At 37.1% G+C, this 144179-nt stretch overlaps 1 protein-coding gene across 1 annotated transcript; it reads left to right on the forward strand.

Moving 5' to 3' along the window:
• Positions 1-23901: 23901 nt before the first annotated feature.
• Slc7a11 (solute carrier family 7 member 11) lies at positions 23902-88750 on the forward strand. The gene is made up of 12 exons (XM_076865001.2): positions 23902-24178; positions 28454-28580; positions 32376-32491; positions 40458-40583; positions 44273-44372; positions 50556-50600; positions 77038-77161; positions 78989-79092; positions 79856-79952; positions 81436-81585; positions 82771-82948; positions 88683-88750. The coding sequence occupies exons 1-12, from the start codon at positions 23902-23904 to the stop codon at positions 88748-88750; spliced, it is 1512 nt and encodes a 503-aa protein (XP_076721116.1).
• The last annotated feature ends 55429 nt before the right edge of the window (positions 88751-144179 follow it).

The raw sequence follows: 144179 nt of genomic DNA on the forward strand, positions 1-144179 counted from the left end.
TCTATAAAGCACTAATTTAAAACAAATATAAATAGATCAAAGAAAGACCAGTAAAGGAAAAAGAATTGGGGATGGGGTAAAGTACTGAGTACTGAACTGAAGCAAATTAAATTCCATTATTGTGTAATTATGTCAAAATGAACACTAATATTATGATATATACAATATATATGATACTATAATGAACCAATAAAAAGTGTTTTTAGAATTCTGTCTTTAAGTCATTTCTCTTCCCTAAGTTTACTATAAATGGCCAAAAGGAGGCCTGGGTACTTGGAGGCTTAGTGTTTCCTTTGCCGGATACCTGGTTCATCACACACAAGTTCTACGAAGTCCTAGAACATGGACACAGTTCTACCTAGTTCCTTTGCAATCGTACAAATTGCCGGGTGCCGTGGTGCATGCCTGTAATCCCAGTGGCTTGGGAGGCTGAAACAGGGGGATTGCGAGTTCAAAGCCAGCCTCAGCAATGGCAAGGCACTAAGTAACTCAGTGAGACCTTGTCTCTAAATAAAATACAAAATAGGGCTGGGGATGTGGCTCAGTGGTTGAGTGCCCCTGAGTTCAATCCCTGGTACTCCCCGCCCCCCAAAATAAAGCAAATGCAACTGTATAAGTTACAAGTGTTTTCTCCAGTTTCTACCACCTGTTCTTCTTTTCTATGTGTCTCATATTTCTACCACCATTCTAATCATGGCCAGTTTAGCAATCTCTAAGAAAATTTAGGCTCCACTTGCAGCTCTTATTTTCTGAGCCCTCACCAAAATTGCCCTTAATTTTCCACTTAAAGCAAATGAGGTTTTTATAGGCTCCTTCTCCAAATTCTTTTAGCCTCTATTCATTACACAGTTCCAAAATGGCTTCCACATTTTTTAGATATTTTTTATAGCAATAATCCCACTTCCAGTACCAATTTTATGTCAGCCAATTTTGTGCTTCTATAGCAGAATAGCTAAGCCTGAGTAATTTATAAAGAATAGAGATTTATTTCTTATAGTATTGGATACTAGAAAACCTAAGGTCTAGTGGGATGCAACTGGGTAAGCTCTTATTACTGCATTATCCCATGGTATGGGTGGAAGTAAAAGAGAACACATACACAAGATAGAGTCAGAGATACACATTGCAGCCTTCAGACCTTTTATAAGTGTCATGAATGGACTAATTCATGAGGGTGGAGACTTCATGACCTTAATGCTTCTGATTAGAATCCACCTTCCAACATGTTGCATTGTGGATTAAGTTTCTAACCATGCTTTTGGTGGGACACATCCAAAGTTGCAAGTAATGACATGTATTAATTGAAAATTTTAATATTTGCTAAGCCTACATACCTTTAACATTCCATAATATTATTTAATCTTCACAGCTTATATAAGTGGTAGTACCTATATTACCCCAATTTTATCAAAGGGAAAAAATAAGTTTACAGAATTTATGTAACTTTTCTAAGATCACAGGGCTAGTGAGTCCCATAGACTAAATCTGATTCTAGAGTCCAGACTCCAGTATGTTTTCTCCCTTGAGACATTAGATTAGATTTTAAAATTTCATATATTTTGTATAGAGAGGTTCATTTCAGTTATTTCCTGAGATAGGCTAAATAATATCTCCCTAAAGATGTTCACATCCTTAATCCCTGAAATCAGCAAATATGTCAATTTATGCAGATGTGTCTTGATTTACAATGGGGTTATATTCCAACAAATTCATCATAAATTGAAATTGTCAGGGGTCGAATGCATTTAGCATGCCCATGTTCCCTACCAAAGGTCATAGCTTAGGAACAGTATGCTCAGAGTGTCAGTTGTTTTCCCTTGTGATCTTGTAGCCGACTGGGAACTGCTGCTCAGACTACTGCCCAGCATTGAGAGCATCTTAGGCACGTTGCTAGCCTGGGAATGGATCAAAATTCAAAGTACAATTTCACCTGACAGCATGTGGCTTTCACGCTATCAGAAAGTCAGAACATTGGAAGTGTACCTATTATACATTGGGAACCATCTGTATTTGCAGATGTAGTTAAATTAAGGACCTTAAGATGTGGAGATTATCTTTGGACATCTGGATGGGCCCAATATCATCACAAGGATTTCTCAGAGAGAGAGACAAGAGATCAGATAGAGAGAGATAGGAGGTCCATGCTTCTGCTGCCCCTTCCTGCAAAAATTTTCCAAGCAGAAGAGAATCTGTGAAGAAACTGAAGCAGAAATGTATTCACATGGACGGGGCCAGTGCGTTGTGAGTTTAAAACAGTGGTAACAACGTGGGTGAGCAGAGGTACCTAAAACTATGACCTTGGAGGAAATGAAGACAGGTCCTTCTGAGCTAATCTCCTGGTCTAGTGAGGCTGATCATTCACTCAAAGTCCCCTGCCTGAGGACTTGAGAGAAATGAATCCTTGGATGATGGGAAACATAAAAATAGAAGTAGGAATTCCATGGGGAAATCAGAAATGGGGAAGAGTGCTTGGCTACAAGACGATGCCACTGTTCTCTAAACGTAATCATAACTGGTCAGTCTCTAGCAAGGGTGGTATTGGTCTATTAGGTGGTAGTATAATTACTCTAAAAACACATGGAATAAAAGACGGCTCTATCAGAATAAGCAATGTGTATTTTCAATGTTTCCATGCCCAAACAACTCAAAACAAACAAACAAAAACCTTCCTACTTAAGCCCCTAATTGATTTTCAGTAGAAAACCAGTCTTTGGGGTTAAGGTTGAATCCACCATTAACACTCACCATGAACTCCTCCAATAAATTTGCTTTCTTATTGTTGTAGGTAAAGGTAAAAATGTTTTCATTGAAGAAAGAATTAATTTGTGTGATAGAGCACTTAGTGAGACATGGATTCAGTTGGGAAAGTTGAATAATCCAGAACATAACAAAAATATTCAGCTGAAAAGGAGAGAAAAGGATGATCTAAGGATGTCAACCATAAATTATTCCTAATTAGAACTTTCCTAAGTATGCCACTGAAAATTTCTCCTTGGAAGACTTTGCATGCCACGGATTGCCCATACTTCATCTTTTAAAACAGAAAAAAAAAAATTTTTTTTTCAGTCGTGTCAAACCCATAAAAATTGTTGGCTGTAATTTCTTCCTCTCGTATTTAAAAAATGTGTCATACAAACATGAGTTATTGTAATCAGATGCTTTTCTCATGGTACTCTGCTTTAGTCTGTTTGGGCTGAAGAAACAAAGTACCATAGACTCAGTGTCTTATATAGAGCCAAAATTTATATCAAATTGATCCAGTGACAGGAAAGTCCAAGATCAAGGAATAAGCAGATTCTGAATCTTGTGACAGCTATTTCTTGGTACGTAGAAGACATCTTCTCTCTGTGTCCTCACATTAATTCCATTCATGAGGCTCTGCCTCCCCAAAGCCCCACCTCCTAACACTCTAACATTGATGATTAGATTTCTTTTAGTCAGCTTTCTTGCCCCTGTGACCAAAAGATACAATGAGAACGATTTTGGAGAAGTAAAATTTTATTTGGGGGATCACAGTTTCAGAGGCTCAGTCCATAGATGGCCAACTCCATCCTTTGAGGTTCGAGGTGAGACACAACATCAAGGTGGAAAAGTATGGTGTGGAGGAATGTAGCTGGGTACATGGCACCAGGGAGTAGAGAGAGTTCTGCTCAACAAAAACAAACTATTGACTCCTGAAGGCATGGTCCCAGGAACCCACCTCCTCCAGTTATACCCCACCTGCCTGCAGTTAATCACTATCAGAGGACTAATGCACTGGTTAGATTCAGGTTCTCATAACCCAATCATCTCACCTCTAAGCTTTCTTGCTTTGTTTCACACATGAGCTTTTGGGGGACACCTCAAAATTAACCATAGCTCTTTTCAACATAACGAATCTTAGGGGAACTCAAACATCGACTATAGTACACTCTTAAAAGACCACAAAATACCCAACCATGTACATATTTTTGAAGAATGACTCCCTTTTCTTTTCCCCTTCCTTTCTTCCTCATTTCCTTTCCTTAAAATGCAAACCAATGTCCACTCGGTTTGCTGGGAAAAGACTTGAGGCGATGATAGCTGATGACTACATGCCTTGACATTAGGGGAAGGAGAAGGCCTCTCCCAAAGAAGGAACTTCCTTCTAAGTTAGAGGTTTGCAAATTATAAGCTACTGTCAATTAGGCTGGACTTGAGTATGCTCCTGCCAACCAGAGCCTCACTGCCTGCTGCACTTCAGAAGTCTGCAGAGTCAGCTTTACTTATCATCTTCCCTTCCTCCTCAGCCTTCCCAAGAACAACTGTCAAGTGTGTTTCCTTTAATGTCTTCTTTCCAAACAGTGTTGGCTCCATATTCATTGACACTTTCCCTGCACAGGATATATGCTGTGGGTCAGCTCCAGCCTGGCTTTCCTTTTTTTAGTTCTTTCACAGGCTGCTGTGCATCTGGTTGTTGGGAGGTTGGACAGGACAGATGCTGGTTTCCAGTTTGCTCATTTCCTTTGCAGATTGATCAGAGTTTTGGTTGAAGGCTGAACACATGGATCACACTGATGTGCTTTGTTGTTTGCAGGGCTCCTTCAGACGCTCTCCTCTTTGCCCCTCACATTCACGGGTCCTGCCTTTTCACCTCAATCAGCCTCCAAGCCCTGTGACGTGAACAACATACTTGACTTTCAGGGGACATCACTGTCCTGAATTTCTGAGGTTTCTGCTCTCGTTTGCTTGTTAGTCAAAGTCTTAACATTCTTTTTCTTTGTTCGTATGTACTATTAGGTTTTTTTTTTTTTTTTTAAGGTGCACACATTTAAAAAAAAAACTGAACAAAAACTATTTATTGGATAGAATCCTATTTTAATAACTTCAATAAAGCATGATTACTACAAGGCACTAGTGAGGACTTTTAAACCCTTTATTATAGCATATTTTACCTTTCAACATTATTCCTTGTGGACTCTTTTTGTGTTTGCTTTTGCTCTATTTTACAATTATGCTCTTGGAATTGTAATAAAGAAGGGAAAAGACAGTGTGAGTTTGAGACCTGGGTGAAACAAACCTGTTTCTTGAGTCAAGGGACAAGGACAGGCAGCTTGATTTCAGGAGGACACCTCAGTGTTGGACTGGGCTGGCTAGGAGGGAGGCGAAAACAGCAAATTGCTCTGTGTGGTAAATTAGAAGATTTCTGGGTTTCTCGGGGCAGTCTGAGAAGGAGGGAGAAGATGAAAGTAGGTGAGGAAAGTCAGACTAGAAATTTAGGCAACGGCTGACATTCTGTATGGGTTGCACATGTCACACTAAGGGCTCCAGAGAGGCCGAGAGCTTTCACAAACAGATGCTGAGGTTTAGATGTGGTGGGAGATGATTGGGTCCTGGGGGCTCCACCCTCACAAGGGATAATGCAAATCTGGCAGGACTGGACCAGGTCCCAAGAGGGCAGGCTTGTGAAAGAGTCAGCCCAGCCCTTTCTTACTCTGTTTTTTTCTTTCTGGACCTTGTGTCCCTTCATGCAGCGGGTTCTGTTCTGCTTCTCTGCTGTGTTCTGATGCAGTCAGGGTCCCCTCCAGGATGCGGGTACCATGCTCTTTGGAGCTCTAGCTGTCACAGAGCTGGGGCCTTCTGAGAAACTGACGCACCACGAAGACTCCCTCTGCAAACCTGGAATCTTGCAACCAAGTCAGAAAAACTTCAGACATGTCGCTCAGAGTAAAGGGAATGATTTTATTGAAGGAATGAGAAAAGGGGAAGGGGACGCTCAAGGGAAAGAGCAGGTCCTCTCAGAGAGGTGAGGGACCCTGTGCCTCTCCTGCACTCCACTTTCATTGGGGGAATTCCAGAAAAGTTTCCAGAGAGTTCCACCCAGGTTCACTTTTGACTGACAGAAAGGTGACATCAGACTTTCAAGTCCCCATTGTGGTGTCAAGTCAAGGCCCATGCTGACTGGTTCTAACTGGATTCTTAACGTACATCCGTACAGATTTTACGGTTAGAAGGAATTATCCTTATCTCCCAGAGTTTCAGGATCTGGTCACAAAAATCTCCTCCTTGAGGGTTACTTGGGGGTGATTATCCTCTTAACAACATTATTTTGGGCCTGCATTTCTCTTGCAGTTAACAGGTAGTTTGTAGAGGAATGTGACATATCCTGTCCACCGTGGCCAGACAGGGTTGCAGATAAATTGCTTCTTGGAATAGAAAGCATGAGGGGGTCAGCACAGTGAGCCCACTTAATAGAATTGTTCTCTTAACTTCTTGTGCCTACCATTCACATCTCTCGGGCCCCTAACCCAGCCATCAGAATCCTGAGCCAAGTAAATCTCTTTACTTTCTAAGGTACCTGGCCCTGGGTGTTTTATAGAGTAAGTCAACACGTATACCTAATTTTTGAAGTTGTTTGCTGTGTGACTCTGATATGTACACTCCCCTCTCGAACCCCTATGGCACCAAAACACCACCGTGGTCTTCCAGACACAGGTAAATAAACAGCTTCAGTTGGTTGCTGTTTGAATATGTGTGATGAGGTCAGTGTCCAGGGGGGTATGCAGAGGTGAGGAAAATTAGAGTGTGGGCAACAAGCAAAGGCAGGGTAGGATTTAAAATTTGGTCAAAGTAAAAAAACTCAGTGTCATTGGTGGCTGGCAGAATTGTAAGTGCTGTCCTCTCTTCTCCAAATTTGTACTATAAACAAGTGAGTTTGTCAGATTTACTTAACGTGACCTGAGTACTGGTAGCATCCAGTGGGTCTCTGCACATTCTGGGAGTTTATTTACCTGAATATGGAGGACAAGTGTGGGTTCCTAAGTTAAGATCAGGCCAGACTTGGAAGAGAAGGAAAGACAGGAAGGAAAAGGTACCTTATTCTTAAAGTACTTCAGGATTCAGCATTGGTTTTCAGAGAAAAGAAGTGTTGGGCATCTGGGGCAAGGTAGGGAGATTGGTGGAAAGTGGCCACCCTCTTGAGCTCTCTCAGGGACAGTAGCCCTGTCTTTTAGATCAACTCCCTACTATTTGGACTCCCATTGGTTTCCTTTTTGGAATTTATTGCAATTACAATCAGCTTATTAATGCTTCTTGCTTACTAGATTGTAAATCATGAAGTCAGGGTCTGTAAGTTCTAACCTAACGCTGGGCACATAACACGCACTCTATTGTCATACACCGGTGTGTGTTCCCACCTGATATAATGCCTGGTACGTGGTGAATACTCATTGAATGGTTGCCAGAGAAGAATAAATGGACTGATGCAAAGAGCAGAATCATAGACTGAAGAGGCCAATGGACTTTACGGACTGCTCCAAAGTGAATGCGCATCCATGGTGAGCTGTCAGTCAAGTGGATAGTACTTGCATAATTCACAGGGTGTTGGAGTGGAAGCGGAACTGGCTTAGTAAAAGTTGGCCAAATACTTATTACCATAAACAGATTCTTAAAATAATTCAATCTTAGCAAAATCGTTTTGTATGTTTTTGATTTTAGAATTTATTTCCAGTTCCTAGAGAAACCTGCCATAGTGCCTTAATTATTTTAATAGATATTATTTTAGTGATTCTGATGCTGAATTTCTCATTGTGATTTTTATGATTATTTTTTATAACTTATAGTTTATTATTTTTTGTTTAATATATAAAATGTATTTATTTATGTCAGAAACTATACATCTTCATGTAATACTTTCAGTAATACTTTTATTTTATTTGTAACTATTTCCTCTGGTAAATATCTTCAATAAGTGCTCTACCAGTGCAAAGCATCAAGTACAGGGCCTCTAAGAAATTATTCCAGTGAATGTTGGCATTAGTCATATTGAACATATGCTGTTAGTATTAATGAAGGGAGTGTCCCTTTCAGAGATTATAAGATTTCCTGCTTCTCAAAAGAGCAAGGAATGCAAATCCAAGTTGAGACTTGTTTGTGATTATATGTGATGAGTCAATATTGTGATTGAAATCAAGCCCCACAATTCTTTAATCATTTGCATTTTTGAAATGGAAACACCAAGGGAACTATGGTACTTCAGATATCTGTAGGACCCATATTTACACTTGCATTCAAAAATTGTTTATGTTGCTTCTACATATTTTCAATGGAGTTCACACATCTATTAAAAGAATCAGAGTAGAAAAAAGTCAAGATTTTAATTACCGTATTTACTCCAGATGTTTTGAAAATGTCCATTTATGAGTGATTAGAGTCTTTTTAATACAACCTCAACAATCTGTTTCAAAAGAACACTTGCTGGATTCCCTGATGATTTATAAAAATTTATATTATAGGAGACTAAGTACTCATCCCCAAATCTTCTTCCTCTTTCACATAGAAATTAGGCTTAGTTGAGTGAAATAATTACAGGCAAGATCAGACACATCTAATGATTCCACAAATTCCAAAGATTCCCTGCTGGTGTGTGCTGGTGTGTGCTTACCACCCCTCCCAGTAAGGGAGGGGGCAAGGCCTTACTGGAAGGAATGGTGCTCAGTAGGACTAGCAGAGTTTGAGATATCAGACTAATTGGTCAAATAGTTAAATTTCATTCCATTTATTGATAAAATAATTCCACCCCACAGGAAAAAAAAATACAAAATAATATAACAAATCCAGGATGCCAATTTGGATTTAGCAGATGTTATTTTGCCACATTTTCTTGAGCTTACCAATTACTTTTATCTTAAAGAAATAAAGCTAAGGATCTCAGCAAAACTTTGTCCAGGTAACTCTCTTCTCTCTTGTCTCCTGTTCAGGATTTGGTGATTTCCCATGAGTGTTTCCCCCCACCCACCCCTTTTACTACTTGTAGAAAGAATTCCATAAACAAGATGCAAGATGGTGTACTTTTAAACTTTAGGTAAACGGTATCAAACTGTGCACATCCTACTGTAACTGGCTTCTTTCACTTAACCTAATGTTTTTGAGATGTTAATACATGCAAATTTAGTTCAGACACTACCTTAGGAATAAACCACAGCTTATCTACCCCCCATGATGTTTTCAAGTTGGTTTTTTTTTTTTTTTTTTCCTGTTAGAAGCAGAACTGCAATGAAAGATCCTTTTGTTTGTCTTCTGAGCACTTATTTGGGAATTTCCTTAAAGGAAATTCCTAATTCCTAATATTAATTCTAGATGTTTCTAGGTTAATCCCTAAAGTCCTTTAATAAGTTTACACTCCAGGTTCAACATTTAGGTTATCCTTTTCTACTTTACAGGTAGCCATCTTTAATATGTTTCATGTTGAAAGAGTAAAATGTTTACTTTTCCTACTTCTCTCTGATAAAATAGCTGCTTAAGATTTGTTACTAGGAAACCCGAAGGTGCTTTTCACTTCCTGTAGGACCTCTAGCACAAGGAAGTTAATTTATATTTAGGGTCGTGACACAGAATCATGGTTAGCTTATGGGTGGCCATATTTTTTACACTTGGGTTTGTTTATAAATCATGTCATGGCGCTGGTGAACTCTTAAATCCTCTCCCTTTGAATCCCGCCACCCTAAATTTCAAAGTGTTTATTATATCCATACCTTTGGGGAATTGTGTGTGTGTGTGTGTGTGTGTGTGTGTGTGTGTGATTGTGAGTGTGCGTGGATTGCTTTTGCTTGTTTCATGAAGAGTTTTGTGTAGAATAGTTTTGGGACCTTATTCTACTGATATTATGTTAAGAGTCACCCATGGTTTTGCATGCAACTGGAGTTTATTATCACACTTCATTGTGTGAATAAAACTCAGTTCACTTAACCTCCAATTGAAGAGAATGTGGATTGCTTCTAATTTTTTCTTTTTGATCGTTTCTGTCAACATTTCCTGGTGCATATGAATAAGGATTTCTCTTACTTAAATCACTACTTGTAGAATTGGTAGGTTTAAGGCATGCAAATTTCCACTCTACTGATCTTTGAAAATTTTTATAAGATCCTTGGATGAAAGCCCTTTGGATCTTCTGTCAATTTTGTGTGAAGATTTTAACAACTCTTCAGTTTCTTTAACAGTTACCGTGCCATATGGGTGTTCAATGTCCTCACAGTTTTGTTTGGTTAAGTTCAACAGTTTGTCCATTCATCATTCTCCTAGGTTTTTGATCTAATTTGAACCAGTTTTTGATATGGACTTGTTATCTCTCAATTGACTCATTATTATTTTACCCCTTTCATTATTCATAATCTGATACATCTCTTTTTGGTTAACATTACTAGAGGTTTGCTTTTATTTTGTCACTCTACAAAGAACTAGAGTTCGTCAAACTTCCAATTTCATTTTCACTTTCTATTTCACTATCTTAATTACCGTCTTTTTACTTTCAGCTTATTATCTGTTTTTGATTCTTCCATTGGATGTTCTTTCATTTTTAGTCTTTCTTGTTGTCTAATGGAGCCGTTAAGGCTGTAAATCCTTCTCAGTGTGGCCTTAATTATTATTCAGAAATTTAGATATTATATTTTATTTTATTCATCACTAAGAATTTTATTTTTTTTTACCATTTACTTTTAGATTCATGGAGTTTTTATTGGATATTCCAGTTCTATTATTTCCAGCTTCTAAATTGTACTGTGGTTGGAAATGGTGATGTCCCTCTCTCTCCTCAGACGTCCTTGAGATGGTTCCTATGGTTCTCTGTGCTGCTACATGTGTGTCTGAGAAGAAAGTGTTTTTCCTTCTAGTTCTATCTTGGATAAGGGTTACCTTGGCCTGAAGAAGCTGAGGAGAATGGATGGGAATCTTTGTTCACATCTGGGTATGATGTAGTGTCATTTGTAATCAAACTGTGGATTGCGCACTTCTGAGATAGATGAGATAAACCTGACCCAGATGAGGTGGTTCTGGCCTGTGCCCAGATTAGTTTGCAGATTGTTTCACATCATGATGACAGGCTGGGTCTGGAGAGGAGATGCAGAAAGCCCAGCGCTCACTGCTCTCACTCACAGGTTGTATTCCACCACTGGTGAACTTGAACTGCCCTCTGTACTGGGGACGAGCTGAGATCTGCGGTATCCTATCTGCACTGGCCTCCTCCTCTATGCTTTGGGTAGGTAAACCCACTGGATTTTCATAAGCAATACCGTTTGCTTCAGCCAATATTTATTATTGACAAAATCCAATATAGTGATCATGTATCTATTAGGGTCACTTTATCTACTAAGGTCATTATTTTCTCTCTGGTGAATAATCTGATTAAATCCTTCTGCCTTTTCTTTCTTAAATTGTTTGTTTGTTTCTTTTTTTTTTTTACATTTGCATATATATCTTTATAAATACTGTTTTATTGTTTTCCCTAATATACAAAGCTACAAAGCTGAGATGATCTTTCAGAAATGGCTTATTCTTATCTTTGTAGTGATTTTCAGTGTACAGAAAAAAATCTAATTTTATAAATGATTTTTTTAAAAGAGTTTAACTACTGGTGGGGGGAGGGGGCAGGAGTGAATTTTTTTCAAATGCAGTTCAGGAAATATCATGCCAGGTAGTAGGTCCTGGAGTTGCTTCAGCAAACACAATAGACAAAGACTACTCCCATCTTGGCAGTGATAATTATTGCTATAAAGAACAGTAAAACAGTGTGATAATGGAAATTGTAATAAGCAGTAAGTGAGGAGGCTGGTATTTCATATCTGGTGGCCGAAAGAAAGCTTTTGTGACAAGGTGGCATTAGAGCAAGGGAGCAGCTGTGTAGATGTCTATCTTAGATACTTTTTCACTATTCTGATGATATAAATGTACTCCTACACAAATATTTTTTTAAATTATCTTTTAATACTTAGGCCTTTAATATTCCTAAATTCTTTGTGTGCATAGTAGAAGCTAAAGATCTATTCTTGACATTTTCTCCATGGACAGCCAGTTATTCTAATGCCACATATTAAATAAGCTACCCTATCTCTACTCTCTGAAATGTGGTCAATCATACTCCATTGATTCCATATTTAACTGAGTGGGTTTTGTTGTTGTTGTTAACTTTCTATTCTGTTCCATTGGTCTGTTTGGTTCTGTTCCAATACCACACTGGTTTAACTACTGTGTTTTTGCAATAAGTCCTGATTTCCAGTTGATGGAGGGAGTCTTCCTCTTACTAAGTTTGTTTGTTTCCTAATTTGTCCTGGCTATTCTTGAATTTTTACCTTCACATGTAGATCTGAAGATGACATTGTCTAGTTTTATCAAATGTTAAATTATTATTTTAGTTTGAAGAATCAATTCATTTAATGAGACCTGCCATCTTAAAGTAAGATACTGAGGCTTGTCATCCAAGAAAAAGGTATATAGCTCTCTATTAACTTAAGCCTTCTTATAAGTCTTTCAGTAAAGATGATAATTTTCATTAAAATTTTTTAGGTACTCCATATTTCTTTCAATTACCATAGATACTTTTATTAAAAATTATACTTTATGATTTTCTATGTTTTTAGAAATTTATTTTTTGTATAAGGATCTGATATTCAGCAACTTATTGAATATCCTCATTGTTTTTGATAAATCATAGTGGATTTTCATGGAGTTTCCACTTAGACAATAATGTTTTTTGTGAATAACAAAAATTGTTTACCTTTTTTTGTGATTCTTAGCTTTTTTTTTTCCTTGCCCTTTTGTCTAATAAAATGTTGACTGGCATATGAGTATATATTTTATTTCATATGCATATGTAAAATAGTATAAAATAGCTATAAATTACATCAAAATATTTATAATGTTAACATCCTTTCATTATGTAATTATACAATTTAAGAATTTTTAAAAATGTAAATCTCATATCTTGTAAAATCCAGTGTATAAATTTCAAATAATGTAGTTACAAAAAATACATAATTAAAAGGTTATGCTGAATGGCTATTGTTTAATTGTCTTTTTATTCTGAGATATGCCTGATTAGATTATTATGGGTCATTAAATACGTTGAATAATTTGCTAATACTTTTAGGACTTTTGTTAACACTTTAGCATGCATTTATCTAAGTTTTATGTAAAATCAGATTCTCATTGTCCTTGTTTTTACTTCTCTTCTACTTTTTTTAAATATCAAAGTAACAATAGCTTAATAAAAAGAATTGTTTTTTTTTTCTTTTAATACACAGGGTAAGAGTTTGCATGAGTAAAAAATCATGTGTCCTTTAAATGTTTCTGGATCTATCCTGTATAACTTACCTGTCTGCTTTTGTTCATTTGTTAACAGTTCATTCTTAACTGTTGATTAATTTCTAACTATAAAGAAATTCATCCAAATTTTCTGTTTACCCTGCATTCTGTCGTGGTTGCTGCCTCTGTTTTCCTCTGGAGATCTCCTTGTGCCTTGTTTCTTTTTACCTGGGATCTTCCTGCCAAAAGTTTTAATTTGCTCACATTTCAGAAAGCCAGATATAGCTCTTGCCGTTTCTCATTATGTATTTATATCCGTTTCTGTTATTACCTTATTATTCCTCACTTTCTCTGCATTCTGTGGACTTCTCCACCATTCTTTTTTTTTATAGATAGAGAGAAAGAGAGAGAATTTTTTAATATTTATTTTTTAGTTTTTGGCAGACACAACATCTTTGTTTGTATGTGGTGCTGAGGATCGAACCCGGGCCGCATGCATGCCAGATGAGCGTGCTACCGATTGAGCCACATCCCCAGCCCCTCCACCATTCTTTGTTACATTTTTTGTTATTGTTATTAACTTACCTGATGGTAAAATATCAAACAGCATAAAACATGTATAGAATGAGAAGCTCTCTCCCACTCTTCCCCCTGTCTATTCAATATCTATGCAGAATTTTATGTGGTCACATGTGTGTGTATACACAGTAATTGCTCTCCTTTGATTGCTTAATATCATGTATCATATATATTAAAATCTACTGATAGTGCATACATATAATCCCAGCAGCTTAGGAGGCTGAAATAGGAGGATCATGAGTTCAAAGCCAGCCTTAGCAAAAGCAAGGGGCTAACCAACTCAGTGAGACCCTATCTCTAAATAAAATAAAAACAAGGTTGAGGATGATTGAACTCAGGTGGAGCGCCTCCGAGTTCAATCCCTGGTACCAAAAAAAAAAAAAAAAAATCTTACTGTTATCAATACATTGACATTTTTAATATTTTTAACAAGCTGGTTAGTATTCCAATCTATATTTGAATAACTATTTGATGATTTCTTTTTCAGCAGACAAAGATATTTCCAAATTTTTGCTGCTATACAGTTTGATGTAATTACAATAGTTTACAATATTTGTTCTCTTTCTTTACACATTTTTTTTTTTTTTTTTTTTTTTTGCTGAACCATGGGGCAACGAATTGTATACCCCATGACACCACACATGTATATATTTCACATGCATCTCTGAAGAATAATGATATTTTCCTGTACAATCACAATTTTATTATCACACAAGAAAATTTATAATAATTTCAAGGATCAGGGATATAGCTCAGTGGTAGAGCAGTTGCATAGTATGTATAAGTCCCTGGTTCCATCCCCAGTTCCATCCCCAGTACCACAAATAAAATTCCAAATATCATCCAAAATATAATTCTTATTCACATTTTCTCAGTTGTCCCAAATATCTCTTTTTAAACATCTGAAGATTGGTCAAACTTTACAAACTGCATGAGGTGATTATATCACTTTAGTTTCTTTTAATGTAGCATATACTTCCCCTTCCCTTTTTGGTTTTTCTACATTTGAACATGTTGAAATTTCCAGGACAGTTGTTCAATAGACTTTTCTTTTTTTCGTATTCTGGATTTTCCTGATTGTTTTCCCATCTCTGGATTCAGGTTCAAAAGTTATTTGACATAAGTGGTACTGGACTATTAATGTTGGTCATGTCAACGGGCATTATTGATGATATTTACTTTGGTCACTGAAGACGTGGCCAAGCGGATCTCCCTGTTGTAAAACTATCTTTTCTTTTTTGAAATTTTAAGTAATCTTCAAGTAGATAATTCCAAAGTATGCTCATATTCTCTTTTTCAACTAGATTTCATCCAGTGGTTTTTGATACTCCTTGTTTTTGATCCTGGTCTGAATGGATGATTGTATTGAATTACAGAATTTCTCTTTTTCTAATACTTTTACTGCATTTAAACTACTATCTGTGATCTTTTAAAGAACTCTCTTTCATTTTCTTCTCCTCCATTTCTTTCATTCCCCCTTACAAGCAAACTATGTTCATTGTTTGTTTAAATAAAAGTGATAGTCCATAGACTCATTATCTTTCCTGATGCTCAAGTTTATGCTAATTTTGGCCCACTTGATCTGTTTCAAGAAGGCGTCTCTTTTGACTAACTCCATTTGTGATTGAGCACATCTTAGATTTATGGAACTGCATTTGTCTCAATATGAGTAAGGTAGAGTATTTTTGACGTATATAAAAGCCATTTGCATTTCCTTTACTGTGAAGAAGTTATTAATATCCTTTGCTGTTTTTCTGTTGAGCTGTTTATTGTCTTCCTAATGACTTGTATGAAATGTTGAAGAGACTAGAACTTTGGCTATGATGTTAAATATATCAATCCCATTTTATTTTTTGATTTTCTGGGGGGTTTTTGGCTATAGATTTTCAAATGTGTTAAAGTTATTATTTTTTTTTCATGGCATCTGGAGTTTCTATCAGTTAGATAAATTTTCTGAACTGTGGATTCTGAGGGAATTCTATCATGTTTCATAATATGATTGCATAATTACTTTATACCTTTGATATATTATTATTTTATTCCTAATGTTTGATGCAATTGAAACAATTTATTTTTTTCAAGTTATTTTTTTCAAGTTATTTTTCAGGTTTTCCCAGATAGATATTGAATGCTTCACATTTTTTCCTCCATTTTGAAGTGATAATTTTATCATTTGATAAAATTCTGAGTTTATTTAAGACAATTTCTGGGCTTTGTATTCTGTTGTTACTCAAGAGTTGTAGTATATTTTGATAATCTTACATTCCCATTATGCTTTGTTTTTTAGATTTCATATTTTCATAAAAGTGTAGAATTGCTTTTCTTAGTTAAAAATACTTATGTCACTGTAATGTATAATTATAATGCACCAATAAAAATTTAAAAATAAAAAATATTTATGACATTTTTATTTGTAACTTTTTCACTTATTAAATAACTTAAGAGAATTCTTTTATGACATTATATTCCCAACGAAAAGCATGGCATGCCTTTTATTTGATCAAGATGATTTCTAAAGATACAAAATTATTTGTTCTATACATTTCTTGTTAATTATGTTCTCAGGTTTGTCATGATGTCTTTCATTATTTTATTTAACTTGTTTATATGTATAAAATCTATTAATTTTATATTTGCTTATTTTTAACTCTTACTTACAATTTATCATATTAGGGATCTTTTGTTGCAGTTGTATTTGAATATTTCCTTTTTTCAGGAAATTAATAAAAAATGAGAATTTTTGTCTCATCTTTTTTGTTTTTCATGCTTAAGATCCTTTTCCTGCCTATTTGCAGTAGCTATTTAATACATACTTAAGTTTAAATGATAGTAGAAACAATGGGTTTGTCTTATTCCTGACATTAAGAGGTATACTTCTAAGCATCCCTAAATACCAGAGATTGCACAAGACAGTGCATTTCTTTCTCCCTGTGTCCTATCCTGGTTGAGTCCAGGGGAAAGTTTTAGAACCTGCAGTACAACAGCCTGCCAGGAGCTACCAATACTTACCACTAGTGACCGGGCCCAAATGCCATTTACAGATGATGAGTGAAAAACTGTAGATTCCTAGAGTCTGTACTATAGATCCTTAGATTCTGCACTCTGGCCAATATTCTAAAGACGCTATCTTAATTTAGGTTTTGTAGGACAAGACCGTGAGGTGAGGAGTCCTATGCAAGTGATTTGCTTAGGAGATGCTTCCTTGAATCTTAGTCACAAGAGCGCAGGAAGCAGGTCAGGGAGGTAATAGAAGACAAGGAAAAGGATAGTTCAGGTGAAGTCCCAACCTGACGCTGCAGGAAAACTTCTGGAGGGTAATCTATACCTTAGAATTTGTTTCAACTCAAGGACTAAGATCTTGGGAATATATTCTGAGACCAGGAATCACTGGCTAACATCCCATATAAAGGTACAAACTCCTGAGAATTCCCATTTTCACCCCCGGGGGAAAGCGGCACCATTAGTCCTAAGACAGTCCTCGGAGGAGCACAGGTGCTGGCCTTCAGAAAGCAAAGTTGGAAGCTAGAGAATGAGAGGCACAGGAGAAAACAAGAGAAGTGACAGGAAGAGATGTAGAGAGAACAGGAGACAATGACGGTGGTAATATTATTCTCATTAATTTAACGAATATTGAGAAAAGTGTGCTGAATTCTCCAACAGTAACTGTGAATAATTTTTCCCTTGTCATTCCTTTGTATTTGCTTCACATCTTTTGAGGTGATGTTCTTTGATGTATGAAAACATTTTATCTGTACAATGATTCTCTTCATTACTAATATTTTTTTTGACTTCAAGTTATTTTGTTTTAACTTCATGTGTTTTGTATAAATAGAAACTAACGATATTGATATTGCATGAACCAAACTAAATCATGTCTTTTAACTGGTACTTGAATCCATTTAAAGTTATGGATATTATTGATATATTTTTTTCTTAATTTAAGCATTTTGATTTAATTTTCCCTTGCTTTGCCCTTTTTTTCTTCCTTTCTTAATTATAATTTGGAGTTATTTAGTTTTTTTATTTTATTTTTTCTTCTGGTTTAAGAGTTTTTTTTCTTTTTTTAACTTTTTCTCTCTTTTGTTTTCTCTTCCTTTCCTTCCTTTTCATTTTCTTTCTTCTCTTTCTCCTTTTCTTTCTTTACTTCTTTCTTTCTTCTACTTTTCTTCCCTCCCTCTCTCATTCTCCTCCTTCCTACCTCTTTTGTGATTTGTCTTAAATTATTGACATGAATGAATGACTTTATATAATCTCATGAATTTATGTCCCTCCCCTCCAATCCCCAAATGAAAGGAACTTTACAAATATTACTTTGGTCTCTTCTTATTTTTATGTTATTTTTTTCTAGAGTTCATACAGATTTTAATTTTTAGTTTTACTTAATAATCAAAAAATCAGAACATAGTTATTCTACAAGGCTTATAACACAAATGGATGTGCTTACTTTTAAATATCCCTCTCTATCCCTCTAGCATCCCCTTTTATTCTCCCCACTCTCATTACTTTCCCCTCCTAACCTGGTTTTGCTCTGGGTCTTTGTCCCCAGATCTCTGAATGATTTGCCCCTCTTGTTGGTTTATAATTCTAACTTTGTATGTTTAATATCAACTTCCTACTAAGAATGACTTAGTCCTCCTCTCCCAGCCCCCATTCACTCCTTCATCGTTCCCCTTAGAGCTACATAATAATGTTGTTTATACTATTGAGAACTAATGATTATAAAATGTATTCAGTATTTACTACTCTGTAACAGACAATAGGTTAGCAATTCAGGACACAGAAATAAAAATGCAATCCTAGATCAAGGAGCTCAAAATATGAGGAGGGACCCAGAAAATTGACAAAACACCATCTCTTTCATGTAATAGTTAATGTGATGAATTTAGTAAAAGTTAGAGAATAAAGAAGGTAGTTGGACATGATGGCTCACGCCTTTAATCCCCACGGGTTTGGGAGGCTGAGACAGGAGGATCACAAGTTCAAAGCCAGCCTCAGCAAAGGTGAGGCACTAAGCAACTCAGTGAGACCTGTCTCTGAATAAAATACCAATTAGGGCTGGGAATGTGGCTCAGTGGTCAAGTGCCCCTGAGTTCAATCCCCAGTACCTGCCCCCACGGGGAAAAAAACAAAAACAAAACTGTAGTTTTTGAGGAGGAGAGAATTTCAGGCAGAGGGAATAATAATTTTAAATGTCCAAATGCTGGGGCATTCCCATCTTGAAGGAAGAGCAAGCAATGAGCAGGCAAGAAGAGTGATTAGTAAGGGAGACAGTCAAAGTGGAGATTGGTCATCAGTCCCTGTGCTTAAGCCAGGGTCAGCCAACTTTTTGTGTGAAGAGGCAGACAGTAAATATTTTCCACTTTGTGAGCCATTCAGTCTTTTTTGCCACTATTCATCTCTGCTGCTGTAGTGTGAAAGCAGTCATGGTGAATCCATGAGTGGACATGACTGTGTCTAATAAAACTTTATTTACAAAAAAAGAGAAGAAGAAAACAAACAAACAAACAAAACTATTACAAGCCAGCACAGTGATTTTTGTAGTGCTTTAACCCAACTGCAACAGAGATACTGTAACAGGGGTTTACCTGATGCCTCGACTATATCCCTTGTTCCTTTGAAACTTACACATTTTTTTTTCTTTTTCCCAAACTTCTCCCTAACCTTCTCCTTCCTGATCTTCTCCTCCCAGATCTTCTCTTCTCCTTCCTGATCTCTCCTCCCTAATCTCATTTTCTCTAAATCATCTCTAAAAAAGCCCCTGGTCCTGCCGATGGGCAGAATCACAGCCTCTGGGACAGGAGTCTCAGGTGTTTCTCCTTGGCTAGGAAAGCAGTAAACTGTCTTTTTCCTTTTTCTCAAAACCCTGTCATTGCTATTGGATTGGCATCCAGGACAAGACTTTCGGCAACAATACTACTAGATAGAGGCTGCCGAGCTACACAGGAGTCCAGCATGCTTTTTACACTTTTAAAAGGTCTAACACACACACACACACACACACACACACACACCACAGAACACTGGATAGAAACTGTGTGGCCATAAAGCCTAAAATATTTGCTGCCTGGCTTTTTACAGAAAATGTTTGCTAACTTCGGCACTAGATTCACAAAAACAAATTGGACAATTTTTTTCTTTATTCTTTGAAATAAATTCTCTAGGAAAGGGATATCAAGGATCCCCTTGACTCAAAGAAAACAAAACTTGATCCCATCTGTTTTGTTGATAACACCTACCAACTTTTTATAAAAATAATCCCTTTCTTAAAGAAGTTATTTCATAGAGTTTTACATTCTAACCACATTTTAGGTGCCAGTAACCACATGCAGCTAATGGCTATCATATGGAACTTTACCTGCTTCTAAAAGCGCTAATAATGTGCCATTCACATTCCACTCTGCCATCCATGTGTAATTGATTTCCGTGTGGTAGGAGGCAGCATATGTAAACAAGGAAACTAGGTACTTTATAAATCCGAGGGAGATTTTCAGACCACAGAGCCAATAGGGCTTTCTTAGGAACGAAAACAGCTTGATCAGACTGAGACTTTATAAATGTCTCTCATTTCTGTATATTCTCTTTTATTGCATGAGGATTTGGGGACATGTCTGCCAGTTGTTCTAGGGTCACATCTTTCCTACTTCCAACAGATGAGAGAAGATAGTTGTACTTCTCTTTAGAAATATTCCAGCTCAGGTCATATTCCAATATATTGCAGTCAGAAAGATGGATATTTTTGGCCAAGCCTGGATTCTATGCCTATATTTATAACCATGGAACAGAAATTGTTCCCACAAAATGGTAGCTACCACAGTATTCCTTGTCCACTTCATCCATAAGTTGCTTTTAGGGAACTGGAACTACCTCTTAAGCACTAAATAAATACAGGTGAATAGTCTCTTAATTTGACAGGAATGTTTAAAATAAAGCCAAAAGCAGGAGTAAGAACATACATTTACTTGCTTTGAATTCATTTTTATGGTAGATATTTGAAAACCATCCAAATTCTTAGTTTACAAGCTTAGAATTGATGATTACAAGGGCTTGTTAACATTAACAATAGTTCAACATTTTTTTTGTAACTTGCATTTTTTTTTTTTTTTCTTTTCAAATTTCTGGGTGGTTAGAAGAGACAGGACGGCAGGATGGTGTCTTTGATAGCTATGAACAGGTTTGAAGAAATTTTGAGTGTGACTTTCTGGAATGATCACACAGTCTTTTCTGCCCTGAGTCTACCTTAAACAATTTTCTTCACAAATATTTTTTAAATAATGCAAAAAAATGGTATTTAATACTGAAGGAACATTTTTCCTCCATTCAAATTTATCTAACTTCATGTCTGAGGGAGCCTTAGTCTCAATTTATTAGGCTCATCATTTATAACAAAATTTCAAATTGAAGTGTGGCTCTGTGTTAGAGACAGAAGGGTTCCCCTAGGGTCTCGGTGTTCCACTTTAAATTCCTATTTCTTCAGGGCTAATATGTTCCCTTTTGGGGGGAAATGAAAGCCTTTCTTACCACCCCCCCCTTAGGATCATTAATCAAGAGATTTGTGTGAGTGGAAAGAAGAATAAGGAGCTGGAGGAGAACTGGAAGGGGAGTATCTTTCTTTAGTTTCTGTGTTTAGGAGTTGACATGATTCAATAAGAGAAACTTCCCACTTTTATTTTTTGGAGGACATACAGCTGAGAAAAAGTATTAATTTTGACTTTTATTACCCTGACTTGGCATATCCAAAGCAAATTATGTAGAATTCAGATAGATTAAAAAAAGGATTATGTAGCCCCAATTATTTGCATGGTGAAACACTGATGTGGGGTAATTTTCTCAGGTGCTTACCTAACAGAGCAGGGCTCTGGGATTCCGCAGTACTTTTCCAGCAGCTATGTCCTTCTGGTATTATCCTGGCACCCCTCTGCCCACTCCTACCCCACCCAACCTTCCTCTCACACACAGGATTTTTGTTTATTGTTTTGGTTCAGAAGTTCAGAAACATTTAATGGCGCGTGTAAATGTAACTCCAAGATAATGACGTCTAGCCCTAGCTTCTTGTTAAATTCAAAACCACATACAACCCTAGCCAAAATTAAGAACTAGGATTCCTTTTCTTTTTGTATTTGTTTTTTGTAGACACTTGGTTGGGAAAGTCAGAAGTTTAAAAGTGTTTGCCTTTTGGACTTTTTAAATAGAAGCATTTTAATCTTAGCTTACAAGTCTAATACACTTTATTTTTATTACTATAATCTTTTAACAATTCATTTTGATACATAAAAATTATACATATTAATTGGGTACCAGATAATATTTCAATCCACCTGTACATTGTGAAATGTTTAAGTTAGTTTAAACATATTTATCCTTTCAAACACGTTATCATTTCTATATGGTAAAAACTTACAAAATTATAACTTTTAAAAATGTACAGTCCCTTATTACTATTTATAGTTATCCTGCTGTGCAATAGCACACCAGACTTTGCTTCTATTTGACTGTAGGTAACTTTGCACTCATTAATTTTAATACATTTTAAAATTATAATCATAACAAGGCTGGGGTTGTAGCTCAGCGGTAGTGCACTTGCCTGGCATGTGTAAGGCATTGGGTTTGATCTTAGCACCACATAAAAATAAAGATACTGTGTGTCCATCTCCAACTAAAATAATAAAAAATAATCATAACAATCCACACATCAAAAAAAAATTAGATACCATATCATTACCTTCATCATCTATTGATATCATTACCTTCATCGACTATTATTTGTATATTGCTTTTCAGGGTTTTGCTCTATGCAATGCTTTTAGGTAATCATAACTATTGGTTAATTTTGAAAGTAGAAATTTTTTGTTAACTTGAAATGTTGCTGAAACTTCAGTCCTTGTTCCCAATACTAATCCAATTGTGAGACATGGTTTTGAGAAAAAGGAAAAAGAAGTTTTATTGCTTTGCTAGCAAAGGAGAAACACAGAGGACTTCTGTCCCCAAGGCTGTGATTCAGCCCATCAGCTTCTTGGGGGCTATAAAAGAGGTGATTCGAAGATTACATTCCATGCATTGTCTGTTGGAGTTTTAATTCACTTGTTAATTTGGGATAATAATTTCTGAGATCTTCTGATACCATCCCCAAAGTCTGGATTACTTTGTTCCTATGGTGGGTGTGTGCTCAAGGACATAACTCTGCCTAGGATGGGAACAATGAGGTTATATTCAAAGCATGGACACTGTCACGGAAGGAACAACATGCAAATGAAAATCTGTATCTTCTACTTACTTTAGGATATCACCGAGTGCTGATGAGAATCAGAAAATGACTATTTTCTGAAGTCGTTGTGATTTTTAAATTTGTGACACTCAGATGATAATTACTGCTTTAGTATGAGGTATAAGAAATAAAATAATTTTGTCTTTTAATGTTGGTTAAGACTTACACTTGTTATGCCTGTACAGGCAGAATTTACAGAGTGTAGACTCTTTCTAACTCTGTAAATACATAGAATTAATTGTGTTGCTAGGATACACAAAATAAAAAAAAATAAAATCAGTAAGGTATATATTACAAAACCTAAATTTTGTTTCTATAAACAATGCAGCTTCTATGTGCTTTCGATTAACAAGTTGTGTGTGAAACATGTTTTATACGTGAGTTAGAGAAAAAAAAAAACTCTTTAAAACTAAGTCATCATTTCCTGTTTCATTTTTCATTTTCTTTTGGCTCGCAGGGCTTTCCTCTCTCAACAGGAGTTACTTTAAGTCTGTGAGAAGATCTGTTCTGAGTTGACTTCTTCTGGATTGGTTAAGATCTCTTTTAAGTGTGTGCTTTGTTCTCGGAAAAGCTTAGGTCGGTGAAGCAACATGCTGCTACTGTTTGGGAAAAAAAAAAAAAAAAAAAAAAGCTGAGTAATGCTGGAGGCTTCTCCGGCGGCTGATGCAAACCTGGAGAATTTGCATCATCATGTAGCTGGAGTAAATTGGTGTGACAGGCGGGAGCTTAAATACAAGCCCATGAGGAAGCTGAGCTGGTTCATAAGGCTAGGGCGGCGGAGCCCGGGCGGCAGCCACGGTGCTGGGACCAGGAGCAGGGACCGAGAGCCCCGGGAACACACAGGTGCCCGAGAGTCATTCGAGCGCTTTGAAGGATAGAATAACACCTTTTGAGTTTTTCACCTGTGAACACAATAGCGCTGAGACACTCTGAAAGTAAAGAGGAGGAGACCGATCAGCCACCCCAAGAGACTCTGAAAGTTTTGCTCTTTCTTCCCCTGTTTGATTTTTGCCCCGTGTGTCACTACTATGGTCAGAAAGCCCGTGGTGGCCACCATCTCCAAAGGAGGCTACCTGCAGGGCAATGGGAAGGGGGCGCTGCCCTCCGCGGGAGGCAGCGAGCCCCCGGAGCCGGAGAAAGTGGTGCTGAAGAAGAAGATCACCTTGCTGAGGGGCATCTCCATCATCACGGGCACCATCATCGGAGCCGGGATCTTCATCTCCCCCAAGGGCGTGCTGCAGAACACGGGCAGCGTGGGACTGTCGCTCGTCATCTGGACCGCCTGTGGGGTCCTGTCCCTTTTTGGTGAGTGCACCTCCTTCTCTGGGATGTGTGTGGGCGTGGGGCTGGAAAGTTTGGGTCTCCGGGAAAGCGAAAGGTAGTTTTCGAAGAGTAAACGAATGGCAGGAGCTACAGGGATTTTCCCCTCTGGTGTGGGTATGTGAACTCGGTGAACTCGGCGCTCTCGGCGCTCACGGTTGGCGAGATCCTGAACGCTCTCCAATTGCTTCCTGCAGGCTATCCTCTTCTCTTTCTGACCCAAACAGACTCTTTTCTGACTTTCCCTGTGCCGAGGAAAGCAAAAAGTTAACTTTGATGACCCAGAAAATACACGCGGACTCTCTGTGCCAGGCAGTGGTGCTTGGCTGTGTCGGTTTGGGGGCGTTCTGGCAGCCGGGTGGCTACAAGAAACACCTGTGAGGTGACACCTGGCGTGGCCTTCAGAGGCAGGACTCAGTGTTCACAGAAGTCTTTCTGACTTTTTACTAGCAGAACAAATGCGTGGCAGTCTTTTCCTTCCCAATTTTTTTAGGTCCATGTGCTTGTCAATTCCAAACTTTCAAATACCTGGACATGGAAAGATGTGTGATGGACAGAACTCAATTCAATCACAAATCGAGAATGTTGCAATGGCCTCAACATATTTCAAGGCATTTTTTTTTTTTAATTTCATGACATCTATAAACACTTGCAATATAAGTTTAAAAACTGCAGTTGGATGTTAGTTTTCTGTACTTGCCAAGATCTGTTTTTCTCATCTAATTTGTTTCACTTGGTCTCCAGGGACATAGATAATTTGTCCACCTGTTCACTGAATTGATCTGAAGAGAACTGGTACAAGAAGTATAATTATTATTTTTTTCTTCAAAATATATTTCTCTTATATTGATTTGAGAATGAAAATTAAAGAGAAAATAAATGCCTTCTCATCAGGTGATCGAATTACTACAAAGCTACCTGAATTAATTATAAAGGTGACAAAAGCTGGCGAATTGTTAAAAAAAATTGATTTATGATATGGGGTAGATGTCTAAGATATATTTGCTCTCTTTAGAACATACTGTGCTTAGATTTCAAAAGATACTACAGTTTATAGTTACTAACTCTTTGTTCTAACACTAAGACCAAGTGCTAACTCTTGGTTGGTCCTCTGTGTACCAATCCATTCATTCCTTCTGCTCAGGTCCTGTGATAGCTGGGGCAGTCATCTAGAAGACTCAGGTTTCCATTTTTAGGAAGAAGGTGTTTTAAATAAAGTCTGTTAAAGCAAAGTCTTAGTATAGAAATATCCTTAGAGGAATTATTTTTGTTGGTCTTAAGAGTTTGTGGTATTATTTATGTGAATAAATTGTACTTCTTAAACCATTTATTTCATCACAGTTGTATATCATTATTTTCCCATTATTACTTTTCATCCTTGCCAAATACTTTGGAGTCATATGATGATGAAAAAACCCTGATAGAACCCTTAGCTACTATTAATATTAAATGGTTCTGGCAAATGCAGTGTATAGGTAAACAAAGAGAAACCCAACTGCGGATCATTTTTAACATGACTTTGTGCATCCCCAGCCTTTGCTCTTTCTATAGCACCTGGGGTATTTAAAATAAATCAATATGTAATCAGAATGACAACCCTCTCCTGGTCTTTGCAAACTCATGCACTTGCAGTCCCCACTACATGACTCAGTTTTTGCACGCAATAAAAGTTTATTCATGTGTAATAAAAAAAACCACTGAGTACTGAACTGGTAAAAGGGATGTTGACTTTTATGGTGAAAATATGCTGATTCATAATATCGTGTGCAGAAACTTAAAAAAAAAAAAACTATAAGGGGAGTGTAGCATAGCTAAGGTTACATTGGGCCTGATATTTTTGATTAGTAATTGCAGGAAGTGTGCTATTGTGTTAATCAACTTGTTCATATTTGCATTGCATTTTCCACTTAAACTATTAGTATCTCTCAGGAATGCCTCCCTAATAGGAAGCAAAGCAAAACTAGGACTAAGAGTCAAGAATTGGTAGGTATAAGGCTGGGGCTGGGGCTCAGCAGTAGTGCACTTGCCTGTCACGTGTGAGGCACTGGATTTGATGCTCAACACCACATATAAATAAAATAAAGATATATCAACAACTAAAAAAAGAAAAAAAGAATTCGTAGGTATGTAGATGGTCTCCTACTTAAAATGGTTCAACTTATTATTTTTAACCTTACAATAGTGTATAATAATAATAAATTTTTTGTTAGATGATTTTGCCCAACTATAGGCAAATGTAAGTATCCTGATCACCTTTAAAGTAAGCTAGTCAAAGCTATGGTGTTCAGTATTTTCTACTTAAGATGGGTTTGGGGATATAACCCCTCTGCAAGTGAAGAAGCATCTGTATTTGATTTACAACTTTTTTTTTTTTTTTTTTAATGCCAAGGTCAATACATGGATTTTTTTTTTTTTTTTTTTAAATCCTGTTTTGAACCTTTTTCATCTGGGCAAAATGGTTATGGAACTTGAGACCTTTAAATGAAAATCTCATTTCCCCAGAATTCAATTTAAACCTAGGGCAACCATGCTGGAGTTTCAGCAAAGCATAGCAAGGTCCAGGTATTGATTCTCTGACAATAAATTCCGAGGTACTTAAGGCTGTTTCCAATAACATTTTATATTGGATGCTTTTCTAGACCGATGACAAACATGGTAGCTTTTCCCAATAGAAGGTGAATTGCAGCTGGTATAATTAGTTACAAATAGACAACATCTATCAGTGATCCCTGAATATTCATCTGCAGACTAGTTATGTAAGAATGATCCATGGTAATTTTTGAATCCCTCTTTTGGTGAGTCTCGACTCTCTTGCTTAGAGGCTACATCTAGAGTATCATCCTATAGTCTGCTTTTCATTTGATTGTTTTTGCATTAAAAAAAGAATTTCCACAAGAGTTTTTGGACTGATGAGCATTAGAAATCGTTTGGAATGGAAATAGTGTATTAAAGAGAAGGATCAGATTAGGGGTGATTGGCACATGTTTCATAACTACCTCTGAACAAAGAAAAATTTATTATGAATTTCAATGGTTTAAGGATGTGTAGCACACAATCTACAGACTACAATAAAATTTATAATACTCTTTACTGTAAATTCCATGAAGCAAATTAATTCTCAAAAAAAAAAAAAAGAATTTCCTAGGTGATTCTGGTAATGTGAGGTTCAGGAATCAGATAAGTAATACTAAGATTTCACTGAATATCCAAATTATATTTATGTTGGACAGTTCTGTATGAAGTACTCCTGATAAGTGGTAACTTTCTGCATGAATAGCTTCTGAAGACGCTCAGGCAAACTTAGCAGTATAGATAGAACTTTTCACATGACATTAAGATCTATTTTTCATTTTCTTGGTAATTAGTTGCTCAAATTGATAAGTATAGCTGTATTTCACATGTGGTTCGCTGTGTTTCAGGCCCAGTGCTCTGTCTGGTAACGATTGTCACATACACACAGCATTCTTGGGAGGTAAAAATGGATATTTCCATTCCATAGGGAATGAAACTGAGCCTTGGGGAGGTTACATAACTTGCCCAATTCCATGGGAATTGTACTACTAAATGTTACTATTTAGTTTATACTTACTTTCACCTATATTATTATTAATAATTAATAATATTAATATTAATAATTAATATATACCTTTTAAATAAACTATATATACTTTCAACCATCCAGAGTGTATGCTTCAGAAATGCCCAGGATGACCTTTCCCACAAACAGAATACCGCAGAATTTGTTGTGTTGACAAACTATATCATGCAAATTAAATGAAGTCTTGCAAGGGTTATAGTCCACATTTTGCTGAAGAACAGATAACTCTTACTTACATTAATTTGCCACAGAAACATCATTTGTTAAAAGAGCTCTCCACATAATGAGGTCAGTTTGGGATAATTACTTGTCTTGTATGCTGGTATGCTTTTCAAAAAAAAACAGGTCAGTACTACTGGCATCTATCTTCTCTTTTTCCTTTTGCTCCCAGGTTTTTCCAACTCCAAATTCTGAATCATATGATATTGTTTAGAAGTTCATGTTTACCATTTTAAGTAAAATGACATTGTTCAAATAGAATGAAGTAGGTCTCCAATGTGAGGAAGTTAGAAGAGGAACTTGCTAAATCTCAGCAATTAGATGATGTCATTTCAGACTCAAGTAGTTACTTTGCATGCAACATTAGCATCAGTAAGAATTCTACCACTAGGTAGCCTGATTATGTGTTAAATTTGTACCTTTTTATTATAACCGTTTCACAGGAGCTTTGTCCTATGCTGAATTGGGAACAAGCATAAAGAAATCTGGAGGTCATTATACATATATTCTGGAAGTGTTTGGCCCGTTACTAGCTTTTGTGCGAGTCTGGGTGGAACTGCTCATAATACGGTAAGAACATAGGAAAAAAATAAGGATAAATAAACCTTAGTCATCCTGTTCTTCTGAGTGACTTGATTATTTTTAACTCATCAGAAATATGTATTTCATGTGTCTATGTTGTAAATGTGTATACTCAGCAGAGAACCTGTGATACATTACCTTTCTGGATTAACATTGTTAGTGTAGTTCTATCATTGGCAGTGGTTCAACAACAACACCAGACTTTTAAAGGACTGCTTACCTTTAATCTTTGATTATTCTCTTTTACTTTTCTAGGATAGATGCTTATTTGAAAAGATATGAAGCATCAAAATCCATCTTGATAAGTCTTACCTTTTGATTGACCAGTCACAATCAAATAGGACAGGAATTGGAATTGTAGATTATGTCATGAAGTTATTTAACTTTACTCTATTTTTATGACTAAGAAACATCTGCGCCTGACAACAGTATCATCAAATCTTATTCTTTAAAAAATTTAGTTTACATACCATAAATGACTCACTTCCTCACGTAAACAGACCAGTGAACTATAGTTGCGAAAATCTTTTGATTTTATTGTTGTAGGAATGTGTTCCCCTTCCTGATCTTCTTGGCACCAAATAATGCTAAGTCACTCTGAATAGCAGGTTTCCTTCAGCTTTGTGGGAGGCTTATGATGTCATAAGAGTGTCACAGTCTCTTAAAGCTACTGCCTCATAGGATGTGACTTGCACTTTCTGATTACAAAGCTTAATAGAAATAAGGAGGGAAACTTGCTTTTACTGTATACTTATCAGACATACATAGCTGAGAGCTAATAGGAGCTTTTATTCTGTCATTTACAGTAAGTGGCAAATGCAGAGCTAATGAATACCCATTAACACTAATCATGATCTTTATGGTGTTAGGAGTCTCTTTTCAAACAAAGGGCTTCAGAGTAGTACAAACTTCAATGGCAAGTCAGTCTATTCTCATTGCAAACATTTCTGCATTACTTAAAACTTCTTATAACAAAATAATGATAAAGGAGTATTTTATTTCTTTTCTCAGGTTCCCTTACCTGGGATGTACCTTCTGTTCCTTTCTGATTATCTGAGGCATACACTCTTCCAGGGCCAACTTATGTCTTATCTTTTTCATAGATAATTGCATGTTTATTCTAGTGGATAGTGTTTCTTTCATCTCTTAAATCTTCTGAAAGATGTGGTCTCTGCTTCTCATCTAACAATGAACTCAGCACCTTGTATTTTTTGACTCAGTATTTCAGGTGACTGTGTTCTGTTTCCCTGTATAAATTGCAAACGTTTCAAAAATATAAACCCAGGTTTTAACACTTTTTGTAGCTCTTTTCTTTCCCCCTTCTTGTAACTCTTATACTACTTATATGAGTGCCCTGTATATACTGGATATAAATTGATACCTTAGATTCCTGACCCTCTTCAGCATGCATTTGCTGTGTAACTTTGGCTAATTGCTTGATATTCTTATGAGCATGATCATTCCATTTGCAGTTGCACAGATATGGTGCTCATTCATTAACTTATTCATTTCACAAACTGCTACCGAATGGTGAATGGCAAGATAAAGATATCTAAATTGGAATGAGTCACAATTCCTACTCTCAAATAACTGATAAACAGATGCTGTTTTAATTTTGAAAAAACTGCTTTACAGTGTGTGTGTGTGTGTACAGAGAAAATGACCTAGATAAATTCTAGAAGCTTTTCAATGTGTGTGTGTGTGTGTGTGTGTGTGTGTGTGTGTGTATACCAAGATATATATAGGTTAGTCATACAGGACTCCTATCAATGGAGTGATCTGTCAAATAGGCAGAAAACAAATGTCTTGAGGAGACACAAGATACCTAAATAATTAGTCGTTCTTTTCTTTTACTAATACCCATGATACCAATATATTTCTTATTAAAATTATACCTTAAGTTACCATTGCAGAAATAATCTGTAAAACACATTCAAGGAAAGAAAGATCACCCAACAGTACATAGCCTGGTTCATTAAACTGAACTCAATCCTTCACAATATATTCAATACGCATTGTTCCTACTCCATGGCACACATTGCATTAAACAATGGGGGAAGAGGGGTTATTCAGGTAGAATAACCTTGTGCCCATGGAATTCAGGGTCAAGTGGGGGAATGCTTATCTATCAGGTAATCAAATAAGTGAATATAGAATTGCTACTATGATAAGAGATATGAAAAAGAAATCAGGATTCAGTAAGAGTGTACTCTGGGGAGACCTGACTCAGACAGAGGGTGGAGAAGCTTCTCCGAACCAAGAACAAGTAAACCAAGATCTGGGCTGGGGACGTCCCTCAGTGATGGAGTGTTTGTCGAGCATGTGCAAGGTCTTGGGTTTGATTCCCAGTACTGCAGATAAAAAGAAACCAAAATCTGAAGTATAAAATATGGCCAGTGAGTTGAAGAGGCTCCAGGCAGAAGAAAAGAGATTTGGATCTTTCTAGTGGGAGGGAGCTGAATGAAGCCTTGAATGCAATACAAAGCATTTCCATGTATCCACAGCACATTTTGAAAGTGCTAAAATGACATGATCAGATTTTAATTTGCACATTAAAATTTTTAATAAATGAAGAAGAACAGGAAAAATAGTGTCATTTGGAGAAAAGAGGAGAGGGTCTCTAGGAAAAGAAGGAAATCATGAAATTTATGGTGCTATCTGGCACTCAACTCGAGGTTGGAAATACAGAATGGTGGCGGGTTTTCTGATAATCTGGATTCGGCCTGGGCATTAGGTGACCAGGAGAAGAAAGAGAAGCTGAAGGGGAAATTAAATGATGCATGTGTATGGAAAGAATATGCATTCATGTATAAATATGTGTACAATGGAAAAGTGTGTGTGATTTTCTCTTACAAATATTTGAAGAATTAAACTAGAATAGTTTATTACCTGTGTTGCTATATACCATTCTGTGTTTCCAACCTTGACTTGGGAACCGGATAGCACCATAAATTTCATGATTTCCTTCTTTTCTTTGAGACCTTTCTCTCTTTGTATGGAATTAAGAACAATCACTTTGTTTTGAGGTTTTGTACTAGAAAGACAAGAAAAAAAAAAAACAATGCTAAGTATTTAGGCATGAATTTGCATGAATTTGCAAGGAACACTTATGAATGCTGATTTTTTTTTTTTAGGTTGAATTTCGTGTTCCTTCTTCTCACTATACTCCACTCCATTAGATCTATACCATTAACAAATTCATACCATAGCTTGAGTTTTATTACAGACTTAAAAGAGAATGAAGACCGGTTCTTATAAGGAAGGCCCTGTCAGGGTCTCATATAATAACCTAAATTTTTATTTTTATTTGATTTTTTTAAACTTCTTCTTCTTCTTCTTTTTTTTTTTTTTTTTTTTTTGGTAGTTGTAGATGGACAGAATGCCTTTATTTTATTTGTTTATTTTTGTGTGCTTCGAAGGATCGAACCCAGTGCCTCCCACATGCTAGGCAAGCACTCTGCCACTGAGCTACAACCCCAGCCCTAATGTAAATTTTTAAAGAAAAGTATCAAATGTTGGGAGAGCAGGGACAAAGTTGATAGTTACCAGCCTTGCTCTCAAGGTTGTTTCAAAACAGCCACCAATGTTACAGGCACTGTGACATTTGGAATGCCTAAGCAAACCTAATGAAATATGGAATTCTTAAATTATAGACTTTCATTTTAAACACATTCTCACATTCTCTAAGTAGTAACACCTTCAGATAGAAAACTTGAACTGAAAATGCTGTTCATTTTTTTTTTTTTTACTATAGTTAACCTAAATATATAAAAATCTGTTTAGCCCTGCAGCTACAGCTGTGATATCCCTGGCATTTGGACGCTACATCCTGGAACCGTTTTTTATTCACTGTGAAATTCCTGAACTGGCAATCAAGCTCGTTACGGCTGTGGGTATAAGTGAGTATTACAGGTATAAACACGGGAGAGAAGAAAAGGCTTGTGCACAAAGTCTCTTTAGATGTTTTGCCTAGTAGCACTGTTCCCCAAATTATCTTCTTTTTTTGCTTACACAGAAAAAAGAAGGCACATTTGGAGTGGTCTCTGCTATTACCTTCTATGTCAGTTTGGCATTGGGTTGATATATACGATTGCCAATCTTTCAAAATAGACAAACAAAAATCACTTTGACTGTAAAATATTAAGTAGGTTGTAACTAAAAAGAGATTAAAGGAAGAAAACCCAATTATTTTGTAGATCTTTGTGAGTTGGAAATCATTCTACCTCCATGAAATGTTGAATCCTAACTCATCCATGATCATGGAGTTATGTTTCTATGTTAGGTGTGTATGCTTCAGACGGTTTACAGTGTTAGAAGCTGCCATCTCAGTGTCATAGTTTTTGATGCCTATTATTGGCCATGGTAAGAATTTTCTTTAAAGATTTTATAATTACTAGCACAATAGGAGATTTCTTTACAAGCTTCAAATTAGGAAGTTACTCATTTTTTTTTTATCAATGTGAATAGATTTTAGAAACTGAAAAAAAGAGCAAGAGTCTCATGAACAAAATTACCTAGGTGGTAATGAAATCAAATCTGACTCTAACATCCTATCAGGTTCCAAATACCAAATCCTTGAATGTCATGGGAGAGGAGAACTTAATTCTTAATCATTTTGTTGTTTTAAGAATCAATTGATTTAAATTTTAACAACTCAGAAATAGAAAGCTATATATGAATAACCGAATTTCATACTCATGGAAAAATGTTTAGGTGGTTGCTCTAAGGTGTTTCGATAGAACAATAAAAAGAACAGTGCATTTTTGACGACAGGTAAGTGGTTAGTTTGCAGGAGAGCATTAGGAATTTCATATAGAAATGTCTCAGATGCTAGGCGTATATATGTCTCTGAATTTAATAGGCTCATAGTGCATTTCCTAATTTGTCTTGCAAACATGTACACAGCTCTATTCTTCTGTGAGAACTCTGAAAAGAAAAGAAAATTGCTCCAAGTTGACATTTTCTCATTCTGGGGTGGTAATGGTGTACCTACTTAATCATTGTGCCTTTAATAAACTCTACAGACACGAAGGCAAGTCACTGTACCATTCTTAACTCAGTATTCTCAGGAAATCATGCCAATGTTATAAGGTGTTGTACAGATTAAGCCACAATGAATGAGACAATATATGTGAAGTGTTTGGGTAATGCTTGCAATTTACTAAGAGCACAATACAAATGGTAGGTATTTATGCATTTTTTTTTTTTTTTGAAAAAGTCATTGGAACTTCCATGAGATTAGGGACCTTAACATGGTTGTATTCCCAGCCCCTCACACAGCTCCCAGCATGCTGTTTGTACTCAATAATTCTTCGCTCCTGATTGATTTTTATAAAACGAGGTCTAAGAATTGTTTCTCTAGCAGAAAGATCTATAGTCTGTATACTTGTTAAATCTGGAAGGTTGCATAGCTTCAGTTACCTCAAGCAGTAGGGGAATTGCTAGTAAAATGAAATAGTTTGCTATGGGACGAACCATCTAAACATAGTGGCTCACCAGAACAAACAACCTGGAAATGGAACTTAAATGTCACTATTTCTTAGTAATGTGATCTTGGGCTAATTATTAAACTTCTTTAAGCTTCAGTTTTATTTGTTGGTGAAAGGCCTGTGAAAAGATAATTTATCTTGAATGATTGTAGGAAAATGAAATTAAGTTAGATTTTTAAGACTTTGAACAGAGTACTTTGCCCACAGGAGATTCTTGATAAAGCTGGTATTCGACTAAGAGATTGGTCTAACAGCCATTTTTATGCCCACAATATTCTTGTCCCCTAAATGACTAAGACAGAATCATATCACAGTTAACATATGAAAATTGAGAAGAGAAAGAGTAGTGTTTTTGAGAGCTATGTAAATTAGTAATCAAAGTTATTAAAAGTTTTATTCTGTTATTAAAAAACAGAAGTTTTTAATCATAACCTATGTGTCTGTTTACAAATCTACAAATTTTGGCTGCTTTGGGCATGAAATTAGATGGTTAGTGATGATATATTTCTAGTTTTGTAAAGTTAGATGACTTTCTTTTTTCTTTTTGTGGTGTTGGGGATCAAACTCAGGGCCTTGTGCATGCAAGACAAACACTCTACCCATTAAGCTATATCCCCAGCCCCTAGATAACTCTTCTTATTTATCTAAGTTCCATTAAATTTTTAAAGGGCAAATTTGTATTTTGGGAGATCAAATGGAAACTGTTTTTTTTTTTTTTTTAAAGTAAAGCAATTAGGAGAAAGGATAACCATGTGGGTTTTAGAAAACATCTATAGTAGAGTTTGGTGGTAGAGTAGTTAGCAAAAAACCTGAGTAACTCTTGGATAAATTTAGACACATCCTTCTATTTTTGTCACTTGTTATAATACTAGCTTTTGAAATATTTTGTAAGATAAGCCTTTGTAAGCTTGAGCTTCTGACAAGGCAATGTGTTCCAACACCAGAGCACAAAAAGGGAAAACAGAAGGAATATTCCTAGACTCAGCAGGAAGTAATTTAAATCAATGGGCTAATTGGGTAAGTCAAACGGTCTTTAAGAAGAATTTGTTAATGGAGCAACAGGGGGTTAGATGGAAATAGAGAAAGAGAAATTTACCTGGGGGCAAATCTCTGCACCCTTTATTTTTCAAAGTGAACTATTGGTGGTTTTCTGTCTGTCAGGGGTGGGAGGTTACTGAGATGTAGAAAATAGTTTAATTGTATGAATCCCTATGTTCCTTGAGGGAAAGAAGGTGTTTAAAGTCTCTAAAGATAGAAAAAGGTCAATCCTGAAGGGTCTTGTTATATCATAGTTAGAGTTTCAAATTTTGTGAAATATTAACCAACCATTGGAGAAATGATAGTGGAATGAGTGTGGGGAGCTAACTGAACGCTAATTTAAGCTCATTTTAAAAAAGCATCCTATGTCACTTCTGTCAGATCAATAAAGATGGAAAGTTTTGGCTTATTTAAAATTCTGTCCTTTCTGGTAAACATGTCAGGCACATGCAAGTTTCACTGGAAAATCCCATTTGTTCACATTTAGTGGCTCTCTGATAACCCAATATGACATTACCCCATTTACCTTCCACAGAACACCATTTCTTTTCGCTGCTCTTGTTGGTCTAATGAGCACTGAAGTATGTTCAGTATCTAAATCATTGAGTCTCCTAAAACTAGGCCCCAAGGAAGTATACACTTGAATGGCAAAGCATTATCATAAAAAAACTTTTTAAGATGTGAGATCTAGTCCCAGATCCATCCCTAACAACCCTCTCTGGGTCTCAATTCCTTTGCTAGTTTATTTTATATAGATTAGTTAAGAACTGCATCCCCTTCTCAGATCTTGTGGGAGAAATTAGGAGGAGAAAACAAAATGACATTTATATTGCATTGTGGAAAACAGCCAGTTCTGCAAATGTATGGCCTTGTTTTCCTTTTCAAAACTGTGTTTTCCTGACATCGTTAAATTGCATGACAAAAGAAATCCAGAACTAGTTGTGTGTCAGAATTTCAAATATAGCATGTGGGATGGCTCTTTGAATCTTCTGGAATCTGGGTGGACCTACTCCTTCCCTACTGTAACTGAATTACCCACACAATCAATTCATAGGTGGAAGATGTGCATAGTACTAAAATATACAAATGCTATGGACCAGCAACCATGTCCTTCAGGAGGATGATAAGTAAAATGTGGCATGGAAGTGTCCTGAGGTCCCAGCTAAGATAAAAATGCACCTAGGCAGAGAGGAAGAGCCACCATGAGAGTCTGAAAGAACTGTGTGTACTGGTGAGATCACATACAACTTTGAAGTATTATCTCCTTCTTTGAGCCATGAGCAATGGTAAAAGTGTGGGCTCCAGAGTTAGCCCACCTGGTTTCCAATCTTTACATTTACCGCCTAAGTGCACATAGGCAAGTTAAACAGTATCTTGAGTCTCAACTGCTTATCGGAAAAACAAGGCCAATATTAAGTAACCATGTCATAGACAGGAGGATGAAATAACATTATCTATGTAAAAAGTTCGTGTACAACATTGGCCATAATAGTTTACATTTATTTGATGTTCACCATTTTTATTTCTGATTGTGAGATCTTAAATATAGACTGGTTCTCTGAAATAATGCATCCAGAAAATGAATGCTAACAAAGAGAAAGAGGAAACCCAAGCAGCCACTACAAAAAAGCAATACTACCCACTTTATCTCACCAGGTAACCTAGATACACAGCATTCATATATTTTATCAGTAGCATGAAGCAGTCAGAAGCCAAAAAGAATCTTAACTGGTGAGAAAACCCAATATATCCAGAATCTCTAATCTTTCTCTTCAAACCCAACTTGAATTATGGAGCATGCAGAAAGAAATACTTTCCCATCCTTAAATCACAGTGTCAATCCTTAACATTCCCCTAAACATCCTCTTCAAATACAGCTCCCTTCAAATATGTATTTCTTATCTCCAGGATTTATAGATGTGGCTTTCGTTGCTGCATTTCACTTCTTAGAAAACTGCAACATAAATAAGCAAATAACAAGTACATGTCCCTGTATTTTTATTTTGGAAATTTGAGGCAAGCAAAAAAAAAAAAAAAAAAAAAAAATCAAACGGATATAATTATTTCCTCATGTGTGAAATTAGCAATCACTCAAAGGAAGTGAAGCTAGGGCCAGAGAGCTGGCTCAGATTTCTTTTATTATCACAATATGGTTAGATAGTATGTATTTTTTTTAAAAAAAGTAGATATTGTTTATTTCAGAAATTCAGAAAGCTCTTGCATTTTGTGAATCCCAAATCCCTGTTCAATATTGTTTGATAAGCAACATACACTGTCTTAGATTTGCTATACAGACTCGTGATAAAGCAGCAGTTCTGGCCGTTGAGAAACTTTAGAGCTCTGCCCTGGCTCTCTTGCTTGTTAGGTTGTACCTTCAGGGCCAAGAGGTACACCTCAGCTGGAATTTGGTGTACCAAATAACGAGTGCAATGCCTGTAAGCTCAGAGAAAACAGGATTTTGAGAAAGCTTCGAGAAAAACCAGTCTTAACCAGAATTTTTTTTTCAGTTGTTTAAGAAAAGAGCAAGGTGTGATCATCAATTCATGAGAGTGACTTGATTTGGGTCTCTCTTTGTCTAAGAAAACTTTACAAAATAGAAAAGAAATTCCCAAATACTTCTTTTGTTTTCCTATTTCAGTAGGCATTACTAACTACTTACACTCTTAAAGATTAACAGACCCTTTTTTCTCGTTTCAACTATATAGTGGCTAGATGTTCCTAAAATCAGAATGTCCTTCCTTCCCTTTTTTCCTTCTTTCTTTTCTTCCTATTGCCTCTTTTCCACTTTCTCCACCCTTCTCTTTTCTACTGCAGTGTCCTTGCAGAGACAGAGAGCACCTTTGGTTTGGGGAGCTCTGTTTAAAAGAAAACAGAACTCTTTTGTTGCTAGTGGGAACAGGAGATCATTTTTTTTTTTTTCTCACTTTCTTGCCAACGTTGAGCCTCCTTAATTAAAAAAAATAATAGTAATTTTCATGTGATGGCTCATTTATCACATGGGCATTTGCACAGAAAAAAATCACTGGATGATGGAGAGGCCAGAAGAGTTGCACTAGATTACTTTCAGTATGGAAGTGATTTTTATTAGGGAGAGAGAGAGCTAATATTATTTATTTTTTGTCATTTCTGATAAAACAACAGCACACTTTGCCATTGACAATGGACCTATCTAATCTTCTGTGTCTTGGGCTTCAAATGTAGCGGAGGTATCTTCCCTGAGGCTTTGGTCATTCCAATCCTGCTCACCAGTAACTCCTTCAAAATACTTCCTCATTACTAACTTCCTATTTTACTTTCTATAGAGTCTTTGGATCCTTTATTTTTTCCAATGTATGAATTATTTTAAAAATGAAATTTATTTATGGATCTATTTATTAGCAAAAATTCCATCTTTACAGAGGTATTTGCAAAATTATTTTATAAAGTTTTTTTTTTTTCTTTTGGGTGGTGTGCTGGGGATTGTACCTAGGGCCTCATGCATATTAGGCAAAAGCTTACCAGGGAACTACATTCCCATCTGTATATAGGTTTTGTGCAGTGTTTACCATCAAGTAACACATCAAGTTAGTTAATTCACTTATTACTCTATCACTTTGCCTATTGCTTCCTTTTTTTTTTTTTTTATTTGCTTTGTGGTGAGAACCTTTAAGCAAATTTTCACTTTTGTTAGCTATAATCACCAAAATTATACATTTATTATAAAATGTACTAAAATATTATTGAAAAATAAATACAGAATATTGGTATTCTATCATCTATAGATATTTGCTATTAATGTTTTGGTAAATATTCTTTCAGATCTTTTTCTTTACTTCTTTTTTTCTATATTTATCTATATGTCTATCTTCTTAACCTACCTGTCCATCCATCCATCTCTCTGTAACATATTGTCTTGATCAATAACATGTTGTAAATAACCTTTTTTTTTGTAATAATTATATAATTGCAATATGATTTCAAATGGCTGTATAGATTTATTAAAAGGATATACATTTAAAAGTATAGGTTGTTTTAAAATTTCCCTTTAAGGATCTACGTTATTTTAAAATTTTATCTTTATAAATTATGTGTTAACATTTCACTAATTTATGAACACTGAAATGAGCTAATGATCAGGCAGTAAAACTGAAGAGAACTCTTATTAATGTACATAAGGAAAACTTCCAGTTGCAATTTGAATTATAAAAATTCTGTCAGTGTTTTATTTCATCCCCTGAGAAATAGTTTAGACATTTTTTATATTTATTTAGGGAAAATTCATCTTTATAAAAATAATGTTTATAGATAATAACCATAAATGTCAGGAGTAGAGTAACTATTTTGATTTATTTTTGATGTCTTTATTGATGTTGTTGTTTGGGGGTTGTTTTTGTTTGTTTGTTTTTGTTAACACTATGCAAAGTAATTTGGAAAGAGCATAAAGTTGAAATTCACTGTGTAGTATAATCTGTCATTCCAGCCTGCTAGAGGAAGAAGGTCTTAGAGCATCTCTATACACCATGTGCCTTAGATTTTCTGAGAATACAGTTCATCCATTCATTCAGCAAACATGTGTTAGTTACTTCCGTGGACCAGGCATGGAACTAGATTTTGGCAAAATAGAGATGAATAGTCCATGTTCTCTCTTTGAAGTTTTCATGGTCCACAAGGTGGAGTGGTGATTGCAGCTTGGGAAACTGTGGGCAACATAATTAAGAATGGGAAATTCTGTTGGCTCGGGACCCAGGGTGCATCCTAATTTGAAAATTCTTATGACATTTTACTCAAGTCCTAAAACGATTGTTGGGTAGGCGAGAAGTCAACCTTTCATGTGAGAATCGTAATTAGAGAAAAACTAGAAGAAGGCTGAGGGTGAGGACTAAGATCTAACTTCTCTACTTTTTACTCCTTCTTGAATGGGAGCCACCTTGGTGCCATCACGTAGAGAGGACACTGTTGCCAGGTGAAGCTAAAAAGTAAAATTCAGCAATTTGTGCACTGTGATGGCTGCAGGATTTAGTAGTACAAGATATTTTGGTTTGATCATCAGAGCCCTACACTATATATCCATTCTTAGAGACATATGCAAAGAACAGAGAGAAATTCTGTTTAGAAGCTTGTTTTATCCAAGCTTCTAAAGTTTAATGTGCATAAAATCACCTGGAGATTTTGTTGAAATGCAGATTTGCATTCATTAGGTCTGGGGTGGGGCCAAGATTTGGCATTTCAGCATTTCTAAAACTCTTACAGGTAATGTCAACACTGCTGGTTTGTAGATCTCTCTTTGAGTAATGAGGACCTAAGATGTCTTTGTGCCCATGAGGGTTTGCCTTTTGTAACTTTGACTGTTTGTTTGCAGCTGTGGTGATGGTTCTAAATAGCATGAGTGTCAGCTGGAGTGCCCGGATCCAGATTTTCCTAACCTTTTGCAAGCTCACAGCAATTCTGATAATTATAGTCCCTGGAGTTATACAGCTAATTAAAGGTATGGACTGAAAAGTAAATGCTTTTTAAAATACGTATCTGCTTTTGATCTCTTCTAACACTAACTTTTGCTTGTACTAGCAGAATCCTTAATTAGTCTTTGCTCATGGAACTTAAACTCTAGACTGTCATCTAATTGATTTGAAAGGCTGCTACATTGGGGTGAGTTGGTATTTACTGTTAAATGGCAGCAAGAGGATTTGGGCCAAGCATTCAAACAGGGCATCAGTGAATTCTATTCAGAAAAACTGGAGTGAAGATCCAAAGCGGGGGGAATCTGCAAGTAGCTTTAACTACAGATAAATGCATTCTTTCACTTTCACTTTAAAGTTGTCCAATAGCAGTAATAAAGATTAAAGAGAAAGATTTTTGGAGAATAATGAAAAATATTTAATATAATAATGAATATGAAAAATAATTTTATTATTTTTATTTTATTTTATTAATTTTCTGGTTATTATTTTTTCTATCTTCAGAGTGATACCCTCAGAAGAGGAGTCAGATATGTGAATGATATTCCTAAAAACCAAATATTTATGGGGTGATCAAAACAGTTGTAAAAATTTAACTTCTATGGTTACATTATTTTTCATGTAAAACTTGATTTAGTACAGACACATCATATTTTCTGGATATTATTTAATAAGAACAGAAGTTGAGGGGGGGATGTCATTTGGAGTTTTAGTGGTTTGGGGAGAGAAGTCACATGCCATTGCTTGAAATCAGTGGAAATGGTTGGCAGGTAAAGAGGTCCACCTGAGTTATTTAGTTGGTCATGGGCAACATAGTAGGAAATAACGGGAGAGAGAGAGGAAAATTGTGAAGAGGTGACATATACCTTGGGCATGTTAAGTATTTAGTGTTTCCACTGATATTGTTTGTTCCAAGAAAGGGAATTCATAGAGGAGTTCAATGAAGAACCGCAGTAAGGCAAAGGCAAATGCTAAATTCAGCAAAGTCATTGCTCTCTGTAGAGGCATCAAATAACAACAAATGTCGAAAGACTGGTCACTCTGCAGCTGGGAAAGGGAGCAGCTGCTGTCCATTGAATAAGCCTGGTGGGAGATCTTAGAGTCCTGCTGGCAAAGTCCTTCCATCTTCTCCAGCAACCTCAGTCAGCTCAGAACCACACACCACGCAGACGGAATGTTCTGAGGAGACCAGCTGAGCTTGCTCTGTTAATTTCACCTCAGCCTCCACAGAGCTGGCTTGCACATATTCTGTCTTGTTCCTTGGGAATAGTAGGCCAAGTAGCCTGTTCTGTTCTCACTTTCTTCTTCTGTAATGAGTTCCTTCATGGTTTGGAAAGTACAGAAATCCCTGGTCACCAATCCTGGTTCAGTTCTGGTTTAGATTCGTAGGTCAGATGGTCTACTAGATGGGACTCATTTTTTTCTCTTTGGTGAAATGTCAGGCATCGTAGGTAGCACTGTAGTCCTTAGTCAGCCTTGAACATTTAATTATATACGTATATGAGGTGGGGTTTGACTGACCAACTGTATTGCAGGTTCCTTGGGACCACGGGTCAAAATATAGCTCTTGGGGTCTGTCTGGCCATTACAATGGAGTGATATTTTCATTAATACTTATGGCATCAATGCTTGATATGACCAGGACTCTTCCTAGTTCTCCAACAGAGAAGTCATCTGTGAATATTACCACAAAGTAAATTTGAATATCTTGGAGAGCATTCTTAGCAGATACATTTTCTCTGTTACTATAAAATTATAAAAAAAATCATGATTTTCTTTGTTTCTAACCTAATCACATATTTTTTCATTCATCTGAGACTGCAGGGAGAGAATGACTTCCCTAACACAAATTGCACATTTATCTTTACTCTAATCAGGTCCTGAAAATAATTGAATGTTGTGTATTCACTTACGAGGACTTGTTGATCTTTCTTTTGAATATTATGACTTTCATCTTCCCGAGACCTCTGTTATGTAGCCAAAATATTCCTGAAGTTTAGAAATAAAATGCCTCTCTTTTGTAGCACTCACAAAATGGCACTTTTGAAGGCCTGTGCTTGGGTGTCAGCCTTTGCAGAGGTTTCTTCTTTTCATCTGGTCCTGTGCTCTTGAGTATTACTGTCCCTTTAGGCCAATCATGATAAAAGTATGCTCAGCAGATGCTTTCGTCTGAATTCCAGTATTTATATTTTCTTTCTGTAAGGACACAGAGATGTCTTAAACAGGCATTCCTGATTCACTATATCATTAAAAAAAAAAAGTTATATTTGGAAACTGGTTACTTTGAGGGGAAAATAGCTTAGTATACAACTCCGCATTCTCTGTTTTGAGTCCCCAAACTCACTCACGGTGTGTCATCATAAACATGTCTGGCAGTGCAGGCAACAGTTGAGATTTGACTTGAGAGAGAATGTCTTCTACATCAACCATCTCCCAACCTACTTTTGTTTGTTTATATAAGGACTGACTTTGAAAAAAAGTCATTTCCCATTTAGGTTATCTCATTTGCTATTTTTTTTTTTCTGCTAAAGTTTAAACATCAGCTCACTAAAATTAGTTTGAATTTATGATTTTTTTTTGTGTGTGTGTATGTGGTGCTGGGGATTGAACCCAGGGCCTTATGCATGCAAAGCAAAGCAGTCTACCTACTGAGCTATATCCCTAGCCTTGAATTTCTGATTTTTGAACTACATAAAAGATAAACAAGAAAAGGATCCTCTGCAATTTTCAAAATAGAAAAAAAAAAGTGATGAACAAAAATGTACTTGTTAATGCAAAATTAGTGTTTCTAAACAAAAACTGTGGTATTGGGACCGTGTCAATGAAAAGAAGCAACTGATAGGCAAGTGTGGTGGTGCACACCTATACCAGTTACTCAAGAGGCTGAGGCAGGAGGATCATAAGCTGAGGCCAGCCTCAGTAACTTAGGGACACTTTGTCTCAACATAAAAAGCTTAGTTCAGTGGTAAAATGCCCCTGAGTTCAACTCCCAGTACCACTAATTAATAATAATTACAATAGTAATAAACAATAAGGACCAGTGAGGAAATGCTTTCGACTTTGTGGGCAGCATGGTCTCTGTTGCAATTACTCAATTCTGCTGTCACAGAGTGAAATAAACCACAGATGATACACTTAAATGAGCGGGCATGGATGTACACCAATAAAACTTTATTTTAAAAAGAGGCTTGTAGGTTGGTGTGGCAGATTTGGTCTGCAGAGTTTTTAACCCCTGTTCCAGAGGCTGGTGTCTAAAGGTCTGCATGGGACAAACAGAAAGTAGGAAGTTAAAGACGTGGGACAGCAACTCTGGAGTGTCTCCCTGCCTCCTCAGTGGAGGTACACCCTTGGCTATTTCTTTGCATTTCTTTCCAAGCATTGCACTTCTAAAAACCCCACTAGCCCACTCCTAAAAGTTACGGTTCACAGAAAATTCTTCCATCTTCTTTCATGGTCGAAGTATGAGCTCATTTAAACAAGAACTGATTTTTAAGATGTCATCCTGGCTATAACATGATTAGAAGAGAAACATGAAATTGTATGGGTGGTGATCAAAGTACCTATGGGACTTGTTCTTTAGCTTGGGTACAGTATTAACAGGTAAAGTTGGCAACAAGCGGAGAGTGAGTGATTAGGTCTCTTTTCCCAGGGACGACGGTTAGAAGAAATGAAAACCAATTCTTTGTAAAGCTCTAAAGTCTTTCTATTCTAATTGCAGGGCAAACCCAACACTTTAAAGATGCCTTTTCAGGAAGAGATGCCAGTATTATGGGGTTGCCCCTGGCTTTTTATTACGGAATGTATGCCTATGCAGGCTGGTAAGTTGATCTCTCTGGATTTGGATGGTTTGTATGGTCCATTGATTCCTTCAGGTTCTTAGATTAAATGTCAAGCAGGGTGCCAGGCGAATGAGGGTGGGCTGTGCTCCAGTGTTATATGGTATTTGAAATGAGAAGTATGGTTGGTCCCCTGCACGAGGCCGGTTACACTGCACATGACTTAATGCAAAGCTGGTGTTGGAGGAGTGGAAAAGTGTGACGCTTTCCTTCAGTGAGCTTGAGGACCATGGTCAACACACCTATGACAAAAGACAGGTTAAGAGAAAAGCATGTCAAGTGACTTAACCAAAGTTTAAGACGACATGGGAGTGCTCAGAAATGAAGACCCCCAAACTCAGGGAAAACTGTCTATTTGTACAGGAGGTAATGGTAATAGATGGAGAGTGGAAACCCAGGAAGGCCTGCCTGTCCATCCAGGTTCTTCGTGGAGTCTGCAAATAGCATCCCCTGCCCCTGCCCTCCCCAGGGGTTCAGAGAAGGAGCCCTTTGGAACAAGAGTCTTGTGACCTACTATCAGACAAAGTTGATCAGGGCATTTCTTTATGTCCAGCTTCTAAACAGAAAGGCAGAAGTTAGAGTAATTTTCTAGATCCTCTGGCTTGTTTGGGGGAAAGACAGGAGCCTGGGATCCCCCTTGGAGAAAAGAATTCTAATTTTTATGGCTGGCCTTGGAAGGAAAGGAAACCCAAGAAAGAAGGGTGGGAAGAAGTCAGAGAGATCTTACTTTTGTGGCTGTTTGTTTCCCTCAGTTGAGAGTACTCAGCCTGCCAAGGCTCAGAGTTTCGGGTATTGTTTTCTAAGTGCCAACACCATCAAGGTCACTACCAGATTTAGCCCAGTGTCATAAGAAACAAACAAATACTGGGTCTTAAGAGCCAGCATAAATCACTTATAATTATGTATCCGTGGGGACAGAACGGTGCCATTAGGTACTAAAGATTAGTACTTGGCTTGTCAAAAGGTCTTTCAGCTGAAGCTCCAAGGATATTTACAAATAGTGATTAATGAACTTTTTTCTACTTTCCCCCGATAAAGAAAAAAATTCTGAAATAAATGAGGCATTCCCAGGAGGTTATAAAATGGTTTCCTAAAGGCAGGAAGGGAGAAACCAAGACAATAAAATCACCTGTACCAGAACATGGGTAACATTTTAGTGGACCTTAGAAATTCATCAGAATGTCCCCAACATCTGAAAATAAAAGAATGCCACAAAGATGATTAAAGTCATGTTGCCGCAGATATGATTCCTTTGATTGGGGCATTGGATAACAATAATCATGAATCAATATGGAACTTTCCCTAACTAAATTTTATTTATCTAGTAAGCTTTAATTGAAATGACAGTTTTAAGAAAGCCCTGTAGGCCCCCAAATATCATTTAAACATCCGAAGCAGTGTGGTAAGATTAACTTTTATTGTTTTGGAGTAAATGATGGCACCATTTTGTTTATTTATTTATAAAACTGACAGACAGCGTTAGCTATAAGAACGTTCTAGGACCTACAAAATAATACCAGGAAACTTCACTAGCTCAAAAATTACGTAAACACATTTCAAACACAAATATAACTTCTTTTTGTTTCTTTAGCTTTTAGGCTCCTAACTTCCATCTAATGCAGGGAAATATAAAGGTATTTCAAAATAAACGTACCTACTAATCTCACTGAATTATGAAAATATGGCATTAGAGGAAAAGGAAGAGCATATAGAGACTTAAAACTTTAGCATGGCTTTGAAGCAAAATGTGATTGAAGGTTGTTTGAAGATTGTAGCTCGGAGACCAGTGTGAACATATTTGTATATTCCCAGAATCTTTTTACAGTCATTGTGTGTAAGCATCAATCACTCAGCGTTTTTTGAAGTCCTTTTACTTTTGTCCAAAGCACAATGTGGTGCTAGGCAGAGAAAAGAACCGAGTGTGATCACAGGGTTAGAGGCTGAATCGACTCTTCCCTGGCTATTCAGCCTCAGTGAGAGCGAGTGGCCTGGGGCAGCAGCCAAGCTACTCTGAGGGTCTCTGGAAGCCTCAGTGAGGAGTGGAGAGGTGGCAAAAGCTTTCAGCCACAGCCAGGCGCTGGGAGCCTGGTGGTACTCTGTCAGGAATGTGGAATGTGGAGATCATCACAAGCGAGATTTGATTAATTCTGCTGAATGGAGTTCTCTTGCCTGTGAGTCCCCTGCATCTGTTCCCACGGAATCTTAAAAGACTTCTCTCCTCACTCCTCCACCACCCGGCTCAATATTCTGGTCACCTGCTTTATGTGGTGCCAGGTCCCTCCACTTCTGAGGCTTTTGAGGGCCAACAGATTTGTCCATGTATAAAGAGTCTTTTCATTTCTAATTATCTGATTAATATTGAATTTTGTTGATGCTGAACCCAAAATATGATTCTGTTTACAGGATGGAAGTTTTTCTAAAACGCTTTATACTCTCATCACAGAATCCTTATGTCTACTCCCTATTTGAAAGAGGAAGAAGCCCCCAATTTCCTCATATTCTTGAGGGTTCAATCACAGTGTTGGAAAATAAGTTTAGGATTTCAATGTAGGAGACAGAGAGTGACTGTGCTTCGGTAATGGGTGGCTGCACTCTCTGAACACTGCTTTCTGGAGAGGGTAGAAATGCTCTGGTGGCTGATGTACAGCTATCAGTCTGAGTAAGAAAGGATGCTGTGTTTAGGAAAATAGTCTATTGGTTTGGAATTCTAGAAGAAAAGTTACTATCATCAGATGCAAGTGGAGAAGATGGAGGCTAAAAACATTCCCCAATAGAGAGGCATTGAATCACTTTCTAAATGTGAGTCCTACCATATGACAGCTCCATCTTTCATGATGTGACTCTACATGCGAGTCTTAAAAGACTCGGACATTGAATCATAAATAGGGGACCATAAATGAGCCACTTCCTATATTGCTGCTGGGACAATGTGTAACCAAAAAAAAAAAAAGAAAAAAAGAAATGGAGGCATTGCAGATGAGGCAGACAGAAGCAAAGCAGCTATTGTCACCAAGGTTCCTGGCCAGCTTCTTAGCCTGTCCGGAAAAGCAGCAAGACCACTGTTGTCCTGGGGACTTGCTCAGCTCTGAGCAGTTGAATAGGAAAAAGACACCTCTGAACCTTGGGGAACCTGAATAGAATCAACTTTGGGCTCTGAGGAGCACAGAACCTTTCCAGAATGATGAAAACTCCTTCACAGAAACATGATTAGGGGAAAAGAAATCATTAACCCGGCGAGGTCACAGGTTGGGTCAGAACAACTCTAATACTGTTGCCAATATCTGCATTCAGAGAAACACATCTGCCAGTCCCCCTGTGGCTCTGGGGAACCAAACCAATTTCAATCCCATATCTTGATCCAAAGTTAAATATTGCTTGGTGGGACTTTTTATTTTTTTCCTAAACCGTGAGCCAGAAAGTAGTTTTTCACTTGTCTTTTTTTCCTCTCTTTTAAAGCTTATCCTCAATGGACTTAGTCTTTCTAAAGCACCTGCTGGGATTATTTTGTACCATCGTGTCAAATCTAATCTACAGAATAAGCTTCTTTTAAAAATAATTCACATGGTTGGGTATTGGAATGTGCTGCTGGCCTTACAGAGCCTTTTATGCACAATCATGGAAAAGCTGGAACAATAGATTCTGTAAGCATTCTCTGGAGGCCTTGAGGAGATAGAATACCCAAGAATTCTGTGGACTCAGGGCTGGAGATCACAGAGCATAAAGGTCTATTTCCCACAGGAGGTGATGTTTGGACTAAAATAAGAAGCTTTCTCCTTCTTTTCTCCACTCCCTGCCCCAGATCTTTCCTCCCTTCCGTTCTCCTTCCCTCTCCTCCTCTCTGCTGTGCTCTGGAATCATGGAAAACATATGAAGTTAAATTCTTTCTTCATAACTGTTTCCCCTTCTTGCTTTAATATTGTTGGAAAAGACTAGTCTCTAAAGGAACCTTTATATAGAAACTGGCCATCTTTGACATAAGAAATCTAGAAACAGTTCTTCATGTGTGATTTTTTTTTTCATTTTCTTCCTGTACTTCCTATTGCCTGAGGCTTATAACAAGCACATCAAATGTCTCTCAAAGAACATATTCCAGATATATGCACTGACTGTTGCTTGCTTTCCTAGTATAATGACAACCTCTATTTTTAGAAATTTAACTTTCTAGTCATTAAAAAATGTCTTGGCTACTGACCTTTTATATCGCCTTTATCGCTACTCTTCTCTCAGTGTTTCAAATAGAACTGCCTAAAGCATAGTCCTTCCAATTGCTGGCAGCTTCACCTTGAACTAGTGAAGAGTTTAGATAAGGTTTCCATGAAGATGGAGCAAGACAGGTTTCTGCATCTTTCTTTTAGGCTGTGAGGTAAGCACATTAGCTGATGGGCTAATATTCCAGCCATTGATTTTAGAATGTAGAGAATTTGTACATCAAGAACTGTGCTCCTGTGTACCCATGTAAAAGGTTATTTTTAACCTTCTGAGAAATAAGATATCAGGAGTAGGTTGAAAATATGATTTCCTAGTTAAATGAAGAGATAGTGAGTTCTTTGTTTGCTTCTTTTTCTTTTCTTAATGGTCCCTTAGTTTTCCCATTTCCATGTTCTAGTCATCTATCTATGCTTACTTCATGATGGAATCTGCCTCAGCCTTTCATTGTGAAAACCGAATAAAGAACTATGAGGGCTTTAAAGGCTAGCTAGCAGTCAGTTCAGATTACAAAACAAACTCCAGGATTCTAGTGCTAGACAATCCCATATAGGATTGAGAGAGCCATAGAGTGAAGGAAATTTCTCTAGGGCCCCGACATTTGGGTGATACTTGCAATCCTGTGGAGCTTGAAAGGAACCTACGGTATGCCCAGAATATTTCTTCTCATATAAAAAGACCCAGAAAGTGTTGTAGACTTAAAAATGTACAAAATTTCCTGCTCTTTAGTTGGTGATTTATGGTGCAAAGACTACGGATGTGCCTGAAATTAACAGGCCTATGTGGAAAAAAATAAGAACAGTCCTGCGACGTGAGGTTATTTGGAACATATTAACCTGAAAGGAAGACGTGTGAATTGAGGATTTATCACATTTTTATTTTTTTAATTACAAATCGACAATTAGAGTTGTATATGTTTACGGGCTATAAAGTGATGTTATTATTTATGAATACTATGTGGGATAATTAAATTGAGCATATTGACATATTCATCACCTCAAATATTATTTTTGTGGTAGAACATTTGAAATTTATCCCCCCGCCGAAGTTTTGAAATGTATATTATTCTACCATTTGTGGTTCCGACTTGTACACTGTGTTTCTGTCTAGGAAGTCAATAACAGTCCCCTAAATCTAGAAATGCTACTGTCTTATAGCACTGTAAGTTTTGATATATGTCTCCACTTCTGAATTTGGAGGGGGCAGAGGCCGTCTTATAAGTTCTCTTCCCATTTCCTCTGCTACACCAGAACTGCAGAATGCTAAACTGTTGATGTGTCGCTGGGCATAACCACCCTGACCCATTTCTGTACTCAGCCTGGAAGACCTCACGCCTCCTCACCAGGGCTACCACCCAGGAGGGTTCACCACTGAGCCACACCCCCAACCCTTTTTATTTTTAATTTTGAGAAAGAGTCTTGCTAAGATGCTTAGGGCCTTGCTAAATTGATGAGGGAGGTTTTGCACTTGTGACCCTCTTGCCTCACCTCCGGAGTCACTGGGATTACAGGTGTGCACCGTTGCACCCAGGCTAAATGTTAAGAATTCTTGAAGCTCAGGTTGGGGGATGTCTCCTCTAAAAATCTCCCCTTGACCTCCCAGTTTGGGCTTAACTCCACCTCTGGCTCCCATGTGTTGCACTGCAGAGAAACTAGGGGATTTTCCACTCTCAGTTCCTTACTGTTAAATTTAGAAGCACTTCACGTGTGGCTTAATAGAAAAATAATCTATGGGGGTTTTGTTGCTAGATATTTTCATTGTACTATAAGTATTTTTAATGAAGTTTTCATAATCTGTGTTCATAATCTATGGGGGTTTTGTTGCTAGATATTTTCATTGTACTATAAGTATTTTTAATGAAGTTTTCATAATCTGTGTTCAATTTTAAATATTTAAAATGTGAAACTTTGGATTACAGTGGTAAAATATATTAATAGTTGCTAATTTGTATGCTTTTAGGTTTTACCTCAATTTTGTTACGGAAGAAGTAGACAACCCTGAAAAGTAAGTAGCCATATTTCTTTTGAAATTGTTATGAGGAATAGAATGTAAGATTACCTAGTTGAAAAAGCAGAGCCAAAGAGGGAGTTTAGTGGGGGCCAGTTACCACCATCATCTTCACCACCAATGTCATTGACATTATCTTAGGCACATACAATTTATTTGATTATCATAAATTATGTGTAAATAACTTAATTATAAATTATATATTCAATACTATTTCCTTATAACCTAAAAAAGAATAGAGTTGTATGTTAGTAACCTGTCTTACATAAACACATACAATGAACTTATATTAACTCTCAGACACAAGTGTAGCTTGAGCTCAAAAAGTTCTTATTTCTAGTAATACATGTTCTTTTTTTCATAACTATTTGATTAAATAAAATAATATAATTAATGGAAAAGAGAAATGAAAGCAAGGAAATACATGTAGCATATCATGGGAACTTGTGAATTTGGAGATTTGAATCATTATTTTACCTTTTCTTTCTAAATAACAATGTGATGATTGAATGATTGAATGGTGATTTACATAATGTTTCTAACACAGGCTAAGAAATATAAATTAATATCATGTTTGCCCATAAACATTTGACTTCGTACAGAAAAACAACGTGCAAATTTGTGGGGAAAAGAGGGAAAATTTAATAAGCAGAATGCAAAATATAAACTCTAAAGTTACTTAATTCATCTTACTTTTATTCAATACCTGCTATGCTCCAACCATGTTGGAGCATCTTCCATGATAAATGAGTTTTGTCTCTGAAGATTTCATTTTCTAGTCAATGAGTCAAAGCTGTAAACAAGTAAAGGTGGCAGTGTGGTTGATACCATAGTAGGGTACTTACTCGGTGTGGCAGAGAAGAAAGGAGCAAGTACTTGACCCTATCTGGAGGGATGCTGCTAATGCAGAGTCTTGAATTAATTAGTGTTTCCCATGTAACTAATGAGAAAGAGAAGGGGGTAGAGGTTGCTTGACTTCTAGGAAAAGGAGCAAGTACAAAGGCAGGTCCGCATGAAATAACCTGGACATCAGAGAAGATGCCTAAGGGTCAATGCAGATAAGATGGACCAAGGAATTCTGGCACCTGGTGTATTGGGAGGTAGTAAACTGTTGGGAGATGGCTGTCAGGAGGTAGATCTGGCCAGGTGAAGGATGTCAGACACCAGCAATGAATGCTAACAGGATGCTTCAATATGACTGACTCAACTGTTGTGCAAACCAATATGTAATATCATTGTGGAGAAAGCTACTTTATTCAGACATGTGACCAACTTATTATAGTATTGTCATATTTATAACTGGAATTGAAGGCAGAGAACACACTATTTACCAGGAACCAGTTTTAACATTACCTGGAAATGATAAACTAACTTATGACAGTAAAATCTAATGTTTACAGAAAAAATAGGTGAATTACTTGAGAATTATTAGTGTATAAGTGGAGACACAGAGAAAAGACTGCTCTTAACTAGATTTTACATAAAATATTTATTGGATTTCCCATATGTGAAAGAAATAACTATATTAGGACTGTAACTTTTGAATCTGAAAACATTTTAAAGAGACGCACTTCTAAAATCTAATGTAAGGGAATATTTATTATGGAAAAACATGGCAAATTGTAGGTTTATGGACCTACAACATAACATTTATTACAATAGTATCTCAGAGATGTAGATCAAATTCTTTTTTAGTGTTACTTTAATTTTATTTGCCATGTATACATTACTAATGTGTACATCAAGTATATTTTTAAACTCTCTCTGCCATTGTTACTATCTGAATTTTGGATATATTCTATCAGAGTGCCTTGCCAGTCAAGAATTCTCTTTAATTCTTTTCTTCCTTAATTTAATTTCATTTCTTAGTTTCTCACACTGATAATGTCCATGATTCAATGTATACAAATACTAAGGAATAGTGATAGTGATGTGATTCAGCGTTTTGTTTTGTTTTTCTGTTGCAAAGAAATTTTCTTATCTCAAAAAACAGAACAACAGCACGTACCTCTCTGGTTGTGTTGGTAAGTCAATATGTATCAAGTACTTAGATTAGCGATTGTCACTTTTCCTCTACATTATTCTTTTTACTACTGTTACTGATATATTCTTATTTTAGAGAAAGGTAAACTGTTATTCAGATAATAGTATTATCCAAGTTTCAGTATTCTAAGAAAACATTTTTCTTTAGTGATTTTGAAAGAAATATGAAAAATTATTGCATATCATATTGAAACCTATGCACTACATTTTCAGTACTGAAGTTGACTATGCATTTCCTGATCTCTCTGATTCTTGTGTACAGATTTCATTGGCATTTTATATTTAGAGAAAACAAGCCTACCTTTTAAAGAGAAAAACATGAGCTATATGATTTTATAATAATTTAAAACTAATAGTAAAAGCAGAGTTTATTACTTGTGATTATATTAGATGAGATATTATTAACTTCTGGAAATTTTCATTTTTACAAACTTCATAAATTTATCTAGAACCCTTTTGAATTTATATACTTTCTTAAGGTCTTAAGCTAAGGGACTTTTGGGGGAGAGGGAAGAATCTCAGTTTTGAGGTCAATGTAATGAGCAACAGGGAAACAGTTTGAAGAGAGAAGCCTTTGACGACTTTTCATTCTTTCACATTTGAAAACCCAAATAGTTAGTTCCTACATGAAATATTTTGTGTAAAACTTAGCTGACACATTTATTTTCTCAAAATTAAAATATAGGAAATGCACAGAATCTCCTTAGTATACAGTCAAGGTTGATGTTGTGTTATGTATTTATCAACCAAACTAACTCAGGGTTTGAGCATTTGCATTAGTCTTAATTTTGAAAATGACATCTCCTGACAATGTTAATGATCAGTTTAGGTCTTTAAAAACTGAATTTTATTTTTAAAACACAGAAAATACTTGGGGAGACATTTAGGGTAGACTGTTGAGAACAGATGGTACAATCATGTGGAGCTAGTCCAGATGCGTAATTTGTATTATTTTGTAGGTAGATATGGCTCCAAAATACCTTTAGTAACGAGGGAGAATAATTACAATCCCATCTCCTTTGTGACGTGCCAAGATGAATGTGTTTCCCCATCAGTCACGAGCCTGCATTTCCAGGTGTGCTGCGACTTGCAACTTGCGGGCAGCTGGTGTAATGAATCATCAGCCAACGATACAACACCTTTCACTATCCTCCTCCATGGAGGCCATAAAATCTCTCCCAAATCGTGACCTAATGGAAAAGGCGATAATTAATTTAGGTTGGTGAAAATAGCAATGTGATTTAAAATACATAGAATGCAGAGTCAAGTTTCATAATCTTGATCAACTACCCTGTACATGTAATTTCATTTTGAGAAATCTTTCAAATTACCTAACATTACTCTATAAAACAATTTCCGAGTTGCTATTAAAAACTTGCCCTCAGTGTTGTAACAAGAGAGAGAGAGGAACTTGGACAAGAATCTCTGTTCATGTGATTACATTTATAACATTGAGACGTTTTCCCAGGCCTTGCTTAAAATATTTTTTTTTTCTCCAAAAGTAGCTTTGGATTTATGGAAATAGCAATCTCTCAAGTATAATAATTGCCATTGAACTTTTATAATAACATAAGGATATTGCCTTTAATAATTATCTATAGTATGGTGACTGGCTCCACATTTGAATGTATTAGAATAAGATTAGTATTTTGAAGGATATGAATGTCTAAAGTTTATAACGTGAAGGTCATAGAATCCCAAGGAATATCTAAATTTTAAAAATGCCATTGTTTCTCCAAATGGCATGTATAGTAATAATGACTGAATATATACTTTAAAAAATTAACAGTGTTTTTGCAAATATATTGAGTTTTGCCTTATGACATTTTTTTGAATATACAACCCATTATTTGCAAAGTTATACAGTGCAAAGAACATATAATTAAGATGTATGTTTATAGTCCCGTTCTTAGATTGATAAATTGTGTCTTGTGTTGATGAAAGCTGAGAAATGAATTGCTTTGCTTTGACCTTGGGGGTCTGAGATTAGTCAGTTTGTCTATTAGACTTGTTCCCCGTGTTCTTCTCACTTCATTTATTCCTTCTGTTCTGAAGACTTGGAAATAGTAGACTTAGAGGAAGTCAGTAAAGCTTGATATCATCAGTCATTTTTGAAGAGCAGGCTATCAACATGCTCTGAATAATCAACTTTAATAGAAGGTTTAAATAATCAGAATGTCATGTTTAATTAATACTTTGCCTGCTTCCAATTTATATTAATTGATGCCTCAAAGTCATCACACCTTGTACCAGTGATAACTTAGAAAAAGAGAAACTTGGTTGTAAAGAACACTTAGGAGACCTTTAAGGCAGTGTGAGAGGTCAGATTGAACCCAGTGGTCCCAAAACAATCTTCTAGTTTGCATTCATTTCAGACGTCCCAGTCTTAAGAGCTTTAGTGTATTTGTTTTCATTCCTTATTGATTCTTTAATTCCTTATTACACTGCTTTATATGGCTTATAAATAACAGGCAATATAAAACTGTTACTTGTGGGCCATATAAAACTGTTAACCAGATTAAAAACACAGCAAAACAAAACAAAACAAAAATCTGCCTAAATGTGTTGTAGGCGAGATGCATGACAGAAGGCTAATGATTGATTTGAAGTCCTTCTGTCTTGTATTTTGCTATTTTAAAGCTGCAGTTTTCTATAAGAGACAAATCTTAATAGGTTTAAACTTGCTAGAAAATAATCTATAATGTTTTGACAACTTGTGTGTGGATTATAGCAAAATTGTGTGATTTTTGTTGTTGTTGTTGTTAATGTTGTTACAAGTAATGTGGTCTGCATTCTTAGAATATTTCCAAAGTTTCTACTACAAATCCTCAGCTGATACATGTTCTAAAGTTATGTAAACTAATTTTCAAAAAAGTTACATCACTGTGAATAAATGCATATAGAAAGATCTGGATTATTAAACAGATTTAATTTGTAGATGTATTTGCCAAATGAAATTCTTTAAAACTGAGGTCTCCTAGTAGAAGAGCTTAAGGATTCCAAGCCCATTATGAGGCAGATTTCTTCTGAACCTTGGCTTACCAATTTTAAATAGACAGTGATATTCCTATATTATAGTTCTCTTGAGGTTGTGAGGATAAAATATGTGAAATTCAAAAATGTTAATGAGCTCAACAAGTAATATAAATTGTAAAACTGAATTTGCAGCCAAGTTTACAAAGATTTTCCCTTTGGCAAAATGAACCCTCCTTTTATTAAGGAAGACAGGCATCACCAGGATCATCTTAAAACATGACACTGTTTCTCACCAATTGTTGAAAAATTTGACACCTAAATTAAAACTCTTCTATTTTGTACTTTTCTCCTAAAAACAGGCATAAAGTTTGTTAAATCCTCTTTTAAATGTGTTCCATAATAGGAGTATAATTTTACAAGGGTGGGCACTGTTGCAGATAAAAGGCCAGTGTTTGGCCAGATGTTACAGAGGTGAAATGATTCTAGTTCGGAGAGAAGGTCATCAAGTGGCTTTTCTTGCTTTTGTTCAGTCTAAAAATTTCTCCCTAATGAAATGCGTGGTTGATGTACCTTGGGATCAAAATTCTTGCATTTCTCAGCTTCACATATGCATAAAAAATACATTTGGCTCCAAGACAGTTTGTTCATGTAAGGCTGAAGTGTCAAATAAGTGGTGCAGAAATTATAGGATTATATTAGAATATTTTATCATGGAGTAATTGGAGAAGACAGATATTAATCCTTCAAGTGCTTTGTAGAAGCCATTTACCTTTTTCCCCCCCAGGATGCCGATACCATTGTGAGGCAAAATTTGAAGGGCACTGTTTTTGAATGTTTTACTTCCTTTCATATTTCTAAGTTCTAATTTTAGGCTTACTGAAGTTTATATTTTGAGTCCAAAATAATAAACTTGTTTTAGGAGCAAAAACAATGGCTAATTTAATTTTACCCTGTGTTTCTATTCCCTTTAGCCAAAAATAACAAACCCCAATAGGTGAGATGAGTAGAAAGAATCAGAATTTCAGAATTAGAGGGGGTCTTGGAGATCATCTAATCTAGTTTCAACCAGACGTACAATTTCCTTTGTAATGTCTTTAAACAGTTAATTCTCATAAAAGATGAAAAACTGGCTACAGCTTCCTTGAACTGGGCTGCCCATATTCTTCTCTTGACTAGATTGACCAGTAACCTTCCAGCTGCTATCACCAATTTCACCTCAATTAAATTTTTGGTTACAGGGCATAAGCAATGTGCATCAAATGTCTTTGACTGCAATAGGCGTAACCCATGTGAGGAATTAATAAGCACATCAGAGATTCCAGAGTTAGAATCTCTGGAGTCTAACCTATTGTGTGTATTCAAACATTGACTCTGCTTTTTGATCTGCTCTTATCTGAAAGGAAGTAGCTCCCTAACAAGGATTGTCAGTCATTAGATTGACTCCTGTTTTTCCATTCACACATTTGTAGCTCCCTTCATCCATATTCTTATTTACGCAAATGAGCTACCTTCACTCTTCTTTAGGTGTGTATTTATTTCAAATTCAGGTGATTGTGCCCAAAATGTGGCTCAGAAGTAAATTTTTACATTCTGGCTCATACTTGGTGAAAAAGTACTTAGACCACTAAAATCTAGTCTGTAGACTACTGGCTGCTTGGACAATCATACAATTTCAGTGTTGTTTAAGATTCTCACTGAAACAGAATAATGTTATAAATTGTTCTTTAGAACAGAGACAAGATGCAGTTGAGTCTTATATTCACACATGCCATTCCCAGAAATAATTTTGATAATTTTGTTCTAGTTATTCCAATGTTGACTCAGTTTAACAGTATACTTAGGAAAATCAGCAATTCTTGAATTTGTATGGGCACAAGTCAAAACTGTATTACCAATATAACCTCCTAAAGTGAACCAAAAGATGGCCTTCATTTTTATGAACTCCAAACATATTTGCTTACTGAGTCTTTGAAAACAGCACTGGTTCAGGAAAATTCAAAATTCTAATCCTGCCTCTTCCTAACAAGCTGTTTGACCTTGGACAGACCTCTAAATTACTTCCGAATCCTTTATTTGCCACTTTTAAATGGAAGATAATAATCCCTATATTATGGTTCTCTTGGGGTTGTGAGGATAAAATATGTGAAATTCAAAATTGTTAATGAGCTCAACAAATAATATACAAGCACCATCTGTAACCAAAATGTATATTCTTCAAAGATTAGAACATTTTGCAATCTTTGAAAAAAACAGAGGATTAACAGAATTGTTTTATGAACGAGGGGTGCCTTTTCTACACACGTGACCTATTAATCAGCTTGAAAAGTTGTTCTGCACCATCAGCAGAGTGCCCAATTATTAGCAGTTAAAAGCTTCATGAAATGGTGAGAATTGCTTTTTTTTTAATTTTATAGTGTGCAGCCTCCTCAGGTGACAGTATGCTCACACATCATGATCGGAATGAATGTCTTGGCAGATTATTTGTTTTCCTTCTGAACCAAATATTTGTATGCCCACACCCATATTGTCATTGTGACACAGTTGGCTGACAGTGCTGATATAATAGATGGACTGTTTGTATTTCCACTGCAGTCATCTATTTCTAAGTTCACTATCTTACCAAGAAACGCTTTTATGAAATCTGACAAACAAGGTCCTGATCCGAGTGGCTGGCATCACATATTTTAACATTTTGTTTTTTACTTTTTCCAGAAATGAAGCTATTGAGTTGATACAAAATAGGAGCATGCAGGTTTACTCCCAGATGGCTTTTGGAATTTTTGCCTAATTTTAAAATATAAAGGCTTTCTTTAAAAAATAAAAACAGCTTTTTGAAAAAAAAATCTAACTCATGGATAGAGTTCGGGATCAAGGTAGTCTTTCAGATTATTTTTAATAACATGATGTGTGTTATCTCTGTCCTGTGGTGGAAAAGCTTGAAGCTCAGAGAAATGAAGTCCTTCTATGGCTGCGTAGGAAGCCAGTGAGAAGATCAGGATTGTACTTCATGTTAGTCTGGCCCAGGGCTTGTACTCTTTTCAGGACACTGGCTGGTCTGGTTGGGAGGTAAAGCAGAAGTGATCTGTGAGTGTACACCGTGGTTTCCTGGCTAAGGAAGTGACTTTGTTATAGAAAAGGAAGTTACAGGAAGAATAGGACCTAGAAAAGCAGAACAGAGAAATGGCCATGTCTGAGGCAGGGTGTGGATTTACACAAAGCCTTAGGGAAATTGTTGGTTTCAGGGAATATCGTGTAGACACTTCTACTAAAGCGAGGATCTGTGAACCAGGGGTGGCAGTAGAATGGTGGATGTTGGTATATGGTAAGCCTTAGCCTCCATCATGAGAACTTTGGATCTTATCCAGGAGCCAATGGGAAGGGTGCTGTTGTGAGTGATTGGTGCATGGGAATCAGTGCTTGAAGAGGATTATGATGGCAGGTTCAGGGTTGTTTTGGTTGGGACACATATGCAGTTTAAAGACAACTGTAGTTAATTATGACATATTTTATCTTCTTTCAAGTACTCATTTTTAATAAAAGAAAATATCTTTGAGAAGTTAATTGCCTCCTCCAGTTGAACTATTGCTAAAGTCAAACAAAACGACTCAGGATGTGACAGACATCCTGTCAAAGAAAACCAGAAACTCCCATCCCAGAGATGGAGGTTAAATTGCTCAGAGGAAAAAAGGATGAGTCAATATGTGTTTACATATCCTCTGCAAAAGTATAGGGTGGTCTTTTCTTCGTTTTAAATTTAAAAGATACTATCATATATTTTCCATGTTACTGGGAAGAGCGAATGGGATAAACTAATGTGAAGATAGTTTACTTTAAAATAAGTTTACATTTAAAACCATGTTGAAATGAGAATTTGATTAAGCATTGGAATTCTCAAAGAGAAATAAAATGGATTATTGTTTAGTGACAACTTTTGAGATATTCAGGTTGAAAAGTTGAGACATACTATTGCATAGGTTTGCCTCTAGCTCTGATATAGTGAATATATAGGATCCAATATTGAGGAAAGTACTGTAGTTCAGGCTTGTGTCATTGGGCATGGGGAAATGCCGCATACTAGCGAGATGAAAGAAACCCCAGGCTAGATTTGAAGATCAAATAGAATACCACGTCAGAGTTTGGAAAGATTTCAAACAAAATATGTTTAAGATTTGGCTTGGAATGACTCAGTATTCTACATGAAGTGTAGATCTAAGGAGGAGAGGGCAATAACACTACCAGTTCAGGCCAGGAGCCAGCCTGGGACAACTGGCAAGATAAGCAGAGAGAGGAGGTTCATACCGGTGGTGTCGCAATCGCTCCAGGCTTGGAGTCAACAGGCTAGGATTCTGGTTCTGGTTCTGGAGATATTTATTCTTGTGAACCTGTGGCATAGCACTTGGTATGCCATAATGTGTGAAAAGCCGAGCTCTGGCTTACTGGCCACAGGGAGGGTGTCGTACAATAAATAGCAAATTTCGTTTCTTTTCAACTCTTGCGTGTTCCATGATTCTTGCAGAGAGACACAAATTTCAAGTTCAAGAAGTAGAGGACATCATCATGGGAGCACAGCCAAGGGGTGGAAACGTAAGCAAAGCTGTCTCAGAGAAGTTTAAGTGTCAAGGAAACAGAAAAAGAGAAAGGGATTCTGTGTCCAGTTTAGATCTTCTGATGTTTAGGAGATTAAGCAGGACCAAAGTTCCTGAGTTAATCTCAGGAAGTTGTAGGAAGTTTGGATGAAGGAAATGAGTTCAGATTGGTATCCGTCAAGGAAGGAACTTAAGTTATTAGATCTGAAGACCTAGGGTCAGATTCTGGTTATGGGATCCAATCCAGGGAACTTACCTTAAATATGGGTTCTTGTGATCCCAGAGTGCACCAGGAGGAGCATCGGTGTTAATAATGCTTGTTAAGGGATTGTTACCTTTGTTGGTTGGTGAGTCTCTAATTCTGTTTGCTCTTTTCATCATTTATGCCCATAAGAGGTATACAGCAGTCTGTAAACCACTGTGGTCCAGAAGGTTTATATCAGTTGTTTACTCTATGATATATTATATTTCTCAAGAGCATAGACATAGGCAGAAATGGATCTTCACTGTCAGGTCTGCTACATTTAATTATTAGACATTCCCAGTAATCCAGCTAGGATTACATTTATTTATTGATAATTTTATGCTGGCTGCCGAGAGGAGGGAGGGAGATATCTTTGTGAATATTTTTCAAAAGTATGCATTCATTCCTCTTGCCAACTACTAACTGGGTAGAGTTGTGAGAATGAGCAATACTGTACTCATTTGTCTGACAATGCCTTACTTCAAGTGGACACTCAGTTAATGGTAGACCATTTGCTTTTTACTTTTGTTATTAAGCAGCATGCGGATAGCTCATTTGCAACCCCTCCAGGATAATCAGAGCAGCATTTGTGAAATTGAGGAAGCCCTTTCTTTTCTTCTCCATCAATTGAGTGTTAGGTTTGATATCCATGATCACAAGGTCTGAAATACCTTGCCATGGGAAACAGAATTTATCTCATTCCAAGAGTCCAACATTTCTCATCTTTGACATTAGAGATTGTTTTACAAAAACATATAATATTTCTGTAATTAGCTTTCTAAGGAGACAGCTGCATGTTTTTTTTTTTTAATCATATGTTTTTCCTGGCTAAATATTTACAACTGTGCTATTTTCTGTTTCTTTCCTTTCATTAAATTCTTTCTTTCTTTCTCTTGATTAAAATTATGGAAGTGGAACAGATACTTCTGGTCTATGACAAAAATCTTAGCAGCAATCAATACTGCTGCATATTAGTTGTGATCTCTGAATCAAATACAAGGGGCACTGTTTTATATATTAAGCTATGCAATACTATATGGAAAATTGCTTATGAAATGAAGTTTATGGCATAGCACTAAAACAGGCCATGATACGGGAAATATGTAGTCATATAACACAAAATGAGAGACCAAAGACTAGAATGTATGATTTTATGGGCAAAGTTGCCTCTAGAATTCAGAGATAGCCAATCACACAGTGCTTTTTTCTGGGCATCTCAAGTCCCTTCTCCTTCTGCTGGCTTCTCATAAGCCATTATTCCTCCTCTCTCATAGTCCACAATCATGGTCTCTCTCTCAGGGATAGAGAGCAGGGGAGGTAGGAATGTTCCTATGTTTCAAAATCATTTCAGTTTACATCATACCTGCACATACCTATTTACCTTCTTTCATTACACATCTACATAGCTGAGTTTATTAAAGGAACTCATTGTCATGGTTAAAACCACAGTAAGTTTGACCTTGAAAGAATAAATCACAAAGGCCTTCAATGTTAGAGATAGAAGGGGAAGTAGCCATCCAATTCCCCATCCCTTTTCTTGTAAAGACAAAGATGAAATTAAAGCCATAGAGGTGGATTAATTTGTCTATATTTACAAGCTAAAATCCTGATCCTTTCTGGTCTCTTTTGAAAACACTTTGTGTTGGTGAATACAAATCCAAGAGAGATGGTTGTGGCAAGATTTTAGCCTTGAAATTAGCTGGGGGGAAAAAGCAATCATTAGAAGTGACCTGTATGTCATTTGAGAATAGAATAAAACTGCTTTTAAAAATGTGTAAAAGCATTAACATTTGTCTGCATTCAGCTTTCTAAAGCTGTTATTCAAACAGATAATGAAAGAGGGTCTTAAGGCTAGTAGAAGTAAGTAATCTATTCCAGGTCATTTAATGAAGGTCATTTGGTTCCAAGATTAAAACAGAAACTTTATGATTAGGAAATACTGAAATGTTAGGATATTAGAAGGAAATAGCTACTTTTTATTGTCTCTAATATCTGGACAGATATGCTGGCTCTTAAAATAGCTTTGATATCTCTTTAGGGGGCAATATTTAATTTTTCTGTTATTGGTATTGTCAAACAGTCAAACTTCCACTCCTTATATTCTGGCCTGAGGCAGGAAAGAGAGAAATTGATATAGAAAACATGATTGACTTTGTTTTTAGCCAGCAAATGACAGAAGAAACAAGGGAGATAGATAGCAAGTGGAGGTAATGGATTCTAAGATCCTGTTTTGTAGTTGGCTCGAGGTCTTGGGTAAGAAAGGTTAAATGTGTTTTAAATGTATGCAAGTGTTTAGCTATTTGATCTTTGAGATGCAGTGTGCTCCTGCCAAGGAGAGGTGATCAAGTGGCAAATGTTGAGAGAAAGGAACTACAAATTGAACTCTGTGATGTTGCTCTCGGAGCCATGGAACTGTTCGTCCTCATGGCAGCCCACACTCTGACTTGCAAACTGTGGCAAGGGAGAGAGCATCCACTTGGATGAGTAGGTGCTTTTTAAACCTTGCAAGCCTGTGACTAGCAGAGGGGTTGTTTCCTGTTCTCCAAAGACAGTGTTCCTCGTGCGCCTGTTGTTGCAATAGCTGAGTGGAATTCCCTCCCCTCTTAACCTGGCCTGCCTACTCCACACGCTCCTCTGCTCCAAGGACACCTAGAGGCACAGGAGCTCCTCATTATCTTGTTCCTGTATTCTCCTAGGGGACACTATTATGTGTTCCGCTTTTAAATGGCTGGGACTCAAACCTCCTCACAGTAGTTGTGGTGCAGTCGTCCATTTAGTCAAGAGCCAGAAAGAAAAATGTCTATGTATCCTGTATCCTACTAGAAGTTAGAGTAACATTTTCAATAGGATTGAAAATTATTTTCATAGGATGTTCAACATAACACTACAACAGCTTTCCCCCTTTCTTTTAGTAATAATAGATGGGCAAGTTTTAAAATGCCAAAAGAAATTATGTCGAGGTTTCAAATCACCCGTAGCCACTTAATCATATCAAATAAAGTACTCACTTGTGATTATGCATTTTGTTCTCTCCAGTGGTGTGTATGTGTGCACGTGTGTGTATGTATTGTGTCATATTGCTCAAGACAAATGTGCGTATATATTCTCTTCATGACTTTGACATTATATTCTGTATTTACTTGTTTATTTATTGTCTGTTTACCCATGGAAGGAGCCACAGTTGTGTATGTGCTCTTGATTCCATATTCACAGTTTGGAAAGTACCTCAAAGTGTGCCCTGGGGTCTAGATTTGCTGCATCCCAAACTCAACTGATTGATTATTCATGTGACTATAGGTCTGTCCTGCCTTTTGTCATTTCCTAGCATTTCATTAAATTTTCCTGTAACACTAAAATTTCACTAAACACCATTTTAATAGTACACCAGTGTGTACTTATTTGCCTCTCGGGCATTGAAAACATTTACAATTTTTCTTAATAATTCTGGTTATACATTTTGTGTTTATTTATTTATTTTTTGGATTGAACTCAGGGGCGCTCGACCACTGAGCCACATCCTCAGACAGGGGTTCACTGAGTTGCTTAGTACCTCATTTTTGCTGAGGCTGGCTTTGAACTTGTGATCCTCCTGCCTTAGCCTCCCAAACTTCTGGGATTACAGGCGTGTGCCACCACACATAGCTTGTGTTTAAATCTTTATCATGCTAGGAAAATGCATAACAACTATTTTCTTAGGATAGATTACTAGCAGAGAACTCCTGGGTCAAAGGCAATAAATTTTTAAAAAGTCTCTTTTTGTGTTGCCAAATTGCTTTCCAAAGTGAGTATTTTAATTTCTTTTCCCAATAGCAATAGCCGAGAATTCTTAGCAGCATTGAGTGTCTACTTTTTAACCAAAAGTCTTTGCTAGTTGAAAACAAAAATTTCACTTGTTTTACTTGCGTTTATTTGATCACCAGTGAGGTGCTATTGTTTCATGTTTAGTAGCTACATGTGGCGATAAATATAGAATAGAATATAGAATTCTTTGGGTATTGTTGATATTAAGTTGTTATCTCTGTCTCTCTCTTTTTTTTTAAATTTACATTTTAGTTGTAGTTGGACACAAAATCCTTATTTTATTTATTTATTTTTATGTAGTGCCGAGGATTGAATCCAGGGCCTCATCCGTGCTAAGAGAGCACTCCGCCACTGAGCCACAATCTCAGCCCTAAGTCGTTATCTCTCATTATTTGCAAATAGTTTGTTCTAATTTTTGATGTCACTCTATTTTCTTTATGATTTTGGCTTATCAACCTTTGAATTTGTAGTTAATTGTAGTAAATACTTTTATTTCTGTGTATTGATTTTTATGGCCACAAATTTTCCTGCATCCATCTCTAGTTCATTTAAACCTCACCCATATTTTCTGTTGGTCTGTTTTTCTTGGTTTCTTTTTTACATTCAATTATTTATCTGTAATGCCTTTTCCTACATGATATGATATAGACTTCTGATTTTACACCAAATTTTCCAATATCCCAGCATTATTCAATGATCATATTACGTCTTAGTTCATGATACTTTTACTTAGGATACTCATCATGATATTATGTTAAGTTTTATGTTATATACTAAGATGTATTCCAAGATAATCTTTTCTGTTGATTGTTCTATTGATACATCTTCCACTTACTATGCAATTTTATTATTATGAATTTTAAACTTTGTTTTTCTTAGCTGAAGGGAAGGGTGGCCTTACTTATTGGTCTTTTCTCTGAATAAATCAGCATTGACTGGAAACTCTGAATGAGGAAGCATTTCTATTCTTAGCTTTACATGCATATGGAGATAATCTGGTAGCTCTTTCAAAGTCAAAGCTCATGGTTTTTTAAATTATCTTGAATGTATTACCTCTCATAATAAAACCTACACTCTATAAAGATACATTCTATGTATGTGACTATATATTTACAGTTCAGACATATCTTTTTTGTGCATATTATGGTTAATTATTAATTTAGCTTCTCTTTCTTCTTTCACATTAAAAAAAAATTAACTAGTTAAAGTAACCTCCAAAATACTTGTCAATTACATCAGTTTTTCTCTTTTTTCCCCCATTTGACCTTTTAACCTCCTAAACTTCTTAACAGAGTCCCTTTTAAAATAATTTTATATTTTTCAGGCTATTTTTGACAAAATAACAAATGCCAAGGTATTGACCCAATATCAATGGAAACATCAAACCATTTGTTTATGATCCTGGCAGTCATTGACATTGCCCCACAAGGGATTAACCATGAACAAATTCAACTCTTAAATATTTATCCAACTACTTGGACTTATAATCATGAGAAATAATCCTTTATCATATTATAAAAATGATAATAAACAATGAAAAACACGGATTCCAATATACACAAGAAAGAAAGAAGATCCATTTTCCTCTTTGACGTCTTTCTTCTCTTTGCATTGGATATCTATAATAGGTAATCATATTCTTGACTCTTAGGTATTTGCTACTTTTCTTAAAAACTGGGAGTGGCAGTGTGAGCTGATCTCCTCACCAGCCTTGTTTTCCCACTTGGTACATTCTAAATTATGCATAAAAACTCATGCCAGCAGCCCAGGGTGTTGCTCCTGCAGTTCTCACGGAGGAAGAGCAGGACGGTGCTGTCTGTTGCTGGACAGTCTGGAGGGGAGTCTTCTAGGCGCCCCTTCCGTGCCTAGCGGTGGCTGGGGTGCAGTGTGTGTTCTCAGCCGGCTCCTCTGGGGTTCCCAGGCCAGATTCCTTCCAGGGCTCTGACGTCCTGTGTTTTCCTTCTCTGGACTCCCCACTGGTGGCTCCAGCGGTTCGCACCATGCTGTTTTTGTGTTTTATGAAGAAATGTTCATGTGTGGCTGCTGTGTTTGATATTAAATCTGAGATGAACTTCAGGAGGTTTCCTGCTTTTTATTAAAAATGATTCTGGCTAGGGGCAGTGTTATCCTGTTCATAAATCAGGTGCTCTTAGAGATTTAATAATTTAAAATGCACATGAGGATTTGATGGAATAAACATTTCCTTTCTCTGTTAAATCTTAACTCCCTCCCGCCCCCTTCTCTTTCCTTTCATTTTTTTTTCCCCCCAAGTCTTCTTTTGGGAGATTTGTGCGGATGTCTCTGACAGCTGTGAAAATAACGTGAAAGGGACATTTAGAGAGATACAGTGGTTGAAGTGATTTCTACTTGACCAGTTTTGTGTCTTCCCATCACTACTAGAAGCACCCTTTTATTTTATTTAATTGACTGATTTCTTTAATCACAAATTATGTCTTCCAATGGAGTTTCCTTCCCTTCCGGTTCTGATGAGCCATTTCTGTTAAGGAAATGTCCTGGAGAGAAAGAGTTGATAAAAAGCAAAAGGTCAACAGAGGCCGAGAGGCCTTGGGAGCCTTTCGTGTGTGGTTAGAAGCTTCTGGGTCCCTTCAGGAGGATAGACCATCCGGACAATGCTCAGCGATGCTTGTGTTAGAGATTTGGAAGAAATATTTTGGGAGCACTCTAGAACGTTCAGTGGACAGTGTTAATTCCTTCGGAGAATTTGTTGAGTGTGAATACATGAATACAGATATTTGGAAAGACTGAAGTTAGAAGATATTGTGTCTTTCCACATAGTTAAAATGGCAGGGAAGGAGAGCCACGGGGTGGGAGGTCTCCTTAGATAAGGAGGGAGGTTTCTTGGAGGCAGAATGTTGGATCAGAGACCTGCAAGAATGGGGAAGGTCTGTGGGGAAAGTACTGTTCCAGGGTAGGGCCCTCCACTTCTTGTGCTGTCCCAATTTTAGACTCTAGAGAGTATGAATTTTATGCATGCTTATATCTTTATCCCTTTACTTATGATGATGTCTAGCATAGAGAAGACATTTGATAAACATTGGTTAAATGAATGAACTCTATGTCATGTTGACAGATAAAATTGACAGTAACCTTCATAACATTAGTAGAGATACCCTCCTGAAATTCAGATGATTAAAAAAAAAATTTCAAAAATAGTTTTGATAAAAGCCAAAGGTACAAATATGATGACCCATGAAGTCGCTTCATGAGTACCTATGATAGTGTGGTCAATGTTCGTGGACTTCCAGAGGTCTGACCTGATTGCAGACAGCCTTTTTAGAATGCAGAAGAGTGGACAGATCACTTATCCTTTAAATTATCCTCTGTAATGATCTTTTTCTTTAAGCCAGGCTGACACTTTGAAGTTGTAGTGATGGAAGGTGCTTTGATGTGCTGTAATCCAGGCTGAGGACAGAATCACATCTTTAGAGGACAGAAGCGAGCATAAAGTTGACACCCTTCTCTCCTCTGAAAGACAGAACAAAGCAAAGGCAGAAATATCCTTAGGATGCTTGGTGTATGAGCAAGAGCTTAACCAAGTTTTCAAAGAATTCTTTTACTAAATCTATATGGATGAGCTTTATTTGCTAAGATTATGGGAAGATGAACTTTCCCTTAATTCAACAGCCTCTTCAGCTGCTGAGAAAGTATAATCCCACAGGGAACCAGTGATCTCCTCTGTTTTCTGCTCGTGACAGGGACTTGACTAGGTTCAGCCTTCAGATTGGAGTCCAGAGACTTTTTCTAGTTCTATGAAATCAATTTAGCACAAATATCAAAGGCAAAACCCAGAGAAAAGATGCCACTCAAAGACAGTTTGTATTTCGGATGGAATATGTGGAAACTTTCTGTTTATAGGAGTTTGGAGAATGGAGCTGGGGGGAAATATACGGGAGGAGGGATATGAGGCAAGGTTGAATGTGTGTCCCTTGAGCACGTTTCCTGAGCCTCTGGTCAGTGCATTGACTTAAGAATCATGTTCCTGGAGAGGAGTCTGCCTAGGAATCTTTGTAGTCTAAGAAAAATACATTAGTCAATATAAAATGAATGTACAAAGGCTTATTTCTTTAAAAGTTTCACTTTTTTAGCTGAAAGATAAAAGATTGTAACATTTCCATTTCCGCTGGGAATATGAATCCTTATGAACGGACAATCTGAAGAGGGCTTGCAGGGCTCTGCTGCTCTGTGGACTTTTGTGACCTTTCAGGGAGCCGAGTCCTCCTCATCACTCTCTTGACAACGACATATCATCTCTCTAAACTGGCAGGGTGCTTAGCCCATCACCTCTATTTTTCCTCTTCCCCACCTTTCCCTCTGGGCCAGTAAGCTGCTGTGCCATGTCCTCTGTGGCCCTGCCTTTGGGGTTGACCACTCTGACTGAAGCCAGGCCATCGGTATTGGCTTCTCTATCAACTTTATATTTTTCCTGTTAAGATTAGCCTTATTTGCTAGAATTATTTTTCCTGTGTTGCCTTAGAAGTATGAATAGGGACTAGAGTCGTGACTTTAAAATTATCTTAAAGCTATGGAGGTATAATTTTAAATAGATTAATGTATATAAAACAAATAAAAGATAAATTATCTGGTTGAAGTAAGTGAGATTAAGGTAGTCTATAATCTTACCCATTTTCCACCTACTATTCTGATTTCCAGAGAACACAATTTGAAAACCAGTTGTCCACTCAACTACCAGACATGAAAGTAAAATGATTACTATTAATTGAACCAGAAATGTTGGAGGCAATTTTCGATAGTAGAAGCAATAGTTCGTGATCGAAGGTGTCCATGTTCATCTCTTCCATTTCTTATTGTGCAATTGTCAGAAATGTGACTAGACCCAGTGTATAGCATGTCATCAGTTCTTTCTAAGACGTGTGTTTACTGCTCAAGAAAATTTTGACTGTAATTCCCATATACCATGCCAAAGTGGGTATATTTGGTTTATGTTGCATGTTCTCAGTAGAATAGTATTTATTTAACATTCCATGTTTTAGTATGTGTCCGCATGGGGAGAAAAGGGTCAACTATGCTTTGTTATTTGTTGCTAATTTTCAGAAGTGTAAATAGATTTTTGCATTTCAAAATAGTAAATCATGGGATCTATCTTTGCTCTGTATCTAGGAAGTAAGTCTGAATAATAATTTTCTTCTAGGTAAGATTTTTTTCAGATGAAAATCTATTTTTATTTGACATTATAATTTGGGACATCATTTTAAGAATTTTATGTTTTTTGTCTCATAAAACAAATAATATAGAACAAAACAATGAGCATTATTTTATTTAAACTAATTCAGTAAAAGCGAGCTTAAAAAAAAGAACTCTTGATATAATGGGGACCCTTCTTTCATCTTTTTATTACTTAGGGTAATGCTAGCTGCTACAATAAGCAAACTACAAACATTGAATGGCTTTAAACAACCAAAAGTTTCTTTCTTATTTCATGTAAGAAAGTTGGTGTCCTTGTGTCCCATTTTGGTGTCCCTGGTGATTGGTGGGCCAGGGACCAGTCACATTTCCACACGTGGATCCTGCGACCCAGATTCCTTCCACAGTGTGGTTTCATCATGCACCCAAAGTCCATGTGTTAAAAGGTTGCCCCCCAGCGTGGTACTGTTGGGAAGTGGTGGGACACTCAGAAGTTGAGGACCAGTGGGAAGTCTTTACTTAACTGCCCTGGAGGGGATTATGGGGCTTAGACTCCTTCCTTTTCTACTTCCTTGCTTCCTGGCCTTGAGGGGAGTGGTTTGCTTTGCTACCCACTCTGGTCAGGATGTGCTCCCTTGTCACAAGCCCAAAGCTGTACGGTCAATTGATCATGGATGAGAACCTCCAAAACTGGGAGCCAAAATGAACCTGGTAACTTTTTTATAAGTTGACTGTTTCAGGTGTTGTGTTAAAGTGATGGAAAGCTTCCTAACACAGGTGCTTTGCAACTGACTTCAGTCAGAGAAGGGCTAACAAGGCAATCCCGGGGCCCTCAGTTGATACATCTACTTATATTCTGTGGGTAGAATAAGCAACATTTTCCCATCTAGATACAAGGGAGTCTGGGTAACTTTCTATTTGGGTAACTTCTCAGGAATTTATACTTTGGAAAGAGGAACACAAATTTGATGGGTCTGAGCCATAATTTGGAATCTTAGGAATACTATTTTTTTTTTTTAAAGTTCCCTGAGATGCTGCATTGTCTTAGTTTACTTTAGACCAAATCCTGAGGAAAATAATGAAATCTTAAGAGACACATTTTAAGAATTACCTAACAAAAATAAAAACTAAACATTTGGGTGAAATTTAACTTATTTAACTATTAAAATATTTAATCTTGTATAATTGCTAGCATTTTATTTGAAACCAATTTTGTCTTCGTACACTAGAACTTGCCTACAAATATGTTTCTGTTTATCCATGCTAAATATGCATAACTATAATATATCTGGAAGACACACACTAAATCTTCAGAAAATGAGAAAAAATGAGATGCAGACAATGCAAATTTTTTGAGATTGTATGAAATGCAAGCAAATGAAAATTTACGCTCAAGCTACATTTTGCAGAATAATTTTATTTAGTGATTAATTTATTCTAGTGGTCGTAGGGTGAAAAAAGTATTTAAGGGATTAAAAACGCTTATATTTATGTTTCTGATTGCTTATTATCCTATATTTCTCAGTCATGAGTTTCCATTTTAGTTCATTTCTCTGTGTGGCTTGAGCTTCAAATGATCCTTGCAGCCATTTTTTTTTTCCTCTATATAGTTTGTTTCACTTTCCCCCTTCTTTATGCATCTCTGTACATTTTTAACAAGCTCCTTCAGCCCTGCAGTCTTTTAATCTCTGTCTGTTTATTTCTTGCATCTTCCTACAGGTCTCTCTATCTTCTCTTTTCTGTTTATGGAATTCTTCATCTGTGGACAATGGAGAACGGTGAGATTGAGATGAGACCCCAGAGCTATTGAGACTTAAAATGACTCAGTAAAAACACCCATTGCCTTGCTCAGGTTCAGTGAAGAGCAGAGGGCAGGTGTTGAATGCTAGAAGTCAGTGGGCTCTCTGTGTGCCCATAGGTGACAATGTGCCTGTCATATCACTGTGTTCCACCTTGGCCCACCACAAATTATTGTTAAGCAACAACATGAACCATGGGCCTTTAAAAAATGTGCATAAACAGGGTTATTGTATGTTTCTTTCCCCTCAATTACTTGTTATGTCTCTGTGAATGCATTTCTTTTATAATTGTTTGATAACCCAGTTCCCTCTCAGGGTGGATAAACTAGAAAGTAAGAGACATAGAACTAAATGACGATGAAGCAAAAAATCACTGAAAACATACAAAGAAATTCCCATGAGTCCAGGCATCTGTAGTCTAATATTTTCAAGTTTGGAAAACTATCAATAATACTTATAACTCAGTCCCTGCTGGATACATCAGAAATCACATAGGCAGGTAGGATAGTCTGTGTCCAGGGGTGTCTGGAGAATTTGGTATGAACCTGAGTATGCAGAAGGGTGTGAACAACTTGAGGAAGAAGACTACATAAATGAAAAATAGGGGTAGCTCTTCTTTGGAATATGTGTGTGTATATAGATATACACAGATTTATTATATATCATTTATGTGTTTATATACATATATATCAAACAGTCATGTTGTACATATTTGTCTACAATATGTGACTACATTTGAAGGGTAGGATAAAATTAATAGTAGTGGTAATGAAATAAAGAGAGTAATTCTGCAAAAAGTAAATCGGTGGATCAAAAAGAAGTAAAAGATGTTTGAGTCATTTCTGGGTCAGAGTGCTAGAAAATGTGAAAAGTGCTAGTCACTATGAAGAAAATGTGAAACAAGTGTGATTCTAAAATACCTAGAATCAAGACATACTTAACATAATTATAAATACTTGCTGTAGAGATAAATCATGGTTCCATTTCAATTATATAGAAGCAAATAGTCCCTAGTTTACCAACAAAATTTTTAAATCCCTAAAAACTCCCTGGTTCTTCTTTTTATTTTTGACATCTCGGATGTTAAGGGGTTTGCCATTTTTCTACCTTCTTGATCCTCTCTTTTATTCTCTTTTTTCTCTGAATATGAAATACATGTTTTAAATTATTAATGGCTTTTAAATAGAATCATCATCCACCAATTTAGAAGGTTTCAGAGCATCACAAGAGTAAGTTTTAACAGAACTGACTGCCATCATGCCCAGGCTCACAGCACAAAGATGAGTACAGATGCCCCAGCACCAGTGAGTTCTGTGGTCCCTGTTGTGTGTGTCCCAAACAGGGGATTGTACAAGAACTATTTTGGTTTATGCCAATCTCAGAAAATTTTGTTGCAGTTATACAGCAAATCTGAAAAATTCTAAATTCATGTGATTAGAAAATTACTCTTGTGGTCTATCAGAAATCTAACATTCAGGGTTTCTTGACCATGTAGAGAATTAAAGCTTACTCATTCCATTTTCACAGCAGTTATCACTTTTAGACAAAATGAAGCTCTGAAAACAAGAGTCATTTTCGATATTCTATCCTAGGGCTGCACAGCATATTGACAAGGTGCATAATAGTCTTCATTAGCTGAAAATTTATTTATGGTGTGGTGACTATTAGGTGCATAGAAAAATATAGTTAGCTTAAAATGTGTCACACTGTAAAAATTGGCCTTCTGATATGTGATCATTTATATAAAATGAAATATGTATTTGTCAACCAGTAAGGATCTTAGGGATCTTGTATCTAAGATTAACATAGGCGTAAAATAGCGACCAACCATCCAACCATTCCATGACAGGATGTATCAGTTATGTGGAGCCAAGCACTGGAAGATCTGGGCTCACAGTCCAGCCCTCTCCTCCACTACTTCTGTGACCTTGTTTGTATCCTTCACCACCTTAGTTTCCTTATTTGAAAAAAATGGGGGTGTTGCCTCCTATTCTGGTGGCTTGTTGTGAATTTTGTTTGTTATTTGTTTCTACTATACACACACACACACACACACACACACACACGAAGATAAAATAAAATGCAATTGCCAGTGTTTTGTAGATTTTATATATAAGCCACCGACCATCACTATTGAAATCATTTCTGAGAAGGTCTATCTGTTAAAGTGCTTCTAAGCAGATGTTCCAGACACTTTTGTTTACCAAATAAAACATTTATCCATGTGTGACATAGACCTGTTATAGGTGCCAATTTAAAATATGCCTGTATGTCAAGACCATTCAGGACCTTTTTTTGAGGCCCTGGGGATCAAACCCAGGTCCCCACCCATGCTAGGCAAGGGGGAGTGCCAGGGAGTCACCCCCCACCTCCAGAACTTTTTGATTGAGGACCTGTTTGCAACCAAACAGAAATATCAGATCCCCACACTTATTGTGTTAATTGGAAAGAACATTATAATGACAATAGCTCTTAAGGATTAAGTAACTTCTCGGGAATTTGCTTTTTGTTAATCATAACAAACACTTGAGAAAGAGTGGAATTCACACGTGTGTCATTTTTATTCAGCACAAGGCAGGGCCTTTGTTGCATTTAGGTTTGGTGGATGCTCAATAACAAGGAAGCTTTGAAATATCAGTGGCCTGCCGCTTCCTTCCTCTAATTCCTCTTATTATCCCGTGCCATTTGCCTTAATCTTGGGTTACTAACCACGCTTATCTGCCCTCTCATCTAAAGCCTTCAGAAAGATTCTCTGGCATGGCCTAATAGCTTTTATCAGCTCACCCAGTGGCTCTTACGCTTTGATGCTCCAAACCCAGGAGTTAACCACGTGGCACTGAGCCCTTCTGAGCGCCAGTCGCTCTCCTCCGTAAATGACTGCTGTTTTGTGCCCAGGCAGCCACAAGAATGTGCCACCCCTTCCCTCTCCAATTGAGATAGAACCCAAGGACAGAGGCTGTGGCTGTTTAGCCACCTCCTTTCCCATGTCTATGGTTTCATATTTTCTAATTAGAGAGAATCACTGGTTATGTCGTACACTGCCACAAGATTAGACAGCTGCTCTCCCTGGTCTCCTATTTTAAGCTCTTGTGCTTTCTCCCTACACCCCCCACACCTATCTTGTATCTGTGGCTGATAATAAAATTGTTAATAATCTATTTTGGCTTATTTGACAAGCATGCTTACTTTTCTTCCTTTCATATAAAAACTTGTCTAGGGAAATTTATTAAGTGAACTTGTTTCCTTTTAAATAATAAATAATGACTTATTTGCTAAGCAGTGAAACTATTTGAAATATTTCACTTTTACATTACAGTTCATGTGATACAGAAAAATGGTAAAAATCCCACAACATGTTTTTTTTTTCCTCCTTTAGAGTACATCAAACTGTACAGTCAGTGAATTCATGAAAAGTAGAGTCTTGATAAAATCTTTTAATAAACTTCATATTAAATAGCTATGATTTCTCTGAAAATTAATAAACTTTAGGGACAAACACATGAGAAACAACAAATGCACGGTAGTGGTTAAAATGCTCTGATTTCAAGGTAAGGTAAACACACAGATGAATTCTGTGTTTCCACTTACCTGTTATGTATTCTTGAATAGTTATTTAAACTCTCAAAGACTCCATTTCCTCATATATAAGGTGGTGCTGATGCTCTTGACTCACAGGATTTTCCCAGGATGCAATGGGGCCAATATGTAAAATGTTGGGCACAGGCCTGTCTAATGGCTGCAACTGCTGCCACTATTTTTGTTAAAAACAAACTGAGAAAAAAGGAAAGCCAACCTAGAAGGAATTTCTAGGATGCCTTCTGCTATGATCAATTTAGAAAATCACCTTCAGAGAGATCATAGCATCTAGGCAGAGAGGCAGGAAGACTGACTTGGATGAGCTGGGACGGGAGGCTCCGTTCTATGCTGGGCATGGTGGGGTGGGGGGATACAGTACAAAACTGCACACTTATTTCTTTCTGTCATTTTGCAGCATCATATGATGCGAGAGTACTACCTGTCCTGGACAGGTTAGGTTACTTTTCTGCTCTTAACAACATCACCTCCTTTTTTTTTTTTTTTTTTAATTAATGGAAACTTTACATACCTTGATGGAATGCTTGCAAGGAATAGAGAATTAGTTTCTCTACTGCTCTCTTTCCTGTCTCTCTCCTACATAGAAAGCATTTACTCCCCATTTGGGACTATGATAAAAGCTAAATGGATTCAAGTTTAAAATAATACAGTGAGGGATTAAAAGGCTGTGTACGTAGCTTCCTGTTCTCCTTCCTGCCTTTTTGCATTTACATACAGCCTTTCTTTCAAAGAAACAGAATTCAATTTTAATTTGCTTTTATGTCATTCACCCCCTTGTATTTCATTGGCTTGGTGATTTTCTTGCTTAAATGTAGCATTTATCAATCACACCTAACAAAGCATGTTGTGGTGTTAACAGAAAATTCCACAGGACCCTCGGTGCACGGGGGAATGGGAACATCTGCTACTCGAAAGTTAGGATGCCTGGATTTGGAGGTCAATGTGTTTCCCCATCAAGGCTTAAGGCTTTGGGGATCAGGGGAAGTGTCAGACTCCAAGGAGCATAATGAATGGTAGCTGCTGACTGGCTAGGTTTGCCTGTTCTCAACAGGGGATATTGCTATTCGACATAATGAGCTGAGACTTAGTGTGCTAAACACACCCAGCTTGGATAGTGAGGCCGGCTGTGCTATTCTTCCTCCTGGTTCTGAACTGCATTTTCATCTTGGAAGAAATTATATTGAGGTTTTCATTAGTGGCACCCAGCAGGGTGAAGACTCTATGAGGGCTGATAAGCACTAAGGCTAAAAAAATGATCAGCTTTGTGTGAGGAGTTGAAGGTTCAAGTTGCCTGAACTGGAAAGAGTCTGAAGAGGCGATTATGTTAAGCAAGTAATGTGTATCGGTAACATGGAATCAAATTATTAGGGTCAGTAACTTCCTGGCTTTCCCAGTGCATTAAATGAAGACATAATATTGCATTTGTGCTGGGTACTTCTTGATGCCATACAGTGTCAGCACTGTCCAGTCGTCTGTACTTCACAGCATGTCACCTCTAATTTCATGGGATTATCTGCACTGTGGCTTTATTAGGTACTCATGATCTCGAGCTTCCTTTGAACTCACAGCAGGGCAGTGCAAAGTCATTATCATGGACACTTCTATGCTTCTTGTGTTACATACAAAATTATTATTGCCATCATTTAGAAAGGTAGATACATCCCACTCTCCTGTTTCCAAAAGTCTGCACTTATTTGTTGACAGGAGAAGCTACTGAAAGGGAAACTGTTCCATGTGAAATGTGTTTTTGAGGATGTTTTAGAAAGGCTATCAGTGCATCCATATTAGAAAGGTATATAGCACAGTGGTCCTCAAGGTGTGTTCCCCAGGTCAGTAGCATTGGAATCTTCCAGCAACTTGCAAAAATGCTAATCCTATCCAATTAGAAACGCTGGGGTGGGGCCTCAGGTTTAACAAGCCTTCCAGGTGATTCTGGTGCATGCTCAAGTTCAAGAAACACGGCTATCGTCTTTATGAAGTGAAAGAACAAGACAGATCCACAGGTTCCAGGGGCATAGCAGTAGATGAGACAGAAATCTGCCCCCATGGACCTTATTAAATTACAAAGGAATACTTGATCCTGATGAAATGTTTATAATACCCCGACAGAGCTTGTAATTATCACAGCTACCATTATATTCTTCATCTGAACTAGTCTGTTGCCTTCTTTGGTGGTAGAGATGACTAGCAATAGATAACTGATGAGTGGATTCCTTTGTGCATTTCAGAACCATCCCCCTTGCTATATGTATATCCATGGTCATCGTCACTGTTGGCTACGTGCTAACCAATGTGGCCTACTTTACCACCATTAGTGCTGATGAACTGTTGCTTTCCAGTGCAGTGGCAGTGGTAAGTCCAAGTTGAAAAAATGCCAATTCGAATTTAGGTTAATGAGTTGATGCAATTTTATAGTAGTTCCCTGCAGGAGGAAGTGTTTTGAAATTCGGTAATCTTTTCTCGACCTGAATGATAATGAATATTTTAAAAATTTAGAGCATATCTTAGCATATTCCATTTAACTGATATGACTACAATCCTATATGATTTCTTTTTTTATTTTTAATTTCCTATAAAACATTTCCACGTATGCCTGCTTGAAAACCTGTCAGGGCTTTTCGAGTGGAAGGTATGATTCTTCCAATGATCCTTTAAGAATAAGTGGAGAGTTACTGAATCTAAATGAATGCTTTTTATTTTTGGTATGCAAATCGCATTCATTCTGTACTCTTTCCTGTTTGTAAACTTCCCAAATGCTGACTTAAAATTCTTTCCCCAAAGTATCACTTAAGAATGTTCAGGTGGACCATGCATATGCATATTTGTTTGTTGTGGTCTATCCTTTGAATACTAGTCTTGGGATATTAATAAATTTGGGAAATATGAGGTGATTAAAAGTTAAACAGATGTTGTTGCTATAGTACTCTTCCGAATATTAAAGATGCTAATGTGCATTCTAACTCCCTAAGAAGTGGATACACATAATTTTACGTTTTCTGAAATTTATTTGACACCAGGACCAGATTTTGGCCCCAAAGATCATGTTATAGCACTTTTATTCTGTGACACATACTTTAATTTTGCATAACAATTTAGCTTGTAAGAGAGCATCCACTCATGACCTCCTAACAATGAAGGGTGAAAAATTAACTTTCCATCCCTGAATGTCAGTTCCTTTTAAAATAGTCAGTATTACCTCATATCAGCAACATCCACAGGGAATAAATTATCTCATTTTGTGTGAACCTATGTGTGAGTTCACTGTGTGCAAAAGACTTTTTCCACTGCTGAACCTATCAGACAATCAAATGTACAAAGCTTATTGATCTTGGGTCAGTCTTCTCCTCCTTCCAGACCAAGGGCAGCACTTATTTGGGGGACATAATGTGGCCCATTAATTACATAGCGCTGGCCGCATCAAGGACAACTAAAGAATCCAATATCTTTTTTTTTGAAAATTTGCAGTGCTTCATACGAGGAAACTTGAGAATTTTATCTTTTATACTTTCTGTGGCTTGTCAGACTTGTATTTTTTTCTCAACTTTTTAGAGGAAACCACAGAAGGAAGTGGCAGATACCTACCTGAAGGGGAGGAAGTGGCTCCATAAACAGGTTCAGCTACTATGAATTTTCTAGGAAAAAGATTGTTCAGACCGGCTCATATACTTAAAGTAAATGGTCAAGCCATTGATTGTTTTACTTATCCCCTAGCCCTGGGATTTGTATGTGAAACAGACCTCCATAAAATTTCTCAAGGTGTATCTGCCCTTCTCTGTAAAAATGTGGCTTTCCAGTCTAGAGAGAAGGAACCATGCAAAAGGATTTCTGTCCCTCAAAGTAGAGAGCTTCTGAATTGAGCTTTTTCCACTTATCAGCGTCAGAGCTGATATACATCATGGTTGATAAAGAGTCAGTCAATGGATCACTGCTCTTGGAAGGTAGAGAGAAGGTGCTTGTTTGGACCTTTGCTCATGGTTTTGCAACATGCGACACCAGGGGACCTGCTTCTGATTATTGTCTAAGGGCTGAGTCTGACCCTCACCAAAAAAGAAGGATTATAAAACACACACGTATCGCCAGGCTAATAGAAAGTCATAGAGCAAGTTTGGCCTAAATTGTTTCATTTTATTCCACTTTCTGAAAAAGCATTAATTTGCCTCCGTTCTTTCTTTTCACCAGACCTTTTCTGAGCGGCTCCTGGGAAATTTCTCATTAGCAGTTCCGATCTTCGTTGCCCTCTCCTGCTTCGGCTCTATGAATGGGGGTGTGTTTGCTGTCTCCAGGTGAGCGAGTTCACATATTTCCAGAAACACATTTCTGTTTTTGAGATTGGATGTGATAAGGATAACTTTGAAAAGAAAAGCAACCGTGCCTCCAAACCAGTTGTTTTTAAAGGGACAGGCGAGTTTGCAGTTGGTGCCAATCTGCACAGCACGTCTTATTCTGCCCATTAGAGGGCGCTGGTTGACCACGCACAGCCTGCTCTGAAGACGGACATGTGGCATTTTTTATAGTCTGTCTGCAGAGCCTAACAACTGCATTTTATTTCTGGTGATAAAATCTTGTGCCAGGAATAAAAGTAAAGTAAGAGACACCAGAAATATCACCACCCCACCATTGTATCCCTTTCGTTTTGTTTGACATGAAATCCCCTTTTGTTTCCTTGTGATAAGATTAAAACCCTATCAGGTAAATATTGGATGGTATATGTGCACGTGTGCACGCACTGGAGAGTGTGTGTTGGGTTGGAATCTGGAACTGCATTCACCTTCCATTGTTTACCTGTAGGGAGAGCTGTGCCAAGTCAGGCACTGCTAGGTTTCTCCTCCAAAAACAATATACCATGTTGGCAGATTTGGTCAAAATTGAATGCAGATTTCCTAGGATGTTCTCATTCTTATCTGTAAAGTGAAACCTAAGTAACTGGTCAAGGAGTGTCAACCCCTTGTGTAGGAGAAAGATAGACGTTTTCTCTGGGATTTCTGGATTTTCCATTTGAACTGATCAATTGTACAGTCAAACCCACCTGCATTTTTCTCTCATCAGGTTATTCTATGTTGCGTCTCGAGAGGGTCACCTTCCAGAAATCCTCTCCATGATTCATGTCCGCAAGCACACTCCTCTGCCAGCTGTTATTGTTTTGGTAATGCATATTAACACGTATATCTAGCTAGAACGTCGAAAACCAGGTTAGCGGAGAGGAATTCAAACAGACTTTAGCTAGTGCTAAATTGGCTCTATTGTGTATCAGGCAGAGTCTGGAAGGCAAGAGATTTTCCAAGCCTTCTCTTTACTCAGAGTTTCCTCTGTGTATTTGATGCATTAGCATTAGCCACATGGCTTGTATTTCACCTCTGTAGAAATTTGTATGGTCTAAGGAAAACAATTAGTCTCTCTCCTCTCATTGACAGAGAACCTCAAAAAAAAAGGGCTATAAAGTTCCAAACACTTACTAAAAGGACGGCTAAAAACCATTGTCCAAAAATAAACAGATGTCTCATCATGGTATGAAATGTACACAAAATTATTCAAAGCATTGATGAAATCCTGTTGTGCAATGACTCTCTGATTAAAAGTGAGAAATTTGAGAGCAATCCTGCAAAAAAGAACCCCCAAACTTAAATTTAAGATGTAGAATTCTCTATGCAGAGAAACGTGTTTGTGAAATGTGTGATACAAAAGACTGTAAAAGGTGTAAAAGTCCTCAAACACCCATTGGCAATGTTATAGTCGTTTTTACCTATGATTTCGTAACATTTTTCTCAACTGGAATCTGCTGTCAGGAGTACCATAGAATGCACTGAACATTTTTTCCCCCATGCATTTAATTTGTTTCAGAATGTTTCCTTGAAATTTCTCTTTAAAGTACGCACACTCTCTGTGCGCAGTCTGGAAGTTAATGTCACTTGTGGGAACGGAATGTATTATTCTGTGAAGAGGGCTTTGGGTTTAAGCCTCTGCTATCAGTCATGTTGTCCTTGGCGGGTGCAGCCACAGAGACTTGCTATGCTGTTCTGTGCGCTCCATTCTTTCCCGCGGTCTTGAGGGTCACACATGGCAAGCACACGGGGACAGTAAACGTGGAGGAAGAAAAGGTCAACATTTTGCATTCAGGAGACAGCAGATCCACCTAGCAGCGGCTGTGTTTCCAAGGGCTCATCAGAGAGGATTCGCAGAAAGCTTTTCTTTGAATTTTCCAATGGGGCGCAAGTTTCATATTTATTATTGGCTATTTGCTAATCATCTCAATTTCTTAGTTTTTAAATTTTGAATGACATCATAGCCTGTCTCCTACTCTTTGAAAACACATCCATTTCTCTCAAATGTAAAGGGAACTAAGATCAAAACAAAGCTCTGTATAAAATTCCACTTGAATTAGGGGCAGTGATAATGGCACTCTCTTCTTAATGTTCCTGGTATAAAGGGGATGATAAGAGTAGAATATAGAAAAGAGATTCTTTTGATCATGATGATAGTTTATCAGTATAGATAATGATTTGCCAAAGATGATGATGATAATAATAATAATAATAATAATAATAATAATAATAATAATAACATTGTTTGTTATCATTGATGTTCTCATTTAATTCACCAAGGTTGGCTTTTCTCCTTTGTCCCCCCAGCACCCTTTGACAATGATAATGCTCTTTTCTGGAGACCTCTACAGTCTTTTGAATTTCCTCAGTTTTGCCAGGTGGCTTTTTATCGGGCTGGCAGTTGCTGGACTGATTTATCTTCGATACAAACGCCCAGATATGCACCGTCCTTTCAAGGTAACCTCAGCAATCTTGATGGGTTTACATAAATCTTTCTCCTAATACCTAGTCCTCCCTTTGCCATCACTGGATGATGGGGAGGTTGGGCGGGGGCCGTGTCCTGTGGAATAAAATGTTTAACTCTTGCAGGGAGCACCTTCAAATGGATTTATTTTATATGGGAAAAAAAGTAATTTGTCAAATTTTTTTCTATGTGACATTCTGAACTTTGTACGTCTTGGTTTTGAAAAGAGAGAGCATTCCTGGATTTTTGTTAAGTTGATTTTTCATGAATGGGTCCGGTGACCTGATGTGTTCCAAGCATGGATACTTCTGACTTCATGCTAGTTAGTTGTAGATAGCTTTGCTGCAAAGGCGTGGGGCTTATAACCTTATCAACGAAAACTCTCAGGAGGCAGCTTCATACAATAGGCATTTTTAGCACTTATATATTATAACTTGTTACGTTGCCCAGAATAAAAAGGAAAAGAAACATAAAATACACAGAGAAAGAGAAGATCTGTGCATTTATCATCACCCAATAGAACGACTGATTGTTTTTTAGGAAGGCAGAAGAATAGGCTCGTCATTTCCATCCTTGAGCCTTCATGAATTGATCCAACCTCACTAATTGCTTTTAAGAAGTAGCACAGATAATGTTGTCAGTCATGGTGTCAGAGTTTGTTTCTAATTATTTTCATGGCCTAACGCTGGCAGTATCTTTATTAGCGGTTGAATAGGAGTTGGCCTGTTTTATTCCCATTCATTCTTGTTGTGCATCTCAACAGAAAATCAATATGCACTGAAAGGCTTTAACATGGAACTAGCTGCCAGCCCTCTCCATGCCACATTAGAGTGGATTCTAATTATACTCATCAAAGAACCAATCTTTCAAAATCAAAACATAAGTCATAATGGTGCTTAATTCCTGAAATAATTCAAATAGGTCATCTCTAGTGAAACACCCTTTTTTGTTCTTAGACTTTGTCTCATCTAAGGGTTTAAGAACCCATTCATTTGGGTTTCAGGGGGTATGTGTAGCACATTCGCTGCACTGCATGAAAGATTTTGCTACCCAGTAGGCTGGTGCCGGACCCCTGGTCATGTGATGGAAGCGGATCATGTGACAGACCTGTGCATTCTGACCCTGCCTCCTGACTCTTGCTCCACGTCTGAAGTGACCTTTCCTGTGCTGTGTTCCAGGTGCCGCTCTTCATCCCCGCCCTCTTCTCCTTCACGTGCCTTTTCATGGTTGCGCTTTCCCTCTATTCGGACCCATTCAGTACTGGAATTGGCTTCCTCCTCACTCTGACTGGGGTGCCTGCGTATTATCTCTTTATCATATGGGATAAGAAACCCAGGTGGTTTAGAAGAATGTCAGGTAAGAGTTTTCAGCAGTTCCTGGACCTCGTGTGACCGTGTTGTAGGAATCCCACGTGGGTTATGCAGATGCCCATGCACATTTTAAATGATTCTGAAATCTTTGTAATGTTTTGAATAACCAATAAAAAATATATATATATAAAATAAGTGACAGGATTGCTAGTTGGACTGAGTTAATGTACTTTAATTGGGACCGAGAGAAAAGAAAGCCGGAAGGACATTTAGGGCACAGCCATTAAATCCTTTCAGGGTATTTAGTTTGGGCCGCTCTTATCATTTCTTAGAAGACTGGCTTTTTCAGATAAAATTTTATCATCAGTTCTGTAAACGACCTAATTGCTCTTTTGAATCCCTTAATAACCTCTTTATTTTTCTTCTGGATTGAATGCGGCTTAGTATTTCTAGATCATAACATAAAACTCGACCAGTGACATGAGGGTTGCTGGGGAGTTAGGCGGAAGCCCGGGAGTGCGTTCAATATCATGATTGTGGCACTACCTTGGTGGGAATGTGAGTCACTGAGAATCATAATGACAGCACAAACAAAGGGCAGAATAACAGTCACATTTATTCTGTGGTTGCCATGAGTCTGCACATGTATGACATTTAATCCAATACCTGTCTTATGAGGTGGGAAAAATGATCATCCCCATTTTATAGATGTGAGTTACAGACAGCATGGGACAATTCACACCACTCATTCCAAGTCAGACAGATACGAAGGAGGAGAGCTGGAATTCAAACCCAGGGAGTTCTGTACTTTAGAAAAATCATCCGGGGTGCTGCGAGGATGCATTAGAAAGAATTGAAGCTAAAGATAGAGAATCACGGTTGGTGGTTTCTGCAGTAATAATGATGAGAATCAAGGAGACTTGAATCACAGGCTGTATCAGCTGGGGAGACAGGGAAGGATATTATGGAAGAAAACTCAGGAGAACCTGGTGACCTGCTATGGTTGGGGTGAAGAAAATATAGTAGACCAGAGGGGAGATGGGTGCCTAAGAGCTCAGTGCTCTGTGGCAAGCCCCTGTGGCAGGAGCTCTGAACAGCTCTTTCCCCTACTTGAACATCTCCGTCAGTCCCCAACAAAGTCCTCATAACCTGGGTGATGTAATTCTCTTCTTGACCAGGAAGCCAGGGCTCAGGGAGATGGAAAATTTATTTTAAGGATACAGATTTTAAGCACAGAGCTAGGATTTGAATCCACATCTGCTAGACTTCCAGGTTCCATACTCTTGTTCTTTATAAATTAGATACCTGGTAGAAGAGAAAGATGGCACCTGGGAGGTATAAAATACAGACAGAGGGGCACTTATATCCTTGGTGGTGACTTTGGTGAATTTAGAGTACATCATCTCCTTTATTTTGTAGTTCTTTGTTTTAACTTACTAAGTTTATCATAATCAATTTTTTAAAATCCCACTTAAAAGTACAGGAAGATTTCCATTAAAATTGTTAATTGATAGTGTGTCCACTAGAAAACAAAACAGAAAGGAAAAAAAAGAAACAAAAACCTTAATGTCTATGTTGAATTTCCATTGTTGTCAATCAACTCATTTAGAAGCCAGTCATTAGGAGCAGAGTTTTACTACAATTTTTGATTAGTTTCAAATTTGTATTTGGTATCTTTAGACTGTATACCACTATTTCTACTTGTATTTTAGCTTCTAGATGGCAACACTGTTCCTAAAGAGGTGTTACAATGCAAGTTCATTTTTTTAAGTCTAACTCAGGTACATTGTTTTTTGGGGCAGGGGTGGGGGCAGGGGTACCAGAGTTTGAACTCAGGGGCCCTTGACCGCTGAGCCACATCCCCAGCCCCATTTTGTATTTTATTTAGAGACAGGGTCTCACTGAGTTGCTTAGCGTCTTGCTTTTGCTGAGGCTGGCTTTGAACTCAAAATCCTCTTGTCTCAGCTTCCTGAGCTGCTGGGATTATAGGCACTCACCACTGCACCGGGCAGGTACACCACTTTCTTTACCCACATATTTAATCTTTGTTTTTTATTAGTTCATTCTCCTTCTCTGTAGAAGCATTTTAGTTAGGCTTTTCTCTGTTGTAGACACTAACTATAGAACCTATTTGGAAGGGGAAAACATCTTGTTAAACGCTATTCACCACTGGGATCATTTGACTAGTTAGTAACATGTAGGACAGATTGGTGTCCATCACTGTGAGCTCTGTGTCTACAGACAATTAAAATGCCTGATCTCCATAGAGAGCCAGGAATCTTTAGGAAGAACGACCCCCAGCCCTGGAGTGGAGCTACAACGAGAAAAGAGCTCATGAAAACAAATTCCTTGTCTTGTCCCACTTAGTGAGCCTTGAATCCCTCCTTTTTTTTTTTTTTTTTATTAGTTTCAAATTGGTATTTGGTATCTAATTCTAACAGCTCTTTGCTCTTGCTAACTAACATGTGTGTCCTGTACTATTTCTTTATCAGTTCACACCAACAATTAATTTTTATGTTTCATTCTTTGCTGTCTTTCCCTGTTCATATAGTTTGGAGGGGTTTCCCCGCTCCTATTTTTCTGTCTCTAATGATGTTTTGAACATCTCCAAGGCCGCTGAATTCAGTGTTAGCCGTTTGTGAAACTAGCAGCAATGGAGTAGTCCCAGAATGGTTATTTGGTTCTCAAAAATGCCATTAAGTCTTACCAGGGAGCATGGTCATTCTGCCTTTAAATCGTGATCATGGTAACTCTTTATCTTTATAGCTGCCTTGAAAGAGAGTAGCAAAAAGCAACAATCCTCTGTAATTTTGTTTGATTTTTCTCATAGGCAGAATTCTTATCGTAAAAATAAAGAAAATTCATAATATTTATTGCTGCAATCGCAAGTATTTTCTTAGCCTTTGGCCAAAACAAAATACATAGAGACACACTAGAGTCCTAAACTGCCAGCCGATCCTTGCCCCCAAAGTGGACTTTTTCTTAGAGAGAAATTCCACATGAACTTGGAGGCCAATAGAGCCTTTGTTTAGACCAGTTTGTTTAGTGCTTTTGTTTTGGCAAAATTCTTCAGCTTTTATGCTATCTGATTTTCGTCCTAATATACATGAGACCATTAGCCTGCGAGAATGAAAGTCTATCAAAGCACATCTTTCCTGGACTCTTCCCCTGAAAATGAGAGGTAACTAAACAACCTTCAGAAACCAGTGAAAAGCTGCTTGGTACTGACAGCCGGGCAATGTTCAGAACCCCAGAATCTGAGATTTTCAGAGATCTCATGAATTTCTCTGGCCACAGGATGCCAGTATTGAACCACTTTTTGTATGATAAAATTTCCAGGGTGAGAAGAAAACACGCTCTTAAGGGGATAGAGACAGAAAGCTTTTCTCCTGCCATCTGTAACAGAGTGCTTAATTCTCCTGGTTGGTTGTTTACATTTTTTACTTATTTATAGATCTGAGCCTCTCACGCAAGGAAAAAGGGGCAGATACCCCACTAACATATGCAAAAGCACAGAGGTAGCAAGACCCAGAGAATGAGGCCAGGGCCTGCAGGAGCTGTTTTACTTGGCTACCTCTATCCATCAGCCAAACCCTGTCACAGGAGAGAGCAAGTGGGGTGATTGGAAGCTGGTCCCTCTTGCTCAGAGAGAGATACGGAGGGTAGCATTACGAAAACAAAATCTTTAATTATAAAAAATCATTCTGGGAAACACTAGATTACAGAAGGACTGTCATCCATCTTTGTGGACTGTGATTTTGTGACTCCGGAGTCCTAAAAGCATATGCTGCCCATGGTGTGTTAAGACAGCTTCTTTTATAACACCCCTGAAGCTGGATAGTGCATGTGCAGACTTTTCAGGTGAACTGCAGCCAAACATTTTCAATTGATGAAGCTTGCCTACATTTCTTAGATCTTCATCATAGAGACAAAATGAGATCATGAATGTGAAAAAGGTTTGGAAGCCTTTTTTTTTTTTTTTTTAATGCTATTATTGTTAACATAACTTCCAGGGCAGGTTGGCTTTGCATTACTTTACAAACTTACCCACCTTTGGCGATAGCTCCCATGCTGGTGCCAGGTAGGGTTGATTTTTGCAAGGTCAGTTGTTACAGTTTATTGATAACAGCTGAACTGGAAAGGTAAAGCTAGAAATAACATAGTTGCTATTAGACCTTGTCCGTTGCAATTACTGAAAACTCAGGATGCAAGTAGTAACGTGGGTTGCTTCACCTAAAGCCACCAACCTCATTTGAGCGTGGCTGTAGACATGGCTGTAGGAAGCCATGTGTTCCCACCTTTCTGGGGAAGTTTCTCAAGAGGCTTACTTGACTCCCTTGAACACCCTTGTCTGGCCCCACTGCTGTAAGTCACCTAGAAGAGCAAAGTTGGTGGCCATCTTCAGTCAAGGCCAAGATCAATCATCTGCTGAATGATGAAAACTTTTCTAATCTTGAGATCCCAAGAAGAGATCATAGAGACTCTTATATTTGTTGTTTTTGTTTTTGATTAGATAGCTCTCGTCCCCTGTCTGCCTACAAAAGTCAGATCTCCCTCACTATTGCTGCATATTCACTTTCCCCACAAAAGTCTATTTTGATAGGATAATTGTACCACTTCCCTTTTCTGTAAATATGGGGTTTAATTGTTCTGGAGTGTTCCCTTATGCTCTCAACTGAAGAGTGGGCTGCGACAAAATATATTCTGAGAAACTTTGGCATAGAGTTTAACATTTGCCAGCACCGTGCCAAACCCTTTATAGTTAATGTAGACTACATTAACAGAGGAGTGTGCTGAGGAACACAGCATTGGGGAACATGCTTATAAAACAAAGGATGCAAAAATGCCATTTGTAGTGTTAATTATTGCTTGAATGGGTTCTTATAGACGACAAGTCATAAATGAAGAGAAAGACTGTGTTGCTGAGTGTGTCTGGATGAGAGATGATCTGGGTCTGAAACCATCAAGAGGATAAACTCTAGCCTGGTCCAGGATTAGTAGAAACTTGAAGAGGTTCCATAGGGATCAATGATAAAGGGGCAAACAAGAATGTCCCTGAAGCCGGAGTCACAGAGTTCCAGGACTGTCGAGATGAAATGACCTTAGAAATCTTCTATCCCAGAGGCTCTTACATTGTAGTGTCTACAGAATTACTAATGAGCCCCTCCTTCAGTTTCCAATTCAGGAGGTGTGCAGTTGAGCTCCAAAAAATGTATTTCTTCTGTCTCTGGTGATGCTCATGCTGCTGGTCCAGGGACCACACCTTGAGAATCATTGACTTAGTCCAAGTCTCTCTCTAGGCTTGTGAAGTAAATGAGGCCCTGGGAGATAAGGTGATTTGTTCAGTAATGCATACAAGTTAGAGAATGGAAATTGTATTCTGATTCTTCTCCGGATTCTTCTGGCTGTGATCTCATAGGTACAGAAAAAACAAACCAATTTTAAACTGAATATGCAGTATATTCTTAAACATTCATTTATATCTTGGTCCTGTTGTCTCAAAATATTTGCAGTTGCCTGGTTCATGCATATAAGTCCTTATTTGAATACAAAATATTAATGTATTCTTGCTGAGAAGCCATCATGGGGAGTTACAGAAGTGACAAGTAAATTAATTGAGCATGATAGGATTCTAGTGAAGTAAATAATTCTTGAAAGTACTGTATGAAATAGGTGGTTGTGTGTTTTCAGTATTCATCCCCAAATAATTCATGTTTTGCTCTTTTTATGCATTTCTGGTTTCTATGCATTTTTAATTTTTCTTTTTCATTTATTTGCAGATAGAATAACCAGAACATTACAGATAATACTGGAAGTTGTACCAGAAGAAGATTGTCGCAAATTATGAACTAATGCATTGAAATCCTGACACTCTTCCCAAGGGAGAGATGCAATATGGATCTCTAATTCATTTCCTGAAAACCTGGAGTATTGCAACTTTGGTGATGGACTAAAGGAATCATTTGTTTTTATTCATAGCTCATGTATTAAAACTGATTTCTGAGAAATTTAGTTAAAACTCTATGTAGTTGTAGAAAACTAATATGCAAATTGCATCATGAGTTCACATAATTCTTGAGTCTCTGAAAGCTAGCTACTTGTAGGGATTAGGGAAAAAGACTAAGGGAATAGGCAATTAATGTAGTGGTCATTCTCTACAACGTATGTATCATGACTGAGAACCTTTACATTGATGACTGAGATGTTTTCTGTACATAGGGGTTTTGTAAACATGGTTTTACATACTGTAGATGAGTATACTGTGAAAACGTTTTCTATTGTTCTGAGAAAAAAGAATATATGTTATTGTTGTGGCAAAGAGGACAGAAATTGTATATTGGCATTGCATTGCTTCCCTTAGTGATATCAACTTGGATATCACTCATCCTTTCTTGGATTATATACCCAGAGCACTTGAACAAAAGATGAGGGGGAATGTACGAATTTTCTTGAACATATTAAAGAACAGCTTCTAAGAGCTGTTGTTTCTGAGGCAAATCCAAGAACTGTGTTTGAATAAAAATCCTTGCGAATTTATTATGTTAGATATCTTTTTACTCATCGTGAGGAATGTCCACAGCTAATGTGCCATTCTGTTTTCATGTCAGTTCATTTGATCAAGATGTTGTGTCCATTTTGGTAACAAATTAAGAGTAGACTCCTGTTTTCCTAATAATTTACCCATTGATGAACATATCTAAATATATACATTCTTAAGTCTTCAAATTAGAATATCAGCATGAGAGAAATCACCAATAAAGAAAATATTCAAAACATTAGGCCCATCTCTGTAATTGCATCTCGATGCAATGTTAGTAATTTTGAACAATTTTTTTTAGTTCATGGCTATTTTAACATGGTGATGAATTTTAATAGTTTGTGCATTTCCTTTATGTATTTTATACTTTATTAAACTATTTCTGTGGGTTAAACTGTCCAGATCAATTAGGAAAAGGAATGCATTTACATAAAAATATAGGAAGAAATGTCACTGCTAAATAGGATTCACAACTGAGGTTTCTAAAAAAATTTCACTTCTGGATCTAGGATTTGTCAGTAGTTTCCTTACCTTAATTATCATTCTATCTGCAAATGAGATAACTGATAATAAGTTTATTGAAAGAAGGAGAAACTGCATGAGTGTGTGTCTTCAGACAGGTGGTGTTATGTCAGAATTAGAAAATATTGTGGAATTTTCAAATGAGAGTAATGTAATTATGAAACATTTAAGCCATTATTTATACACATCTAAGATTAAATGGTTTGTCATGGCCAGAGTATGTTTCATCCCTTAATTTTTGTCTGTTTGAAAATAAGAAATTTTCAAAGAATTATACTGATTAAAATCATTAAGACCAGACAGAGTTCATAGATAATTATTCAAAGTAGAAATGATAATTTCAAATGTGGAGTAATTCCAATTCATTAATTTTAATTTTTACTCTTATCACATTTAATATATACCCAAGATTGATGTTTATTTTAGCTAAACCTAGTATTTAGGTTATTAAGAAAATTCCTATCAGTTTCTTTCATTTATTCTTTGCATAGGGTTTTCAAATTTTGATTTGTAGTCCCTTTTTCCAATATAAATTGTTCATTTGCCCACATCTCTGCCAACTATATATTATTAAAGGTAAAAAATTATTTTATATACTAATTTTTACACTGTCTATACCCATAAGATCTAAATAGCAGATTCTTCTTGAGATTTTTCTAGCCCAGTAAAAAATATAGCAACATCTCTTGAAGAGTTTTAGGTAGGATTTGGTTGTTCCTGAAGTTAATGTGCTTATCTCACCAGTAGCAGATTTGTCTCATGTTTTTATTTATTCATTCATTTTGGTTCTAATATCTCTTTAAATGTGTCATTGTAGAGTCTGGTTAGTATATATATTCTTAATTCTTTCCCTTACTTTCCACAATGTTTTGTCTATTGCCTAGTTTCTAAAGCCATTAGAGTACCAATTTAACTAGACAAAAGGTCAGCCATTAATTTTTTTAAAAAGCGATGGCGATTAGGTCATATTTTACTTTATTTTTAGGAAATATCAGGAAAAACAGGGTTTCTTTAATCAAGGAATGAACATTTATAATTTATATTCACAGCATCATGTAAAACAGATTCTAGTTCAAAAACTCTGCACACTTGTATGTGCATATTTTTATGCAAAGTAAAAATGTTTCTCATATCTTTAGATTGATGTATATGTATATGCACGTATGTGTGTATGAGCTATGCATGTGTTATACTTGTGCATAGTCAAACATTTCTATAACACCATGAGTTTATTATTACAGAAAAGTGGCCAATACCCAATACAGTTTAAAATAACCAATGTGCTATTTTCAAATATTCTTTTTTTAGCACATAAATTCTCAAATATTTAATTATGATTTAAGAAGATATAGTTAAGACTTCCAAAGCTAAAACATAACTAAAATTAGGAATGATTTTCTTTTCATGATTAAGAATATTAGCAGTAAATATTTTTCTCATAGAGCTATTTTGACCCTATTATTTTAAAATGTTAGATTGATTTTTACTTTGATCAAATGAAGAAAACTATACTATTACAGATCATGATGTGGTTGACCAGAAGTAGACTGTGTTCTTGTCTTTCTTTAGGAGATTACTGATCTATCCTAGAAAAGATGGCTGGCTCCATTTCAAAACATAAAACTTAGGAGTGTGCATCCACTCCGTGCACTTACACTGATGCTCCTTCAGCCCTGCTGAAGTCAGATATTAGGTTACATTAGCAATGGAGGGCACTTTCTCTAACACCAAAATATGTACATTGAAACACTTCCAGATTGTCTTATTTATCTGGTGGAATTGTTTCCCCAATTGTTGTTTGATACATCAACAGATGGTTAACAGGAGTATAATTATATAACAAAATACTTCATGAACTGTGATGAGTCTTCAAGAAATTCATTATTTTATCTCAATTGGCAGATGAATGTAAGGTGATGAAAGATGTCAGTTCTGACCGTTGTTAATGTTGGTCTCTTACAATTTAGGTATAAGTTAAGAAAAGATAGAGAATTGAAGGTCAGTGTATCAGGAAATGAAGAGTAGTTTCTGATTAGAGGTTAACTATTTTGATGTTATGCAACATATTATGTAACATAATTGGAGAATATTAAAAATGAATTGCTATGCATAAACCAATATCCTGAGAAGCTAATGAAACATAAGTTGCAGCACCTTTCACATAGACAGGCCCCTTCCAAGATCCTGGACCTAATTTTGTATTAGGAATCTTGTATAAACTTTCTTAAAGAAGACCAGCAAAAGTACATTTGCTTCTAGCCCCACACAAAATCTGCATCTATTTCTGTGAGTAATGTAAAAGAATGTCCTTTATTTTCCCCATATAAATATGCATGAGACATTAATAGGATATATTTTTAAATATTCAACTTATACATTAATTGAAGTGTGTAGCTTTCTCATAAGATGTGCACTATTTAAGGAAATAGCTTCACCTTTATCATATTTTATGTGTCAGTGGTAAATGACAGAAAAACAGCAAATGTGGTTTTAATCATAGATCTTTTTCTTCATTTGGAAAGGAATAGAGAAATTTGAGATTTGAATACAAATGACTCAAGAAATTTGAGTTTACTTGAATATAATCTTGCTTCATTTTTACTCTACATGATATGCAGTATTTTGGTGCTGATAATGTTTACAGAGGTGCATTTTATTTTTCTAACCATTCCAAGTCAGGAATTAAATCATGGCATTGTGTAGCTGGCAAGAAGCTCATTGTGCATATTAATTAGAGTAGATAATGAATTATTTCCATAGCTTCCGTTTACATTATTTATATGTAAAGGAATTATTGCCTATATATGTATTTTTAGCTTAATTTCCCCATAAACAGTATTTTAAAAATCTATTTTAATATCTGGAGGGTCTAAAAGTGTGACCTCTAAGTAGGCTGTAGTTTATTATTACTGTATTTAAAAAATGTAATCCAGCAGTCAGTTTTTGAAGATAATCCTTTCTCCCTTTTATTGCATTTTCAAATTAATTGGTGTCTGAAAATAAGTGTTTATCTATTTTTAGATCAAATACAGATTCACAAAAGGGTACATCTTGGTCTCAGAAAGTTCACCCATTTTCTTCATGTTGTGAGATATAGTCCTTCCTTACAAGCTCATAGCAACATTAACTTGACCTTTGAGAACCATTTCTCCGTCTTATTTGAATAAATTAATGATTCTTTTGTTGGATTTTTTTAACATTAAGCCCTCAAAATAGAAAGTGAGTCTTAATTTGCATTCACACAATTATCTAGATTTTCTTAGTGAATCTAGGTAATTAGTGAATTCGCCACTTACATTGACTTTCCTGGGAGTATTTTCCCCTCTTCTTAGTTAACCACTGACTTAAAACAGTGAGGATGGTTCCAGTCTCCAAATAGCTCTCTGTTCCATGTGCGTATTTCAGCCTGTGTGGATCAAGGGTACATTTATAGCATCAATAACTGCCTATACAGTTTTATAGATAACGATTCTCTCCAGAAACTGGAGCATTAGGCATCTGAGAGCCATACAGATGGCTGCAGTCATTTGAAAGTGAGAATACTGTTTTCCCCCTCAACCTATACACTACTGAGTTTTTTTAAAGTATGATTTTCAAGTGAAATGATTTATTGGTTAGAAGACCTACTTGCTAAGTCCTGGTTACCTCTTGTTGAGGCCTCTAAAGGCCACACTGAAAGCCAGAGGGGAAAAGAAAACAAAGACCAATGCGCAGTTATCTCCTTTGCAGTAACAACTCTATTTTGAGCACCTTTTGCAACAGGGAATTTTGCACAGCGTCTTGTGGAAAAGTGTGTGAGGTCTTTGAATGTTGTGGCTGTATAATTGGGTAGTGAGTGGCTTTACTTTAACACGCATCTTGAAGTTAGACCACACATTCCTACTAATGAACCTGATTAGGGCATGTTCAAGTAGAGCCAGTCAGAGGACGATGCACTGTGGTTCTCTGTTCCTAGAATCCAGATGTCTTATTTCAAAGATTTCTGAATTAATTTTTTTTTCATGGAACTTCTCCATTCTAAATTTCTACTTGCTGACTAATATAATATGAAAGTATGATATTAAAGTAGAAAAATACTTTGGAGAAATAACTACATGGTTTCAAATGAATGTATGCTTATAATTTACTAGAAATGGTCTACATAAACAACTATGTATATTAATTATTGCAAACACTACCCCATAGCACTTTTTATTACTCTGAAAGCAAAAAAGCATTTTATATGTATATATATGTGTGTGTGTATATATATATATATATACACACACACACATATATAGTTATGGTTATTGCACAATCTACCAGAAACCTCCAACAATTTTAAACAATCTGATGTTCTCCTTAGAGAAATTTTTTATCTAGTAGTTTTTCCTTGTGATGTTATTACTGCTGCTATCAATCTGGAACTAAACTTTTTTTTAGTGGGTGGGTACCAGGGATCGTACTCAGGGGCACTCAACCACTGAACCACATCCCCAGCCCTATTTTATATTTTATTTTGAGTCTGGTCTCACTGAGTTGCTTAGCATCTCACCTTGCTGAGGCTGGCTTTGAACTCCAGGTCTTCTTGCCTCAGTCTCCCAAGCCACTGGGATTAGCAGGCATGCGTTGCCGCTCCTAGCTTGGAATTAAGCTTTTAATACTTATGTTTTAAAAACTGGGGTCTTCTTTTAAAAAAAAAGGTGTCCACGGTCCAAGAGTAGAATAATACTTCACTCTCTTACTTTGTTGCTCTAAATCAGTAACAATATCAGGATGTACTTTGCTTTAGCAACGTGTTCATTTTGAACACAGACATTGGCGGCAAATCTGTCTCTGTGGATGGATTGTAGCACAATAGTGAGGAGTTTTCAGTAGTACTTCTCAATATTTGGGAACTTTGCAAATGTCAGGATCAGATGTGTGTTCGCCCTGTGCAAAGCAGATGGACGGACACCTTGTTGTGTTTTACTGATGCTAAGTGTTGGCTACCTGTGGTTTCATAAGCACATGCCAGAAAAGACGAGACAAACGACCTCTTGCACTGAATGCTTGGTGAACTTAATTGTCTTACTTTTCTGTCAAGGATTTGACTACATGTCATAGAACTTGATTCTTACTTGTCATATTGTGGATTACATGGTAGGGATGCACTGGTAGAGATGGTTTTTAGTTACTAATTCTGAATTTATCTCATGATAAGCCTGTCATGTCTTATTGTAAATATATCTGTATTTACTTAAATTGGGTTCTTTTGTAGAGCTTTGTCTAAAAATTTGACCTAGTACACAGTAACTTTTTTTCATTTATTACAGGGTAGAAAAATTCATATGTGTGCTGGTATGAACATGCTAATGTATTATTATGTTTTTAATGATTAGAATTATTATTAGGTATTGTATGTAAATGCATTTAAACACCATTTATATTTTATGGCAAGCATCAATGATTTGCATCAATTGAATCTACTCTTGAGGATTATGTTGGAAACCATCTCTTTTTTGCTGTGCTTAAGTTATAATTTACAGACCAGTAAATCCCTAAATTGGATCTGGATTGCTTAGAAGGCTTTTTTTTTTTTTTTCATACTAGGCATTGTATCCAGGGTGACTGAACCACTGAGCCACATCCCCAGCCCATTTTTAAAATTTTTAAAACTTTTGAGATGAGGTTTCATATCAAGTTGCTGAGGTTGGCTTTGAACGTGTGATCCTCCTGCCTAGCTGGAATGCTTTTGTGTGACTTTGTATCAGTCCCAAATTGGGGGAGCATGATGGCCTAGTGATCTGAACTACAGGATCAGAAAGATCCAAAATATTAAAGAATGATCTTCAATATTTTTAGTGGTCCTCATCTCTGGCTGAGTTTCTTCACTCTGCTTCTGATAATGGAAACTGGTAAAGGTGATGGTATATATTTTGTACAAATTTTTCACAATGTCTTGTGTTGATTGATAAATTCTTAAAGAGCAAAATTGCTTTTCTGCATCTACAGTCCAACCATATTTGGAGGACTAAAATATTAAACTATGAAAATATAAATGGTGCAAAGGGAGTTTGATTTATGGATTGCATTGTTTCTTTCTTAGGGTTCCTTGGCACTGGTGCCTGTTCCAACATGTGATATGTGAAATAAAATAGATTTTTCTACTGCTAAATGTCTTCCCTCTGGGGAAGGTTATGGTGCAGCAATCACGCTGCCAGATGGTGTTTATGGGCTATTTGTGTAAGTGGTAAGACGCTATGAAGTAAGTGTGCTTTCATCTGATGGAAACTCTTGATGCATGTACTTTCATATGGAATAAATTTTAGTGCAATATGATGTCACTCAATTTGCATCGAATTTAATTTGTATTTATGTGTATGTATAGCTGTTACACTTCTAGCTGCTCCAAACTTTTATATCTGTTTTTGTACATATTTTTACTTGAAAATATTTTAAGTGAACCTTTAATAAAATTTGATAGTTTAATAATAATTGTTGTGCTTCACTTTCTTTCTGTTTTCTTTTTCTTCAATATTAGGGATTGAACCCAATATTAGGGATTGCATGATAGGCAAGTTCTGTTCCACTGAGCCACATCCAAGCTTGCTTTCTTTCTTATTTAATGGTGCATATTTCTTTAAATTGAAGACCTTGGCCTTTAATGATTAGGATTATTTATCTATCACTGATTCTGTGATTTTGTTGAAGCTTTTGTTGTGGTAGTTGGGATTGAACCCAGGGCCTTGTGCATGCAAGGCAAGCACTCTACCCACTGATCTATATCCCCAGCCCTGGTGAAGCATCTTTCTTAACACCATATTTCTGTACTGAAAACTGAAAGTGGTGGCAGATGCAGTCTCCTGTAAGCACTCTTCTTCCTCATGGCCACATGACTCTGTCCTTGGGCTGTACCTGGGCTGGTTCAGAATCTTTTCATTTCTTGTCTGTAGCAAGAATTTGCTGTCTCCTCTCTCTCTAGCCTTCACATATTTCCCTACAATGATCTTCCTGAAACACAAATGAGGTCAAAATTCTCAATGGTTTCACATTTATGTGTTTATTTATTTTTAAAGGAAACCCTTAGTCCAACAACCTATTACAAAGACTTTCTGTGAAAAGACAGTTAGGCTCCTGCATTCCTGACAAGAAATATTTTTAATAATAATATCTTGGAAAAAAAGTTATGATCTGAAATGTAGAGCAAAAGAAAACCTAAATTTTTCATGACCCAACTTCACTTTGAAATAGACATGGGAGATTAAGCAGCACTTTTCCTGTGCATGTCTTGGGAGAATAATGAAAAAGGAACCTAATAACTTAGGCACTAGTAAAATTTATACAATTTGAAAGGAAATAGAAAACATGTGATATGCAGCTATGCTTATTTTAAAATTAATGAACATGGCTGACATGCATTTTATAAAATATATAAGGTCTAGTCATTTGTTTTGGAACTGTCATTAAGTTTTTAAACATGCTGGTTGGGGTTCACAAAAACTTTTCTGACTAGGATATATCTAATGATTTTCTATTTGAATTTTTGGGGCCATGTCTAATTCATATTGAAATGACTAAACATCTGGAAGGGGGTGGGCAAGTCATAGAGGTACTTTCTCTTTTGCCTCTACATGCCCTAAAAATTATGTTTGCAGACTTCCTAGAGGTCTGTGTTTGAAGGTCAGGGCTTCATAGCCCTCTTATTGTTTTTATGATCTTAAAAGCTCAAGAACACCTGGTCACCAGTGAGCAATGGCTGAAACCATGATCTAAGAAATGTTTGATGTTTGAAAGAATTCAGAAATAAAAAATAATTAGGATTCAATGTCCTTTAAGATTTTTAGCTTCTAAGATTTATTAATCTCTGAAAGACATGAAACAGGATTCATTAATGCAGCCTAAACACTACAAAAATAGAAATACCCTCCAGCTACAATAAAATCACTTAAGCATAAATGGCTGTAACCCAAAGAAATGTCTAGAAAGCCAGTTGTTTTTCTTCTTAAATTTTTCTTAAAAATAAAAGATGCTAATCTTACTTTTGTCATAGTAATTAACACTTTAATTATATAACATGCCATTGTTATCAAGTATTTCATGTCCTAAAATCTTAAGGCAATATAAAGATTTCTTTCATGTTCTGAATTCTGCCTAAACTTATTTATCTCCACTTCATATTTCCATATTTCATAGTGTTTTATTCAATGAGCTAAAGTCAAAGTTTAGAGTTATTCATTTATTGATTCAACAGAAATCACTAAGCACCTCCCTATGCCAATCAATACAATAGTGGGTGCTGGAAATACATGGTTGATAGCTTGGGTGTTGCCTCTGCTTTGAGAACTTAGGAACTAGTTGGGGATATTTTTTTCCTTAATCATTCAAATGTATGGTTGCAAATTAGGGTCAATCTCAGGTGCAAAGCAACAGTACAACCAGGTGAACGTGATCAGGTCTGAGAATTTGAGATGGCTTTCTTGAGGATGTAGTATGGGCGGATGTTGAAGGATGGGTACATGGTACCCAGATGAAGAGGAGGAGGGATGAGGAACATTAGAAGCAAAGTAAATAGTGACAAAGGCCCCAAACCAGAAGCAAAGCTTGTCTAAATAAATAAGAGCCCAGTGCAGTGGCAGCACCAGGACAAAGTGTCGTTTACACCTCTAGAGAGCAGAATCCCAGAGGACTCACCAGGCAGTATTCTTGATTTTGTCTAAACTCAGTACAACAGTGTGGATGAACACAATGCACACATACTATAAACACTGAACTTCAACAAAATTCCGAATCTTTCCCTTTCCTCATACCTCTGATTGCATTCTATCAAATGATAGGAAAAAAAATGACTTGAGTTACACTTCTTTTTTACTATTCCTATATTTAACCTATTTAATTCCTATATTTAATCTATTTAATTCACATGGCCCCAAGTGTTTGTAAACTGTGATAGGCTTTACGATGTACATTTTGAAAGAGAAAGCATTGGAAGAATTACACAGCCACAGATTGTGTTACCAGCAAAGTTACAGTTGTGTCTCCTTAGCAGCCCCCGCCCCAATACTGTTAGATGATATTTGATCTACATTGTTGAACACTTTCCAGCTGTTATCTGTGAATAGTTTCTGATTTCTTTTATTTTCTTCCTTTAGAAATATTCTTAGAAACATTTAATATATTTATCAGAAATGTTCTATTGGTATTTTAACGGTTTAACCTAATCTGTTTTTTTTTTTTTGAGAGAGAGAGAGAGAGAGAGAGAGAGAGAGAGAGAGAGAGAGAATTTCAATATTTTTCATTTTTTAGCGGACACAACATCTTTGTATATGGTGCTGAGGATCGAACCCGGGCCGCACGCATGCCAGGCGAGCGCGTTACGCTTGAGCCACATTCCCAGCCCGTTTAACTTAATCTTAACTTCCAAAATTTATTTATTTTTTTGCTCACATGATACCACTAAGCAAAATCTACCTCACAGGACATGTTATTGCAAGTAAAGATATCACTTATCGGACACTGATGGTTTACTATAAAAATATAATTGATTTAAGTATTTTCTCTGGTTCCTTAGATATACAGAAGAGGATTTTAGTTTTTCCACTCCGTAATTCACAGTGAAAGAAAATTAATGATCTAGTGAGAAAACAACAATTTTTTTTTTGTGTAAGGAATTAGAGGAAAAAAGAACATGTTGTCTGAGATTAAAGAGCTATTCCACAGAAAACAGGTGACCCTCTGAATTAGTCTTTCTCGCTCAAATTTCCCTTACTGAAGTCCTGTTATTGGTTGTTTTTTTCCTGTACAGTTATTGGTTTCTTCAAAAGAATAATTTGATATCATCCAGGTGTGCCTATGATAAGAAAAGGTTAATCTAGAAAGTCTATGATTATTAGTAAAATACTTCCTCAAATTAGAGTTCTCAAATTTCAGTGAGAGAATATTGAATCAAAAGACTAAAAGGGCAAAAGAAATTGAGCGACGGTTCAATTCTTTAATGGATGTTATTTATCACTTTTATGAAACTTTGTATTAGCCATGTGCTTTGCGTTGACTAGGATACTCCTCACCACTCTCCATGAATAAGACAGATGACAAGCCCAACTTCCTTTTTTGGATTAAGAAAATGAGTCCAAAATAGCTAAAATGGCTTGCCTAGAGCAACACGGAAAGTCAAAGAGGTCAGAGTAGAAATTCTAATTATCAAATCACTCTTAAATTTCAGACTGTGGAAACGAAGCATCTCTTATGTGAAGACAATTACTTGGTTTTATTTATGAGTCAATCCATTGTTAATTTTTTTTATATCTACTCTGTGATTAGCAGTGTATCTTTATAATGTGGGAAATGTGCTACCAGTCTTCAGCTATAGGAATACAAGAGTAATTAAGCATGGGTAAAGATGAATCCATGATAAACCAGTCCAACATACAATTTAATCTTGAAACCATGTGTTTTAGCTGTAAATACCTTAAGGACAGGAGAGGGTCTAGGCAGGAGGATAGAAGTTGATTTTGAATTATGATGCCGTGTGTATTTATAATTTGAGTAAAACCATACAGTTAATGTGAACTGTGATTTTGGTTCATAAAAGACTTCCATCTGAATAGAAGAGAGGTGCACACATACAGAGAAGTTGGTTGTGTCACGTCCACTTTATATCAGGAAAAAAGAACTTGATCTGAAGATGGACACTTCTGAAGAGAATAATGTGGTCATAGTGGCAAATGAGCAAGGTCATATTGTCATACTGCTGGAGAACTCACAAGGAAATCGTAGGGTCAGCAAAACCTAGCTGATGAGCTTTTGCACAAACATAGGCATGAAGAAGTCTAAACTGGGATTGAAAATGAAAGGTCAGATAAATAAAAATTTTTGGAGAGAAAAACAATAGGATTTTATGGAGGGTGAAGCACAGGCTGTCATTGGTGAATGGTTTTGAAGAGATGAAATTCTCACAGAATGTAAATAAATAAAAATACAGAAATCAGAGCAGGATGCAGTTCAGTAGTTTATCCAAAAGCACACAGGAAGTGTCTGGAACATTTTAGATGACTTTAAATAAAAGCATCTCAAATTATTTCTGTTTTCTGACTGCCAAATGTTTTATTGTTAGTCTATTTATAAATATTGGAATTTTTGCTTATTAGACAAAAACAGAAGAACTTTCCAGCAATTGGAAATTGGTGATGAGACTTTCCTGTTACAGCGGTGTTTACTAAGACAATGTCTCTCCTAGCTATGGGCGATGAGAAAGAGGAACTGTGATTTGGAAAGTTTTCTCACCACTGAAAAATCCAACAGATAGTAAAGCAATTCAAGTCAAATTACAGGCTTAGTTTCTATAATCCTGCCAGGAGAATGAGGAAAATGATTTTACTTTTAATTAGTTGTCCCATCTCCTGCATGGTTTCTTGGTTTCAGAAGTTTCTGTGTTGGTAGGAATAGGTAAGCAGTGGGCAGAGCAATAGAGAAATTTATATGGATTACCAACTTTCTGTGGTGATTTTAACACTTCAGCAATTGTTTAGATCAAACTGACCAAATATGAAGATACATAATGGTTTAAAAAAAAAAAATATATATATATATATATATATATGTGTGTGTGTGTGTGTGTGTGTGTGTGTGTGTATGTATTTATATACATAAAATTAAACTTATCAATACATAGTACATATAATTAATATCTAATAAACAAATATAGTTTATTAGCACCTATGGACTATTCCCCCAAATTTCTAATAATTCAATGAAAACAAATTAAATTCTAAGGTTTTAATATGACAGAGGTTCTGGCAACAACATATCAAAATCACAAATCAAATGCAAAAGGATAGTTCAAAATTCTGCCCATCTGTGATCTTATAAACAAGTGTGAAATAATTATAAAATAATTATAACATGGTAAAATAATTATAACATGCTTAGAAGTAGATGATATTGAAGAAGACAGTCTACTCGGGTAACAGCTAAAGCAGTCCATGGAGGGAAACTTGCTGGGCAGAGGGAATAGAGATGGGGCTATGGGAAAATCCACAAGGGCAAGTAAGCCAGTGGAGACTGGGGCTTGATCAGGATGAAGCCTTATGAAATGAGGAACTGCGCAGCAACATTTTAAAAAGAAAATAGCTTTGAATGAATTAAGTGCAATCATAATGTATTCCATTAAAGTCAGTCTTTAGAAATGAAAGGGTGTTATTATTTAAAAGCAAATGAGAATGATACTGGAGGTGTTAGAAATGCCTGTACTAATGAAAAGAATTGTCCATGGATGTTGTAAAATGCCTCAACCTTTTCATTTATTTATGCATCAAAGGTCTAAAAAGAAAAAGAGAGAGGAAAAAAAAAAGGCAAAAGAAGTAGGTTGGTTAGTTTGCTATTTTAGCAAGAAAAGTCCACCTCCCCAGTACCTGCTGCAATCCCCTGCTTCACTGTTTGGGGAATTTACTGCTGTTTTCTGGGTTTCAGAGAAAAAGCAAGAATAGAGCAGACATTCACACTTCTCAGTTTCTCTGGTAGAATCTATGACCTAATAATCTGCAGTGTCCAGGTAGTATAATTTTCAAGTAAGATATTCTCCACAATTTACCTTTAACTCAACAGTAAATGAAGCAACAAAAGAAGCCTTGAGATGGGCCTATTAACCTTTCAGCCATGGAATAAAACGTATGTGGCAATGGAAGATCATTACAGAGGCTTTTGCTGGATTCCAGTATGAATATAGATTTTAAATTGCTGCATTATCCTATAGAATCTCTTCCCTTCATTTACCAAATATGAATTTTATCTGCATCATATGAATGCAATGGTAATTTATACTTTTAAACTGAAAGTCTACCATTGCAACCCCAATTTGCTTTATTCAACATTTCCAATTATAGATAAATTTCCCAGGTTATAAATAACCGAATGAGTTGTGATGTTCTATAACATGTGCTAGCATTTCTTTCACTGGAGTCTGTCAGTTTATCAATATTTTATTTTAATTTACTGTCAAATAATTTCCTTCCCTTTGCTAGAAACTTTACATTTTCATAGATGTACAATATTTTTTAGTTTAATTCCAAAAATTTAAGGCATTCAACAAACTACTATGTGCCAAGTTGAGTGTTGTGCATTCAAAGATAAGTTTTTCTTGAGTAACTAACAGTCTGATGAAAAAGAGACACACAGACAGATATAAGAAATCTTGAATGGGGCATTATGGAAGCAGTTGGTGGTACCATCTCATCTCATCTAAGGAAAGCAGAGATGAGATTCTGGAGAGATGATTTATCAACAAGGCATTAACAGTCATCTGCAAGGGCTAGGGGAAAAGTTGGAGCTGTGGAATGCATTCTAGCTAGAGGATAAAATGTCTATACAGTCAAAGAAGTCCCAGACTGCAAGCAGTGTCTGAGGTAGGAAAGAAAAATGTGACTTGATGAAGTAGGTAAAGGCCAGATCCTAAGGGACCATATAGGCCTTGGGGAGGAATCTCTAGATGATTGCTTTGGGTGGTAAGCAAAGGAAAGTGCTCAGAAGACCCTCTATGGAGCAGAGAACAAAATACAATAAAGAGATTGAAGCAGTTCTAGGCAAGACGTAATAAGAACCCTCCCTGGGCTGTGGACATAGAGACTCAGATAAAGGATGTATTTATTTCCTGATGCTACTACAATGAGTTATCACATATTTAATGGGCCCAAACAATGCAAGATCATTATTTGGCAGCTCTGGAGTTCAGAAGTCTGTAATGGTCTGTGGATGGAAGATCAAAGTGTCAGCAAGTTATGTTTCTTTTCAGTGCCTCAGGAAGAATGTCTCCAGCTCTCCTGTTCCTTGGTTCATGGCCTCTGCTCTGGATCATTTGGGCCTCTGTTTACATTGTCACACCTCATCTCTGACTGTGATCTTTCTGCCTCTCTCTCACAAAGACCTTTGTTATTGCCTTGGGCTCATCTCACTCAGATGATCCAGGATAATCTCCTTATCTTGAGCGCTTTAACTTGATCACATCTGCAGAGTCCCTTTTGTTACATAAGGTGACATATTCACTGGTTTGAGAGATCAAGATGTGAACATCTTTGGTGGGCCATTATTATTTCTATTACAGAACATAAATTGAAAAAGCATTTAGGAGCATTTGGTAACTTATGGGCATAGTGTGGAATGAGTGAGAGAAAAGTGAGGAAAAAAGAAAAAAAACCAAAAAACCTCCCAGGTGTTTAATCTAGTTGATTTTAAGAACAGAGATACCATCAGCTGAAATGCAGCATACAGGATATAGAACCATTCAGGGATGAGGACTGGAACGTTGGGCCATGTAGATATGGAGGTACCTGTGGAACTTCAAGCCAAAGGAGATTTTAGTATATCTGAACCTGAAGTCTGCATGAGAATGCTGTTGGAGGTTTGAATTTGGACCAGAGTTTCAACCAAGGTAGGGTGAAATCACACAGAGAAGACTGAAAGTGAGAACAGCAACAGGAAGTCAGCATTTAGGGGTTTGAAAGGTGAGATGCCCTGAACATTGACCAAGGCATTGGGCTGGGCTGGGGCTGGGGCTCAGTGGTAGAGGGCTTGCTTAGCATGTACAAGAGCCTGGGTTCAACAGGCAGCACCACATACAAATAAATAAAAATAAACGCATTGTGTCCATCTACATATTTTCCATCAATTGGAGATTGGTGATGAGTCTTTCCTGTTTTTTATATATATATTTATGTAAACATACATATAAATATATATTTAATACACATTAAATATATATTTAATAGGCATATTAAAATATATAATATGTTATATATAATATATTATATATTAAATATTATTTAAATATTTATGTATATTTTTAAAAATGGAAAATTGGGAGAGAAGAACATCCTGGGAGCCAAGGGAACAGCACATTCGTTCTTATCCGGGTTGCCCTGGGAGGGAGGCAGCGCTGATTGTGTCAATCAGTCTCTGAAGCGAAGGGTGAGCGCTGCTCCGGGGTTTCCTCAGCATCTCTAGGTCGCTCTGCTGGGCGCTGCTCAGACTCGGTTCTTTTTCATTTTCTGTTTTGGCTTTTCCGTATTCCTCTCCAGACTGGGACCACACAAAAAAGCCTCCCCAGTGACTTTCGTTTGTGTTTTGCTACAGCATTTCTCCTCTGAAGGAGAAAATGGCCTGACTTCAGAAGAGAGAGACAGACCTCAGTAGCGGGCTCAAGTACAAGAAGATGTTCGCGAAAGTACCACGCAGGGGGAAAGGGGGTGAGCCGTTTTGCTCCCCAGAGAGGAAAAGGAAGAATGAACTAGGAGTCAAAGGTGAAAGAAAGGTGGCAAGAGAAGGCAGGACTCGAGATGAGGTTCCATGATCCTTGGATTTTCACTAACGTTTCCACACACACAGATTCTTTCCTTTGAAGTAATAACCGGACTGGCTCTACGTTGTCACCTGAGCTAAACAAAACAGAGACAGTATTTACAGAGCAGGTATTTGAAGAAAGTGCCATGAAAATGTAATATCTGGGAATTGAAGAGCTCACAAGAGGCTTTCAACTCTCCTAGACAAAAAAAAAATATTTCAAATAGCACATTCTAGACCAGGGCTGCCCAGTAAAAATTTAATGTGAGCCACAAAACACATATGTGATTTCCAATGTTCTTAGTAGTCATGTTACAAAAGTAAAAGTAAATGGTGAAATTTATTTTAATAACCTTCTGAATTTAATACAATATGTCCAAATATTATTATTTTTGTACACAGTTCAGAAATTGTTAATGAAATGCTTTGCATTCTTTCTTTTTTTGGTATTAAGTTCTTTGACTCTGTGTGCACTTTATACTTGCAGCACATCTTAATTTGGACTAATTACATTACAAATGTTTAATAGCCACAGATGGCAAGTGGTTACGATTTTGAACACCTGTTTAATGGGTTCACTCTGGACTGGTATTGACCTGTTTCACACCTAGCCAAGACATGAACCCATATCAGTCTATCTGCAGGAGTCCAGTGAGACAGCACACTGACACAACTAGTTAAGCAAAGCAACTGTGTTACTCACAGATAGGCACCAAGGGACATTAGAAGCCCAGGAATCAGAGCCAGTCAGTCTCCCAGGATTCAGGAAAGTGCCCAGGGTGGAGGGAATCTCATCTGTGGATACCGCATGTCACACCACAGTTGAGGGATGCTGAAAGGCACTCTTAGGCTTTATATCTGGGGGTTACTAAAATTAGTGAGCAAAAGTCTTGCAGGTGTCCTGTTCTAGGCAGGTTGGAACAGAACTGGGCTGTTCCAGTCAGTTCCTCCTTATCTTAGGATATTGTATTTCCAGTACATTCCACCATTCTTCTGAGAACTACAAGCAAGAAGTGGGGAGAGAACAAATTGGGTTTGCCAAAGCCATTTAGGGACCTGTTCTACAATATCAGAAGTTTAGATTTTCATAGTATAGGTAACTTTTGTTCAATTTTAAGATTTTATTTTTAAGTGCTTCTCTGGAATTCATTAACTAGGATCAAATAAGAAGCTTCATCTTGAATGATACTAGGCCAGTAACACATTCTTACCATAGCTACCTCTGGATATGTCAACCTTGCATCAGCAAAGGCAGCGTCTTGACTAAGAGGAACTTAGTTATGAGCTGGGGAATGTAGCTTGGTGCCTAGAGTGCTCGAGATCCTGGTTTGGTTCCCCAGCAACACATACACACACACACACACACACACAGAGAGAGAGAGAGAGAGAGAGAGAGAGAGAGAGAGAGAAACAAAGAAAGAAAATAGTTAAACATTAGGTATTAACTCCTTTTATCTAGAAAATTCCCTCCCCCCAAAAACAGCAAGGGTTACCCAGTCAAGTCCTCTTATATAAATATTCAAATTACAGACCTATTGAGAAACACAGTAATAGTATCCAGAAGCGGGAGAGTTTTAAATCTACGGAATACTTGGAACACATACACCAGGTCCATGATTGCTTACGGCAAACTGTGGATTGTTGAAAATGGAATTCATGGATTTATAAAAGCTATTTTGGTATAAATGGGGGAAATTTCATGATGAAGAGATCCCCCCCACCCCCCCCCGTAAGTAGCAGTGCTGCATATGTAATCGGAGATCCTTTAAGTTAATTGGGCCAGGAGCTATGTGATGTGGTAAAAAGACTCCAAAGAGATACACTAGGGGTCCTGGATATCTTGCCTTGCCTGTGTTAATGGATTATTTTTAAACTCAAAATTATTAGTAAAGCTTGATATGGGGTAAATCTGATTCATGTGAGTTTGGTTTGATAATTCATTTTTTTTCCATTAAGAGATTGGAATACTTAGTATGAGGAAAATGAAGTCTATGAGATATGCTTGGCTACTTGATTGAAATAAACCATAACTATTAAACAAGTACCTGGTATCTAATTAGGTTACTTCATTGACAGTGGTACTGTCCTAAAAGGGTCGTTAGTCACCACATGCAGCTATTTAGGTTGCTTAAAATTTTTTTCTTAATTTTTTTTTTAATTGTAGATGGACACAATATATTTTTTTTTACTCATTTATTTTTATATGGTGCTAAAGATCGAACCAGTGTCTCATGCGTGCAAGGCTAGTGCTCTACCATTGAGCCACAATCCCAGTCCAAGGTTGTTTAAATTTTTTAAAGTTAAAAATGCAGTTCCTCAATCACACTGGCCCACATTTCAAAGGTTTCATAAGCACATGTGGTTAGTAGGTACACTTTGGATAAGATAAATATGAACCTTTCCATTATTACAGAAAGTTCTCTGACATAACACTTTGCTAGAGAATGGAGATATTATTGGGTGCCATGAACTAGAAAGAGGACTTTATTTTCAGTTTAAACATTCCAATGAAATATTGCACAGATGTCAGGTATGAAAGTAGAAAACAATTTGTTTTGGTCTTGAGAGATGAGGGAGAGTGGAAAAATGAAGAAAGGTTTAATGGAGAGAGACTCAGGAAAATAGAGGAATGGAAGGCTGTACCTTCTGCAGTATAACTACATACTTGTGACTACAACATTTTAAATAGCATTACTGAGCTTGTGAATAGGTAAGTGTGTGTGTGTGTGTGTGTGTTTGTGTTTACATGTGTCTACTGTTAAGGGAGGTAAGCTTTCTTTATGTATGACTCTGTATATAGATGGCACTAAGACAAAATGAGGTTCTGGAATCACAGCAATTGTGGAAATGGTTTCGTCTTTTCTAATTACTTTAGAATTTGTGGTTTAAGCCATACAGGTAGGTCTTTAAGAAAGACCAGGAAGCCGGGCTCAGTGGCACACTCCTATAATCCCAGTGGCTTGGGAGGCTGAAGCAGGAGGTTTGTGAGTTCAAAGCCAACCTCAGCAAAAGCAAGGTGCTAAACAACTCAGTGAGACCCTGTCTCTAAATAAAATACAAAATAGGGCTGGAGATGTGGCTCAATGTGGCCCTGAATTCCCTGGTATCCCTGACCACCAAATAAATAAATAAATAATAAGGGAAGATATATTTGATATTTTGATTATATTAGTATATGATATAGTGTCTGATCCTCAATAAAATGGTCAAATGAATGAATTAATCCTATACAAGTTAACTTTCTTGAAACAATTTCTGTTCATAAACAATCATTTGTGTGTAGGGGTTTAATGTAGCACAATCTTTGATGAGTTTGATTTTGTAATGACAGTGTGAATTTAGATCAATCACAGTCCAGATAGAGGTACCCTGTGGAGCTAAAAGTTAGATTAGCTTGTATGGATATCTCTTAACCTTTGGAAGTTCATAGTATTTCTTTATTTTGGATTTATTGCTATACTCAAAAACTCCAAAATGGCGAAGAAGGCATAATTCTACAGCATTTCTTCTTCAGCTATAGAATAAACCTTAAAAGTTCAGAAAGATTTTTTTCAGATATGATTAAATTGAAAAAAATGAAAAAAATAGATGAGATGAAGACATTGACCCTTTTAACTCACCTAACCAAGATAATTCTAGAAGTACATCTCAGTTTTGATTTAAGTACCAAATTGTTTCGACTAGGAACTGGTTTAGATTCTGTGTGGCTGAACTGTATAAAAAGAGACTTCATTAAGTTGGTTTTCCTTCTATTTATACCTTTGTCATTTCCTTTGATGTTTAAGTGAAAATAACACATAAGAAATCATTGCTGACAGGCCTAGAATTTGTCTTTTATTATTTATTGTGATATTCCTCTCTCCACCCACCATTACACTCTAACAAGTCAAATATCAGTTAAAGCGCTGTTTAAGACCCTGTAATTCACAGCATGGTATCTGTTTTGACTATATTTAATGGCCAGCACTTACTCTAAGTGAGTTAAAGCATATTATTGTGTAAGCATTTATTTTCACTACTTTACTGCCTTGGTAAAACATTTTCCCATTTCTCCACTGCCTTCCTGTTCTCTTGTAGGTTTAAATCACAGGCTGTAACTAGCTAATAAACAAGATTAGATACTGCAACAACCAGGTTGATAGGTGTAGGAAATTACACTAAACAAATGGAAATATATATAAATATATATCTCAAATACTCTGGCCTGACATTTTTTTTTTTAACATGTCCACGTCTGTCAGAGATTCACCTTCTTCCATTTAGTCCCTCTGCATGGTTTTCTCTATCTTAGAAAACTGTATTAATATTTATCTTTTTGCTTGAGCAAGAAATTTGGCTATTGTTCTTAAAAATCTCCCCACACTGCCTCATGCAAACATTACATTTGGTGACTTTAGAATCTAATTATAGCATACAAGATGATTTGAGGGAAGTTAATCTCTCCCCCTCCATCTTATAAAATTACCCATATTGTGTTAATGTGCATTATCCACAGATAAATAATTATACATGCTTTAGTTTTTCTTTAATTCCCAGTATTTTTGTGTTTCACATTTGGGTCAGTCATAATCTTGACTTGCTAAAATTTTGTTATGTTTAATAGCTTTGAGTTCTTCAATTAAAAAAAGGAAAGAGATGTGGATATATTAAAATCATCTCTTGCCATTTTCCTTAACTTTTCTTCTACAGAACTCTGAAAAAAGCCTGGAAATTTATTTAAAACGTTGGATAGAACTCAGTTTAGGTGCTAGAATTAGCCTTCCCATAAACACAATGTAAATGTTTATGCAATTAGGTCATCCATAGAACAGCTGTTCAGAAATCATTCCACCATCCTGTCAGCGCTCTCTGTCAGGGTCAGAGTATGTAACACACTTTGGTTAGTTGGCAAGTTATAATCACCATTTATTAGCTTTGTGTAATTTGCTAGAATAAATATCAAAGGCTATTACAAGAATATAATAAACATGATATGTACATATAAAAAGCTACAAGCCAATGTCAGGGACAATACAAAGGATATTTATAAAAAGTAGAATTCATAAAAAAGTAAGCTTGTAAAATGTACTCAAACTTTGAATATCAGGATGAAATGATCTTTACAGTTTCATTGACAATGCTAATAGGAGACAAACTTAACATCAATGGAAAAATAAGTGAATATAAGTGGGACAGAATATAGCCATTAGATTACTTCCCACAATATTTAAACTATGAATATGCTCATAGAATTACATTAAATAAAACAAATAATGTAAGAATCAACATCATATACATGGTGAAAAATATTAAAGCAATGCAGCTTCCAGATATTTATTTTCCAGCCTTATATAAAAAAACAGATCTCTTGCGGCTAAGGTCTCAGCTCTGTTAGGTCTTAACGCTCCATGTTGGTGTCATCTACTACACCTTCCATCAGTTTATGAAAGCATTGGTACCTGGCTTGTATCTGTCAGAACAGGCTATATCACAATGCAATAATGAATGACTCAAACATCATATTGATTTATAATGATAAATGTGTATCTCTTCCTCATGCTAATGTCCTCAGTTGTTAGCTCTGACTCTACCCTTTGTTGTATTCCCTATAGTGCTCAGGGTGATGTAGCCATCTGTCTTTGGAACTTTGTCACTGCAGGGAGAAAAGACACATGGCAGAGCACACAGAGACTCTTAAATCTTCTGCCACTCATCAGCTCACATCATTCCATGAACATTTCATTGGTCAAAGCCAAGTCACACATCAGCTTCCAATGGACATGTGGACACATCCTTCCAAGAGGGACACTGAAGAAAGTGAAATAATAATATTTGATTTTACACTAAACCACCATCATCTCTTAATTCATCCACTACCTCACATTTTCTACAACTGCTTCACTTTAACCATGCATACACATCCGTATCCATGTCACATCCTATACTATGATTTTAACTTCTTAAGGAGGTTCCAATACAAAAAATTCTGTATTCCTGCAAAACCTTTTGACTCCTTACTTGGGAAGATATAGAATTGTCACTGGAGGAGGCCCAAGGAGCTCCTGGAGAGGGGGACCTCAACTCAGGACAAGTGGGGTTCTTGACAAATGTCACAGAAATAGATGTGTCAGAGGCATAGAGATTTACTTAGGAAAGCAAGAAATACACATTCAAGAGAGAAAGTAGGTCCTCTTGAGAGTGATAGATGTTCTTTTCTCAGGCTCTTCTTTTTTATTTGTTCTAATTAGTTATACATGACAGCAGAATTCATTTTAGTTCATTGTACACAAATGGAGCACAGCTATTCATTTATCTGGTTGTATACAATGTAGAATTGCACCATATGTGCAATCATACATATACCTAAGGTAATCATATCCATCTCATTCCACCATCCATACCACCTCCATGTCTCCTCCCCTCCCCTTCTCTCCTTTGTCCAATCAAAGTTCCTCCATTCTTCCCATGCCCCCCTGCCCATTATGGATCAGCATCCAATTATCAGGGAGAACATTTGGCCTTTATTTTGGGGGGATGGGCTACTTCACTTAGCATGACACTCTCCAACTCCGTTCATTTACCTGCAAATGCTATAATTTTATTCTCTTTTAAGCCTGAATAATATTCTATTGTGTATATATACCACGGTTTCTTTATCCATTCAAATATTGAAGGGCACCTAGGTTGGTTCCACAGTTTAGCTATTGTGAATTGAGCTGATATAAACACTGATGTGTCTGTGTCACTATAGTATACTGATTTTAAGTCCTTTGGGTATAGCCCTACGAGTGGGATAGCTGGGTCAAATGGTGGGTCCATTCCAAGTTTTCCAAGGTATTTCCATACTGCTTTCCAAAGTGGTTGCATCAATTTATGGTGCTACCAGCTGTGTGTGAGTGTACTTTCCCCCACATCCTCGCCAACATGTATTGTTGCTTGTATTCTTGATAATTACCATCCTGACTGGAGTGAGATGGAATCTTAGGGTAGTTTTGATTTGCATTTCTTTAATTAGTGAAGGTGAACATTTTTTTCATATATTTGTTGATCAGTTGTATATCTTCTTCTGTAAAGTGTCTGTTCATTTCCTTAACCTGTTTATTGATTTGGTTATTTATTCTTTTGGTGGTGAGTTTTTTGAGTTCTTTATATATCTTGGAAATTAGTGCTCTATCTGTGCATGTAGCAAAGATGTTCTCCCATTCTGTGGGCTCTTTCTTCACGTTGTTGATTGTTTCCTTTCCTGTGAAGAAACTTTTTAGTTTGAATGCATCCCATTTATTAATTCTTGATTTTATTTCTTTATTTCTTTTTTTTTTAATGTTGGTAGTTTCTATTAGAGCATTACAATTAAGATATTAAATATAATATAAACTCACATGGTATATTTGTAAATTAGTATATTTATTAAATTATTTGTATATTTAGTAATATAAATAACTATAAATAAAATTATAAATAAAATAAATATATTTGTATATTTAGTAAATTAAATTTTGAAATGATACAAATACTTTTAAGGTGTGATGTGTCAACAAATTTTAAATATTTATCATTAAGATTTCAATTTCAGTTTTAGATTAGAAAAACAGTTTGGTTGATTTTGTAGTGTGTATAAAGGTTGGAAGGACAAGGGAATGATTTTATTTCTTGCACTATAGGAGTCTTGTTAAGGAAGTCAAGACCTAATCTGACATGATGAAGACTTGGGTCTACTTTTTCTTCTATTAGGCACAGGGTCTCTGGTCTAATTCCTAGGTCCTTGATCCACCTTGAGTTGGGTTTTGTGCAAAGTGACAGATAGTGGTTTAATTTCAACTTGCTGCATATGTATTTCCAGTTTTCCCATCAGGCTCTTCTTTTAAAGGAAACTTGGTGAAGGATGGGTGTTGGAAGATGTATGGGGATGATAGCAGTCTGGTGATCATAAGGTGGTTTAGGATGGTCTAGCTGATGTGGTCTCTATTTTTTAATTAGTAGACAAAGTTGGAAATAACCCTAGATTATAGACTTCTTAAAAATCATCTCTCTGTACATTTTTTTTGTTGTTGTGTAGGTTAATATCACACAAGGTAATTTTTAAAATTACATGGTAACTCTGAAATTTACAGATTTTTCCAGAAATTTGGGAGTGATAGGCCTGGGAGAAAAAATATTTGGGGAGTAACAGGCCTGAGAGAGAGAATTGGCTTGGGAAGGAGAGATGTGGGACTCTTTGGTGCAAGTTTTTAAAATTGAAGTTGTAGTTTACTTCTCCTTCCTTTGTCTCCTTTCTAACTATCTTTAAAATTTCCTGTCAGAAGCACTTTACTTGAATGAGACTCCAGGAGAAGCATTGCTCAGTGTGAAAGGTGCATTATCTCTCACTTGTAATTGGCTTTCCTGGGTCTGAACTAGAGTGCTCTGGTACCTTTGGTGGTCTGAAACATTCTCCTTGTCATAAGTTCAAGGCCATAGGTATTTACATCCTCTCTCCCTTTTGGATCCGTTCCCATAGAACCAGGTCAGATGGGTGAGTGAAGTGAGAATAAGACCAGTTATTGCTTTATAAAAATTGAGGTAACCAACCTTTAAATCTCTGAAATATTCCCCCTTCTGCTTTTTTTCTGCAATGGCTTTTCTTGAATTGAATAGGCCAAACATTTGACCATTATTTGGGTTTTGAGTTACAAGTTAAAAAAGATTTTCTTTTTAATCCTTCAGTTCCCGAACTTCTGGCCTTAAACATAAGTAGTTCCTTTCTAAATCATAAATGGTGGTTTGTGTGGGTTTTTATATGATTGGTGGCCTTGTATGTGAGTTCCAATTTCTTTTATTTCTGTGTTTTCCCAGATTTCCTAAATATTCACTTCACACTGAAAGTGTTATTACTTCTGCAGTCACACAAATTACTTTCAAAAATCAACATAAGAAAACATAAAGCATAAGGAATCTGAGTGGGGAAGACTGTCTTTAGGAAATTTGGGTACAATTCCAAGGCACTTGAGATATGTGACTTGTCTACATTTCTACTTGTCCTACCTCTCATGTTGAAGAATATTAATGTGACTTTCTGATGGTGTTAGTTAGAATGATTCACAAATTTCCTAAATCTGTCCTAGGAAAATCATCCCTTTCTGCAAATCTGGGTAAAGATGAACAGAGAAGGTAACACAAGGGAAAGACACTACAGAAGTTTCTAGACCCTTGGACCCATGCACCACTTAGAACTCCTGTGAGTTACCTGAGCTAATAGGATAAAGAACATCTTCCAACACATATTTCCGGACTAAGTACATCTAAGAAACCAGAATCAAAGGTGTCTGTATGTCCTATCTTGTTATTCCCTTACTGAAACACAACTAGGATTAAAGATTTCTAATTCAGAGCACACTCATCAATAAGCACAAGAGAGTATCGGATTCAGACATATTTGCTCCAAGCCTTGGTTGTTTGTTTTGAGTATTCTCTGAGGCACAGAATTTTCTGACCAGGAGTCACAGAATGCCTTTTAAAGTAGTTAGTGGTCATCTCTTCCCTCACTTCCAATAGTGGCCTATTTATGTGAAAAAAAAATTACATGGTGAGACATAGAATCACTAGAGTCAGAGATATGGAGTGGGGGAGAGAAAGGGGGGGGGAGAGAGAGAGAGAGAGAGAGAGAGAGAGAGAAGATAGATAGATAGATAGAGAGAGAGAGAGAGAGAGAGAGAGAGAGGATATGAACCAACATGATCTTAGGAGAGAAAGGTCTTGAATAGCTGTGTACTTACATGTATTCACAAGCAAAAAGTTGATAATATAACCCAAAACCTTTCATCTCATTCTAACACTCTTTCTCTTCATTGGAGAAGTTACACTTGTTCAGAACACTCAGTAGCCAACACTTGATTCAATTGCTAAGGCTAGCCGTGCCATGTTGAAATGAAGAAATGGACATTGGCATGAATGAGAGTAGAGCAATATTTCAAATCGATTAGAGGCAGATTAGGCATTTTGCTTCTTGGAGAGATTCAATTCTTGGTCTTTTGCCATGACTGTGTTAAGTCTTTACCCCAACCCAGTGTCAGATTTACCAGCAAACTTTCACCCATAAATGTTATTAATAATTTCGAATATCTCACAAAATTTGTAAGAAACATGTGTGTGAATTATTACATTAATATTCATAAAAAGGACAAAGTGAATACTTCAAAAGTAATCCTTTCCATATCAACTGCTTTATTATGATTTGCATTATTTTACAAATGGCTTTTAGAGATATGGTTTACTGCAGCAATATATTTTTATCATTGTAGATTCCCTGACTGTCAAAAAAATTTCTTTTTGAAAAATACTTCAGAAGGTATTCTGATTTAAAAAATAGAAGTGAAGTCAACTTATACAAATTAAAACAATTCTAAAGTCAAACCTGAACATGTAAAAAGCAATAAAATTTAGTTTAAGAAGAAAAATGGAAGCAATCTACAAGAGTTTTTTTTAAAAGAATTTATGTATATAAAAAGAATTCTTTACTGCCTTAATCCATTATTAAAGGTGACCATTCATCCTTAGTAATCAGATCAATTTGTGCTGAAAATTTAGTTCTATATGTGTGAATTGGAAGTGATCTTATTAGTGTTCTACTACATCAAGTTTGATAAAATCCCCAATCCATTTCAGTTAAGTTTCTATTGATCCACTTAAGAGATCAATTTGGACTTGTTCGATTCTTTTGTCAAGGGATTTCATCTGGCTTGAGTTTAACATTATGAAATAAGTGTGATTTAAAAACGTAAGAGAGAATGAAAATGAATCCAGACGAGTGCTGACAAGTATATGAACTCAAGTGTTTGAATTTCAGCATCTGATAAGACATTACCACTTCAAAATGGACTAGAAAAAAGGAGGACCAGGGGTCACAGAGTGTCTTTCAAAGTAGTTAATGGTCATCTCTTCCCTCACTTCCAATAGTGATCATGTGCCTGTGTTATGTGATGATTTGAAACCTGAAAATCAAAATATAGCTTTAGCTTCATTTCTTTTCAACATATTGCTTGTATACTTACACTGATGTTCATTAGCAAGGAGCTTCCTTCATATCTATTTTTTCAGTTTCCTATTATTTCCTGCATTTCATGCTAATTTTTCCTAGAAGAGAAAAAGAATGGATTTTAAAGTGTATAGAGATCTCAAAGACAATTCCTGGAGTTCCAACTGATAATCATCTTTTTTTCCTTGGGAAGTTTCAGAAGTGGCCTTAGAATGAGAACTCCTTTTCCCTCAATTCCATTTCTTATTTCATAAAACCAAGAACTTTTTTTAGTAGGAAACAGTATACAAACCCTAAGTTCTTCCTGGTAAAGAATAGATATGTAGGTCTGCAGTAATTCTGCATTTATTTATTGTTTCAGGGAGGTTCAATTAAAGTGAGGACAAAGATATTGGAGGTAGAGACTATGCATAATGCAGAAAAGTTAGAGTCTGTAGTTGATGGTCAGTATGTTACCTAATGCCATGTATCCACCAGTTTCCAGTTAGGAAAACAGAATCACTATAAATACCTTGGTAAGATGCCTGGCAGCTGAAGCAGGGCATGTACTCACATGCACCTGTGCCATAGTTGTACACGTGTTCTAACAGCACAAAAAAGGCATAAGGGACAGGGGCTGCGGTTGTGGCTCAGTGGTTGAGTGCTCGCCTAGCATGCATGAGGCACTGGGTTCGATCCTCAGCACCATATAAATATAAAAGATATTAATTATAAAGATAAATATAAAGATATTGTGCTCACCTAAAACTAAAAAATAAATGTTAAAAAAAGCATAGGGAACATATGATGGCGAGACCCTGGCCAAGGGGACAAAGAAGATGCACCATTTCAATCGTAATTTTATTTCAATTATTATCATTAGTTATTAACGGGTTTTTTTTAAAGGTTTCTCACATTTATGGGTTTACTAGATTAAAGGCAATGGACTAGTCAATAAAATTCAGGCTGACACACACAGAAAGTTTTTGGGTTCAACCCATTTCATTCTACGGATGAGTAAATTGAGACCTAGAAAGTTTGCAATGTTCATCCAGTGTACACATAATTACACGACACAATGTGAATAAGAACATTCTATTCCATCTCACTCTCAGTGTTTTTTTGCTCTACTTTATTCCTCCTTGAAGAAACATTTTGACTTAAACCTCTGCACGAGTCTCCCTTTAAAATGCTTTGATCCTGCAACTGGCCTTATTGACATTTATCTTAGCAAATCTACTTTCCAAAGCTTAGTCCCCAGAGACTGGATGGCTTCTTGCTCCCCTAGAGACCATGCTGTAAGAGGAAGGTGACAAATATGATTTACCACATCCTTCCAATATAAGAACGTTCATCTTTACCCAATTTCCCCCAGAAACCCCAAGAATGTATTATATGCATGACATTGGGCATCATATATGAAGAAAGGCACAAAGGAACAGAGACCACCTCTCTGTTTTAGGATGATGTAAGATTTAGGTAATTTTACTGATCTATTCTGTTTTCTCATGTCACATTCAGCTCTCTTCACATCAGCTTTGTAATGATTAAAAATGCTTACTAAAGGACAGATTAAACATTCAGCTCAAATTTATTCCAGTCGGCAGAAAAATAAAGAGTGTGAAAGGGAAGGAATAAATTTTTTTTTCTCAAAACTACGTACAGATAGGGGAAAAAAATTATAGCAATTGCAGACTAAGCTTTCCATATAACAAAACTTTAAACCGCAATACATTACGAACCAAAGTCTATTGTAAAATTTTACAATTTAAAATCAAACTCTGCTGGTGCAGTCATAATAAAAATCCGAATGCTAAGGTTTCTACACCACCCAATACCTGCTTTGCCTTCCATTTCCGAGGGATTTCTAAGATCACCTGAACTCATTACAACTGAATTTTGTCCAGTTGGTTAGTCCTGTTCATTTTTTACTAGTACTTTGTTATGACATGTAAACTATTAAGTTGCTGATGTCATTGACTCATGGTCATAGCAACACTTGGGAGTGTAATCAATCTTCAGAACAACTTGTTGTTTGTACAGTTACTGCCAGTGCTGCAATAAGGAGTTTTTCCTTTCATACTCTTGAAATCCCAGGAAAATTGCCTTTCTTTCTTCTGAATGATGGGCTGTGCCTTTCCTGACTTTCTGGAAGAGATTGGTAGAAATGACTTACTTTTCATGAGCTTCTGAAGATGCAGTCCACTCTCCAGGAGGGTAGTAGCCATTCTACCATCTTGTTTATCAGGTCAAGCAAGAGTGAGAGCAAAAGTGCATTTGGGCAAATGTAAACAGAATGGGAATAAGTGCAACCGTGTCAATTCCTAGAGGGTTGTTAGTGAAGAATGAGTGAGCTGAGAGGGAGGGGGTAATGAGTGTATGTTGAACACATGGAGGCATCTCTGCTTCACATGGCCATATTTGTGCTCTGCTTGATTTCTTCTCTTTCCTGTTGCTGAAAATCTTCACACACCTCTCCTCTTAACTGTGCACCTCCACTTCTACACATCCTTGTTTCCACTTGGCAGTTACATCAGTCCCTCTGTTCTATCTGAAAGGAGAAGATTGACAAGCTTGGGGTAAAACGAATCCAGGTGACTTCCCTTCTTCAAATTGCCTAATATCTTACACAGCATATAATACATTCTCAGAATTTCTGGGAGAAATTGGATCATTTGTACAAGCCACCAGGGACAGAATGTAGGAGAGATCCCTGTGGCCAGAGTCCCAACTCCTTCATCAATGGCAGCATTTTCTCAACAAGATGAAGAAACGGGGTTACTCTTGGTCTTTTCAGGTGGCCTTGTGAGGTCCACTGCGCTTACTTGTCTCATGAATTTTCTTAATGTTCATTTCAGCTAGATGTCGTAGAGGAGAAGAGAGAACAACTCTGATTTCCCTCAGGTCTGAGCACCCATTTCACTGAACTTAGAGAACTTAGTAATGGTCATGGAAGAGACTAAAAGGTGATAAAATGATGGGGACATATAAACTTGTGAGAAAAAATGTTCACGGAAATTTGAGTCATTTGTCATAAAGAAAGGAAAGAAGAACAGGCATGATGAATGTCTGGTGACAGAGATTCTAACCAACCAGCTCCCAGTGCGTGGAATGAAAACACGAATCAGCTAAAAGAGCATGGGATGGAAATATGAACCCCCAATTTTATCATTATCCCCTTAGTTGTGAGGCAAAGACAGCGATTCGTTGATCTCACATGTCAAATTCACATTGTGTTTTACAATCATAATTTTAAAAATTCTGTTTATTTTTAAATTGATAAAGAATTATTCTGTATGTTTATGGATTACAACATGCATATATTTTGATCCATGTATATACCATAGAAAGATTAAATAACATAAAGATCAAATACTTACCCATCATCTCACCAACCTACCATTTACTTTTTCTAGTGAGAACATTAGAAGTCTATTCTTTTTGCAGTTTCAAAATATACTACACATTATTTACTAAATGTGGTCAACATGCAGTCGAAGAGATCACTAAAGTGTATTTTATCATCTAACTTGGTCAAATCTCTCCTTTCCCATTGCTCTCCACACCCCAGTCTCTGGGAACCTCCTTTCTACCCTCTGTTTCTACAAGACTGACGTCTTTAGACACCATATATGTAAAATGAGATCACATAACATTTACCTTTTTATGCCTGTCTTATTTCACATTGCATAGCGTTCTCCATGTCCATCTCTATTGTTGCAAATGACTGAATCTCTGATTGACAACTGAGTTGAAAGACTGAACAGAATTCCATCGAGTATATTCACCACCTTCTCTTTATCCATCCATCTATTGATGGAAACTTAGGTTGCTTACATATCTTGGCTATTGTGAACAATAAACATGGAAATACAGATGACTCTTTGACATATCCGTTTCAGCTCCTTTGGTGATATACTCAGAAGTGGGTCCAATCATAATTTTTAAGATTTCTCTCCAGTGCCACCTCCTTAGTGCAGGCTTTCCTATTTCTCCTGCTACTTAACCCTTCCATATCACACCTTTCTAGACACATTTGTCTCTTCTGTTGCACTTATAATCTGCTAACAGTTATAGCAGTTTTCATTCAACTGTATTGCTTTCATGGTGAGTTAATTTCATAGCAGATCTAACCTCCTTAAAAACATGAATTAGGTTCTTTTAATAATTTGGTAATAAAAAAATCTGTCACAGTACTTCATGCATAATTAGAGCTCAATAAGTATTTAAAAATAAACTGAAAGAAGGTTATTAGAGAAGTACATAGTTTTTTTCTTTTTTGAAACAAACCCTTTAGCAGAAGAGGTTGAATGTGCATGGACCTCTGTGGAGCATGAGGAAACCCAGGTGATGTAGCTTTATTGCTCCAATTGGGAATATTACTCCAGCTTCTTGCTTTTTTTCTACCATCTTCCTAGATTTTATAATTCTCAACAATTTTAACCAACAAAAGATATAGTCACGTTGCTTAAGGATGGAGACATGTTCTATGTGATGTGTCATTAGGTGAGTACATGGCTGTGTAAGCATCATAGAGAGTACTTATCCCAAGCTCCATGTTGCAGCCTCCTCCACACCTCTTCTGTACAGAAAGCCCTTTGCATCTAGGCTGTAAACCTGTATAGCAGGTTGCCGTGCTGAATAATGTAAGCAATTGTAACACAATGCTTAGAATGTGTGCATCTGAACATATCTAAACAGAATGGGTACACCAAAAGTACTACATAAAAGGTAAAAAATGGTACTCCTGTTTAGGTTGCAAGATTGGAAGTTGAGTGAGTGATATGTGAATGTGAAGTCCGAGGACATGACTGTACACTACTATGAAACTTATAAACATTTAGGTGACACTAAATTGACCAAAAGCCATTTTTTTCAATGATAAATGAACCTTAGACTATGGTAACTTTTTAGTTTATAGAACTTTTAGACTTTCTTTTTAATTCTCTGACTCTTATAACATTTAACTTAAGACACAAATTGTACAGCAATACAAGATATTTCCTTTATATCTTTATTCTTTAGTTTTTCTATTTTGTGAGTTTTTAATTTTCCAAAATGTTTTACTTTTTAGACACTTTTTTTTGTTGTCGTTGTTAAAAACTAAGACACAAACACATGGTAGCCCATGCCTACACAGGGTCAGGATCATTAGTGTCACCATTTGTACCTCCATTCATGCCTTGCCTGCTGGAAGATCTTCAGGGCAGTAGGTGCATGAGGTTGCCACCTCTTTTGGAATCCCTCCTGAAGGACCTGTTACCATTTTATAGCTTATTTTTTTTTATTAATAAGTAGAATGAGTTCACTCTATAATAACAATAAATAGTATGGTAAATATGCAAACCAGTATCAAGTATTATGTGCTGTATGTAATTGTACATGCTATTGTTTTTATGACTGGTAGCATCCTGGGTTTGTTTATGCCAGCATCTCCACAAACACTAGTCATGGGTTTCAACATTACAATGGATATGTCACCAGGTAATGGGAATTTTTCAGCTCCCTTATAATCTTATGGGACCACTGTTATATATGCAGTCCAGCCTTGACTGAAAGGTTGTTATGCAGTAACTATTTAGTTGATATTTAAATTTAATATTTAGCAAGATCCAAATGAACTCAAGTAAGAAAATTGAAAACCCAGAGAGTGAAAAAAAAATAATAATAATGAAGGTATCAGAGTGGTCCACTGTTCCTCACATGGCTCACTGGCTTTTCAGTAGAATCCAGAGCAACAGATGGAACCACTGGATGAGCTGATTTCTTGGGCAAGAAAACTGAAGTACAACACTGTGTTACTATAGAAACTGAGTAATATCCAGAATATGCTTACTTTTACAGTTGGAAATTAACCTACAGGGACAGGAAAAGTTCATTTGTTCATTCATTTTCTTTTTATGACCAGTCATAATTCCTATGAATTAGTTACTGATGAAAATATTCTGAAATAGTTCTTTACTCCTTACTCTAGGTACATGCAATGTTATTACCTTTGCATAAAGAGAATCAGAAATGAAATGTTGACCACTTTGTCATGTCCAGTATCTCCTTATCTCCCTGACATTCTCTACCGGTGCCCTTACTTTCTTCTTAAATCTTATTGAGAAGACAAGTATCATCTTTTGGAAGGAGTTTTGGGGAAAAAATCAGAACTTCAATACACACATAAGGAAAGAAACAATTTATTGTGTTGGAATAAGAGGCCTATTTAACAGTGCTCAAATCTGAGTCTGTGGCTGACTCCCTGGTCCGCATACTAGGCCAGTTCATGGTATTCAACAGCAGAGGATGATACACAGGACTTTGAAATATGTGTTCAAGTTTAATGGCTGACTTGAATACCGGTTTCTTAAATAAGTTTTTATCCTGAGTCATATTGTATCCTGGACCCATGAAGGGAGACCGACCCCATCGTAGATGAATAGGCTCTGTGTGTTCTAAATGAGTAGAATATTGACCCCTACACTTTGCAGCGGGGTGGCGGAGCAGAATGGTGGGGATGACTTACGAGGCGAGTCTCCCACATTAATTTAGGTGACATACTCTTCCCTCCACAAACAGTTTCCATGTACTCTGCCCACACAGCAAGCGCCTTCTTCTGAGTCAGCAGAACATTTGCTCATATCCACCCTTAAATAACCAGCTCTTAAAAAACGGAATGTCAGGCCTATAGATGCTAGAAAGGAAAGAGACCTTGTGTTTGTCAGATTTCACATTTCACATAAGCCTTTTAATGTTTCTATTTAATTAGAATATTAATTTTTGGTATGTTCTCATTAGAAATAAAAATATGCAGATTAAAAAGCAAATACATACATCTGTGTGTATATCATAACACACCAAGAATATGAAAGATATGGAAACACAAAGGAACATGAGGACAGATATGCATCCCCTTTACATGATTTTGGTGTTATTCAGCTTCAAATTCTAAACTTTCATTTTATGTGAGTGAAAAATACTATATATTTTTAAAGTAAGGTGCTCAAGGAGGTTCTTTGGAGAGATAAATGGTCAACACTGGGTCCCATTTATGGTTTATTTTCTTGATGCATTTCTGTAGCCTTGGAGAGTGACATCCTTAATGAATATGAGCACTCTCCATTTTTAATAATCTTCCAGCTCTGTAAATAATAAAAGATATTTCGAAAGCCAAGCTTTCTTATCTTTATGTTTTATGTGGAATTATAAAAATGAGGCAGATGGGCAGGTGAGAGTTTTATTTATCTTACCTTTCAGAGGAGAAAGTAAGGGCCAAAAGTGAATAAATGTCTTGTCTGAGTGTTAAGAAAAAATATGGGGTTGATAGATCTTTTCTGAGGCTAGTTTCAAAATCATTTTGCTTTCAAGAAAATGTCTCACAAATGGTCATTTCTTTGTCATTTAATAATATCACACACATATAACATATTTGACTTTAAGATAATGGAGGATAAGTCAATATAGACCATTTTAATTTTCTGTGTTATTTATACTGTGTATTGTTGAACATATTTAAAGTAAGAAATTGGAAAAAGAGAAAATAAGTAGAAAAAATAAAAAAAAATTAAGGGGTAATATTTAATCATACAATGTATTTCATAATGTCCAATAGTCTTGGCTGAAAATTTAACCTCAATTTTCCTAGTAGTTAACATGGAGAACATTCAAGAATTTTATTCCTGACACTGAAGTATTTTCTGTGATTCCAATAGTAATCTTATAAGAAATACATATTTCCAGTATATGCTTCCAAAACGATGTACTTAAAAAATGAAAAAAAATTGCTAAATTAAATATGGAAACAAACCACATTTTAATCATTGCATAAGCCAAATTATTTTTGGTATCAGACTTTTAGGTGGAATGAGATGGTCTCCTGGTTATGCCAAACAACTGAAAAAATTTAGGTCCATGGGAAATTGTAAGTCAATATTCAATATAAGCTGAACAAATCTTCTTATCTCTATAAACCATATTGAAGGAATGCCAACAATATTGGCCAACTGTGAGAGGGTCCACAGATATATTTGGACCTTGATACCATTTTATTGTTCCATAGATCATGTAAATATTTGATTTCCCTGCAGATGTTATTTTTAATGATGTTAACAATATTTGTTGAGTAACAGTTATGTGACATGGCTCATAGTTGCTACAATGATTCAGAGCAAATCTATAATTTACAGTGCATATAATGTAGCAAAATCATGAGACAAATAAACCAGACTGTAATACACACAGTAAGGAAGGCCCTCCAGAAGTTCCAACAATGATGGTATGCAGAAGATTAGGATGGCCTTTTTGAAGGGATAGAAAAAGGCTTCATGGAAGAGTTGACATTTGACATGGAAGAATTGATACAATTTGACAGGGAAGAGGAAGGTATTCAATGCATGAAGAATGTCATGATTATAAGCACCCAGGTGGCATTCATTTCCTTTCACATCCTTGAGAACTTGCTTTCAGTCACCAGAGAAGCAGTCCCTCTAGGAAAAGTCATTTATCTCATTCACACAACCTCAGACCACACCCCAGACCTTACCTTGTGAAACATGTCTCCTGCCCTGTCTTTCTAGTTTTGTCACAAAAATTTTATTTCCGCAGCATTCAAATGGTCAGATTCTTCCTATGGGGTGCACCACTTTTCTCATCAGCAATCTGAGAGATGCTCTGATACAGGTCACCCCCCTCAGCCCCAACCTGCTATCCACTGACTTCAAGGGGCATCTCTCATCCACTTCCCTGCCTGCCTTCCCCCTGAGCCAGGTATCTAACACCCCATACTCCAGACTAGTGGTGTCCAAAGCCCAGATGCTCTGCTATCCAGAGGGCATGATTGGACGGTAGGAAAGCCCAGGTGTCACAGGGACCATATAGTCCATTTTGCTAGGAATATGAGACACATTTAGGAGACTGGTAAAAACAGACTGGAAAGATAATCTAGGCTTACACTGTACAGGCCTTTTACCGCCAGGTCCTGAAAATTTGGGTTGATAAGAAATAGATTTTCAATGGAGAATTTTGAGCAGGATTTACTGTGACATTCAGCTTCCTCTTTAGCTACTGTGTGTGTGTGTGTGTGTGTGTGTGTGTGCACACACATACACATGCATGTGTTTGTGTTTTCTATCATACATTCTAGGAAAAATGATGAGACCTACTAAGTGTCCTTCATAGCATAAGAGTCACAACTTTATGCATCCAAGAAGGGCTTTGTGCAGAAGAGAATGATAACGCAAGTTGGGGCAGACTATAGCAGTTTTCAGAATGTCACATTCATAAACGATGTGGACATTCTCAAGAAGAACACACACTGATTACCAAAAAGAAATGGACAATGCCATTAAAATTAAAAATATGTATTCACTCCATGGAAGTCTTTAGTTTTATCTGGCAGAGACTAGATGGAAACTGCAGAAGTCTTGGAGTTTCATGCTCTGTTGACAGCAGAGATGTGGTTCAGTTAGCTTCTAGCCGAGTGTTTAAAGGATGTTGAAACTCTTCCAGTTTACAGTACATTTGGCAGCTCTCTGTTGGATAATCTTTTTTTATGTGTATTCTGTTTGGAAGTGAATTTTACACCACTTATTTTAAGTTGTATTTTTTTAATCTGTTGCTGTGTTAATTATAACAGGGACAACGGCAATACGATCACAGACGGATGCGAATGTTTTATTCAATGAACCAAGGAAATATACACCAGGGCTGTATAGAAATTGCAGTGGACTGAAAATAATCAAATATGAATGGGTTTAGGTAGCCAATGGCACTGACAGCTTATGATGCTGAACACCAGGTTTTTTTCCCTGCTGCAGTTTATGTGAGAGTCACTGAAGAAAGAAACCCCTGGCACGATTATATTTTCTTGTGGAATGTAACTAATTTCACAGTGGAATAATTCTGACAAGAGTTCTTAGTTTTCTTCCATATGTTTTATTTCATTTTCTTGAAAAGCGGTCCTTGCCCTGGCACATTTGAGGCTATTGAGCACTGTAGGAAAACTGTTTACTTTTTGTGCAATCATCAGTGACAACAAAAAAAGGAGGTGAGTCATGGCAAATTGCTCTTATGCTCCTATGCAATTGCATGCCCTCAGAGACCTCAAAACCAAAGCCAGAAGCCATCTTGGATTCTTGTCAAGATTGAACCAAAGAGAAAATTCCAGATGAACACAAAATGTGGAATTCCACCCCTTCCTAGTCACTCTGCTGGCCAGGTATAGATCAGCCTTTGCTTTAAAGACTAGCTGAGGAGTGACTGTGTTTTCCCTCAAAAACAGAAACACTTGAGAAACAGCAGCAAGAGAGTAAGTGGCCGATGTTCTAGAAAACTGAAATCTTAGTTTTTTTTCCTTATTAAACATTGTCCTAAACTTTGTATGCATGAAATGTTAAAAAGAAAACACAGAAGTAATGCTGACCGTTGTTGGATTTTTGAAGGGCAGGGATGCTTATTTCCTCCAATTTTCCATTGATTTACTCCAAAGCTATTATTTCTAAATAGCTTTCTCGTATTAGTGATCTTGACACAAAATCTTCAGTATGTTCTAGGAGGCTTTGCTCTGGCACTTATTTATTTTGTAGATTAAAAAAGAAACTTAGACCCTAAAAGGGTCCTGTGAGCTTGCCTCTATGAGTACTCCAGGCTTCTGAAGACTCACACATGAGGACACACAGTCTTTTCTTGTTGACATTTAAGAAATTGTACTTCAAATAAAAACCAATCTGCTAAATAATTTCTGCTTGTTACATAGGAGGAAAATACATTTTTTCTCTCTACTTTTTCTGAGTTTTTTGTCAAGCTGCTCCATAACAAAAGATAAGTTACTCAGAGGAAAGCAAGAAGTTCATTGGCATGTATTGCTCATGTAGACATGGGAGATGCCCAGGGACATTCTGAGCCACCTCACTGAAACAAAACAAGAAGGGTTTGAGGGACCAGTAATAGAGAGGTGAACAGAGAAATTACAGTAAGCCAGAGTAAGGTTGGTTTTGCAGATTTCAATCAGTGTCTTCACATGATTCACACTCCTCCTTCTGTCCTGGCACAAAGAGAGAGATACTCTTACAATTGGAGATGTCCTCTATAGAGGTAAATCTTCCTTACAAAATGACAGGTTCTCCTCTATTTTCAGAGTTTCTCCCTATTTGCAATTTCTCAAAATAATCTTTATGCCAAAGGGGCCTATTTTGGCGTGACCTACTCTGGTCTCTTATTCTCATATTTTGGGGTGGAAAAATGTAAAAATGATATCAAAAGATAATTCATTTCAAAAATGAAGATATACTTTCTGGTCTCCTATAGGATTTTTCAGTTCCATATCAGCAGCATTGGAAAAGGAGCTGTAGAGAAGTTAAAACTATTCTCTGAAATTTGGATCATTTTAATCTCTGGAACAAACAGTAGACAGATTAATTGGAGAAAAGACATACAAGTTTATTATATGCTTATATGTGGGAGTCTGACAAAATAGAAGATTCAAAGAAAATCCAGATGGTTAAGTTCATCTAGTATCATAAGCTATAGAAAAGAATAAGGGTTTGAGGTTTCTGGAAGAAGCAGGTGGTGACTGGTTATGGGAGGGTGAAGAGAAGAGATGAGTGGTATTTAGTCAGACGAGGAGCATTTAAAGAAAACTCCTCCCTGTACTTTGGGGGGAAAGAAGGGTGAGAGAACTGAGGGCAGGGGCTGGACAAGAAGACCTTAGTTCTGGTTTAGCTCAAAGCTATTGGAATGCCAAAGCAATAGCCTTTGAAGTATGGTTTTCTGAGCAGTAGGACCATTAACAAAACTTGGATTATAGCCTACATCAGCTTCATTATTCCAGTATATTACCACTTTAAGTTCAAAAGAAAAAAATGAAATAAGCAAACATTAGCGGTGAAAGATAATGCCGCTGATGTTTAAATACTTAGCATCTTAACACTTAGGTTAACATTCCTGAGAAACAAAAAGTTGAATAAGCCATAGTATCTGTTCTTGAGATTCTTAAAATCTAGTAGCAAATTCAAAACATTTGTGACCTAATATGATGAGTTCCATAATGAATAAAGAATTGGATGTTATGATAGGACTCAACATATCACCCTAAAGTATGACTACAGGACACAACAGTGCTGGGAATCATCCGTGAACTCTGTGTGAACTAAAATCATCCAGGAAGCCATGAGGTAGAATGCCTGATGTCAGGGACTCCCACTGGCAACCCTGCAGGTTTGAGAACGCCCAATACATGTGACTTCCTACTTAGTTCCCTCTAAGTTCAGCACTGCACCCAAGATGGGGTGACCCGCTGGAACCACAGTCACACAGCGTTTTGGAGATGGGTGTGGCTTGCTGAGATGCCAATCAACCTCTTTGCAGCAAGACCCCTGCCACAAGGAGAAGCAAGCACCTAAACTCCTCCTCTGAAGCCTTATCCTTGCCTTTGATGTACTCCCCCTTAAATAAAGAACCAGAGCCATTTTGGGTTGTTCAGTTCCCTGTTCTAATTTCTGACTCTGACTCTTATTCTTCATTAATACTTTTAGACTTTCAATTTCTCTGGCAGCTCATACCCTCTGAGCAGAAATCTACCTTGGCAGGGTGCTGGCCATCCTGCAATATACCAGAACATGCCACCCTTACTCTGCCTCTGTAGTGTATTAATTATTTTGAAGTGTATTTCCTGAGAGACTACAGGCACAGCAGTACCGAAAATTGCCCATCTGTAAGAGAAACTGACATAAGGAAAGAAAATTTCCATTTGTGAAGGTGTCTCCCTCTCCAAAACCTCTGTGGACAGGGAGAGGGGTGACTAAATGCAGAGGGTATTGATTTAAATCTGCGTAAAACCTTACCTGCGTTTAAGGCGCATTCCCTGGTCATCTCATCTTAACTGGCTTTTCCCTGTAGCCTCTTCCTTTGTTTCAGAGAACAAAGGTATTTAAGCCTGAAGTTCAAATGTTTTCTTTGAGATGTAGTCGAGAGAATTACTCATTTCCTGGATGTCTCCTGTGTACATCTGGAAATACACATGTTAATAAGCTTCATTTTTTCCCTCCTTTTAAAGTACTATTTGTTACAGAAAGTTCCAGGGGACGTTATTATAAACAAAGTCAAAAATCAAACAGCAATGGAAAATCTTAGTTCTCAACAAAACCAAAAATTTTAATTTTTCTAATATGTAAAGAGCATGTATAAATTTTACCAAGGGGGAAAAATTGTGAAAATGATATAAAAAGATAATTCATTTTAAAAATGAAGATACACATAAACCTTCTTTAAAATTTTTTCTTTTTCTTTTTTTGATCCTAGGGATTGAAGTGGGGGCCACTTGACCCCAGAGACACATCCCCAGCCCTGTTTTGTATTTTATTTAGAGACAGGTTTTCCCTGAGTTGCTTTGTGCCTCACGGTTGCTGAGGTTAGCTCTGAACATAAGATCCTCCTTTCTCAGCCTTCAGAGCCAGTGAGATTACAGGCGTGCACCACTGTACCCAGCTCACATAAACCTTAAAAATATGAAAATGGGTTCAACATTGATCATAAGAGAAAGAATGGAAATAAAATGTACAAAAGCAAAAAACAATTCTTACCTCTCCAGATTAAAAATATAGTTAAGTTCGATAACATTGTGCTATCAAGAATGGGGGAGCCCACCATGTATTGTCTGCAGAAATACAATTGGTTAAAATGTGAAGGACATCTGAAAATATTTTAAGTTCCAAATATATCTCTGATAGAAGAATGCCTATTCTTTAGGTGTCCTAGCATGAATATGCAAAATGACATATGCACAGAATTATTGATTCCATTATTGTGTGTAATAGCAAAAATTGGAAACCATTCAAGTTCCATTCATAGGAGAGTGTTACTATAACCCTGCAGTAAAATACTACATAGCTACGGGAGAATGACACAGTTCTCTATGAACCTACATGAAAACTCTTCCCTCCAGAACACATCATTAAGTGAAAACTGGTAATGTGCAGAACATGCTTCATACCTATTGTTTGTGTAAAACCAGAGACAAAATATCTTGTCTTTGATTATTTATGCAAATACTTTGCATGAATAAAGTATCTCTGAAGCACAGGCACACACCAAAAATAAAATAGAACAAAATAAAAATTAAAAGAAAATAAAAAATGGATGGGTAGAGAAACTGGGTAGCATTTAAAAAAAAGGAGCAAAAGAGACTTTCACCCCTTGCCTAATTGTACTTTTGGATTTTGGACTGTGTTTAAGCAGCATCTACTTGAATGATTAAATATATATTTTGGTAAAAGAAATCAGAAGGAAACAAATAATTGCAACCTGGATGATCAGGAGACTTTGGAAAGGACATGGTATTTGTGCTGATCTTGGAAGATTAGGAGGTTCAGAGAGGAAGAAGGAAATGAGTATCATGAGAAAATATGCAGGTGTATGAAAACACACGAGGGGTCAGCCAAACTGAAAGAGGGCACTGAGAAGGAAGCTTCAAGAGCTAAGAAAAGAGCGTGAAACAGCAGGCATCCAGGGTTTCAGGAAGAGGGCAGGATCATGAGCGTCCAAGCTGCAGGAGCCACGGAGGCTGCCTCTGTGTTCTCTCCTGGCCACTGGCCCTGTCATCAAGGGTGTTTGTAGACCAGGGATTTGCAGATTGTTTGCCACAAACATGTCTCTTGGTTAGAAACCTGAGAAATTAAAAAAAGAACAAGAGACATGTTTTCAAAAATTAAAATTCTATTTTGTGGGCAAAGTTGCTTAGGGTCAGGCACTTGAGCACGGTTACGGAGCAGCATAGGTGAAAGTGCCAAGCTGTGCAGACCCCGGGCTTTCACACTACTTCGCTTATTAAGGCCTCACTAGGCCAGGCTGACGGGAGGCCTCAGAGATTGTGTTGTGAACACAAGGAATGACAATGGCAGTGATGACAGATGATGACATGATCCCAGTGACGACGATGAGGAGATCCTGAAATAAGTGAATGGTCCGCCGTCACCTGGGTTTCTCCTTCCTACTTTCTCTTCATTTCTCCCTTCAAGTTTTTATCAACTTTATGGTTAAATGGATGAAACTGACCAGATTCCTAAGGGACTCCATGGATTTGTGATGGGAAAATGAGTAGAACATTCAGGAACAAAGAGGGGTTAAATGATGCTGATAGAAGGAACAACAGCAGGAACAGATTTCTTGTCCTCTGAAGGAATTTGGTCCATTTTATCAGCAGGGAGAGGGAAGATGCAGCTGCACTTTGACCTGCTCTTTAACCTGGTGGGTGACATTGAACTCACTGTTCACCTTTCTCCACTTCAGTATACTTACCTATAAAATGTCAGGATCTGAGGTTTCTAATATTTCTTTTAGAAGCACAATTTTATTTTCCATAACAAGCCTTGCCTAGAAGACCAGTAGATTGAACTGTGGCAGGTGCTCTTCTGGCCAAGCTGGAGAGGGCCACCAGCTGCTGTCCTTTCTTGTCACCTTGAGATGGCCTCCAATGGAAACATCATGGTCCTATAAATGACTGAACTAGATCATCTTAGGGTCCCTCCAAGTTCTGGTCTTTTAGTTGTCGATGGCTTTAATATCCTGAGGGCACTAAAAAATATGGTTAGCCTAAAGATGGGATGATTGATTCTAAGAGAACTTTTCTCAATGCTTTCTTTGCTATTTTGGTAGTTTTTTTATTTTTGGCTTATAAGAAAGTCAGTCACATGGTGTATCAGCCAGCTTCACGTCACTATAATGAAATACTTGTTGCAGGCAACTGATGAAGTAAAGAGTTTTATTTTGCCTCATAGTTACGGACAGTCTAGTCTAAGACTTTGCAGTCCTATTTGTTTGGGCCTATGGCAAGGGCAGCAAACATGGCAGGAGAGCATGTTAGGGAGCATGCTCACCTCATGAGCCTCTAGAGAGAGGGGGTGGGATGAGTGGGGTCCCATGATCCCTTTCATGAGTACACCAAAGGAGGTCCTACAAGGCCCACCTCTTAAAGGTTCACAACACCTCCCAATACTGCCACCCTCGGGATCAAGATTTTACATATGGTCCCTTTGGGGGATATTTGTCCGCACAATAAAACCTGGGTATCTTGGCAGCCTAAGCCCCGGAGTAAGCTTACCAATATGCATATATATCAACTTCAGATTCTTGTAACTAAAACATCCATGGATTGCCAGTTATGTGTTACATAGTCTCCAAAGGCATTTATAACAACCTCAACTTAACATCAAGTTTTCTCTATTGACATTGTGCTATTCTAAGATAGCATGGGAAGAAAAAGTATTTTAGAACAGATGTGTAATGTATCAAAAATTTAATTTTCCTCATAACATGGATACCTCTCAATGTATAATTGATTATGTCACACGCATATTGAAAGATCATTGCATACGTGCACCTGTGCACCTATGTATAGGATACAGATACATATATGTGTGTAAATATATGTGTATCTATATCTCATGTGTCCATTTGTGTGTGTATACATACATACACACACACACATACACAATTGTAAGTTGCATGATTATGGAGACTGAAAATTCTCATGAAGTCTCAAGATCTGCCACCTGCAATTTGGAGACCCAGGAAAGTTATGATTTCAAAGGTATGAGAGCCAGAGAGCTGATAGTGTAGATTCCAGTCCAAGTCTGCAGAGGTGCCAAGGGCAGGGGAAGACTGGTCTCTCAGCTCAGGTAGTCAGGCAGTGGATGAATCCAAACTTCTTCCATCTTCCTATTGTTTTGTGGGGCCCTGGATAGATTACATGGGGCCCGCCATATTGAAGAGGTCCATCTACTTCACTAAGTTCACCAGTTCAAATGCTAATCTCTTCTGAAAAACACCCTCTCAGAAACATTGCTTAACCAAATACCAGGGCATGCCTCAACCTAGTCAAGGTAACACATAAAATTAACCATCATAGTCGTGAAATTCAGAGCTTCAGCGGAGTCAGGATTTGAGCTAACCTTTTAGGCTGTATTTATAGCAATCCAAGTTGGTTTCTTGTAGACAGATGGTACTACCCTAATAATTAATTAATCATATTTATGACCCTTAAAGGATTTTTAACTGAAAGTTGATAAGATAGTTTCTTGTTTTTCAGGAAAATGCACTAATGTTGCTTAACTGAAATCGGTCAGTATCCTCAAAGCATTTGCCATATTGGATTGTTCAGGAGAAGAATTCATGGTGCTTGGAGCTCACTTTATTTGATAGCACTGTCTGGAAAAGGTTAACTGCTGGCAAATGAGGACTGTGGTGGCTTTAGCTGCCTTCTGATTGCTTGGGCAGATGTGTGTCAGTGTGCTTTATCTTGTGCAGGGGAATCAAGAAAGTCCCCTTCCGTGCGTGCCCAGGACTGGCTCCTGTTGCTGGAATAAATTTGAGCATGTTGTGCAGCCCTTGCTGTTTCTAGCAAGTGCTGTGCATGATTGGCAGGTCCTCTAGAAAGCAGCAAGGCTGGATAGGAGACAGAAGGGAAAGCGAGAATGATATCAATAGCCTCCACTGGGGATTTATTTTAAAGCCTGCCATCTTGTCAACATTGTTTCAATACGACAGCTGAGGCTTTTGCCAAGTATTGAACATCTGACCCCATTTGGCTCGTCACTTTAAGCTGTGCCTTATTCTAAATGGAAGAGCTGACCCTCTGAGAAGCCACAGTCTGAATCTGAGTTTGGTTCATCACCAAGTTCATGATGATTATCTGAAGTTTGTTTGAACCTCGAGGGAGAATAAAATTGAACTGAAAATCTCACCCGGGGAAAATTTCTCCAGTGATTTTTGGCCTTTCAGCTTTTGCTAAGAAATGACATGAAAGCAGCTTTTGTCCTCTAGCCTTTTGGGACTGGATAGTAGATTCTAGACACATCATATGGCATTCTGGTGATAATCTGGAAGGGAAATAAAATTATTTAGTCATTTTTGAAATGAGAAATTGGGCATAGAGTTTAATCTCAGGTTCAAGCAGTATTTAAATTGTGGTTCTGGCTCTCATAGGTGTTGTTATGCACAATAGTTTATGCGTTTCAACTCCCAGAAATGAAGATTTTTTTCCTTACTAAAACTTCAACAATTGGGACAAATGAAATTTAAACTCTCAAAAATAGTCAACAAGACTAAGCTTTGGAGTTAGACTTGGGTTTAAATTTTGGTTCTAGCACTTCTTGGAGATAAAGCTAAGACTAAGTTACAAACTCTCTGAACTTCCATCTATTTATCTTTCAAACATGGTTGACAAAGTCTCCTTACAGACTTGAAATGAAGACCACAATAAACTCCAACCTGGATCACGGTAAAGTTTCTCTAAATAGGAACTATGTTATTATTAAAGCACCTGGTGGACATGTACTCAGCGCAATCAGCCTACAAACATGTTTTCATCACATTTTCCACCGTCCCTTCCAAGGCAAGGTGTCTTAATTGAAAACAAGAATTTCAGTGATGCAAATATACCTTTCCAGGGAGCAAATTTTACTAAGTGCTGCCATTTTAACTCATAAATGTTTGTGAGACAGAAATTATGTTTTTGTTCTTCACTATGTATTATAAACCTATCTATTTTTTTTCTTTAAAAAAAAAACCTGCCACACCATTCCATCAGTCAATATTTTAATGACATATTTCTATTTGTGAGAATCTGGGAATTGAATCCAGAGTGTTAGGTAAGCACTCTCTCACTGAGCTACAATCCAGCCTTTCTAGTTTTTTTGTTAGGACACAGGGTCTTGCTATGTTGCCCAGGCTGGTCTAGAACTTGCAATCCTCTTGCCTCAGCCTCCTGAGTCACTGGGATAACAGGTACATACCATTGTGCCCAGCATTTAAACATTTTTAAAGGACACAAGATTTTATTAATAATAAGCAGAAGTAAGAGGCATTTTTTTAGCTTAGAGATTATACAAGTGATGGAGTTTTGATCCTCAAACTCTCCCCAAATGATTCCCAAACAGAGGATCATTACCATTCCTTAAATTGTAAACTATGCCAAGAGTAATTGCTCCAAGCTGCCTGCAAACTTTGAAATAGATTAAAATGGCAGTTGAGGACCAACGTATACTAACTAGCTGGTAACATTTCAGCTGGACCATTTGGGCGACTTTTCTTCCTAAATATTTTTCTGGTGATGGTAGATATGTAACCTCATGTAACCAAATCACGAGTAAAATAGGCGTGGATTAGTGGGTTTGTTCATGGTGACCCAGTAGTCTATTTAACATATTATGATATAAAATTTTAAGGACTGTGTCTGTATTAAAGTTAGTGGTTTTAACCATGACTTTTTTCTTTCTTAATTCTTCAATTTAATTACATGGCTCTGTCAGTAAAATGAGGAGGCATAATTATTCTGAGTAAAGAATATTAATTTTCACATAATGGGAAAAGCAGAAGAATTTGAGTTTTTTCAGATGAGCTATGACAGCACAACTAAGGTGACTGATTTCCTGAATGGCTGGAAATATGTGTAAAATTGACTCCAAAAGTTGAAAATTCTTAGAACAAAATTGTTATCGGAATAATACTACATATTACTTTGAAGAAAAATACTCATTTGGTAGCGAGTTTTCTTTTTTTAATTTATTAATTTATTTTACAGTAGAATGCATTTTGACATATTGTGCACAAATGGAGCACAACTTCTCATTCCTTGGCTGTACATGGTGTAAGAGTCACTCTATTTTTTTTTTTAATTAATTTTTGTTTGTAGGTTGTTCAAAACATTACATAGTTCTTGATATATCATATTTCACACTTTGATTCAAGTGGGATATGAGCTCCCATTTTTACCCCATATACAGATTGCAGAATCACTTCAGTTGCACAACCATTGATTTACATATTGCCATTCTGGAGTCTGTTGTATTCTGTGCCTTTCCTATCCTCTACTATCCCCCCTCCCCCCTCCCCTCCCCTCTTCTCTCTCGTAGTGCAATCATACATGTATATAGGGTAATAAGGTCTGTCTCATTCTACCGTGAGAGTTTTCTTTATTTATGTTTATTTATTTTTGTGGTATTGGTGATTGAACCCAGGGACTCTTTGCCAGTGACTTACAATTCCAGCTTTTAAAAATTTACTGTGAGACAAGGTCTCTCTAAGTTGCCCAGGCTGGCCTCAAACTTGCCATCCTCCTGCCTCAGCCTCTGTAATAACTGGGATTACAGGCACACACCACTGTGCTCAATGAAAGTACATTCTTTTAAAATAAAGATTGGAAGAAGGGATAGTTTTTCAGGTTTTAGGTGTTTTACTAGATTTAACTTTAATCTCTGAGATTACACTCTCAGTTTTTTTTTTTTTTAAATTGTGTTTTAGGAATTCTGAAGGCTCAGAACTGCCATCTCCTGCTGATGAATGTCTGTGGCATGGTCGACTGTCCACCAGGTTCAATGCATGGGCTCATTTTTTAGTATTTTATACCTTAACCTATTCTTTCCTCTAACCTCCATGAATTTTTCTATCTCCCTGATGACTCGGGGAGAATAAACAGGCCATACTGCTTTGCCAAATGTCTAATTATTCCAATGGCTTCTGGTTTATCTAAATTTCCCCAAAGAAGGATACCCACATTCAATAGGAGAATGATTTAATTATTCTTATTTTTTATACACAGGCCAATAAGAGTATTGCCCTTTTTAACAACAGCACAACCGTGTTATAAATTACTTCTTTTAATCTCACTGAAAGCATGTAAAAAAACCTACTTATACTCTCCCTTGTCTCCTTACAACTGTGTTCTGTTGGTTTCTAATCACGTCTCTATTTAAATCAGTGCTGTTTTGAATACCACTTCAATGTACTCTAGGTACTTGAAAGGTTAAAAAAAAAAAAAAAAAACAGGAGACACATTTAATGATAGTGTATTTTCTTCTTTGTACTCTTTGCTAATGTGTGTGGTCTCATCTTCAAGGGGGTTTGCTTACCGCTCATTGAAAGATAGAGTTGATAAAGTAAATTGTAATTCAAAGTCCACTGAAGTTAACCTGTAAAGATTGATAGACTATATATTGTGTAATTAGCTCTGTCTCTAAATGCCTGCCATGCTTTCTAGGTTATTCTCACAGTGCTGTTGGCACGTGGCATGCGTCATATCTTGTATGAGTTATTATGAAACAGAATTGCCTTGGAGTGCACAATACCACTGGCCTGCACTTTTGCAAAATTGCTGCTCCTGTTCATGGTATGGGGAAGCTTCACACCCATTTTTCCTTTCTCTTCTTCATTCTGGCAATTCTTTCTTACATCTCATGATTATTAATGTGTACTAAGGAATACTTCTTCAGGGAAGGCACTGCATTTTTTTTTTTTTTTTAACTAGAAATCTTGGTATTCCTATCTTCCCCTTGATCCTTCCTCTTTGCAAGAATTGTGTTTCTGTACTGGTGTCACACACAGATGGAAGGATGGCTGCCACCTGGGGGTTTTTAAGTCTCCAATGCCTCTCACATGGCTCAAAGGCCTCTCTCCTCCCCTCAATCTCTAAAACCAGCACTCCATTTCTTTCCTTTTGTACTATGAACTGATAGATGTTACTTGGAAAGTTAAAATCCCTGATCTAAAACCTTAAAAGTGGCAGGTTTAATATAAGTTTCTCAGTCACTTTTTCCCTAGAAAATATACCCTGATAGGTCATAGGAAAACAGTTCACAAAAAACCCACAAATTTATTGAATCGTAGGTTTGGAGTCATTTAATATAGGAAACATGGCAAGCTGAAGTAAAAGAATGCTTTCCAATTTAGAAAGACAGGCATATTCTAGGTCTATGGAAATCGCTCTTAAAATAATGCCGAGGTCATAAAATATCTAATTACGTCTCTAGGAATGATTTATGATCAGAACACCAGAGTAATTCTGGGAAAAACCCAAATCCCTCCAGTTCCATTTGTGCTTTGTTGTCTGAGTCATTCCCTCTGCTGCAGCCAAAGGGCTGCTATAACCGAGCCTCTGCATTTGAAGTGCCCTAAATACTGCTTCCGGTGAAAAACTAAAACTCTACCATATACTACAGAAGAAGAAATTTCGACGATGGAACTTACAAACTGCGGATCTTCTTAGGAGGGGATAATAACCCACAGAATTAGAGAGAGCTCTCGGTGGCGTGCAGTTGTTTTCGGGAAACATCCAGCACAATGCCCAAGCTCCACGAGCCTCATTGTCAGAGGGCTCCTCTGTAATGAAAGCAGGCCCTTAATTTATTGAAACTAATTTTGAAATCATGGTACCATACATGCTGCCTACTGTAGAAATAATTTATAAACATTAATTGCAGGAAAGAGCGGAGCCATTTGCTTCAAAGAGCCCATCAGCAAGCTGTCCTTCCTGTTTTATCAGTAAGCAAAGCTGAGAGCAAATAACAGATGGAACTGTCCCTTGGTGGCGGCACCGAGCACTCATGAAATATAGCGCAATCTTCCTCCAGCGTGTTATGTTTTTAACAGTGGAGGATCAGAAGCGGGAGAGTGCGGCTGAGGATGAATGGCTGGGCCTGATGAAACATCCTTTTCTTCTAGGAAGATTCCTATAGCAGATTGAGCTCTGGCACTTGATCTCAGAGGCTTGATAGAGTGTCATTACAAAAAATGCATCTAGAAGACTCTGTGCCGCAGGGACAAACCTTGGAAGGCCAAGGTGAATCTGAGTCCTGATCCGGACTCTTAATGGGTGGTTGGACTCTAGCTCCTTAAATAAGCATCAAAGACTCCACAGAGCCACAGAGAAGGGTACCACAGACCGCTGTATTTGACACTCATTGCCATCTGTCCAAAACACTTCATCACCTTACAATTTATTTTAGTCTTCCAGCTATAACTATAAGGAGGTAAGAATATGGACATCTTCTGTGTGTGGGTGGATGGCTGAAACCTCCTCCTGCCTCTGTTGTTTGTATAATCACATTGAAGATTGTTTCTAGGGCTGTGGAAGCTGGCTTTAGCACACACTTTTTTTCCTAATGGAAAAAATCTATCAGCCCAACGTCAGTGACTATTATTAAACAGCTTTTTAGGCAGTCAGATAGGAACTGGTCCTCAGTTCCACAAGTAGCTCTTTTATTCATGCCTCGTTCATTATCACATTTTTATGGTAGCTTTCCCAAATGTTTTCCAGTCAACCTGGGCTTATTTTTTAACCTCGTTTCATTCCTTCAACTTGGAGCAACTGCTCTTAGACTCTATTAAAATGAAAAGATCAAGGCTGTCTGACCTCCTTTAATAAACAGCAGGACCCTGCCCCTTCTCCAGCTTAAAATATCCCTGTCTTCATTAAGTCTTTCCTTCTGTCCTATTTTAAGGAAAAAGTCACTTCATAAAGCTCACTTTATAAAAGTTAATCCAAATACACGTGTTCTCAATTTTGCCCATTTTCATTCATTCTCCAGCAACCCCCTTAATTACTGAAATATTCCAGCCTTTTCTCCCAGCTGCATCCCCTAAGTGACTTGCCTCACCTCTGTGCGGGGAGGGGAGGAAAGCAGCAGCCCAGCCGTGCCTTACCTCTCAGGTTACTCTCCTCTCTACAAAACTCCTGGAAAGCTTTGTCTGCAATTCCTGTTGTCTTTCCCCACCTCTTCCTTGCAATCCTGCTTTCTTCTCTCCTATTCTTTGAAACTGCTCTGTGAAAGCCCCTGACTCCTATCTACTGGGTACGGTTGGGACCGTGTTAAACTGTTTGGCATCTGAACACTCTTTCAACCCTGAGTTTTCAAGTCTTGGCAGGAGGCAGGGCTTCACCTGGGAGAAAGAACAGATCAGTTGTTCTGTCTTTCTATCCTTAGACATGAGGTCAGAGGCACAGAGTCTTGGCTTGGCAGTCACATGGTCCCATCTGGGGACAGAGGAGAAATTAGTCACAGAAATGTGGCAGCAGCAGCAGCAGCAGAGATGGGAACAGTGGAGATGGTATTAGCCACACTGAGTTTCTGGTGCTACAAACTAGACTTTTCTCTGCAGTGTTTCCTGTTGACTCATCTACCCTTTCCCCACCCGCCTTTTGAGACTGGGTTTCTAACGTCCATGTAATTCTGTGAGCTAAGTGATGCCTTTGTCATAAACTACATCCTTCCCTTCATTGATGCATATTTGGTTTATCTTCCTTTGAGCTACAGAACTTGTGGATATAGAATGGCCTTAACGTAACAGAGTCTTAGGAAAGTGGGGTGAGCAGTGAATTGTGGGACTGCTTTTCAGACTGGAGTGAGACAGTGGCATCCCATTAGTCTTTGGGGACCAGCCTCTGGCAGCCCACCCCATGCAGTGAGAGAGCTACTTAAACAGGCCTCAGGCTTCTGGAATGAAAGGCTTTCTTGGAATGTTAAACTCTCAGGCAGGTTAATGCTTTGGGGAAACCAAGTTGCCACTGTCATTAAACAGATAAACTAAAAGATCACAGGGATGCAGGAGCTGTTCTGCAGGTACTAGAGAGCTAACATGAATGTAGAAAGTTTAACTTCTAAATTCTTCAGTATGGCAAAGGCCAAATTTCAAGAACTCTAATGGTGCTAAAAAGAGTCTTGATTCTCTTAGCTTCCATTAAAAAAATCATTCTCAAAATTGAATATTATGGCTGCCAAATGATCATATCAGTTCACTGGAAAATTTGCTGGTCTTTTGGAGAGAAAATGAGAGCAGTGATCACAAAAGCATGGGGTCCCAAGCATCAGAATTGGACCATGTTGATGATTGCAGAGACTTGGGGTTCCCTGAACACAGGTTTCTCACCATTGGTGTGGTGTGCTGGGCTGCTCTTTGCCCTGTGAGCATTTATCTCTTCCCTACTGTGTTCATAGGTCACGTGGACAGCTTGGATTCAGCCACCATAGAAGTATTTGAAATGCTGAAAGTCAGGGCTCCCTGGTTCTCCGGCAGGAGAGTGGTACTTCAACGTTAGCCAGCACTTCACTGCTATTGGGAATGTCGGAGTACTCCCTCTTCTTTGATGGGGCGTCTTTTCTTGGTTGGAGACTGTATTCCTTTTCCTCAGGGGCTTATTTTGCAAGGGAGAATCGGCTCATCACTTGGAACTGCCAGACCCCCTCCTCCCCCCAGCCCCATCATCTCCAGACTTCTAACTAGTGGTCAGATCCCAGCATGTCCCCGAGGAGTCAATTGCACTGTAAAACCTTCGTGGAGAGAGTTTTCTTTTATAACAAAATTTGGAACTATGTGCAAGAATGGTAACGATGTCTGAGAGTGATTGACCTTGGGCAGGTTCAGCAAAAATTTCACAAAGGGATGAATTATCAGTGTGAGCTTCTGTATTGAAAGTGTTGGAGTGGCTGGAGTGGGTCTGATTCTTGGCTTATCGCTTGACAATAATCTCCCTTCGGTGAGGACTGTGACAATGGACTTGAGGTCCTAGAAATCCCTTGAATAATCAAGGGCAGGGTAGTAGGTACTCTGGGGAGGAAGCATCATATTCAAGTCACCCTCACCTTCATTTGTCCCATAGAAGTTCTAGAAGATCATTTCTTTACCAAAGTCTTGAGAAATGTGTAGGTGAGGAGTTTTGAAAAGGATTTGTGTTACCTTCCTCCTTAGACTGGAGGTATCGGTGTCAGATGCTTTTGAAGAGGTTTTGGTCATTGCGATAAGGAAACTGGTCTAGGGCAGCAGCAGCCAAGTGGGTACTGTGGTGTTCACCTTAACAGGCAGCAGGCAGCGAGTTCTGAATTGTGGGACTCTTTGGTAGCCACCCTTTGGCTGAGAGGCTGGGGCACCTTAGTCTCCCCTGATCTGTGTTATGGAAGATACTCTGCACCTGGGATGCAGAGTTCCCACACGGGTCACCATGACAGGGAGTTGATTGCTCTCACTGAATCCTCAGGCCTACATTAGATCCATATCAGAATTCTTTGATGATGGACTCAGCAACAATTACGTCTGTGTGGGCCATAAATCTTACCAGCCTTCAGTAAAGCATCTTTGGCTATTTACTACTATTGCAGATGAATCGTCCTTAATGTGGTTTGCCTATTCTTTGCTCTGGGTTTGTTCACAATGGCTGTGACGTGCTGTCCTTTTGAAGAAAGAACTCCAAAGAGCCACTACTCTTTCATACCAATGATCTAGCAAGCATCATGAACAATAAAATTCTAAGGGTAATGGGTTTTTAGGGGTCAACACTCACATAAACATGTTCAAGTACTAAATGTTATTGTTTTGACTTTGTGACAAAAATAGACTTCTTGCATTTCAGGTCATGCTGCTAAAATACATCCTAGAATCTGGCTACACAGACATTTCATGCCAGGTATTGTCTGTATGTGAATAGAATGTTAACAGAATGTTCAGGTGCTGTAAAATTCCTTATAGGAAAAATGACCTGGGAAAGGAAAATAATCAGAGCTTTGGGATATTGTTAAACACTGACTCTGAGCTACCCTGATTCCTGGAGGCTAAGAATAGCTCTGTCTCCACTGATCAGAACAACAAATTGTATTTCAGGTTATAAATTGAATTTTGATCTGAGTTGGCCTCTAGGTAGTTCAGTCTTGTGATTATTTTTCCGAGTACATAACTGGAATAGGTCTCTTAAACAATTGGCAGAATCCCCAACTGGGTCCTGCACCATGGAGTGGGACTATTATGATAGAAAATGTCAAGCTTCTGGAGTTCTCCCTACCTACCGAAGTGCTAAAATCAAAAGCAAATTTTATCTATAGATGAATCACAAAGAAAATTGTGGATATTATCCAAAATCTGAAAGATGTGGGGTTGAGGATGCTTTGTCCTATTTCAGCTCTGCAGAGGATGAGCAGGCTATGGAATGAAGGTAGAACACTTGCCTAGCATCCAGGAGACCTGAGGTTGTATCCCCTATATTGTAAAAATAAATAAATACATATATATATATATATATATATATATATATATATATATATATATATGTATTTATATAAGATAATATCAATACTATTGAAAAGAAGATATACAGGTACAGAAGATATAGAAATATTGAATGATTATAAATTAGATCTCCAGTTACCCATTTCACAAATATTTATTCAGGAACAACCAAGATTTGTGCACTGGACTAGGTGTTGGGAGGACCATGAGAAGTGAATCCTGACATGGTCTTTGTCAGGATTTTCATGGTACAAAACCAGCACTGCTCCAGGTAATTCTGGAAGCTTGTGTAACGGGAGCCCTGTGTTGTCCTGTTGCGGAAGGTTTTGGAGGTGGAGTCAGGGAAGGTGGGAAAAGTTTTCCTTCAGCAAGGGTCACTTCAGCAAAACTCTTGAGACAGAGGCAGGCATGAACTAGGGAGATAAGGGAAAGCAAAACACCTCAAACAGGAGTGTGAGCAACCACGCCACACAGAGGGAAATGGAGACCCTGAGAACTGGATGAAGATAGTGCCGCTGAGGTGGAAGATTTGCTCCTATCTTAAGAACACTGAGAAAACAAGTCTATGGTTCTAAGCATAGACTTAAATATTTTAAATATCACGATCAGATATTTAAAGACTTCTTGGGCTGCAGTGTGGATATGGTTAGAGTGGCCAGGCAAGATATCTAATGTTGCAGCAATCCAAGTGAGTGTTTTGTTGTATGGATATGGGAACCGGTAGGTTGAAGAGATATCTAGGAGGTGAGACTAATGGATTGTGATGGATCCAGGAGTGGGCATGAAGTGGTAGAAAATGTAAAGTGATATTTTATTTCTGCCTTGCTTGGAAGGATGGATATAGAAAGAAAACAAAATTGCCAATGGTCTTAGAGCTGTATGAGAATGTTGAGAAATTCGACAAGAAGGTAAAGAGAATATTTGGTGATGAAAAAATATCGAAGTCACTGGTCCACAGATGGGAAGTGAGTCTGGGGGTTTGAATAAAAGCAGAATGGGAAGAGAAGACTCTGAAACTGTGCACTGAATTCCAGAATCCAAGGCCAAGTTCTCCCTCAAACACACTCAGCAAGCATTCACAGGCTTGTGGACTTACAACAAAACAGATTTTAAAAGCACACTCAGGTCTTCCCACTTCTTACTGACTTAGTCTAA

This window comes from Callospermophilus lateralis, chromosome 8, assembly GCF_048772815.1.
Source record: "Callospermophilus lateralis isolate mCalLat2 chromosome 8, mCalLat2.hap1, whole genome shotgun sequence".
NCBI classification, from domain to species: Eukaryota; Metazoa; Chordata; class Mammalia; order Rodentia; family Sciuridae; genus Callospermophilus; species Callospermophilus lateralis.

Excerpts from the sequence above, each read along its gene's own strand:
- Slc7a11 (XM_076865001.2), top strand. The coding sequence starts at position 23,902 with ATGGTCAGAAAGCCCGTGGTGGCCACCATCTCCAAAGGAGGCTACCTG. Across the intron at positions 40,584-44,272 it reads AGTTATACAGCTAATTAAAG|GGCAAACCCAACACTTTAAA; the intron begins GTATGGACTGAA and ends TTCTAATTGCAG. Across the intron at positions 77,162-78,988 it reads TTTCCAGTGCAGTGGCAGTG|ACCTTTTCTGAGCGGCTCCT; the intron begins GTAAGTCCAAGT and ends TCTTTTCACCAG.